General features: G+C 38.8%; 2 protein-coding genes across 5 annotated transcripts; one reads left to right on the top strand and one right to left on the bottom strand.

Moving 5' to 3' along the window:
- Nucleotides 1-21,448: 21,448 nt before the first annotated feature.
- Nucleotides 21,449-33,270, bottom strand: GDAP1 (ganglioside induced differentiation associated protein 1). Its single transcript, XM_054632271.2, has 6 exons — nucleotides 32,959-33,270; nucleotides 32,151-32,343; nucleotides 30,873-31,046; nucleotides 28,442-28,536; nucleotides 27,865-27,979; nucleotides 21,449-23,805 (listed from the first exon to the last, which is right to left on the bottom strand). The coding sequence occupies exons 1-6, from the start codon at nucleotides 33,007-33,009 to the stop codon at nucleotides 23,423-23,425; spliced, it is 1,011 nt and encodes a 336-aa protein (XP_054488246.1). The 5' UTR covers nucleotides 33,010-33,270; the 3' UTR covers nucleotides 21,449-23,422.
- Nucleotides 33,271-51,515: 18,245 nt separating this feature from the next.
- Nucleotides 51,516-134,049, top strand: JPH1 (junctophilin 1). 4 transcript variants are annotated; one of them, XM_054631321.2, is made up of 6 exons: nucleotides 51,516-52,103; nucleotides 58,401-59,157; nucleotides 106,313-106,431; nucleotides 123,249-123,910; nucleotides 131,415-131,510; nucleotides 133,354-134,049. In XM_054631321.2, the coding sequence occupies exons 1-5, from the start codon at nucleotides 51,725-51,727 to the stop codon at nucleotides 131,493-131,495; spliced, it is 1,998 nt and encodes a 665-aa protein (XP_054487296.1). In that variant the 5' UTR covers nucleotides 51,516-51,724; the 3' UTR covers nucleotides 131,496-131,510; nucleotides 133,354-134,049. The 4 variants fall into 4 exon arrangements, with proteins under 4 accessions (XP_054487296.1, XP_054487287.1, XP_054487271.1 ...); XM_054631312.2 differs by having other exon boundaries at nucleotides 132,065-134,049; XM_054631296.2 differs by having other exon boundaries at nucleotides 131,676-134,049.
- Nucleotides 134,050-144,179: the final 10,130 nt, after the last annotated feature.

The following is a 144,179-nucleotide window of genomic DNA, read 5'->3' as shown; positions in this document are numbered from 1 at the left end:
GGCAAAGAGAATTACCACAAGTAGTCTTGAAAACTTTTGGGTGAGATTGACATAGCTCACAGAAGGAACTACTTTACTCCAGGTTATTTCTGTCAGTGGTCAGTGCTACCCACTGCAATGTAAAGGCTCCTAAAAGGTATTCATGACATGGAACCTCCTTTAGAGAATTTTTTCCACAAGTTAACAATTGCTTCCCTACACCATGAGAATTTATAGCAGTTAGCCTATAGAGTTTTAGTTCAGCACTAAACATGGAAGCTGGCATTGGCAAATCCTGAGCTCTTTTCAGGTCTTTCATGTAAATACAATTTTATCAATAACATCAGGGGGGAGTGGAGAGAGGCATTTATCATTATTTTCAATTTTCAACCAATCATCTTTCAATTCTGTTAGACCATATTAGGGGAAAAGATCTTAACAAAAAGACTATAAAAGAAGAAACTCAACAGTTCACCATTCTGCTTTCTAATGGTTCCTCCCCGTAAATTTAACAGCTCCAAATTTACTCTTGCAGCCTTCAGAGACAAATATCTGAACAAGATTGTAATAATGCATGTCTCTCTTATTTTTGTCCAGGTTTTTAGACCCACCCTCAGAAAAGAAACTTCCCTTTCAAATTTCCTTCTGATCTTTTCACTATAAGTTTTGCCTGAGAAGTTCCTCTTCACCTAAGCTTCTGTGTAAAAGTTTGTTGCTCTGTAACAGCCATCCATTGGATAATGACACCCTCCCAGTTTCATGAATAACACTTTCTACCGAGCCCTCAGCACAAAACCAACACTCCACATTTAAAGTTTCCATTTGAAATCAAGTCTTTAAAATAAAAGGAGATTCACATTTAGACAGACCTCCAAGAAAAACAAGCAGTTTTCCCATTCTTATAATCTCTCCCAGGTGGTTTCACTCTTTTTCCTACTCTCTACCCCTTTACAGGCATACCACAACATTCTCCTACACTGCTTCATCTTATTTAGCATTCTCTGTAGGCAGTGCAGTGTGATCCTATCAGCCCTGCCTCCATCCAGGCCTCTCTGGAGATGACTGCTCCTCTACAGGGCTGTATAGGCATTCCTAACACAGTGAATTCATAATGTGATTTCCAACAGCCTCTTCCTCATGAAATCCACATTAAACTCATTAAAGCACTGATTTCCATAGACACTAGAATGCTAGCATAATAACAATAAATCTAATTTCTCTATTCTCAGATTGGCTATCTCAGAGCTTTGATTATGTTTGAAAGCATCACCTTGTTCCTTCAGACAAAATCAATGCTCAAAAAATAAGTTATCATCTGCATTTAATTTGGGGTCTTTTCCAAATGCCATTTTAAGGTTTCTACTCCCAAATGACTGCTGCTGCTACTGCATGCTATTTGAATATTACTAGTTCTTGCTTGCTATTACTAAGAATAAAAATTAAATAAAATTAAATATTTTTCATAACAAAAGTGTTCTCAGTAGTAAGACCCAGAATTTCATTACCTACAAAATGAAAAATAATAAAAATAAATATTTCAGGATGAGTTAGAACTTTGAAACAAGTTCTGATCAGTTGATTTCCCAGGCATACCTCAAAAATACAGCAATCAAGGAATAAAACACTCCAGGCAGTGCATACTGGTATGATTACTGCATGCCTCATGTGGTACTCTAAAACTTACAGTTTTGAACTTGAACCACCCAAGAAGAAGAATTACTCCATCAGCATTGCCTGGGAAGTCAGCATGCTGTTGGGGAGAAACTAAAACATACCTATTGTATGTATTCAGTTATAAGCAGCTTATGAAACATTACTTTGTTTTCTTTTTTTTTTTTTTTTTTTTGCAGACCTGTAATAAAACCATAAAACACACATTTTATGTGTGTAAAACTAGACATTGATTAGGGCACAGTGGTTTGAAATTACCTGTTTAAAGAAATAAAGAGCTAATCAGGAAGACACTAAATGTCCAGCATGGGACTCTAATGTGAGAGATCACTCTAATGTACTCCAACTGTGAGCTAATTGCAATCTCCAACAGAACAAGCCTGAGTTGGACTCGGTTCAGGAAAGGAGAGCTCTCTCTGGAGTGTACCTGAACTCCTGCTTAGTCTTGAGCAGAAAAACAGGTCTCCAATCTTTCCAAGAGTAAAATTTAAAGCTCTGTTACATGACAGGACTTCAAATGGCAACAAACATTTGTGTTTGTGGTACGAGGCCATACTTGCTTTCAGAGCCTTTACTCTCAGTGCTTTGACTTTTAGATTAGAGGAGAAAGGAATGCTGATAGGATAGAAAGAAGGAGAGTCACAACAAAGCTTAGAAAACCCCTGCTGACCTCCAGGATCATCTCCAGATTGCTCTGGGCGCTTCCAGCTGCTCTTGTCTGATCTTAGTTCCCAACAGCTGTAGGGAGTAGAACACAAGATACTTCATGTGCAAGTACAGGTGCAAATATGAAAGTAAAGAGTCTCTTGAGAAAATTGAGTAAAAGTCATCTGTCGCTCAGAGTCAAATAGTTCTTGAGAGCATTTGGTACAACTGCATTAAATCAGAAGTAGTGCAACAAATGCAACACCAAAAATACCAGGCACTTCTTATTCACCAGAACCTATCAATTTATTAAAATAATAGAAAAATGGCAATGGTCCCTGCAAATCTCTTTTCATAGTGGGTTGATAAAAGTTGAATAAAGACTTTGCTGAATTAAACTCAGCCATCAAGTGACAAAAGCTATGCTGGCCTGTCCAGGATTCTCAGCATTACTTGGTTTTCTATTCTCTTTGGCGCAAATTACAGTCTACTTCAATCTGCAATTATTTTCCACACGATGAACATCAAAAAAAAAAAAAACAAAGTGATATAAATCAATTCGATATTGGCATAAAAAGAAATCTTCAGCATCTTAATATTTATTAAATTTGCACTCTAAGCAGGAAATTGGAGTCATATGAAAAAGTAAGAGTCAGGGAAGCTAAGAACCTTGTTCAGCTTTCACATCCCCAGACAACTTGTTCCAATGTTTGACAACCATTTTGGTTAATAACTAATACCCTACCTAAACCTCCCCTGGCACAACTTTGCAGTATTTCTTCCCATCTTCTCACTTGTTACCTGGGATCCCCACCTGGCTACCACCTCCTGTCAGGCATTTGTAGAGAGTGAGGTCTCTCCTGAGCCTCCTTTTCTCCAGACTAAATAATCACAGCTCCCTCAACCGCCCCTTGTAAGACTTGTGCTCCAGACCTTCCACCAGTTCTGTTTCCCTTCTCTGGACATGCTCCAGCACCTCAAAGTCTTCTTTTTCTGTAGTGAGGAGCCCAGAACTGAACACAGTTCTTGAGGTGTGGCCTCACCAGTACTGAGCACAAGGAATGACCTTTGCCTGTTCCTACTGGCCATACCATTGCTGACACAGGCCAGGATACCATTGGCCTTCTTGGCCACCTGGGCACAGCTGGATCATGTTCAGCTGCTGTTGACCAGCACCCTCAGGTCCTTTTCCACTGGGCAGCTTTTCAGCCACTCTGTCCCCAGCCTGTAGCACTGCCTTGGCTTGTTGTGACCCAAGTGCAGGACACAGCACTTAACCTTGTTGAACGTCTTACAATTGGCCTTGGCCCATTGATCGGCCCATCTAGACCCTTCTGGTCCTCTAGCAGATCTCCACTCCCACCAAAATTTAAGTGGATACTAACTCCATTCACTACCACCCTCTGGACCCAGACATCCAACCAGTTTTTATCTAGCAAACTGCACCTTTTCAAGCAGCCATTTTCTCAAGGAGAATGCTCAGGACGATGATGTTTCCCTAAAGTCCAGGTGAACAACACCCACAGCCTTTCCTTCACTCGTCATAGAAGCAGATCAGTTTGGTCAGGTAGGACCTGACCTTCATAAACACAGACTGACTAGTGTCAGTCCCCTTGTCCTGTATGTGCCATGTGATGACACTCAAGACAATTTGCTCTGTTATCTTCCTTGGCATTAAGGTCAGACTGACAGTGCCCTGGATCTTCATTCTTGTAGATGAGCATTACATTTGCTTTCTGTCACCTGGGATCTCGCCAGTTAGCCAGCTCCGATGACAAATTATTGCCTTTTTTAAAATTTTACCTTAATAGAGGAATGTTAGACAAATCAATTTGCAGCAGACTGATTTGGAGGAAAGGATTAAAATTTTTCATCATTTTTAAACTTTTTTAAATACTGTCTAAGCAAGCCAAGACATGTCACAACAAAATAGCTAAATGTCAGATTTCAGGCTATTTGTATCTCACCTGTACCATGCTAACCTTGAACTACCTGCTCAGGACCACAGCCAAGGATGCAGGGATAAGGATTAAAGGATGCGTACAGGGCCAACAAAAAGATTTTTTATAGTTGTATTGTTCACAACGTTACAAGTGTGGGTCCTACCTAGGATTCTCATGCTTTCATGTAACTCTGGATAGAAAGAGAGGGGCATATTTGTATTTCCCTTCCTTCTTCATCAAATTAAAGATTCTAGCCTCTACAGCTCTGTGCAGCCACTTTTTTAATTTTACAGGCAATGAAACTCTGCATCATATTAATTATATCCATATTCATGCTTCCTTTGATCTTAGGATACAAAATTAGCAGGTATATCAAAGAATGGGCAACAACTTGAATTAACCAGCAGCATACAAAAGAATGAAATTCAAGGCTGTCTCAAATAAGCCAATTACTATAAATTATCACACAAGTTAACATTAGGTACAAATAAATAAGGAATCACATTCAACTGTCCACAGGCATGATCATCAGAAAATGGACAAGCCATGTTATGGCTCTTGTGAGTTATGGCTCTTATGAGTTCAAATGAATGTTGGTATGTGTCCTGTTAAACCATTTTCTTTGGTAGCATTCACATGCATGAACCACAAAAAGAGTGATGTAAGTGCAGTGATGGTACATCCAAATTGCATTTCCTCCTGGGAGACTTCAATCTGTTACTGATGATCTGTTGAGAAAATCTGCCATCGCCAGCATGGTAGTTTCATCAGAGGACAGGACACAAAGGGACATGCAGTTCTGCAGAACATTTCATTAAATGAGAAGAGAAAAACAGAAGTTTCAAGGTGTTCTGAAAAGGATAAATTAGTGGGAATTCTGATGCAAACACTGTGTGGATTGACAAATGCACTAGTCAAAAACGTCCTCAGCTCACCCCGATCATATTAGGTACTCTGGTTTCACAAGTAAGAAAGCCTGTTGGAGAAACAGCTGGACTGTTCTTACTCCATCTGACTCTCACTTTTTTTATCATAAGACTCCACCACCAGGTTCAGTTGCCACATTTCAGTGAAATAAAGTGCCTCAGATGAGCTGCCAGAACAGGCCAGGAGCAAATTTCAAACTCTATCTTGCAGCAGTTAATTGTGTTCACTGGAACATCTTGATTACAGAATCACAGAACATTCTGAGTTGGAAAGGACCCACAAAGACCATCTCCTAAATGAATGGCCCATACAGGAATCGAGCCCACAACCTTGGCACAATTAGCACCATGCTCTGACCAAATGAGCAGATCTTCATCACAGTTTGAGGGCATTTTTTAGCTTGCATTTACGATGGGCTGGGAACACTCCCCAAAATGGGTGCTGCCATTCAGCTGATGGGATATGCAAGCACTCTAACTTCATCCTGTTTGAGTCTTGGAAGCTCTAGGACACAACCATCACTTAGTTGAAAAAACCCCAGCAAATAGTGATTACTGAACTCAAAGGTTATAGGAAAAGAAGATTATAAATGGGAAGCAAAACCAGAGGAAATCTCAATATGTATGTGAAGCAAGAGTACAGCAGCATACCAAGGAGATTCCCACTTCCACATCTCAGATGAAGGATGCTGAACTAGTTGCAACATCAGCAAAATAGAGAATAGAAAGAAGAATACTTTTCTCAGGGGTAAAGTAAGCCTTCTGTGCAGTAGATATATATTTTAAATGAAACAAACAATGAGGCCTTAGACAGGATTATAGTGGCCTAGGTGTAAAAAAGGCTGAATTACACATTGGTCCTGCTATGGAGAGATTTTAGGAAACTGCAAACTCCAGCACACAATCCCTTAGTCAGTATGTATGTAGGTACAGACTGTAAACATGTCAACAATTAATTAAGAAATTGACTGAGAAAATCCCCCATCTGTTGTTTCTTTTTTCTTCACCTTTGTTTCCTTAGATGCTACAAGATTATAAAGTTGCAAGTCTTTTGCTGCAAGGAATTTAATCAAAATTCAAGTTTGAAATCATTTAGCTTCTCTATCATCATCTTGCAATTACTCTGTTTAATCCATACTATGTTAACTAACCACAGATGTTTCCCTTGGCTCATCAGTGATTCTATCTGAACTTATGTTCCTCTTCAGAGGAGCTGAACCCTTCCTGGAAAGCAGAGCACAATTTCCATTTATCATGTTTCTCTCCAAGAAAGTGTTGCTGTTGATAAGTATCAGAGAACTTGACTGTTCAAACACCACATGTTCCTGCACTTTGCTCTGAAATTATGTGTTTTTCTAAACCAAAGCTTGGTTTCATTGACGATAACTTCAATTCAAAAAGATGATCTAAACTGTCAAAGATTGCATGACAAAGATAAGTATTTTATAGCTTCTTGTGGCATCTTTCAGGATGGGATCTTAGACCTTAAACCATTTATGCTTACTTAAACTTTACCCTTCTATGAGGGAACAAACATCTTAAAGATGAATAAGTGAAGACAAAAAACATTTACTATCCATGAGATATGTGCAGCTTGAAAAGAAAGTCAGTGAGATTGTGACAATTTGAGGAAAAACATCTCTTTTAAATGTGTAAGCCTGACCTTGAAGCATTTAGCAAGACTATTTAATTCCTAACATATTTTATTTTAATCACACACTGGTTTCAACCCATAAATAGTCAACATCCAGCTTGAGAAAAGGATTTCTTAAAAAGTATTCTTAAAATAAATGCACCACTTGCAGTCTCACTTGTTTGCCTCAATCTTTGGTTAATCAGAGGAAGACAAAGGATTCTTCAGACTAAAAAAGAAAACATGGAAGAAAAAAAAGTTGAAGAATTTTTCACATGTCATGGCAGAAATAATTACTACAGCACTACAATTGTATTTTCTACACCAGAATACAATGGGAGATCATGTTGGCAATTTGTGATAGGGAATGCCTTCTTAAATTTCTACTTAAAATCCACATGTCATTCCATTCAGAATGGAAGAAAATGGGATAAAGGCAATACATGCTGACAAAACAAGGTCATGCCACACTAGTGTATTTTCCAAAGGAAGAAGGAAGTTGCACTTTATAAAAAAGCATATCTTGGCTTTTGTTAGTTATTTGTTAGTTATAATGTTAACATTCAGGCATGAAGAAATACAATACAGTGAAATTATTATAGGTTACATTAACTTGTTCAAGCTGTCATGGGAAAATAGAACATGTATGGGTTTGTTTGCAAGGACTTAAGGTATCACCCACAAAATAAAGAAGAAACCATTTCCTTATAAACAACATAGGAGCTGATTGCTTCAGCTGGCAGCTGCAGGTGGGATTAGAGAAAATTTAGTCTCAAACTAGTGTAAAGGAATGTCAGCTCTCTACTGAGAACAGAACTTGTAGCTACTGTCTGAAAACCTGATAAATCAGCCTGTTAAATGATTCTATAGTTTGCAAAGAGTTCTTAGAAAATCCTCTCTGGTGAAAGAGTAAGATGAGGTGATGCTTTGACACTAGATTAAAATAATGTGAGTGAATTCAACTGGCCATATAAATTCAGTTTTCCTAGTGAAAATCTGGGCTAACTTCACTGGGTTTTGGAAAGTCACACTCACATAACCAAAAGCTGCTGCTGCCTACCTATGACTTAGGAGGCATGTCATAAGGGGGAAAGCAATCCATTATTTTTATCTGTCACTGACATCATAAACCATAGGCTTCAACTCATAGCAGAGACTAGTTTAAAATTTCACTTTATTAGTAGAAACAAATAACAAATACTCTATTGCCAATATTAATGTGGACTTTTTTATCTACAAGTGATTATTTCACAATAGGGGTTCATTAAAAAACCCATTTTCAGTTTTGTCCAGTCCAAGTGCTTCTTAAAAGAAGGGTCCTCAAAGCTTCTGTCTATTCAGGGTCTCTCAAGGAGTATATCTTTATGTACCAGGTTTTTACTGCTCCTGAAAAAGGAATTTGCAGTTTTATGATTAGTAGCCCAACTTTCTATTCTTACATAATATATCAATTAAGGCACTTGATATAAAACTTGCAGCTATGTCTTTTGGCTGATTTCCTGCTTAGAGCCCAAAGGCCCTCAAAAGGAGAGACATACTTCTCTGAAGTAACTTCCAGTATTTGAAGTTGCTGTCAACACATGTTGAAGTTTTTTTCCACTGCTTTTTCCCTAACAAGTGTGCAGGGCCTTAAAGCCATCAAGTGGAAGACTCAAAACAAACAAAAATAGAGAGCTCATACACTAAATGTGTAAGTTACAAAACTGCTTAATGCAGGATAGTGACAGCCAGAAGTGTACATAGGGATAAAAAGACACTGACATGTACATGCACAAGAATTTCACAAGGGGTAGTAAACACACAGAAACCATTTCTGCCTCAGAAAATCCCTGTGCCACAAGCCATTGTCAGCTGGGACCTTTCTCAGAGCAATTTTCATTGCATCATTTCTCTAATCTTATCTTTTTTTCCTAGACATGTGCTTGAGATCATTGCTCAAGACAAGAGAGTGACCTAATACAGCCTCAGTTCTCTGATGTCCATTGGCTTTTCATATAAAAAGCATAAAATGGGATTTAAAACAACAAATACTAGAACAGATGCTTAAGTAATGGCCTGCTTCTCCTCTCTTCCCAAGACTTATCTGTTCTGTACATCAAGTGAGATACCTTCTAAGTCCAGACTCCTCAGTTTCTGGGCTTTCTTTCCTTGGAAGGAGTTAAGAGGGAGGTCAAGCCCTCTTCTCTCTTGGTTATATAACTGTCTTTAAATGTTTACCAAGATATGGCTTATCTCTGGCAGTTTTTTCTTCATTTGGTCTTCTTACAGCCCAGTGTTTAACTAAACAAAGAGCCCAACAGTCATCCCAACGGTCATGTCAATACAGTGTATTCATTAACTACTTTTGCAGCTCCTCATCCATCACTGTGGTTCCTAGAGCTTGACCTGGACATGGAAGTCATTGCTTTAAGGACAAGCATCTGTGTGGTTTCATGCTCATTCAACCGAGTGGGTTTGAAGTGATGATAAGCACAGCTGGGCTTATTTAAATGTGGAAGATTCTAATCTAAAACACACTTCAAATAAGCAGGTTCAGATCTTCATTTTTAAGAAGTGCAATTAACTACTGAAAATGGGCTAGCAAAGGAAGTAAGAGACTGTCTGTTTCCTGGGAACTTTATGGCTAGTTAGATGGGAATGGTTCAGTCAAACATTTGAGATACAAATGTTATTTGTATCACAGGAGGAAAGGGATGAAGGGGTAAGATGACTGATGGAATTATGCTTTACCACAGGGGACATTGAAATGATCCATTCTGGCCTAAATAAAATATTTTGATTTTAAAATCATGTTAGTATAATGTAACAACAATATGTGAGATTTCTAAGTGTATTTTTCTTGCACTGGGGAGTTGCATATGATGAAACAGAATGAAAAACTTTTTTTTTTTTTTTTTTCATTTTACTGTAAGTGGAAACAGCATTTGCACCTGCAACACTGCTCAATACTTGCTCTTTAAACTTTCACATGAGGCAGGAGATCATCCTTCCTCAGCTAAGGGAGTGCTCCAGTACAACCCAACTAGAACTAACTGCACTGGAGTGGCAGGAGCAGGGACACAGCTCCATATCCCAGTCACTGGTGTCTTCCAGGCACCCAAGACTGGACTGGACTGGGGAAGGGACAAGTCATGTGCCAATTAGCAGAAAAATTTGACGAGAAAGGGTTAGAAATCCACAGGGAGTAAAAAACTGAAAATGGCACCGTGTACATAATAAATAGAGCACAATGGAAATAGAGGCAAAAGTTGGGTTTTAATAGTAGGTGATGAGATTTATTTAGATGTCACTAAAATGAAATATGATTTTTTTCCTTTTGAGGAGAAGGATTATGTGTGTTTGTTCTACAAACCAAAAAGAAATCAAAATTTACACACTCATCAAAGCATAGTATCCAAAGGAATTCCAACCCAAAGACTATTTTCTTACTTTCTACTGTTAAATATATCGTATTTTTTCTAAAACTGTGAAAAAACAAATATTTCACATTTCCATAGTGGAAAATACTCAATGTGAATAGGTCCTTGAAGTGCAACCTAGTTCAATGGCAGATATTCCAAAACAGTCATATATTGAAAAATATATTTATACCTACTCTGTAATGAAGTACAGATAATAAATGTGCTTTACTTCTGTATTTTATTAAATCTTAAGTATTCATAGATGAAGCCATGCTGTGCAGATTTCTCATTACAAAAATACCTTTTAGGGAAAAGCATTTTTCCTGTGTACAGCCAAGAGGGAACGTCTTGGCACAGCAAAAGAACTGGAGAAGCATTAATTTTCTATTTGTCCATACACTTAACAGTGATAACTGTTTTCTGACAATGAGTTCCTTGCCAGACATGCCTCTTCTTGTGAGTCTGACCTGTGCTTTTTAACCCATTGCACTAAATTCAATCCAGAGCAAAGCTCACAGGCCTGAGCATTGACATGTTGGGCTTTGATTTACTTGCTCTGAGGGCAGAATTTCTGATCCATTGACCCAAACAATGCTCTCCACCGAAGTGAGAAACTCAGCCTGGTGCACTCTGGCCAGTTCCAGGTCAGCATGCATGACACCAGGGCAGTGGAGACTGGGACAAGGTGACTGACCCTCAGCTGGTGTGTCACTGCATCTGTTGTGCCACTGGCTGCAGGGATTCAGCACACAAGTCACAAGGCACCATGTCTGCAAGGCTGCAGAAAGAGAAAGCCCTGGCCAGAAACACATCTCCAGCCTTCTCCTGCAGAGCTCTGTTGTGCTGATGACGGTCACTCAGGAGTGTCCCTGCCCCAGCCTTGGTGGCCTGCTGCCACAGTTCCCTTAGGGGTGTCCATATCCTCCCCCACAGCAGCACTCCATTCTGATTCCAAAAGACACCTGCTGAGGGGCCCATGGGCTCCTCCAGCTGCCCTAAGTTGTGCCACACACCGGGGCGTTCATGCCAGCCCCAGAACCTTCTGTGGCTGGCACAGGGCAGTTCACAGCCCCCAGAGCCTCCTGCTGCCCACACCCTGCCAATCATGGCCAGCAAAGCATCTGTAAAATGGCCAAACTGAAGAGCAAAAGAAAAGTGACCCTTTCTTAAAGGTGGGATCAAGCAAAGGAGCGTGGTTGTGCTGTGATCACCCAGCTCAGGGACATGGATCTCCCATGGTCACCCAGCTCCTGCTGTATTTATGAAGGGACTCTCCTCAGCCTGTTCTTCAAGACTCCAGAGCAGTTCAGGCTTATTCAGTGGTCCCAGCTGATGCCCCATGGCCTCAGGAGGGATTACTGAGAAGAAGTATTAATGGGTTTTGATAATCTGGAAATTAATTACAAAGTAATATAATTTATTGCTAAACTAGGACTGAAACTATGTGGTCGTGGCTGGTATACAGTACTCCGAGGCTGCCAATGTCACTGACACATGATATCATCTTCTGGGCCAGAGGGAAGCTTTCAAAAGTAGACTCAGAAATTACAATTTTTATTTTAATAATTCATCACAGTTTTCTTCATGGTCAAGAATGCCTTGTGTGAATGATCACATTGTGGGGATAATTAGAACAATATGAAATAAATGGGATGAGTAAATGTGTTTTTCTAACAAAAATCAGAGTTGAACAAGGAATATTCTTTTTTGACTGGATTTCTACATACAGCAAGGGTGTTTATAGCAGTACAAATGGCTTGTGATTCAACCTTAATTTAAGTTTCTGGCTGGATCATACTCTGTATCAACAGGAATTATAGTTTTAATACCAGTCCTGTATTTAATTCCAAAACCGGTGGAGTTGTGTGTTTGTTTACATATTTTGATCCAAGATAAAATCTCAATGACAGTAAATAAACAGTGTCATGAAATCACTATTTATTTATCACTGCTAAGAGAATTCATTTGTGTTGAACTGTTTTTCTAAAAGGGTTTTTAAGGGTTTTGTGGGTTGGTTTTATTTTGTTTTCTGTTGGTTTCTTTTTTTTCTTTTACAAGTATTTTAACCTTATTACCATGTTACTGAAAATGCTGGCTTTGCAGTGAATACTGCTCTCACTTGTGTACTCCTGTGACTTTTAGTTAGTAAACACACTTTGAAAATAAGGGTTCCAAGTACTGGTATTTGCTTACAATCTCACCTTTGGAGAAAATATTTATTGGGGTAGGGCATCCTGTGGAAATTTTCTTTTCTCCTTCTGCAAAATATATAATTTTAATAGTTTTAGTCTACTATTTTGTTCTGCTATTTTTATAGGGCAATTATTGCATATAGATACATGATGGGAATATACACCAGGAAGAAGGAAAACTTGCTTAAACTGTAACAACATTAGTGATACCCAAGAACAACTGGGTAAGACTGTGCTATGAAATTTGGAAATAACCTTAGTTTCAAAATCTTAACCATCAGAAAACCAAGGTTATGCTTATTTTTGCAATAAATGATAGAGGGCAAAAAGACAAATTTAATTTAAGACACAAACTGGCAGAAAATTTTGACAACAGATGAGTTTTCTTGGAGGAGGAGGAGATGGTTTTACGGGATAAATGAAACAGGTTTCTTCCATGGTAGCAGTTTCCAAACTAACCTGTACAAAGAGCCAAGACTTTTCTGAGTATGAACTGGGAGGCCATGTTTTTAAGCCCTTATATCTTCAATCTCCACAACTGAGTATGGCCTTGAAATAGACTTTTACAAAGGCTTGTAAAAAGGAGGGCAGAAGACATAAGTTTCACAATGACACAAAGATGGGAATTTAAGGAGGCATAACTCAGTACTTTCATAGTCTATGCTTTCCCGAGATATGAAGGTAGGAAAAAGAGGAGTTCAACAGAGCTAAGAATGCCTTAAACAGCCTGTGCTAAGGATATAAACTATTGTATTGAGAAAGAAGAAAAAAATGCACCAAGATCACGCCAGGCAGATCAAAAGCTCTCTAGTGTCTTCAAAATGCAAGGAAGTATCCAAATAAGGCCAAACTGCCACCAGTATTAACTAATAGTGTAAGGATTTAGGCCCAATTCATGGAATAAAATATCTCTTGCTCTTGTTAGTTATGTCAAAGGTTATCAGAAGATAGTTTTAGTTGAAATTATGAAGCAGGGGCTATTCATTCATTTTGCTCGGTTCTGCTTTTTCTGTTAAAGGTTGCAAAGAGAAGTTTTTAAGGAGCCATACCTTCTATTCCTCTGCATACACCAAATCATTCAGACTCCAGAAATTAAAGGAAAAATAGTGTATCATATGTAAAAATTCTCTGTTTTAAACATGACCATTAAGGTTCATATTCTAACAGAGGGACTACCATTTGGAAAATCATCTAGTGTTTTCTTAAAGATACTTAGGCAAACAGTGTGGAGTCACTGACACTTGAGAAAATTATGCAAATGTCTTACCCAAACACTGTTGACCATAAGCCATGTATTTGTACTGAGCTCCTTTCAATGAAGCACAGTGACCACACTTCATCAGCAGAAATTCAAATGTAGTCAAGTAAACTCCCTAAACATTTGGCATGTACCTGAGCTAGAAAGGAAAATTCCACTAGTTGCACTCATCTGAAATTTAGCTGTCTCACAAGTTATACAAAGTAAAATAAATAGCACCTGTAGGAGCTTACTGACCTTTCCTCCAGCTTGAGGAAGGAGTCAATTTATGTTCCCAAACAGCTAACTATCTCTTCTGGTGCTTGGGGGTTTTTTAATCTATCCTATGTTCAATATTTCTTTGCAAGTGCAGAAGTGAAAATTTTTAAAGTACAAACTAGAGAAGTAAGCATTTGCACTGCTGTAGAGTCTTCCACCAGGTGATGATCTGGGACAATGGTAGAATGATTGAAATACTATTGCTAAGTATTTTAAAATACTTCCTAATCAGACCACTTAAATGAGTTGAGTAAGATCCACAGATAAAAAAAAAATTTACAATTGTTTCCCAGTGAATCACCTGGCAAACATTTAATATTAATATTTTCTGAATATGAGAGTCAAAAGATAAACGACAAAAAATGTTAGTGCAACTATAAAAGAAATAAAATTTTCCATAAATCTGTGTGAAGTGAAACATCTCCTTTTGGGTAAGGAGATCACCCATCTACCGATCCCTGCCTTACTGTGCTTTCTCAGATATGCCCATATAAGCTATTGGTTTAAGGAATTTTACATTTGTAAATAACCTGATTCTAAACCTTATCTGTCTACATGGACCACATTAGATATCATAATGTGGACATCAACTGTGGACCTGATTCAGATGTCCTAACTTCCCACAGTCTTACTGAGTCAGATGAGAGCTGTAAGTTCTCACAGGTTTTAAGACATAAACTCATTAATTCTAACAGGCAGTCTCAAACAGACCATTGTATTACAGATGAAGTATTCATGATACTAAATGTATCTCTGTCATTTAATGTCTGAAAAATTGCCATTTTCTTTTGTAGATTACCTCACAAAACTTGTAGTTATAAATATAAGTGGTGGAATTGGAGCCTACAGTGTTGAAATAAGTCAAAAAATATGCATATGTTTTCCTCATGGAAAGCTAGTCAGTACCAAAAGTATATGTTGCATCAATTATAGCTGATGCCGAGCAGCTATTATTACCAAAACCCTGCTTCAGAGCACATAAAGCTTGATAAATGCTTTGCTTTCTTGAGGTCAGCAAGCAAGTTGGCCATGAAGGCTAATGGCATCCTGGCCTGTATCAAAAATAGTGATGCCAGCAGGACCAGAGCAGTGATCATCCCTTTGTATTTGGAACTGGTGAGGCCACATCTTAAATATTGTGTAGAGTTTGGGGTCACTCACTACAAGAAAGGCATTGAGGTGCTGGAGCGTGTCCAGAGAAGGGCAATGAAGCTGGTGGAAGGTCTAGAGGACAAGTCTTACAAGGAGCAGCTGCAGTTGTTTAGCCTGGAGAAAAGGAGTCTCAGGGAGGACCTAAAACTACCTGAAAGGCAGTGCTAACAAAGCAAGGTGGGGGTCAGTCTCTTCTCCCAAGTAATAAGTGATAGGACAAGAGAAAATGGCCTCAAGTTGCACTAGGGGAGCTTCTTGGGCTATTGGGAAAAAGTTCTTCATTGAAGGAGTAGTCAAGAACTGGAGCAGACCGCCCAGGGAAGGGCTGAGTCACCATCCCTGGGAGTATTTAAATATGTATAGGTGTTAAACTCAGGGACATGGCCTGGTGGTGGACTTGGCAGTGCTGGTTTAACAGTTGGATTCGATGATCTTAAAGGACTTTTCCAACCTAAATGATTCTCTGATTTTAGGATGAAACTTTACACAAAGTGTCCACAGCCAGCAGGAGCCTGGGGAGCTGCAGGTTATACAGCAAACAGCCCAGATTAGAACCAGTCCTGTACAAACAAACATGAGATGAAGGACTGCAGTGTAGGAGAACAAAACTACTTTTGAGGCAAGGTCGTGTGGTGAGATTAATTATAATACATGAAAAAACATAAAATTTGGTAATACCTAATAAATTGTTAATGGAGGCAAACAGGGAAATTACTCCTATCTTGAATTAGTGTTTTCAGCTGTAACTGAAGTACAGAATCTCTAGTTAAACAGAATCATTATGGAATGAGTCAATGAACCATGTAATAATAATGCTTGTCTCCTCATATATTTCATCCCCAGCAGAGGTGAACTGTCATGCACAGAAAGCAAAGTCTCTACTCCTTCATCAACAGGCAACATCTTGTGATTGCATTTCCTTCTCAACACCAATGTACACATTGAAGTTTAGCACTTTATCATGCTTGGGCTTATTTTTTAATTAAAAGCCAAACTAACAAAACCAAATGAAGCATAAACCATAGGATATCAGTATATTTTAATATAATATCCCATTTATATTTCTATATAAAATTGTATTTATATATAGAAATATATATATAGATATCTTTATGTAATTGTATATCTATTCCCTCGTCTCACCAAGAGGTCCTTTCTGAGTCTCCATTACTACCTTCCCTGTCCCTTTTCTCTCCCATAAAATCATGGTGCTGAAGCAGGTTCAGTGTGAGGCATGAGGCTAAAGACCACAATTCAGAATTAATTCTTGATGAGATCAGAGTATGAATATGATTTTCTTCACAAATACATCTTCATTTTCCATACAAATTTAAGAAAAACTTTTCCCTGATTCCAGAACTCCCTGTGTAAGTTTTCTCCAATACATTACCCCTGGACTAACAACTGGTACAGTCATTGATAATGTGTCAACACCAAGGTACTCTCTCAATCCAATTCAGACAGAGATGCTAGGAACACATTTGACATCTATCTGCAACCAGCTTGAGGGACTTCTGACTTCAATCATAGCCACTTCTTGCATTGGGTTTGAAGCTTGGTTTGCTTCTCCTCCCACTTGTCACAGAGGGCTGTTGGATTGCAATGAGCCTCTTTCAGCTGCTGCTGGACTTCCACTTCTGTGGGCTGCTGTGGGTGTGGAACTGCAGCCTCAGCCAATGTAGCCAATGTTGCTGCTCTGCCAGCCACTTTGGGAGTATTTCCATCTCTTACTTTGTATGAAAAAGATACTGTTAATTTCTTATAACACACAAGAGGCAGAATTCTTATCCAATATGCTTTACCTAAGAAAATTAAATAAGCACAGTTGTTTTTTGTATATTATATATATATATATATATATATGTATGTATGCATAAAAGAGAAATATGTTATCTTTTTATTTGCTGGAGCTTCCTTGTATCACAGTTACAATTGGCAGTTAGCAACAGAAAAATTAAGTCAGCTATAGATTTTTGGTTCTCTTTCAAATCCAAAGAATAAAAAATTTATGATGCTGTTCTGGAATCAGTCCTAAACATACATTCTTGGACTTGTTTTAAAAGAATTCTTTATTCCAAAAATAACTCCATATTCCAAAAATTTTGACTCAGTATATACTGCCCATATTAAAAGCTTACACAGCTTTTAAAATATTAAGTTATGCATATTTCCTTTGTTTCAGAAAGATACCGTACAGCTTTCATTGTCTCTTAACAAATAGGTTGATTAAAACAAAACTTGTCAAGGCAAAGTTGTAAAAAGTGATTCATGGCATAATGACTTTAAAATCAAATTCAGATCCCATGTAAGTAGATGCACCACTACATTTTTCATAGCAATGACTCATTCCAGTTCTGAATTTGGCTCTCTGTTAGAAACTGAAATCTTGATACCTCCATTACTGCAACATCAGCCAATTTTGTTTCCTCTGTAAATTTTAGTAGATTCTGTGTTTTAGAGCTGTCTTTAATTCAGAACAATAGAAAGGTGCACAAATTCTTAAGGTGCAAAACTTGGATAAAGAGCATCTGGCACAGACTTCCTGTGAGATCTTTGTCTCTGGAAGTATTTCTGTTTGAAGACCTAAAAATTCAAACAATAGGTCTTTCTATTTTTACTGCCTCTGACTCTGGGATGCAATCCAGACCTCTAATTTGAATTTTTCTAGTTTGGTGTCTAGGCTTGTGTAAAGGTGTTTGAGGAGAGTTACATAGTTCAAAACATATGCTTTCACAGTACCTGTCTGAACAGTGATCCAACTTAAATATCTGTATCAGGAAGCTGGCTTCACTATGTATTCAACTGAGACAGATATTTCTTCTTCCTTTCATTGATTTCAGTTAAACAGTTGAAGTGAGTTACAACAGTATGTCCTCAGAAGCAGCAATCCAAAAGCCTCTCTCCACCTGCAGAAAAGCCACCCAGAGCTTAGATCACAAGTCACACTGATGGAACTTCTCTGGACAGTTTTTCCTTGGTTTCATTTAGGCTCCAGAGTCTGCAATTCCTTCCTTTCCCAAAACCTGTGTTATGTACCTAAAGACATCCTTTCCAAGACCTTTATATTTGCCAACTCCTTCTGGCTTTTAAACATAACTGGCAAAGGAAGCTGTGTGGCGGCCCTGCTCTCCATCAAGATGCTGAGTGACTGACAGTCTCAGCCTCCACATGTCCAAACTACCTTTTGTCAAAGGAATGGCCTCTGATTTCTGTAAATGCAGATGTGATTTGCACTGAGAAAGACAGACCCTGATTCTGCAACCTACTGCACAGGGCCTGTATCTATGAGAGAGGAATTTTTGTCTCTACCACCGTTTTACCTATTTCCAATACCAAGTGAGGGAGAAGGACTCCACTTTCTGTAAGGTGAATGCCTCAGCCAGCAGGTGACAGAAGCAGTGGTCCCCTCTCATCTGGTCTGGCCCTATGAATGCTCTGTTTTCTGCTGCTTACAGAAACACAGGCATCATCTGCTTAAACAAGTTAGGCAACCTTTCTGAAACAAGCCTTAAATAACCAATTTTCAGGATGGCAATTGTTTCTCAACAGCTAAAGCTTTCTATTCAGTCCAAATGCAGTAGCAGTCACATTCTGATCTGGATGATCAGCAAACATGAAGCAACAAATATGTTTGTGTATATTCTCAAGTCCCTACAGTCATGATATAACCAATGTTTTCAAATACCCTTATAATGCTATCAGAGTAAATAAGGAAAAGGGAACACATCTCCTCATGGCAGGGGAGTTGGAGCTAGATGCTCTTTAAAGTTCCTTGTGACCCAAAATTTTGTATGATTCTACAATTACATGACTTTTTCATAATTTTACCTTTATAAATGCAAACTTATTTTATAAAGGCAAGTAATACTGTAAAATACATACTTCTCAATTAGCCACTTTTAGCAAATGAAATATGAAAGGGATAAATAGGGATACTAGAGTGTATATGTATATACAATAATAATATATATTAGTATATATCAAGTAGATTCATACTGATTTATGTTATTTTGTGTTAGCTTACACAATACACTTCTATATAATTATTTATGAGTGTTTAAAACTGTAGTAAATACTAATGCTGATGTAAAACACAGAGTTAGAGTTAGACCTTCAGCTCTGCAAATTCCAACAGATTCTTCCCCCAACACTAAGCTTATCCACAGCCTAACTATTTTATGGTGCAACATTTTTAACTTCACATTAAATTAAGCACCATTATTGTAATTTAGAAAGGAAAACAGAAATAAAAAGGCTATTGAAGTATTGTATGAGTGAGTTAACAGTATTGTAAGAACTCTGGCTTCTGGAATTTCCTGAGTTTTGAGTGCCTGACTTTATGACTTGGTACTGCACCAAAACTAAAACCTTCTTTGTAAAGAAAAGAGGCAACAAAACCCAGCATATTTTCTTTGGGATTTTTCTACATGCTTTTGACTTCCTCAGTACATCTTATAAATTGCCTCAGCACAACCTTACACCTCTGTCTAACATTGGCTAAACAGAGAGATAAGAAGGAGGCCTCAGCAAACAATAATCTGTCATACACCATATTGCAGAGCACAGTGCTCTCCAGCTAGCTAGACCCACTGTTTTTCACCTACTTTCCATCTGCTGCTCTCTCTCATCCTCATGCATTAGGGCATGCCAGTCTGCTCTCTAAATCTTGCACCTTGCTCCTATAAAATTCAGACTTAAGTAAAAAAATGCCTTAAAAAATGTGACATGCAAAAGTGGATGTATGGCTTTGTGAATCTGGACAAGGAATTTATACTTACTGTACTTACCTTTGTATTCACTGTTGCCTCTTCTCTGTTTAGACATAAGCTTTCCACTGCAAGAGCTCTGTGCACACTTCTGATTAATGCTAGAGCATAAGGCCACTTCAAAGTTGGTGCACAGACTACAGTGTCATAATCTCCTGACATTCAAACCCTACCAGCTGTCTACTTATCCTAGCAGCTTCCCTGACTTTCAAGATACCGAGAGGCAATGCACACAAGCCTCACTTACTGATATTTATTCCTCTGCTTAACAAGGAAGGAGGCCCAATACAGACTCCTACAGTGCAAGAAAAAAAAGGGGGGGCCTTAGTTCATGGCCAGACTAATACACATTTAGTCTCACCAAGGACAATGTCAGTGTGAACAAAGCTTATGTGCTTGCCATGCACCTTACAGAAAGGAGTCCCAGCTGCTGCAGCTCAACAATGAATCAGGAACACTCCCAGAAGTCAGGTGGGGTTGGATTTTTGGATTTTTCTTTTAATGGATTAATAGAAAGTAAAAAACCTGCTTGCCCTCCTCATATTTTTACTTTTTTTTTTTTAACTTTATCAAATAGCTTCTGTTGGACCTCATAGATATATACAGCTCAGACAGACAACCAAAGAAAATATCATTGTTACTTACTGTTTCCATATATATCCAAATCAATCTTTAAACTGGTTTAAAAAGTGTTCAAGGGCTTCTCTCCTTGAATAGCATCAGAGTCCTTACAGCAATACTGTGTAATTCTCAAATGTGCTTTGTTTTATAGCCACAGAAGATATAAACCAGACTAGAATGTGGCCTTAGAATCGATGTTTGTTGTGTGGGTCCTACATAAAGATATGAAATATATCTGATGCATGATATGAGAGCAAATAGTAAATGAAAACTAGAAGATTGCTTCAGTACCCAATCAAAATAATATCCAGAGCTACCAGAAAGAAAAAAAGCTAGGTTGAAAAGAAATTTTGCAAGCACAAAAGCTATCTTGCACAAAGAGCCAAATGCAGCATGTGTGCTTCTAAATCTCATCCTATTTTCAGGAATTTAATCATGGATAAGCCTTTTGCTGCCACCTGTACAGAAATCAATGCACAGAGTACTTCAGGGCAGTGAAAATAAGTAGGATACCAAACAGTTGAACTCACAGACATGAATCAAACCAGAGATCCAAACTTTTCCGCAATAAAAGTTTCATCCATGCTCATTCTTGCAGATGCAAGTTTAATTGCTGTTTAGTAACATTCATTTTTAGGTGAAATATTATTTCAACTTTGGCCTCTCCTTTACCCAGTATAGAAACTACACAAGCATAAGTGGCAGGTGCTGGAGAACAAACCTGTGGTAGAACCACGCAGTTGTTTCCAGAGCTCTGGAGAGACTGCTAGTGCACTGAGGGTGCTCACAACCCTTTTATGCTGAGATCACAAACTTTTTCTCTGTGAAAAGTAGTTCTCCTGCCTCAGAGGCATGCCAGAGCAGAGTCCTGGAGGACCACTGACATCTGGTGGCCACTTCACTCTAAAGAAGACTAAGTCATATATATTTAATTCTACTGTGACTTGATCAAATTACATTTTACAGGTGGTCTGACAGAAATACATGCCAAGGAAGCATTAAGTTACTGGTCTTACTCTGTCTTTATTAACTTAGTGGAATTTGATAGCTACAAGTAAATGCAGATGAACTGCAATACACAAACAACAAACTCAGTTAAAGCTGCCAGTACATTAATAGTATTGTTGGATTAAACCCACTCTAGAGATAATAAATCTTTTCCAAATAGAGCACATTTAATTCAACAAGTTCTTGAGAACCACTGGATCATGAAATAGAATTATATAAAACTATCTTTTTTACAAATAAAAAAGGACATTGTCTCCTAGGTAAGATGTTTCTTATTACTGAAAAGGAGTAATGAGATTTAGGTCTACTTTTGCTAGACAACTAGCACAATATTAATTAATAAGCAGGAGTATCCAATAATTTTATCCATATTGATATGTGTTAGATGGTGATCCTGCCCAGACAGAAACTGCCTCAGTTCTCTCCAGCAAACTTGAAATGATCTTCTTGATACTTAAATGCAATTGTGCAGAGAGACCACACCCACCAGCACTGGACCTAAAATGCACTTAGGCCTGTTAGCACTGATTGTTGGTAGGCAAACACTTAAAGCTATGCTTTGTTTGTGGCATCTATGTACAACTTGTAAACAAAACTCGGAGGCTTTCAAACATTCATCAAGCATACAAAAGTTTTACGAAACTGCCATGAGAATTTTCAGCCCTTCCCAAATGCTTTTTTGATGCAAAATGATTCAAAGTCTACCTTCAGGTAAATGTACATTTCTTATTGAAATGGGAGCTCAGTTCAAAACTAATAAAACTCACAGCATCTATTGAGTAATAGGAAGTAATCAAATTGTTTTTCTACACCTTTCCTCCATGCTACAATAGGGCAGTTTTGCAAAAAATCAGCAGTACAAATTGTCTCAAAACTTTCTGTATTTTTCACTTACGATCAACATGACCCCATCCATAAGTAAACAGATTGCTAAATTACAGCTTTACCTTCAATCTAGGCTACCTAACCAGACTAATAAATAGTGAACTATTTTTAATTACTTATACAAAAAGGCATTGCTCTGCGTATGTTTTCTAGTTGGCTGTGGCACGTTGTGGGCAAGCATTTTATACAGACATGTGCAATTGCTAATCTGCCAAAAAGTGTGCAAAAAATAGCCAGTGCTCAGAGTGAAACACAGTACACAGGACACTCACATGGAGGCAACCGTATCAAGCCACCCCAAAGAAAGCAGCAAATGTGCACCAAGACAGTTTGATTTGATTATGCCAGAGTTTGAGGCTGAGCCCAAAAGGCTTTCAAAGGACAAGTGTCAGGTGTTTTTCTTCCATTTGTATTTCAGCAAAATTGTAGTATCTGTTGCCCAGTGATGCCTCTGGAGAATTTCTCTTGCATGGCACACAAACCACTGATGTTCTTACCTGCTTCAGGTCTTTTCCTGAACTGCTGCATGAACATACACTGACAAAAGTGGCTTTACAAGATTATTTTTAACACATTCCTAAAGGTCCAACTGCAAATTAGGAGACAATAATCAGTACAGAGAAACGTGGTCCTGTACACAACAGGCACAATGTTCCAATTAAATCTTACTCTGAGCATTTAAAGTAAGAGCTATTTTCAGTATTTAAACAATGCTGGTTTCTTCACAATAATGCATTTCATCTACAGTGAAAAGCTGTCACATTGCTGCATATCTATTAAATAACAGCATTTTAATTAGGTCAGCTACTGGGTAAAGGAGACAATAACCACTTTAACAAAGCACTGTCACAGTTATAGGCCCTTGGCTGAAAAGTACGTCTCTTCTTTCCTTTGTCATCCTCCCAACAAATATTTTTGAAACATATCTCAGCATTGCCAACCCAATTAAACAGCAGCAGGAGATGATTACTCTGTGGCAATGTTCTAATTCGCAGACATAATCGTTCTTCTACATTTATATTAATTGAAGATATTTTCCTGGGGGCAGAGATGCCCTCCACTCACCACCAGGGACAGAGAAAGTCTAAAAATAGTTTTGCCTGGTTCTAATCGATAGCACCATGTTGGCAAATCTCTTCCGAAGACAGAGGAAAGCAAGGTAACCCAGCCCTGCCAGCATGCTGACCAGCAGGGTGGAGCCAAGAACCCTGGGAGCCCTTTTCTTGGCCACACGGAATGCTGTTGGCAGGACAGCCGAGATTAATATATTGTTGACGTGTCCCAAAACTTTGTAAAATGCTTTTCTCTTCACGACACGCTCATAATAAGCTTCCAAGTTGGGCCGCTTTCCATTTCCCCAGTTTCTTCTTGCTAATCCCAGAAACTTCAGGCGATGTAATGTGACAGCAAGTGACACATCTGCCAGACTGAAGAAATCACCACAGAGCCAAGGCTGATTTCCATCTTCTAAGCAGAGATAAAACATAAAGCATTTAGGAACTAATGGAATATAAGCACATTTAGTTTAGTTGCTACTTCAAAGTATCATCTAATAAAGAGCAACAACACTTCAGCTAAAACATTACTTTAATCAATAAATATTTTACTAATTCCTGTCCACTCTTTGCACAATCTTGTAAAGTCTTAGGCTCAGCAGCCTGACCTACATTTGTTAAGGAAAAAAAAAAGATCCACATTCCAGGTTCATAAATTAAAACCCACAGTAAACACTTATTTTGCTCAACTAGATTTCTCAAATCTGGATTAAATTAAACAGGATTGGAAAGGAGGAAAGCAGTTTAGCTTTTACTGAAAAGCTACCACTTGTCTGAAGAATTTATCTTGCCTGTGTCACTCAGCTCAATGGCATTCACTCAAGAACTAACTCCAGCTAGCTTGTTGGAGGCTTTCAAGTCAAAAAGAAATGGATCAGATGACTGACTTGCACCAAACATATCAACTCACTGAGATGACAGAATCTGTCTACCTGTCCCTCTTTTGTGTCTCTTTGACCCCAAACCATGGGGGTTTTACACTGAGATGTTTGAGAAATGACTAATATTCACACTGCTCACCACTAGTCAGGAGCACAGATGGAGACCCCTGGTACCCTCTCCAGTCAAAGGAAAGAGGTGAATCTTCCTGGGATGGCTCAGAGCAGGCACTGCCAGGCAGCATCACACTTCACTGTCAGTGATCTGAACCACCACCACCTGAAAGGGCTGACAAGTACTGACTATACCAAGAGCTTTTGAAACCCAGGATATGAAACTTGATAGCCGGCACAGCTATCATAGCTGCCAGCAAAGTACTCTGCTCTAGCCTAGATCTCAAATAGAGAGGACTATGCTGTTCCCGTCTCATTTGTAGCTTTTGCAGTTCATCCCACACAGCAGGCATGGAAAAATGCTGGCACGAACACTCAGCAGCACCTCTCTGGAAACAGAGAAATTTTGCAATCTCCTTTCCAACACATTTTCCACTAGAGAAAAGCAACAGCTTGGCACAAAGTTGGTACCAGTCCATTTTGACTGGTTACACAGGTCTGGAAGAAAGGCCTCTGTAGAAAAGGAGTGTATCCTAGGTTGCTGAAAGAATACCTGGGAATTCATCCAGTGCATTAAATAAGATGATGGAAAAGACCAACAAATCTATCCTGCGTGAAAGAAAGATGCCTGCAGTGGCAGCAGTAGCAGTTGAGGGATTCAAGCAATTGCAAGAGAAGCAGGAACTCTGAGTTTTACTAGAACGTGGAGAAGTACAGATCACAAACCTCCAAAGTGGGACTACCTCAGACAAAATTCCAAGAGGCAATAGTCCCATGTTTCACAAAATCCAGCGATCCCAGAAGCTTTCATAAGCTCATCAATACTGCACCAGTTGACTCCTTGGAAAGGCTACTTAGCAGAGAAAGGAAAGGGCTTGCTGGAAATGGTGGCAGACATAGTTTGCTGAACAATATCCTTCCATCCTTTATGAGTTAAAATATTTTCTGTGACTCTTTCACTGTTGAGTCAGTAGAAAATTTAATCTGGATTTTCAACTGCTGGTTCAAACCTACAGTAGTCATAGTAATCAGTAGTTATTACAACAGCTATTTATAGAGCCAAATGCAAAAAGTTATTGATTTGAGCAGATGCAGTTGATATTGACTGATGCCTCATGCAGTTTCCAGTGAAGTCAGGGGAAGGACTCCTATTAGCACCACTAGGAGTTGAACCACACTGAGAAAAAGAAGAAGGCTAATCCCATTTAAACAGAATTTAGGATGCTGACATGGTTAAGTGCCTGTGGGTATAGATCAGGGGGAAGGTCAGCATTGCAGACGTCCTTGCAGGAGTGTGTTACAGACCTACTAGCCACCATGAAGAGGCAGATGATGCACTCTACAGGAGGCTGGCAGAAGTCTCTCAATTTCCAGCCCTTGTACTTGTGGGGGACTTCAGCCTGCCAGATGCCTGCTGAAAATACAACACAGTGGAGAGGGGGCAGTCTAGGTGATTCCTGGAGTGTGTGGAGGAAAACTTACTCTCAACTGCAGAAGAACTCATGGGCGATGTGGTGGTCAATGGCCATCTTGGGCACAGCAACCATGAAATTATGGAGTTTTCAGTTCTGGGTGAAGTAAGGAAAGGCACCAGCAGAACTGCCACCTTGGATCTCTGCCAGGCAGACTTTGGACTGCTTAGGAGTTTGGTTGACAGAGTTTCTTGGGAGTCAGTTCTGAAAGGCAAAGTAGTACAGGAAGGACAGGCAAGATTTAAGGAGGAATTCTTAACGGTACAGCAACAGAATGTCCTCATATGCTGTCAGGGACAAAGACCAGTCTGGATAAACAGGGAGCTTAGGCTGGAACTCAGGGTAAAAAGGACTGTGTCTCACCTGTGGAAGGAAGGGGATAACTACAAGGATGCCATGAGATTATGCAGGAGAAAATCAGAAAGCCAAACAAACTTAATTTGGCACTGCAGTTAAAGACAACAAAAACAGTTTCAGTAAATACACTGGCAGCAAAAGGAGGGCTAAGGATTCTCAACCCTTTGCTGGATGAAAGGGAAAACATAGTAGGGATAAGGAAAAGGCTGAAGTACTTAATGCCTTCTTTGCCACAGTCTTTAACATTAAAACCCATGGTCCTCAGGCTTTCCAGCTCCCAGAGCTGAAAGTTGTTGACTGGGACCTGAGTCAAGCACCCACAACACAGGAGAAAATGGTTAGCAACCTGTCATGTCATTTAGATTCAGAAGTCTATGGGTGAAGATGTAAGACAAGAGCTGCCAAAACCTTGCCAATTATTTCAATCATTTACCAGCAATTCTGGTTAACCACAGAAGTCTCTGTTGCCTGGAAATTAGCAAATGTCATACCCATCTACAAGAATGATCAAGACCCAGGAAGCTACAGACCTGTCATCCTGACCTTGGTACTGGGAAACATCATGGAGCAGATTGTCCTGAGTGTCACTACATGGCATGTTCAGGACAACCAGGGGAACAGGCCCAGCCAGCATGAGTTTACAAAGGCAGGTCTTGTTTGGCCAACCTGACCTCCTTCCATGACCAGTGACATGTTTACTGGATGAGAGAAAGGCTGAGCATATTATCTAAATAAAGATTTTGACCTGTCTCCCAGAGCGTTCTCCTGGGTAAACTGGCTTGAGTGGGTACAATCTTCATTGACTGAAAAACTGGCTGGATGTCCAGGCCCAGGGAGTGGTGGTAAATGGAGTGACATCCAGTTGGTGGCTGGTCACTGGTGGGGTTCCCCAGGGCTCTGTATTTGGGCCAGAACTTTCTAACAGAATGAGAGGAAATGGCCCTAAGTCGAGCCAGAAGAGGTTCTGATTAGATATTAGAAATGTTTTTCACTGAGAGTGGTCAGGCATTGGAATATGTTGCCCAGGGCAGCAGACAGCAGGATATGGTTAGGTGTGGTTATGATGGTGCTGGGTTGGCAGTCAGACTAGATCATCTTGAAAGTCTCTTGCAACATAGATGATTCTGTGATTGTGTGAATAATTTGACTTTCATTTGGGTGGAAGCAGGTAAACAGGACGGCTTTCCAAGAGGGTGAGAGAAGAGGGTTGCCCAATGATTAAAGCAATTATTCAGATTGCTTATTCTGCATATACCACAAATATCAGCAGAGTATCTGCACAAGATTATAATAAACCTGTGTTAGACATTAAGGTTGTGATCATTATAGTGAACTGAAGCCTACACCTATAACATCAACATTCTGTAGGTAATTTTTTTCTGATTTTGTTGATAAAAATACTAAAAAAATGTACAGCTAATTAAACTCATTTTCCTGAAAATGTGATCAAGCACTCTCATGAGACAGTGAGAACTCACTGACTGAAACAGAAAAGTAAGCTAGTATTTAAAACAGTATTGATCCCTTCTGTGATGTATAGATCAATACACACTAAAAATTAAAAATTGCTTTATAATGGTGCTGTCAACAAGTTTACTCGTATCCTCAAACAGAAATATTAACAGGATTTAGCAAAAAAAAATTCCTTACCTGGTGTTTCCTCATTTCGCCGCTGCAATTCAGTCTCAACCTGATCCAAAACTTTTTCCAGTTCATCCAGTATTTTCTTTAGGTATTTTATATTATCATGATCCAGCAGTTTAGACTAAATAAACATACAGGTTAGTGTTTAATCATTGTACAGAGTCTATACTTTTATCAGAGAAGCTTATATTTAGTATAATACACAGTGTTTGTTCATAAACTGTGATTATTTTCTCCACATAGTCAGATGGATACTACATGGATGCTGGTGACAATTCAGAAAACAGAAGAAAACTTTAGAGATACCAGATATTAGGGTTTGCCTACCCCTGCAGGGTGCTCAACAGCCCAACACCAGCACTGATGTGTACTTACCTTTGAAGTCAGTGGGACCAGTCCAGTACTTCAGCACACACTTGAAGTGTGTAGCTGATCTGAGGACAGACTGTTTCATGCCTTGAAGGGTTAAACCACTGCATGACATTACTGGTAATGACAAGTGAAACAAATGTTTATATTATGACCAAAAAATCTAACACTAACAAGCTCATAATAAAGGGGCCCATACAAAGGGGTTTCTTACCTTAAGGCGCTTCTGTTTTGCTATATAGGCATCTTGAAGGTCTGGATTTTCTTCTGCAAGTTTCTTCAATTCTGATTCTGTGTTACTTATTTGGCCTAATTTAAAAATATTTAAAAAAAAAAAAGAAAAAAAACCCACAAAGGCAGACAAAAAAAGGAATGACAAATATTAGATATCCAAACATACTCATAATTCAATCCACAGGAACTGATCGATAGCCTCTGTACAAATATCATACCAAGGAAATTGGAAGTGCTGCTTCAATACAGCAACTACACTAGGTTAGGATTTAAATACATCACGTTTTGGAAAACTTGAATGCTTTTTAAACTGACCCACCATACCTCCAGCTCATCAGTTGTGACAGAGCTGGTAGGCCCACACTGAGATTTCTTGTCACTGTAGGCCATAGGCATAATTTCACAGCAAAAGCCTAAATGCCACTGAATATGGAGCCAAGGTGTTTTCATTTAGCTAAAACCTGATGCCAGAGTCTGTGATCCTTTTGGAAATGTTCTTCAAGAACTGCATGCATGTCCTAGAAGAACATGATTTAAAGAAGGAATGATGTGAAAAATTTAAGTTAATTTTACTGATTTCTACTATGCGTGTATAGCCTTTTCCTTAAAATGGGGCTTTGCTTGAAAATGCCATACTCATAAACCAAAAATACCAAAAGACAGTGATTTATAAATCTTCTAAAAATAAGTATTTCTAATCACAAACCGAGAACAAAAGAATAATTATAGAGCATGAATCACCTCTCACTTGTACTTGATAATAAAGTTTAGTTACAATTATGTCTGATAAACTGATAAAAATTCTTTCTAGAGAATAACAAACTCACTTTTTTATATATTCATTTCAACATGACTGTGAAAGCCATCCTTCAATACAGTGTATGAAGAAATTGAACGATGTACTCATATAACTAAAATTTTACATATGCAATTAATTACTTACTTGGATTTGTTATGCATGAACATAATACACAACTGGCTCATGCCTTATTATATCTAGCAGTCTGAAAATAAAGGTGTTTCAAGCTGAAAATGAAACCATCTCCAACCAGGAGAAGTTTGAACATGCAAAGGAATTGTTAAGAAACATCCACAGGCTTTTCAAAAAAATGTTTCAAATCAAAAAATTAGGCTATGCTTTAAGCATGAAAAGATAAGAAAACATCCCAAGTTAGATAAGCAATAATGTTAGCTCTGCCAGTATGGACATGTGCAAACTGAGAACAATTTACATGAACTAGAAGCTTGAGCAGAAGAATACATACAGCAAGAAAAGCAGAGGACAATGTTGTAAAGTGAACTGTAATAAAAGCACTGATTATTACCATGTGAAAACAGAAAAACTACCCATAATGCCTATGAGTAAAGCACAATTGTTCAATAAACAGTTAGCATCCACATTTGGGAAAAAAAAAAAAAATTAAAAAAACCAAACCAGACAATGCACTGATTAAGAGAATAATTCATGTTCTTGGACAAGGGGAAGTGGCTTTAAACTGAAGGAAGTAGATTTAGATTAGATATGAAGGTGAAATTCTTTCCTGTGAGGGTGGTGAGGCACTGGAACAGATTGCCCAGAGAAACTGTGGACTCCCTATCCCTGGAAGTGTCCAAGGCCAAGCTGGATGGGGCTTGGAACAGGCTGATCTAGAGGAAGATGTTGAAACTGGGTGATCTTTAAGGTCCCTTCCAACCTAGGCCATTCTATGATTTCATGATCCTGTGATTCTATGTTACTTCAGGAACATCAACCATGCAACAATATGGAAAATGAACTGCCTGCCTTCACTTGTGACAACATAATAGTGTGTTAACAGAAATTTTAAGGAAGAGGATAAGACATTTTGTTGGAAATAGTATTTCACAAACTAACACAATATTACTATTTATGATATCATGGACTTACTAATAGTATAGATGTATTACATTTCAAAGACTCTGCAGTATTTGACTTTGTTCTATAGAGCATTTTAAAGCATCATACAAAAAAAAAAAGAATCAACACTATATAAACCACTGATGTTGACAAAAAAAAAATCAGAGATCTCAGAATGTAAGAGTAAACAGGGAATCATCATCCAGCCATGCTGTCAGGAATTGATACTTATCCTGGAACTACTTAGTCTTTTGTAATACATTGAAGGAAGCATAAAGGCATCAATTAAAAGGTAGCTGTGGTACAAAAAATTATCTCCACAAACACCTCAAAACCAACATTTCCTCTTTCCCATTTCCAAATCCCAACAGAATACACAATCAATAAAAAGTATATGCACAAATCGTCAAGGACTGCAACTAAAATTCATAAACTGTGCTCAGTATTTTGTATTTAAGGTGGACTTAAGAAAGAAGATGACTGTAATGCAGCAACCTACTAAATCAGAGACATTCAGAGCTACACCAGTACATACTACGGATTCTGCTGGTAGCATAGGCTGGAATCATGGAGTCCACTGTTAACTCGGGGTGCAGGATGCAGCCATGTGTGTAGGCATCCATAGGCAAGGAATCTAAAAGCTCCCTGTAGTGCTGCACCCTTGGATAATACATGCTCCCCTCTTCTGGCATTAATCTTGGTACTTCCTCTGCAAAACAAAGTTAAAAATAAAGTTAAGAAAAGACGAATCATCTAATTGACCAAAGTTCATTCAGTCATGACCAGCTGGGACAGGTGACACAGCCACAGGTAAGAAAGCTTCACTTGTTCCCCAGCATAACTCAATGGTGTGATTGCAGCACAGAGAAATGTATATCTGTAGCTCATTTTAAAATATTTTATAATTCCAATTATAAATGGATGCAAATGCAGCAACCCACACAAACATGTATTTAAGAGGCTTTCAAATCAGAAAACCACACTGAGCTCTGTTATGTACATCTAGGAATGCATGACCATGACATTCAACCCTATAATGCTCTCACAGCTGAGGACAGCTGAGATTCCAGGAAATTGTTACGGCTGAAATGTTACTGCTCCTGCAATGGTGTAAAAATTACAGCACAGGAATCCTGCACAAAGCGTGGCTGGAAGTATTCCTGCACATCAATGAGTTTTACCCTATCCTTGATCTACCTGGGCCCCAACTCCTTTTTTGACTAAAAGACAGCACAAATTACGTTCACTCAACATTGAAGTTTTCTTCATGCCTCAGAAATTGCAGTGCTAAATCCCTGAAATACAAAATGCTACCATCTTCACACCTATCAAAAAAACAGCTCTTCATTTCCTTCAAAAATTGAGACAGGTTTTTTTGTTAGAGTTTGGTTATTTGAGGTTTTTTTAACAGTACAGGCACAAAGAACTTCAAAACCCTGCATATTATCACTTCCGAAGCTTCTCTTCCTGCTCTTTTAGCTCTTAATTCCATTTTGTCACACCAGGGTCAGTGCAGCATGGTGCTGCTGCCATTTCTGGCCTCTCCATCCTTCCTGAAGGGCTAAGGAGGACAGTGGTAGGTTTTACTTATAAAGCTTCACTCATGAAGGTGCTGGAAAGCCTTCAGCTCATTTTAGAGGAACATGTTTTCAACCCAAACTGCTAGCTATTAAGAGAGCCTGTTTACTTGTGAGACTATAAACATATTCTGCCCTGAACGGAGAGTCTTGCAGTGACACAGAGCTGCCCCCAGCATTGCTGCAGCCTCCGGGGTGAGGGGAAGAACCACACACTGAAATGCCCGTGGGATTACCATCTACAAACGTCGCTTCAAGGTAATCAATAATCTGCGTTGCCTCACAAATGACGTTTTCCCCATGGATCAGGACGGGTACTTCTCCAGAGGAGCTCAAGCGCATGAACCACGGCTCGTTGTGCTCGCTCAGGGGCAGGTTCACATCGCGCTCTTCGCATTTCAGCGCCTTCTCGGCTATTGCCAGCCGCACCTGGAACGGCACCACCGGGGTCACCCGGGCAGCATCCCTGCCCGGGCACCATCCCTGCCCGGGCACCATCCCCGCCCGGCCAGCATCCCCGCCCGGCCGGCATCCCTGCCCGGGCACCATCCCCGCCCGGCCGGCATCCCCGCCCGGCCGGCATCCCTGCCCGGGCACCATCCCTGCCCGGGCACCATCCCCGTCCGGCCCGCATCCCTGCCCGGCCAGCATCCCCGCCCGGCCAGCATCCCCGCCCGGCCCGCATCCCCGCCCGGGCACCATCCCTGCCCGGGCACCATCCCCGCCCGGCCCGCATCCCCGCCCGGCCAGCATCCCCGCCCGGCCCACATCCCCGCCCGGCCAGCATCCCCGCCCGGCCCGCATCCCCGCCCGGGCACCATCCCTGCCCGGGCACCATCCCCGCCCGGCCGCTCTCCAGCCCCGCCTCGGCGCACCCACGGCCGCCCCCCTCCATCCTCCATCCTCCATCCATCTCTCCATCCCTCCATCCCCCATCCCTCCATCCTCCACCCCTCCCGCCCCGGGGCCACGGCGGGCGCGCAGGGGCTGTGGGCACGGCGGGCGGCGGCCACCCAGGGCCCTGCTCCCCCGCCCACCCCTCACCTTCTGCGAGGAGAAGGACTGCGTCCAGTGGTACAGCACCAGCGGCGCCATGCCCGGCTCGGCTCGGCTCGGCCCGGCTGGGCCCGGCTCGGCCCACGGCGCCAGGCGGGGCAGGAGGCAGCGCGGAGCGGCGGCCGTGCCCGCCCCACGCCGATCCGCTCTTGGAAATTACCCGAAGGGGATGCCCGGGGGATGCGGGGGACAGCCCTCACTGCTCGGAGGACAGCCCTTCCGAAGGGGAAACCGCCTGCAAAGCCGTCTGCAGCATCCCCTAAGGAAGCGCAGGAAGATGGATGCGCAAGTAGGGAAGGTCACATGGCAGGATTTAGCCTTTTATATTTATTTGGGTTTGGTTTGTTTTGTTTTTCTTTTGGTTTTGGTTTTTTTTTTTTTTTTTAAACCTGTGCTTCCAGTATGAATTTCAGCATTTCAACATCGGCAACACGCGCCTGAGGAAAAAAAAATTAAAAAAAAAAAAAATTACCGTAAATCATCCTGAATTAAACCCCGCGGGCAAAATGAGTCTATTGCAAAATGAGTCATAGCAAGAAGGAACAAAGCTTTTTAATAACTTCTTTTGCTTCCAGATGTGTTCTTTCAATCTAAAGAAAGTTTCTTAATTTTTTTTTTCCTAGACAAAATTAGAAAATCTAACCATTTTGTAGGATTTTTTTTATTTTCCCTGTGTGAAGCAAGGTCCTTTCTGAAAAGCATTTGATAACAAACAATGGCTTACATCATCAGGAAATGCTTCCTCTGTATCTTACACTGGAAATAGTTTAGAAATGCAATTACTGATAGTACCATAGACACTACCAGCAACAGCAGGCAGATTTTAGCAAAGTACAAAAGCACAGTGAGATCACAGAGTGCAGAGTATTGTTCTCTTCATTCTGACTGCTCAGTTCCCAGTAAAGGTGACTACTCCAGGTAAGCCTGATAACTCAGTCCCACGTGCCATTTCTATATAAGAGATGAACCTCATGATCAGTATCTTAGAGACCTGAAACTAGTATATTGAGAGCTGTAACCCAATAACAAGAACATCAAGGGAAATTTTTACTAATGTTAAGCAAGGGAATGGATTTAAGTCACTGAGACAAGGTATTGGACAAATCTTATAAATAAAAAGGAAAGAAACAAAAAGCCCTGTACTGATCATGAGAGTGGGCACAAGGGCAGGCCCACGCCTTCCTCAGAGACCACTCCCTACTCCCTGCTCACAAGCCAAAATAATCTCTTCAGAAGGTCATTCATGGTGAGAGGCTTCTCACAAATCCCAGCTGATAGCAATCTGTTACTGATGGTAAATCCCACATTTGGGGGAATTTAATTTAATTGTTATTCTTCAAAAAGTTAGAGAATGTGCTTAGAACTGACACCAAGACTGCAGTCGATGGCATTATGGCTGGATTAACTTCTCTTTAAGATGCATGTCTAAGGTAAGAGTGATGGAATATCCTCTCATGCACAAGGGCTTTAACCTGTGACTCACCAATACATGGAAATTCTCACAGATCCCTGCCTAGGCTGCTGTACAGCTGTTCCTCACTGCTAGATCTTACAGTAACTCGAGGGGAAGAACTGGGGAACTGTTTTTTTTTTAAATTTACATGAACTACGCTTTGCTTTTTTTTCCCCTTCATTTTGCCTTTAAATCAAAATGTCGTGTAGTCATTTTTTCAATTACCATATAGACCACTACCCTGCTTCTCTTAGTACACCTAATTAATTTCATATCACACATGGACTACTGTATTTGAGTTACATTGTGTTACCTGGTTTAAAGGTCTAGAAAGGCAAGGAAATGTATCTATCTTATAACACAATAAAGAAAGAAGGACTGAGCAGCTGCAATCATATACAGGTGATCCTTCTTCCTAACCTAGTCACTCATATTGCTATGATATACAGGAAGGATACTGACCAGCTGGAGCGGGTCCAGAGGGACAGATGATTAGGGGGATGGAGCACCTCTCCTATGAGGAAATGGTAGAAGGATTAGGATTGTTCTCCCTGGAACAAAGAAGGCTCACAGGTTGCCAAATTGTGGCCTTCAGCACCTGAAGGGAGCCTACAGAAAAGACTAAGAGGGACTTTTTACAAGAGCATGTAGTGACAGGACAAGGGGGAATGGCTTCAAACCGAAAAGAGCATAGGTTTAGGATGAGATTCTTTACTGTGAGGGTGGTGAGGCACTGGAACAGGTTACTCAGAGAAGCTGGGAACTCTCCATCCCAAGAAATGTTAAGGCCAGATTGGAAGTGGCTCTGAACAACCTGGTCTAGTGAAGGTGTCCCTGCCCACGGCAGAGGTGTTGGAAGTGGATGATCTTTAAGGTCCCTTCCACCCTACGCCATTCTATGATTCCCTGATAAATCCCACCCGATGTCCATGTTTATAGTCCCGGTTCCGCGGAAGGAGGGGGTGCCTGCGGCTGGGATCCCTCCAGCCCGACAGGGCTGTTCCCACGCCTGGCCACACGAGGCCTCCCTTTTCCAAAACACGGCGCATAGAACCTTCCTTCTTCCAGAGATGAAGAAAAAGGGACGAATGATTCCTTTCTCTTCAGAACCAGCACCTATCCATCCACCTATGTTTGCCCCTCCACCTTCTCATACCCACAGAAAAGCAAGCAAAAGGGCCAGATCATGAAAAAGCTCACCACAACCAGGAACACCTTGTTCCACAAGCATTATTTACTCAAGGCTTTACCCAACTGAAAGAAGAGTCTCCTTAAGGCATGTTTAATTTGTGCCATAAATACACTAGCAGCACAAATGCAAATCTGATTGGCATCTTGGCAGCTTGTGGCTTCAAGCAGACCCCTAGCTCTGTGTGATAAATAATTTTTCCTACCACACTGATGTTCTTGCCCTGTTTCTCTGCATGGCCTCTCTTGGGCCTTTTTTAGCATCCTATATATGTTTACAAAAATATATGTATATATGCATGCCCCTCTACAAGTTTTTTTAATGCGCATATTTTTACATCATGGAAATAAACTAACATTTACAGCTAATGCTAAAAATAAAGAGCATTTTGATAAACAGTTATATAAAATGGGTGAAAGATCTGGAAATCAGTATTCTGGTAATCAGTTTTCTTCTTTACTTCACCTTTCACTCCATGTTATTAACAGGAAACACATAGGTCATATGTGTCATTAAAGTAATATTTATGCAAGTTAAAAAACAACTTTTTTTTTTTCTTATCAGATCAATTCATTATGTATATTGAAACCCAAATGTATTAGACTACAGGAGGGGAAAAAATTCTTTTATTTTTCCTTTTCTATGCAGCCAGAGCCATTATAGCTGAAAATTAGCTGGATTCTGTTTATGAATCATTAGCAGATGCATTGGTTCTGTTCCAAGTGCAGAACCAGCCTAATTGACAGTGTTGCAGGAGTTAATACTCGTTGGGAAAGCAAGGGCAGGTTCTGTTCTGGATCTTCTGTCATCAGTGGTTATTGACTAAATTCCACTGGCAGATGCTGCTTTACTGGTGGTGATATGAGTCGAAACAACACAGCACTGAACTCAGGTACACAGCTGAGACTTAATACTGACACAAGAATGCACAAGAACTTTCTTTAACATGACTGAAAAAACAGATATGCAACTATTTAGAAAGAGTGAGAGCAGCATTATGTCTTGATAGTCACAGCTGAGACTATCTGTGCCCTAATTTAACTGTATATAAAACCATGGAGTGATGGCAATTGTAGATAGCTGATTCATGTTCTCAGGAAATATAATTTGTCAGTTACCATTTTACATCCAACAAAATCTACTTATAATAGAATTTATTTAGTCACTTTCAAAGTTACTTAACACATCATATTAGTTTTTTTTTAGAGATTTCACCACAAAATTCTGGCAAATTTTCCCTAAATATATAGTATTCCTGTTCCATGCAGGAGTTTCATATGTAAATGCTTCAGAAATACTGTTTAATAATTAATTTTTATATAACATTTTTAGAATTGTTATAGTAAGACTATTTCAAAAGAGTTATTAGTGATTTTGATGTAACAAATATATTAATTGTTCTAATGATATATAAATCTCAACAGTTTTGATTATTGCAATGAATTTTCCTGAAGTATTAGGCTTTTAATGCACACACAGAAAGAGATTTAATATATTTTCAGAAGGTGAAAAAAATGTAGATTCTTAGCCTTAAACCTTAAAATCTAGGTATTAACATTAAAGCTGTATTGAGTCTATCCCTTCTCAAGCTTTTATGTAAACAGCATCTTTACTATAAATTCTAACATATCAGCCAAATTCAAACAATTTAAAACTTTTTTTTATACTTGCCCATGTTTGTTGTCTCCATGCACATGTGTAATATGCTGGCTCACAAAATTGGATCATTATCAAGCTTTTAGGAACAATTCTGTGTCATCACTTCACATGTTTCTTCTTCCCTCACACTAATTTAGATGAGTAACCCGAAACAGTGAAAACCTTGTACTCCTGTGCATACCATTCAGGTGTTGATTTTTATTCTGGTTTTAATCTAACAGTGATGACATTTTGTTTGCACAGCACTGTCTGGCACAGTGGCTTTTGGCTGCCCATTAAAATTCACATATTACCAGAACACAATGAATATAAGAAATATTCCAGCTTCCAGCTATTATTGCCTGTGGCCAAACCCAGAGTGCACAACTTTGACCTTGTAAAATAGATTGGACAGATGCTGAAGCAAAGTCCACCTAAGTTAGAGAGGTGATTTGTACTTGCTTCAGTGGGTCCTGTACCAGCTCTTAGAACAGTTCAAATTCTATTACACTGTAAAATATAAATATCCAGTAACTGGATGATACCCAAAGACAGAAAACCTTAAGAAAATCTAAGGAGTTAAATACAATTTTGTACAATCATTCGAAGTCTTGTAGTATTTTCCATTTTTTGACTGGAAAACATTTTTTAAAATCTTTCCTGAAAAATTATAGAAATCAGATTCTTTCCATACCTTAAACAAACCCAAACTTTAATAATTTTCAAAAATTTCTAAAAAAACTTGTTAAACTTTCTATTGGAAATGTAAACGCTTTGATAAATTATTTAGTAAGTAAGTTTAAACATTTTTTCCAGCAAACTGCTCAGAAAAAATAGCTTTAGGATGCTTTAAAGCATAATCATGTACTTCCCCACCTTGTGATTGACAAGTAAAAAAATAGAGGCCACTAAGGAAGATCCATTTCTTTAAACAACATTAATCAGGGTGACAACATAGAAATATATCTCTTATTTAAATAAGGAAATTCTTGTTTCTTCAGCCTTAGTTCTTGCTATTTGCTCATTAAATTTGTGCAAGCTGGACTAAAACAGTAACACACAAAATACTTCAATTAGACTCCTTGAAATCTCACTTCATGTCAGACACCTGTGTTAGACAGAAGTAAAAAAAAAAAAACAAAAAGGTGTTTTGAAAAGCTCAGGTCATCATCTGTCCCAGAGCGCCCTGCACCAGCACAGCAGCAGGGATGGAGGCTGTTCTGTCCTGGGCCATCATGGGCTCCACAGCACCACAGGAAAATCATGGTCACAAGTGCTCATGCTGGGGTGGGAGCCATAAGTGTGTGTAGAATATTTTTTCTTAGTAAGACTTTTTTCCCCTCCATCTAAATCACATAATTTATGCATCACTATTGCATTGTGTTTTCAAATTATAGTACAGCAGAAACAACAAGGAAATTGTGGTCAATTATGATACATCAATTTACGGTACATTTACTGAATTTTGAAAACTAATTAATTCTTATATCTTGAAATAAAAGAACAGCAGACTATAAAACAGCTGAATAAATTCACTATCAAATAGCATGCAAACATAACATTCACCTAACTCCTCTCAATAAGCAAGACCCTCATTTGGGAAAGTAAAAATAGGACAAGATACAGTTTTGGGCAGCAATAGATCTGGGCACTGAATCACTGTCTATGTTCTTTTGGCACTGACTGAAACATGCTGGCATGATTTTTTCTCAACTGCATAACGTCACTCACAAATAGAGAACAAATACCAGAGCTACTGCTCTGAAAACACACTTCCCCTATCACATTTAAAAAAATCCCAAATAGATTTTCTTCAGAAAAACAGAGGTAGAATATTAGTGCCAGCTGAAGGCAGGAATATTTGCAATTTAGCATTTATTGAGTTATCTGGAGAGAGAGAAAAAAAAAAGCACTATACAGAGAGAGGGATGAATTTAAATCCCGTGTGTGTAACTGATACAAATGAAAGTATGAAGTTGTCGCTGTGCCCTGTGCGAGCTCAGGGGAGAAGTGAGGGCAGCAGGCGCTGGTATGTGTCTGAAATAACAAACCCTCTCCACTAACACCCCAGCTAATGCACCGGTGCGGGGGCAAAGCCAGAGGAGAGAAGCTGCAGAAGCTGAAACGAGCTTTTCAAATTTTACAGAGACGTGCAAACTGGTGGGGGGTGGAGGAAGACATGGAGTCTTGGCTTAATTCCTGTAGTGTCCTGTCAAGTGCATGGGGCAGAACACAAAGGCACAAGTTGACCTGTATGTTACAGTCCTCGGAGAAAAATACAAACATTATAAAAGCACAGCAGTTACATTAACTTGAGTCAATATGAACAGAGCTTTGGGACCAGGCGGTAAGGATATTCTTTTGGCCCAGCGGGATAATCTATCTTTTCAAGATGAAGAAATTGACAGGGTTTAATTCTTGGCCTTGAATAATGAAAATTTCGCCTCTAACATGTTAGATAGGCCACTGCCACAGACCTTCAGGGCTATCTAACTTCATTTCAATACACTGCACAAAGTGAGAAATAACTGAAACTGGAAAAAAAATTTTTAATCTCAGCTTCTCTCTGATTTCGCTTTACAAGATATTTTAATTCCAGGTTTGACATTGTGTGTGACCCAAGGCAGTTGACCAAAGAGCTATTTTTCAGTTCACCTTTCCTCCTCTACAAAAGCTTCATGCTTTAGCAGTTCTAAGTCACTGGAAACAAGCAAACACGAAATGGGAGTTTTAACAAGTACAGGGTTCATATCTTGGAACAGTGTTTTCATACTGTGATTAAATTTGTATTCCCCCTAAACTGCGTTTTGTTTGAACTCCATGCCTTGTGATCCCGTTTCCTCCCGTTTTCTTGATGTCAGCTACTTCAGTGCTGGCAGAAGATCCCTCTGAACTGCAGCTGCATTTGTAAATGTTTCATCAAAGGCCTGAAGGTCTGGTAAGCAGCAGAGCCGGTGGGTGCTACGAATGTGATCTGGGTCTATCTCGGGGAGGAACAGCATGACCGTATTTACTGCCGATGCTATTCTGGGGGCTGGATGACGTGCGTCTCCCCTCTGCCTGAGCAACACTTGCCCGTTCGTCTTTCAACACTCACTCCCAGCATGACAGGATGAAATAAAACAAAATTTACTGGTAGCGAGCGTACTTGCATATTGAAGACTTCCATTCTAACAACTTCATGCACACACATGTAGTCTTATTGAAATAATCATGTTAAAGATTTTGTACTCTAGGTAGATACAATTTTAGGTTCCATTTAAAAAAATAAAACCATAAGAAGATAAAGAAAAGTATTACCTCATAAAATAATTCAAATTATTATGGGGGCACAAGCTTATTTGCCCCCATAAATGAACTCCTAACTCAGGACCTGGCAACACAGTAGCTCCAGCTCTACACAACACTTCCAAATGTGGACAGCAGCTGTGTATCCCAAAAACTGTGAAAATAGGGGGGAAAATACTGTATTTGTTAAAACAATTGTGCAATTTTTTAAGCAATTGTGCACCTCTTCCAAAATCAGGCAAATAGTTTATAAACTGAAACTCACTCAATAGCCTGCAGAATGAGCCAGGCACTTCCAGTCATTGATTAAACCCGACCTATCTGTGCTAGACTTTGTAAGAGAAAGGAGGAAAAAATTTAAAAACCCAAACAAGTGAAACACACGACAAAATTTCTGATTAAAACAACATGCACATTTTTCACACTTTTAAAGGGTTATCATTTTGTCTATATTTTTTTAAATCTAGAAGCATGCCACTGACACCAAATGGCACAGAAAAGATCACATTTCCTTTTTTTTTTTTTTTTCTATTAAACCTATACAAATAATTTTCAGCAGTAGAACTGGAGAATCTCAAAGCTGCATGATGCCAGATTCATTCCCTTTCTGGTTACTGAAATTTAAGGTAAGAACATCCTGACATCATAAATTTTCAAAATTGGCTGAAATTTTTTAAATATTTCATTTGGCTCAATTTTGAAAATATGCAACGAGCTGGTAAAAATAAAATATGATTTAAAGTTTCGTTAGACAGAACCTGCAGTCTCAAACTTAGATAAAACCAAAACTATATCCCTTTACAAGTGAAGACAAAACTGCAACCCTCAGCTTCTAACTCTAGCATGTTGTATCACAGAAATAGTCCTCCAGCTCTATTAAATTTTTGTTTTCAGGGCAGAACTTCTTATAAGCAAAAACAGCAGATAGATAACTGTGGGTGAATTAACATAATTTTTGCAATATTATCACATGAAATAAGGGAATTTCAAAATCAATTTTTCTTCTCAAATCGGCTGAAAAAAAACTTTGTACCTAACATAAAAAAATACTTTGTACCTAACATAATGAAATACCATGCAGGTTAATGACAAATTTTTAAATTAACAACCTAAAACAGAAACTAAGGTGATCTCCACAATGGTGATTTTAGGCACACCTACAAGTGAACAATTTAGTGATGAATACATGCCCAACTAAACACAAATTATTATTCTGTAAGTCAATTACATTTATTATACATTCAGACATAAGAGAACATCATATAATTGTTTTTCAAATACATTGTGTTATTAGGAACACATACATTCCCTGATTAGAGCAGACACTGTCCGAGATATTTTTATATTCTGCAGAAATCTTAGACTAAATTCCACCATTACATACTTAATACAAAGTATAGGTGATTTACAAAAACTCAAATAATGGATAATTTTTCATAAAGGACCTTTTGTACAAGATCATAAGCTTCTACATAAAAAGGATTTTACTTACTATGACAACTGCAGTTTCTAAAGGATGATATTTTGATAAAAATCAAAGTACATACAAAAGTACATACAAAAAAATCTAAGCACATACAAAGATAAAAAATCTGGTTTAGACTCCATCTAGAGAAGAAAAGATTACCTTTGAACAAAACTTAAGGCTTAAAATCCTCCAAATCATACAGTTTGTTTTTAGGAAAAAAATACTGCAAACACTAATTTATCCAATGTCTATCTTGTACTTGCCAGAAACACTCAACACAGATATACATAACTTATTCACATGCAGAGCTGCAAACACAGAATCACGTGAATTCACCAAGAGCATAAAAACTGTTCTGCACCTGCACAACACAGAGACAGACATTCAAAATTCTGCATTGTTGGTTGTGTCTTCCAAAGTGCAGAATGTAATCTTTAAGTGAAATTTCAGTGGACAAATAGAAAACCATTTTACAGCAAGAAAGCCAGTTTTCAAGATGCAGATGGGGGCAATACTGTAATCCACACAGGGAAAGGGTTTCTTCATCATATAAAAACATCATGACATTATGTTATAAACAATGAAATGGCCAACAGAAGAGGAGCAAATGAAGAATAAATGAAATCTCATACCAGCTGGGAGGTTTAATTAATTGGTTAGGCTGATTATGATGCACTCACCCTTGCTATATTCTTTTATATAAACTTAAATATCAAAATACATTAAGGAATTTGACTTGAATGTTAGCTGTGGTGAGAAAAATTTTCTTCCCTGGGACAAATATTCCTGAAGAAGCAGAAGAAACTTATCAACAGGGTGCACTTCTCAACTCAGGCATAACAAGCATCTGTTTGTCTTTTACTGTTTTATCAAAAATCAGTTAGAGTAAGCCGCATTATCCTCACCAAAGTTTAAGCAGATTGAGGGAGTGGCTTTCTATTAATGGTCTTTGCAGCACAGCCTGCTTAGCCCTATGGTAATATCCTCTAAAGCTCAATTCCTCCATTGCAGACTTTGTTAATGGAAACAAATCTCAAAAGTGACTATACTGTGCCCAAAATATCCATATTACATTCAGTATCAAACAGCAAAACCCTCAGCTTTTGCACTTCTGGTAGCATTTGTCTTGTTTTCTCCATCTAAATTGAAAAAAAAAACAAACAAGATAAAAAACCCCAAAACCAAAACAACCACCAACAGACTCAAAACACTGTCATATTTAGAATGACAATGACAATGATTGTCAATTAATTTTGCGAATAGATTCACTCAGAAGAACCAATTATCTGAGGTATAAGAAGCACCAACACTAATTCATTGGTGAAATGCAACAGTTGTTTGTTCTGATCCAGTACAGCAAAACAGGAGTGTGACATCAGCCAGAACCTTCAAAAGGTCTTTTAAAATTAGAAATATCATATCTAATTGCTATTTTAACATTAATTTATCACCACTCAATTACAAAAAAAAATCAATTTTTATAAGAAAAACAACCAAAGAAATTCATAGGACATCCTGCGTTAAGACAAAATTAGGTATGAGTGCAGACAGACATACAGACTCATCCCTATGTCTGATAAAATCTGCCTGATAAAATCAAGGCAGATCATAAGGAACTGCAAGCTCCAGGGAGTAGCTGAAGAACTGTGGTCCCTATGGAAGCTGGGATGGGTGCCTTCTTTGAGGTGCACTGCCATTGCAAAGGTCTCCTTCACTGGAGTCACATGAGACAGAAACACTGCAGAGCTGTCTGTCTGGTGAAGGAATTCTCTTTACCAGAGCTCCCTGAAGGTCTGTAATCACTGGTGATGAAAATGCTAACTAATAAAGGAGGACTTTCAATTAATAAGCGGCCTAAAACATGGCAAAAAGCCTAGATTTCTGGGAAGATATAAGTGGTATATAACTCTCAATAAAGGTATTCAGAAAAATAGCACCATGGTGAGCAGGAAGGCCACTGAACTTTTTTTTCCTAAGGTATTAAACCAGCATGTATGAAAATTATTTAATTCACTAGCTAATTTGCATGAAAATTACCAGAGAAATTAAGATCTCAAAAGAATGTTATTCCTACAACTTAAAAATAGCAAAGCCACAAAGTACACATCCAGGCAGAAGAGAGACACTTTGCACATCACTAACAAATAAACATTAAACAACCCCAATTCCTACCTGATATGAGAGTTAATATGAATCCTCCAAACAATTAGAAAAGCCTCAATCAGGTTTTGGTCCTCCTCAGGCGCCTTGAAAATCTGTAGGACATGGCAATGCAGGACTCAAGAGCTTTGGGTGCTGCTGCTAAATCATCGCAGCACAGAAAAGGGTGAACATGGGGGACTTCAACAACCAAGGGACCTGTTGGGAAGGTCCTACAGGATCATTACAGTACAGAATCATAAAATGGCTTGGGTTGGAAGGGTCCTTAAAAGACCACCCAGTTGCAGCCTCCCTGCCATGGGGAGGGGCACCTTCCACTAGACCAGGTTGCTCAGAGCTACTTCCAACCTGGCCTTGAACATTTCTGAGGATGGGGAGTCCACAGCTCCTCTGGGCAACCTGTTCCAGTGCTTCACCAACCTCACAGTAAATAATTTCTTCCTATATCTAACTTAAACCTACTTTCTTTCAGTTTGAAGCCATTCCCCCTTGTCCTGTCAATACATACTCTTAGATAGTGTCCATGTTTCTTGTACCCTTCCTTCAGGTACTGGAAGGCCATTGTACACAGAAAAGTTTTGTTACTGAGCAGATGACTACATCAAATCTGGAATATCTTTTTTTTTTTAATCAACAGTGGGCAAACTGACTGGAAGTGCAAGACTGAGGGCAACTTGGGTGAAAGATTATGGGGGAAATGTTATTTGTAATTCCTAGAAAAAGAGAATGGAATTACAAATAAACAAGGTGAACAGCCAGCTTTCTGTATGCTTTCAATTGCATTAGGGCAATTGTTTGCATAGATGTTCTGCAAACAGAGCAAAGGATTCAGCTTTAAGAGCAAAATAAAAATAAATCTTTTTGCTGGATTATTTTTAAGCTGGATTGGTTTCCTGATCCAAATCACAGCTCACTGAAAAAACAGTTGTGCTGGCAGCACAGAGGGTTGGGGGCATGAGAATATCTCAAGCCAATGTCTGCCAAGACTGCCCTGTAAAAAAAACAAACTTAAGATTTGCTCTCTACTAGGCTTTATTTTATTATAAATTCCAAAGAGAGAAATCTGTAAATATAATGTGAATATAATGTGAAAATAGTGTGAAGGGCATAAACAGAAACTACCTCGATGAAAAGGGAAAATAAGATGAGTATCATAAGATAAACTTGACTAAATTGAGAGCTCTTCGAGGATCCCGAAACACTAGAAGGAAGTATACACGAGTAAAAAGTAGGTCAGATTGCTAAAGAATTAATTTTAGGGAAGAGTGCAAATATGTAGGGGCAAAATCAGAAAGGCCAAATCACAGAATGAGCCTTAGTTAGGAACAGAAAAGGAAACTGAGACAGCCCTAGAGGAGGAGGAGGACAGCGAAGGGAAGAGCTGTGCCACTGCTCAGTGGGGAGAAAAAGCTTTCAGCCACACCTGTGAGATAAAGCAAAGTGCTAAAAGCTTTTCTGTTTTAGCCTTCACTAAAAAAGATATTATGTATTTTGACTTCAGCAAAGCTGCTGCTGTTTGTTAAACATGATCTAAGTAAAGCTGTAAGAGACTACACATTGTTTATAGTTATTAAGTAATGGTTATTAATTATTAAGTCCCAAGCCTGAAGGATGTATGAAATGCTAAATTTGTACCAAATGCCTTAATATTCAATACCTTCATGAATAACTTTGATCTTGGAAAAATTCAGTTATTGCACATGCAAATGTGCAAACTGTTAAAAACCTGTGAGGAACTGCGATGTGGAATTAAAACTGAAAATTAACTTAGTTTAGGAATATAATTTCAAAGGGGAAAAAAAGAGTGTGCTGGTGAAAGCCTGCTAAGTGAAACTCAACTTCACTAACAGAAAGTGGGAAGCAACTAGTTAAGCAGTATTCCATGGGAAAGGATTAGGACAACAGCAAATCACGAACTGAAGATGCATTTTTACACATCATCTTGTTGTATGGAGGAGAACAGAACCACCATCCCTGATTCCTGGCACCAGTGTAAAAAGAATAATGTCTTTTGGGAGTCACACAGAATTATTCTATTTTAATATGACACAATATTAGCCAAATAGTGTGGTTTGTATTTGAAATCGGACTTCAGCAATGAATAACATAACATAATTAGATAAAGTCCAGACAACAGCAACTGTGACAATCATGAGGTCTACAAGAAAATAATGCATCACAGAGCCTCCTTAGGCTAAAGAAGAATACTCAAACAAGACTGGAAAAGCCATCTTCAGAACTGGGAATTTACTTCAAAGGAGAAATCCATAAACCTTTCTCATCCTCCTCAAGGAAGCTGCACAATTCCTATCACCATTTAGGAAAAATTTACTTGGGATAAATCTGATTTTCTAGATATCTTCCTATAATAATAACCTATATAATGTGAATGCTAATTTAGGGTAATCACTGATACAACTTTTCCTTATATCAAGTCTTATAAAATAAAACACTTTTGGAGTTGGTTTTTTTTTTCTTTATAAATGGATTGAGGTATAGTGATCCACTCATTTTTGTTCTGTAGATATATATATATATATAAAGACCCCAAACCAACCAACAACAGAACTCCAAATGTTGACAAGATCCAGGAACACTATATCATATTTTCCCACTATAATAAAATATTGTAATATCTTTATACTTAAAAAAAAATCAACACTTTGTACCTTATTTGCATAGGCAGTTCTGTTACTGTTAAAATCACTTCAGAAACAAAGGTGTTCAACATAAATGCTGCATTTCCTTAAAAAAATAAACTGCATTTTTATTTCAAAATAAAAAGCATCCAATTCAGATGCTTGGAACAATGCTGAAAATAGAAGTCTGGGTACAGAACATACTCATCCTGTTTTCAAGTTAGAAGAGGATCTGTATTTTTGCTTTTTATAAGCTTTATCAGCACTCTTGCAATGAAAATAATAACTGTATTCACTCAGTAAGCACAATATCTCTGGAATTAAATATACTGCCTTACTGGCTAGGTCCCAGCTTCAACTGAGAGGTAGAACTGACACTGATACACCTAGGAGAGCAGATTCATAACACAGCGTTGCTCAAATATTATAGCAGATTTTTTTAAAAAAATTCCTCTAGAATTACTGCTTCAGTATTTACACTAACTTACATGGATTTACAGTGTATAAGGAAAAAGTGTTATGTTCCTGTTCTAGAAGTCAGACAAAATTATTTTTGTTAAAGTTATACAGAACTATGTTTAAAAACTTTAACATAGACTCCAAACACAAAACTTGGAAAAAAATTGTGTCTGCTCCTACGGAGCCAGAAAAGACCTATTTGCCTTTGAAATTTCTAAACTGTGAGTTTTGTACTACCTTTACTTCTGTATTTCTGCCTCCCACACAGCAGTTATGTGTGTGAACTCCTCCAATACAACATGTGAAGCGTGGAGCTCATCAGTGAAACATCCAGCCTCCCTTCTGCAAAACACTTGAGAACAGACTTCAGAGCTTTGCTTTATTTGAGCACAGATATCTTGCAGATGTTTAATTTAAAGCTCATGTGTAGTCCCACTGAAGTAAATGGGATTACTAAAGTACTTAAAGTAATTCCCTGCTGAATTGGGCTTTTAAGAGTAAGAATAAATGTGCCTAATTTTTATTCATGCATCAGATATCTATAGACTAATAGTTTAAACTCAGCAGTTTTGTATCCAATTAGTATTAGATGTCTGGAGTTAGTGTGTCTTCACCTGCTGCACCTACCATCCCTACAGTGAGGACTTTTTTAAATATAACCCTGCAGCACAGTTTTTGCATACATACCATGTCATCAGGCACTCATGTTTTGCATACATATAATGTCATCAGACCTAGTGCTGTGACTTTTTGTAAATAATAAATTAACTGCACCTGGCCCTTGTATTTTTTGAGTGTTACATGCATGAAAGATTTCAGAAAAGAACTCCTGTAATGTAGATTAAAAACGAAGCGAAATTAATTCCATTTACTTTGGACAAAAGAGAAACTCATTCATACACCTCTAACTGCTTACTTCCTGCATCTATGGAGCTGTAGAATAATTTTAAATTTAATTCTGGGAAGAAGGAAAGGAAACAAAATCTGTGGATCCAAGGTATTTAACATATACATGCTAAAGGTTGAACATGAGCATTACTTAAACTGTGGCCAGAAGCAAATATGATGTGGCCTGAACTAAAGTTGAGGCTTGTCAATGCAAAATCTGCCAGCAAAAAAAGAAATCCCAACCAAAAAAAAAAAAAAATCTACAGCCTCATCAGCAATGAGACACCTGTGGCTTCTTACATCATCAGACCTGGCTAAGTGATGCTGGGAGTTCTCTGCAAAGCACTTCTATTCTCACATCTATAAAAATGTATCCCCTGCTGAAAGTATAAGAGAAGGCTGTCAGTGATGAATTCATCTTGTCATCAAGCATCAAGTTCATTTAAACTGATCACCTCATTCAAATAAGCACACCTGGAAATATCAACCACATGCAAAATTACCACTGATTTTAGCATCATTTGCAGGTCACTGAAAAAGGACCCACTGACACGCATGTGATAACAAAAGAAAAATAATATGATTCCTTCCTGAAATTTTCACTGTTCATCTCTGGCCCACTTGATCTTGTTGGTTCAGCTCATCTAGGTTTAAAACCTGGAAAATTTAAACCAAAGGGGTTAAACAAAGGCAGACACCTATTTAATTTTTGCAATGCTACAACATCTTCTACTGTACACATAAGAACTTAAGGCAGCCTCAATTAGTTATAGATTTGGGATACCCTAAGAGACAGAACATCAACAGCTTTAGGGATAAACAATTCATCACTAAGTAACAGCACAGTAACACATCAGGGGTGCAATTATCCAAGTCTTTACAACAGCAAATCCAGTTATTCACCAATACTGAGCCAAAAGTGATACCCAGCTTGGCAAAGGACTTGCACAACCATGATTATTGTCTAGGCCATTGGGCAAAGGGACACAGCTGGTCCTTCAAAGAGACAGCTCAGACCCACAGAGCAGCTGGGCAATAGCATCCCATTTCCTCACCAGACCCACCTCTTCCACTGCTGAGGTGCAGCAGCGTTGTCTGGATTTGCTAATACATTTTCACACCCCACCTCTGCTCCACTCTGTGCTGGCTGTGTTCCAGCTGCGCACAGGGCACAGAATTGCTGTCCAAGGCAATTCTGGCTTTACACCTCATTTATGCACACTGCACCCAGAAACACCATGCAAAGCAAGAGTAGCCCCATAACAAACATACCCAATGCTCAGCAGCTCCAGTTCAATCATGACAACTTCAAAAAAGTCTACTCATACAATAATATGCACTTATGAACAGGCACCATCAATGCCTAGAAAATTTTACACCAGTATCCTCTATCAGGCATGATGATCTCCAACAGGTGGTTCCCCAAACCATATAAAGAGTTTCACTCTTCCGTAATTCTGTTCAAACATTACAGGGCTTTATCTTCTGTCGGAAGAAAGGAAACAGGAAATAAATTAATAGAATGAAAATAGAAAACTCCTCAAAGCACATGTGTTGTCAGCACTACTGTTTCCATTTTTCTTGAGGAAGAAATCCAAGACATGTAGGGCATAAAACTCAGTAAGCTTAAGCAATACTCAAAGAATACTGAGCTGTATCTTCTTCAGAAATCCCACCCACTGCAACATTTTCAGACTTCCCCTCCATTCTCAATAACAGCTTTCCAAAAAGACCATGTTGCAGTGAAGGTCTGTCCTTAACTCCAGCACACTTCCTAGCCTTGTCCAATGATACGTGGAAGACTGCATGTCTGTGTTAGAGAAACATTTTTGTCTCATTTTCTACACTTCTGGGCTCAAAGGGGCATTGAAAACTTCTCCATCTTCTTGTGAAAAGGCACAAGTCTTTGACTGTGTCTTTTTCTCTTTGTATGTATGTGTCCAAATGTGTGCGCTGACTTCCACCTCCACATGTTCAAGCAGAACTAGAAATCCTCTTACAGCACAGAAAGAAGGCTTTGAAGCACACACTTCTTATTGTGACAGGAGACAGCAGTATCAGTTAGGGTGCCCAATCCTCCCCTAGAAAGAGCAGAAACACTTTGGCACTAAACTGTGCAAACGTGGCATAAAAATGTACACAGAAAACTGTGTAAAGCACAAAGTTTGAAAATTCATTCAGGTATGTTTAGTATGTGCAATACTTTATTTTCACTTAGGTTTAAGTCAAAACTCCTTATATTTCAGCTGAATTTTGTAGATTTCTGAAGCTTAACTGTTTCAATTTCTAAAGTCTTGAATTCAAATCTTCCACTTGCAATTATATTTCTGCTTTTATTCATCACTACTAACATAGCCATTGTTATTTCTCTGCTTTTCCAAATAAGCTGTGTCCAGATAGTACCATGACCCACGATTAACAAATATGATTCATGCTTCTAACAAAATCCCCATTGAAGAGGAACGTTTTCTTTCATATTTCAGTCCTGGTCTGTAACTGTGAAGGAACAAAAAGCTAGGACACCGTGACAGCAGCTCTCAATCCCTTCCCTGCTATTCTCTCTGCACTTTCTACGCTTATGTGTTTCTCCTGTCATTTGCCCTTACAATTTTTTATCTGATTATCAAATATCTGGCAAAGAAGTACTTGGCAGGATTTAGAGCTCTTCAGTCGCCTGATGACCGCGGAGCTGATGGCATAATGAGAGGCTCCTAATGAAGTTCCCAGCCGTGATGTCCCTGAAAAGCCTCGATACCACCCACGTTCATTTTGCCCCGTATTTCTCCACCCGTGGAACTTGGTGGTCTCCACAGACGATTTGGAAAAGGGACAAAACACAACTCAGTTGTGCTCTTCATGCACAATTTCGGCTTAAACGTCAAGCTCAGGGCAAGTAAGAGATAAAAAAGAAAAAACCAAAACCGAAACAAAGAATCACAAGTAGCACTCGGAAGCCCTCTGGTTTTGCCTACTTGTTGCAGGTGCTAGCAGGTGTAGCAGCAACCTGCCCGGGAGCCCGAGGGGCGGGCAGCGCCGAGGCGAGGCGGGGCACGGAGCCACCTCCGCCCCCCGGGCATCGCGGGGGCTCCGGCCCGGCCCGGCCTGCGCGCTCCCGGCTCGCCCCGCCCCGGGCCGCGCGCGCCCCCGACCAGCGGGGGGCAGCTTTTCCCGGGAGCAGAAGGCACACGGAGACCTCCCCGCGAGCGAGCAGAGCGGGCGAAGGCAGCTACTCCCGCGGGCGCGGCCCCAGCCCCAGCCCGCCCCAGGGGCGCGCACCTGCCCCGCGGCAGCGGCGCGGCCACACCGGGGGCGGGCCCGGGCGGGAGCGGAGGGGCGGGCGGGGAGGAGCGGGGGGCGGGCGCCGCTCGCCGCCGCGGGGCTGCGGCTGGGCTGGGCGCGGGTGGCCGGCCGGCGGAGCGCTCGCAGTCGCGGGGAACGCCGGGGCTGTCGGTCGGTCGGTCGGGCGGCGGGCGGGAAGGGAAGGCAAGGAACAGCAAGGCAGGCGAAGCAGGGAAGGGAGTGGAAGGCGGGCGGGAGGCGGCGGCGGCGCCGCGCTCGCCCCGCTGCCCTGGATGACGGGCGGCCGGTTCGACTTCGACGATGGCGGCACCTACTGCGGCGGCTGGGAGGACGGGAAAGCCCACGGGCACGGCATTTGCACCGGGCCCAAGGGGCAGGGCGAGTATGCCGGCTCCTGGTCCCACGGCTTCGAGGTGGCGGGCGGCTACACCTGGCCCAGCGGCAACACCTACCTGGGCTACTGGGCGCAGGGCAAGCGCCACGGGCTGGGCGTGGAGACGAAGGGCAGGTGGATGTACCGCGGCGAGTGGTCTCACGGTTTCAAGGGGCGCTACGGGGTGCGGCAGAGCCTCAGCACGCCGGCCCGCTACGAGGGCACCTGGAGCAACGGGCTGCAGGACGGATACGGCGTGGAGACCTACGGGGACGGAGGTGGGCGCCGGCGGGGGGCGCCCCGCGCGCGGCGGCGCCGGGGGGCGGGCGGGAATGGGGGTGGGGGGTGCGCGCCTGCGTGGGCGCGCCGCGGGAAGGGCCCCTCCTTCCAGCCCCGCGCTCTCACCGCCGCCCTCACACCGGGGGCGCTTCTCCTGCCCCTGCCCGCGGCCGTGCGCCTTTCCCGGCGCCCTTCGCTCGGCGTCCCCGAGGCTCCGCTGGCGGCCGGGGAGCGCCACAGGTGCCTGGCGGCCGCCCCGCCCCACTCAGTGAGGAGCCGCCTGGCCCAGGCTGCGCTCCGAGCGCGCTGAGCTGTCCGGGCTCAGCGCTTTCTCCCGGCCAGCTGGTAGAAATCCGCATTACGGCCGCCTGCAGACGGCTTTCCTTTCTCCCCGCCGAGGCGGCTCACGGGCTCCCTGCCCGAAGTGGCGATGGCCGGGTGGCCGCGCCCGGCTTGAGGAGCGAGCGAGGCGGGCGAGCCCCGGCAGGTTACCCCCTGAGCGCCGCGTTCGTGCGGGAACGGCAGGAACTTGTTCTAATAGAGCCCTTGTGCCCCGCTGATATGCGGGCTTTGTGCGCTCGATGCGCTCGGCTTGTAAACAGGAGGCTGGAGCTAATGGAGTGGGGACGCAGCTCGCGTAAAATCAATGAAACTTGGGTCCACCCTCGTATAATAACTCCCGTTTTTACAAAAATACGGGGTAGTTTCAAGCATCCTGCTCAAAGCAGGAGGTGTACCGTGCACTCACGCAGACCTGCCTCTCACACCCTTCCCCCGGCAAAGCCAATGTCCCGTGGCTGAGCCTCACCGCGGTGGGCGTGCGGAGCGGCCGCGGCGATCCGCCCTCCGCTGAAGTCGGGAGCGGTCAAGTCAGGGTTCAGCGAGGTTAACGAGGGCTGGAGCTCACTTACAGTTCTTGTACCTCTGTCACTTCATGCTCTGCACGATGAATAAGCCTGATAGTCTTTAATTCAGCCTTTGCTGGTGTAATGTCATTGGCTTCGCTGGAAGTGCCACCTGCAACTTCTGCAGAGTTGTTCTTCAGCTAGGAACAAGGGAGCGGGTTTGGTCTGTTCTAACAGGAGGAAAAACGGGTCTCAGTTTTAGGACTAGACAGTCGCTGGGATTTTTTGACAGAAATGCTGGTTGCTTCAGCGTTCAGAAACGTGTTCAGTTAGCAGGCAGGTAATAGAATTTACCAAAATCAGAGGTACTGTTCACGTGATGTGACTAAAGGACTAACCCATGTATCAGCTCTCAACTGATGCTTTTGCTGGTTTCTTCAAGGAATTTCGTCACATCATCTCTGGTCAAACTTTCAGGAGAATGGGTATTTTTGTATTGAGCAGAAAATTAGATATTTGCAGTTGGGCTCCTATTTTTTCTTCTCCAAAATAGAAAATGTAGCAAGTTGGTAAGATTCAGTTCCTTCAGACAAGGAAGTGTGCAGTGAGTTTTCTACCTTTCTGTCTCCTTGTTTAGAGATATTTGTAGCTGTCCAAAAATTGTTTCCTGGTGTGGAAATTTGTGATAATCAAAGACAGCTATGTTTTTGGATTAATAAAAACAACAAAAAAAAAAACCCACCAAAATCAAAGTATGGAAGAGATCAGAATTTCAATTTCTCTTTCATCGCACAATGCACTTTTCAATTTTTATTATATTTGTTTTGGCTAAATACAAGCAGTGGCTTTCCTTTTATTCCTCCCTTCCCTTTTGGAAAAGCAAATTGCCATTCCATTAAATCTTCTAGAAAATATTTTCTTAAAATAAAGTTGATTTTATCCTTTTTTCTTTAGGCTTCTTGCAGCTTTTTAAAGAAGTCTTAATATAGTATTGGTTATTGGAGATAAATTCTCTCAATATTTAGACTTGGAGCAACATATGAGGGATCCAGTTCACACTGTTAGCTGGAATCTGTTGTCATGACTCCAGTCTTTTGCATGTTGCAGCTCATACGAACAGAGGGTGTGAAGTCCCATTGATTTTAATGAAAGTACTCATGAATGAAGCAGAGCAGTACGTCATAGATGTTTGCAGATGTGCTTTTGTTTTCATGCTCTGGGAACAATAGATGTATTTGCACACCAGAACAACATCTGAAATGGGTTTATAAGGAAACCAGATTTACACATGTATCTTTAACATAATTTAAAACAGTTGCAGGAAAGCTCTCTCTTCATGAATACCAGTGTAGAGAAATTACTCATTAGACTATGCCAACTGCCAGTTTATTTTCAAACTCACTATAATGCGGATTTCTTTGCTGCTAGCTTTTTGTGTGTTTTGGTTTGGTTTGTTTTTGGTTTTTTTTTTTTTTTTTTTGTATATCCCCAGTACATTGCTTTAAAGTGGATTGGTGGTATTATGAGATGTCATTGAAGGAGGGAAAAGGAAAATGAGCATTGTCAGTGTTCCTCAGTTTTTGCACACAACACTTTTCATGACATGAGTAATACAGGTCCTGCTGTGTTTAGATGCTTAAAATTGTCACTCAGTCAAATCTCTGAGGAAAACACTGTGAATTATAAACCATGATGCTTCATTCATTGAATGTGATTACATTGGGCTTTCCAGTGGCCCATCTATCTGTCCCCTGCAGCAATCTGGATTTTTGTGCCTCCTTTAAACTCCCTAGGTTTTGTTAATCTGTGTGAAGATGCCAAACCTACCGGAGGAGTGACTGGCCTTATTTGAAACTTCAGTATGTCTAAATTGGTCATTAATGGTCATTCCAACAACAGGAAAAACCAATTGCATGTTGTCATTCCACAAAGGGAGATCAGGGGAAAAAGCACCCTGAAGCAAAGGTCACATATGCTCATTGATTTCTGAGAGGTCTTCTTTCTAGGTCTACACTTAGTTAACATTTGAGTGAGAAAAGCATGCAAAAATCTTAATATAACAACAAATTTTTTAAACCCCAGAATATCTGAGTAAAGGATAAGAGCAAGCAGAGTAGTTAAACTCCCAGGTTTTTTCACAGTGTAGTTTTAAATTTTAGCTGCAAGTGGGCAATGGCATTTACAGCTGTAAGATGCGCCAAGGGTGTTTTAGAAGGGATGGCACACTGTAACTAAGGAAACAGATTATGAAATTATATCTTAGAACAACTTGCCAACAAAAAGAAAAGGAAAAAAATACACTTTCTAATAGCTCCCAGGCTTAAAATATGAACACCTTTCCAAGAGAACCAATTAAACACCAGATGGATGGTCAGCAGTTGTGGCTAAATGTTTCTTCAGTTACAAAGGATAGCAAGCCCAGCTTTTGAAAAATTAGTGCTAAACAATGTTACTATTTTATGGTCAAATACAGTTTTAAATTATCTTGGTAATTGCAGTTTTAATAAAAATTTTAGTAATTGACTTTTAGAGGAACTGCTTTGAATAGTCAACTATGGTATAAGGTGAAACAGAATGTGGTGTGTTTGTTGATGTATCGTTCCTCTTTATCTAGAGAGATAGGTAAATACTGCATGTGTTTTCATCTTCATATATGGGAAAAGCTTTTTCATCATGTCTTATACATTGTTGTGTTTAGTTATATTGCAGTATTGACATGTCTTGCTTGTTTAAAGACTTCTAAGATTTAATGAATAAGGTGATGCAGTTCAAGTCTGATATAGTCAGTCAAATTACTGTACAAGGTTCCTGTATTTACATTCTGGACACTGCTCTCCATATTTCATTAAAATACTTTTCCTTTAAAATGTGAGTTGAAAAACCAAGGAAAATGATTTGGCTTTTTAGCATTAGTATCAGAAGCGTTTCCATTGAGACATCTGTAATAATAGAAATCATAAGAGTTACCTGCTACACTGCATAAAATTCAGCCTAAATATCTCATACTTTTTAAGGATGAAATGAGTATGAATCTTCCATTTTCTTTTTTACTATTTTCTCTTTAGAAGAAGCTGGCATTGATTTTATTTCCCCAGTAGAAAGGAAAATTGGACTGGTGGATAGCAGCACATTAATTGTTCGTGTTTTAATACCCTTAAGGGCAGCTGCAAACACTTCCCTTCCTTCTAGAGTAGTGAAAAATACAAGTCCTTAATTAAGTATTTTTGAGCTTTTCATTAAACACATGTTTATTAATTAAAATATTAGTAAGAAAAAGATGCTGACCTTTTATTCTTCTTTAAAATTCTGTACTGAAATAGTAGATTATGCTTGAAGTCTGATGTTGTAAGCAGCATGGAGAGCCATAATTATGAGATGCTACTCTAATGTAATATTGTGGTATAATCAAAATTAGACTTAGATTTATTATTTCAAAATTAAATTAACTAGTGCAGAACAATAAAGGGGTTATAATATGTAGCAATAAGTGTATGTAGCCAGATTCTTAGTTCCAGCACATCATTACAGATCCCAGAATAATTAGGGACAAAATGAACTAATTTGTGCTCATAAAATATTAATGTATTTCCAGGAATTTTCTGTTTAACAAAACAAAAATTAGATTGTGGCTGTATATTTGCAGTATTTACAGAACATGTCATACCAGTGCTTTGTGCTCATGTTTCTATTTGTTCTTCCCCATATGCTGAGTTTTTTAAAATAATCATGTTCCTAGATTCAGCACCCTTACAACCAGTGCAGTAGTAGGTATCCAGGATACAGAGAATGAGAAAGAAACTAAGAAAGTTATTTGTTTGTGTCAGCAGCCATCTGTTAAAAACCTTCCACTTGGTAGAATTTTCTACCAACACGAAATAGTTACGTTTTGGAACCTATCTAGTATTATATAATAGTGAAAAGAGACTTAGCAAATTTAATTGTGTGTTAAAACTGAAATACACATTAGCAGAAGAGGTAATGAGTAAGGCAGTACTTGATAAATGGTGGACACGTACACAACCAAACCAGTATGTGTATATGGTAGAGATTGAATCTCAAAGCAAATTAATCTTGGATCTGCATCTTTAACTGCAGGTACTGCATAAATATTTTCACAAAAATTTTATCAATCACTAAATTTGACATTTGATATTTAGTTCTCTGAATAGTTAATAGATGCTCCAATTGAAGTAGATCAAAATTTTAAAAAGTAATTAAAGATTACTTATTCTCTGAAAAAATATTCAAAGTAGCTTTAAAAAAAAAAAAAAAACAAAAAACCCAGCACTAGGTGGGTGAGCAACTTCGTTTTGAAGAGCTTAAAGTAGTTTAAAGGGAATTAGAGTAAAATTACATCACAAAATAAGTTATCTTCTACTTTCTAGTTACGGTATCCATGCAACCTTCCTTTGGAGCCTCTGGTAGAAATGGCCTTCAGAGAGCAGACACTGCAAAGTGTCAAAATGAAAATACCTTTCAAAAATACAAGAAGAAAATTTGCTGTAGTAATCTGATAAAGGTGGGGTTTGGCTCCAGTGCAACTTTGCATGGCCATCCATGACTTTTCATACCGTGTACCATCTTCCCTCCTTACATTGCTGTTTAAAACATTTTACAAGAGTAGTTATGATTAAATGTTTGCTAGAACATTGTGCAGTACTGTGTTACTGCCTTGCCCTTCTTATACACTGCAGAACAAAAGAAAGGCAAAAAAAAGGGCTAAAGAATTCATGCTTTTGATCCCTCTGTCAGAACATAAGGCAGAATGCGGTGCATATTTATGTGCTGGGGATACTAGAAAGTGTTGGTATGAAGAGTTCATAAAGAGAAAGGAGTCCTAAGGTTTTGCTCTTTCATTCAAATCCACACAAAAATTTTAAAATATTTAATTTTACAGTGGAGGTTTATGACAGTGGATCCAAAAGCCCATCTGCAGACCATCTGTCAAATAGCTCCTGACAAGGAGAGGTCTATAGTCACCTTAAACCCACGATGACAGAATGGTTACTTTTCCTACTTGCTCTTTCTGTGTGCAGCTGGGCACAAGAGCTGTAAGTGTCCGGCTCTCTCCCTTCTCAGCTGACTACATATAATGTGTCTCTGTTTCTGCTGGCCACCTTCCTATCAGTCCACCTTAAAAAAATGTTGAGGGAGTCCTGCTTTAGAAATTTCTCTCAATTTTTTCCCCTGAACAGATCCATTAAAAAAAATGCTTATGATTATAGTTACTGTGTCTTAGTTACCAAAATAAATCAGCTGTGAAAGTGAAGGATTTGCTTCAAAATAATTTACAAGAAAAACAAGTAACAAAAGTAGTTTATCTGTCTGTGTCGTGTGCATCTCTTCTTACCAAAATCAGAGCTTACAGTGTAGTGTTGCCTGTAGCATATTGGATGGAGTGGGCTAGGTCTTCTACAGCTTCCTAAATTTAACTTCTTATTACTTTAAAAGGTACCTACCAGGGGCAGTGGACAGGAGGGATGAGACATGGATACGGTGTACGTCAGAGTGTACCCTATGGCATGGCCACTGTGATCCGTTCACCTCTGCGCACATCTCTGGCGTCACTTCGAAGTGAGCAGAGCAATGGCACTGTTCTGCATGACGTCACTTCAGACAGTCCGGCTGGAACAAGAGGAGGATTTGTGCTCAATTTTCACAGTGATCCAGAAGCCATGGGCATTAAGAAAAAAGGAGGCTTATTCAGAAGAGGATCCCTTCTTGGTAGTATAAAACTTAGAAAATCGGAGTCTAGGTCATCGATATCTAGCAAACGGAGCTCTGTAAGGAGCGATGCTGCTATGAGCAGGATTAGTTCTAGTGATGCCAACTCTACTATTAGTTTTGGAGATGGTGACTGTGATTATAGCCCCCTGGAAGACCACGTTGATGCTACCACTACAGAAGCCTACATGGGTGAATGGAAGAACGACAAGCGCAGCGGTTTTGGTATCAGTGAGCGATCAAATGGTATGAAATATGAAGGAGAGTGGCTGAATAACAGGAGGCATGGATATGGATGTACCATGTTTCCAGATGGCACCAAAGAAGAGGGAAAGTACAAAAATAACATTTTGGTCCGTGGAATAAGAAAGCAACTTATACCAATACGAAACACAAAAACTAGAGAAAAGGTGGATAGAGCAATAGAGGGTGCACAGCGAGCAGCTGCCATGGCAAGAACCAAAGTGGAAATTGCAACCTCAAGGTAAGTTATCAAATGGAAGGTTGTAAACCTTTGTGGTAGTGAGCACTTGCTCACTTCTCAGTTTCATGTGTGTAGCTCTGTTGACTTTAGTGGCATTATGCATATGCAGCTTAGAGCTTCAACTGGTTTGAGTAAAGAGTTGGTGTTTGTTCCGTAATATACTGTAAAAGTAAATTTCCATTCTTGATATATTTCTGCTTTCTCTCAAGAGCTGCTGCATTATGCCTTTAAACCTGTTTGGAAAATAAAATTGGTGAGAAATGTAATGAATTATTTGGGGGAAATGAGGTAAACTTTAAATATTTTCCCATAACCATGCTCCAGTTATACTTACTGTATTGCCAGTTTTTTTGGTAGCATCTGAAACTGACTGAAGTTGCCCATTTGAGAATAGACATCTTAAGATGCATCTCTTTGTCTGAGAAACTCTTGGTAGGAACAGCCTAAGAATAATGGTCAAGGATGTTGTGCTTAGAGGCTGCTGATTTGGTTGCCAGGGCAGTATCTGCCAAAAGAGTTCTTCATGAGGACTCTTCCGTTTTGGAGCATGCTTCTCCTCAACTCATCTGATCATACAACCAGCACCTGAAATAGGGGTAGTCAGCTTCTCCCTGTGCCTCTGCCAAATCTTTGAGATGGGAGAAGTGTGTGGGTATTGGTAGTGGAGGAAAGTCATTTTCACTTTCAACTGCTAACCAACAACCAAGCAAAGTTTCTTGAAATGGAATTGTTACAAATTAAATCAGTGCAAACAATTTTAATTGGTTATATTGTTAAGTTTGAGAACTCTTTAAAAAGCTATTTCATTTTTATTGCCTTCCAGTAAGTTTCTGTGGCAGTTTCTCTATTGATGGCTTTAGTTTGTTTCCTCAGGCAGGCTTTTCTTGAAATATGCTTTGAATGAAAAAAAGAGTCCAGAATGTGCATGAAAGAAAATCTTCATGCTATTTTAGAAAGAGGATGTCACATTACTCTTTGAGCTGAACAACTGATTCCTAATTTAGTGTGGTCACTAGTGTGTCCCCAGTGACTACCCTTTTCCTGACAGTCATAAGGAGTACAGAAAATACAAAAAACTGCTTAAGTAGGAGAGCTTGAATATATAAAATGCTCATAGCAAGAAGCAGTTGAGACACTAAGATGAAGAATGTAGCATACCATTAAAGGATTTTTCTGATAACTGGTCATGTAAGTAACTAAAGGGTAGCATATATTTGGTTACTTCTATAAATATATGTAAGGCATTATATGACAGCATACTGTATTAGTAAGGCAGGTCAGTAATACCTAACTTTAAGAAAGTACTGGATCCCATTCATGTTCTATCAGTACATAATAAGCCCTAGTTTTTTAAAAAAATCTATGGAAAGGGGGAGTCACCCCTTTGAGTCTGTATAAGCTATTAAAAAGCTGTCATCTGAGACCATTACATTGCAAGACACAGTGAATGCACTTCCTCTTCAAGAAGTGTCTCTGAAGTGTTTTGTTTGCTTTTCCTTCCCTTTGATTTTTAGGTGGAGGACAGAGTTCAAATTGCTTCTTTTGGAACAATTCACCAAAACAATGTTGATTTCTTGAAAATATGTTTTTGAAAGTGCAGTAGACGTTGTAGTGCAGCTGTGACCAGGGGCAGTCTCTCCCTTTGGTTTCTGAGCTAAAAATCTCTCTGAAACACTCCCATGACTACCAGGATAGACAGCAAGATGGCAGATTCAGGTGTTCTCTCTTTTTAGTAGCCACTGCACCAACTGTACTGGCACTGATTCAAAGGCCAAGAGACCTGACACCAAGCTGGGCAACATCAGGCATGAAGATAATATTAACTTCACTTCTAAGGGCATGTTGGGCTCCCCTAGTAAGAATGGCAAGACCTTTCCTATCTTGCAAATTTCAGAGTTGTTTTGAGTATGTACCAGTATTTGAGCAAGGCCATGAACACTGGTGTACTAAAGAACAGTCTTTACCAAACTGTCTTTACCAAGTTTTTACCAAACTGATATATTAATAGTATAATAATTCTTTGGACCATAGCATTCTTGCAATGTCTTCCTAGATGAACATGAGGATGGTGGTCCTGTCTGTTTCCCGACAATTACTACTGCACAAAAAAGTCTAGTCTGCCTTCTGTAATTTCTCTAGTGTGTAATAAATACAAAGGTGGTTCTGCCCATATGGCATCACCTCACTGCACAGTGGCCTTCTGTGTTTCAGACTGGACAGATGTCAGCAGCACTGTGTGCTTGCTGTTGATTTCCATTCCATTAGTTGAAGAACTCTCTAGATACACCTTTTCTCACCCCCAAAACCATCAAACCAAAGTGCTAGAAATCCTTACTCTCATCCACATACCTTCCTTTTCAGTGCAGCTTGGAGTTGCTATTCTTCCTGCATACAGGAAGAATATTCCCAAAATGTTTGTTCAGCCAAATGGAAACAGAGCATACTCCTCTTCATAGCTCCCTGCTGGTCCTGACAGGCTTGGCTGGTAGTTTGACCTGTGACAGATGCCCACACAGTCTTCAACGAGACCAACCACTGTTTTGCTTTATATTCCCAATGTCTTTTTATGTCTGAAAGTCATCTCTAGTAATCTGTGTAATCTTCCTTTGTCTAAAGTGGCAGTTTTGTACACAAAGAAAAATATAAAAGTTGGGATAAGTAGTGCTTGTCTGAACCTGAATTTACATTGGCTCTCCTGACTTAGCCTTTGGGTTTTTGAGGTATTTGTACTGAGGTGTTTTGAAAATTACAACAGCATTTCTCAAAAGATAGCAAATTGCAACATTATGTGATGTATAAAAAGCTGCTGTATCAGGAAAACTATTACTAGCTTCTACTACACAGATGTGTATTCAAAACAGATTAGAAATTAGCAATGAATAAAAATTCTTTTAAAATTACAGTGCAACTTAATAGATTTGATTGTGTACTATTTTACCAGCTGTATTTAAGGAAAAAATGTTTTGGCATAAATATAAAAATCCCAGAATTTGAGAAACTTCAAAATTATGCTCATTACTTTCCCTTTTCAAAACTTCTAAGGTGACTTTTAAAAATATCATTATTATGGGGAGTATTAATTCAAATTCATCTTTAATGCATTGTGCTAAAAGCAGTCAGGTTTATATGCCTTATTTGAGGTCCTCCTGTCTAAGAGGAGAAGCTGCTTTCCAGAAATGTTTGATTCTTCTCTATACATGTGAAGTGCTTTTAATGCTGGAAGATGTATGTTTGGAAGAGCCTTTTGGATGATATTAAAAAGCCCCTATGTAGAAGAGTCAAGTGGAAACTCATTTTGAGGATATCATGTAATTCTCACTGTAGGGATTTTGAACTTCCTTTTCATCACTGTCATGTGTCTCATTCAAAGGAGATATCCCTCTGCAGTTTGATGTAAACTGGAATTACATTAGAGCACTTCTTTCCTAGTAAGAAAATTACTTAAGTTTTCATTATTCTGTATTATATTAACTTTGCCTTCATCAATACTTATGTACAATATAAAACTGTATGGTTTCTGGAATTCATTTTCAGAGTTTGAACATAAACTTACCTTATAGTACTCAGTGTCACTGGGTGTTTTTAAAATACAACAGTCCTCTAAGTAAATGTGAGGTAGTGGAAGCAGAAGGAATGATGTTTGTTTACTAACAACCCTTCATGTTCCATATTCTTTCAGAAAAGTCAATTTTCTGCATTCAGAATTGAGCATTCTGAGCCAGGCCTTTTTCTTTTTTTTTTTTTCTTTCAAATATTTTCTAGCTATTCTCCCCTTAAAAGATATTTTTCCCTAAGTGTCGACTCTCTGAGGAAGAACAAACTTTGCAAGGACACAGAGGGACATCATAAAAATATGGTAAGGGTAAGAAATATGAACCAGAAGATCGTATGAAGGAAAAGAGAGAAAGAATTCAAAAGAGAAAAATATTTCTTTGTTGATACTTTCCTTACATTTCATTGATCTTTGAGGTCATAAAACACTTTCAAGATTCAAGAATTAAAACTTCTTCTTTTTTCTCCTTTTCACAAGAGCGAAATACTTTTAATTAGTTTGAAGTTTTGAGTGAGTTTTAAGTGAAGTGCATGTATTGTCATAGCATGCCATGAGAACTTGTGTCCACCTTAAAAGCAATATTGTAATGGGCTCTCATTACAGGAGCACCTGAGATTTGGTGAAGCATAATGGTTCCTTTGTGTTAGGCACTGCACAAACAAATTGTGCTGTCTGGAGACCTTGCAGTCTGGGAAAATGGCAGTGCCCAACAGATGAAAAGAAGCTGGCAAAAGAGTGGGTCAGAGAACAAGATAACAGTAAAATCAATATCTTGCTACTAATAATATGCAGCAGTTCCTCCTTGTTAATTAGCTGTCTGTGCTCAGACAGCAGTGACTAGCAAGCCTCTAGTCACTCTAGTGCTCTTTTTAAGTGGAGCACTGAAGGGGGATTAACTGGCATCTTCTGCAGTGATTTCTTTTTCAGAGCAGCTTTTTTAGACAGCTCAATTTTATTTTTAACATGTTTGTGTCCAAGTCCACAGATGCTAGAGCTAAATTTCAGCTTTTATTTTTTTAATAGAAACTGCTGAAACTCTGCTTGTGATCCTGTCTCACAACCAGGCTGCTTTGTTCTGCATGGCTCCCAAGGAGTCTTTAGTTGTTAGAAGTGGATGCAGAAGGAAGGTGCAGGATCAACTTGGTAGTAGAGACCCAGAATAACTATTTTGTTTGGGAGTGAACCCAGCTTCACAACATGGACTTTGTTTGGGACCCTGCTATCCCTTGCTGTCATCGTGGCCTGGAGCCAGTAGTGACTTGTGTGATGTCCAGTGCTAGGATGAGTCAGAGAACTCCAGTTTACCCTGAGTCCTGGCCTGGTGCTGCCCCAGCCTGGGGGCAGCAGTTGCCTTCAAGTTGCTGGGCAGCACCTCTGGCTCAGCTGTCCACCCCAGAGCACCCATGTCCACAGTACAGCAGTTACTTAAGAACCCACTGCTTACATTTTTCATAACCTTGATTCAGAGCTTCACCATGCTGTGTTGCATGGCAGGGTCATATGGAGCATGTGGAAGTCTCAGGAAGCAGTACTAGGTGGTTTACTAGGCAGCTCCTTTGTTGTGTTCATTGCCTTGTGTGACCAGTGTGCTCAGCTTGACCTGAACAAACTGTGATTTCTAGGGAGAGCTGAAATGACACGCATGTGATAGTACAGTTTGTGTCCACACTAGAAGGCAGCTGCCCATCATTCCAAACAGCATTGAATTATTTGTGCCACACACAGCTTTCCATGAGGGATTTAGCTGACTCTACCACTCTCACTTTACTCAAGAAACTAAACTGGACACTTGCAAGCCTGGTGCCTCACACGCCTTGGAGATGCTTTACTTATTATAGCTGAAATATGAACATTGTGTTTAGGAATAGGATCCAGCAAATACCAAAGGTATTTATATAAGACTGCTTGCTTCAGTACAAAAAGCTGCCTGAGGTTCAAAATGAAATCACTTTGAATCATTTTGCTACATAGTTTGTTTGAAGATAACAAGTGAAATGCTGTGGTAAAACTTAAAATAGGTCTTGAACTACTATAGATAGTAATTTTAAAGTTAATTCTGCATTCTTTATAGAAAACCATATGTTCTTTGAATCCTGTGGGAGTTACACCACTAACTTCATTGGGGCACATATTCCCTCAGATTTCACAAACAACTCATTGGTAAAAGAATATAATCTTGGACTATTCCTCAGTTATTTGCTGGGGAATGAATAATACAGCTGTTTGAAATATACAAATCGTATAAACATCATTACACAGATTTTTTTTTTTTACTTTCTTAGTATTTAATGCACCAAGATTATGTGGCTGAAAATATGCGAAATTAGTCCTGTACCATATCTCAGCTTGAAATTTTAGAAGTATTTAGTATTTAATTTTATCTAGTATTTAGTTTTTTTTCACATACCTATATCCAAATATACCTACCTACAGCCATAAGCTTAATAGGGATTTAAGTTTTTTTAAAGCAGTTCTGGTGCATATCCAGTTTTACCTTGTGTTTGTATTAGACACAGAATTGTTACTTGAGAGTAGCTTTTCTAAATTGTTTAAAATCAGGAGATTGCTAGTGTAAGATTGGAAATATTCAGTGCTTTCAGAACATAAATGAAACAATGCTACACCACTGCTTTTAAAATAACCTTCTAAGAAAGCCTTTTCTGCTGTACAAACATTCTTGAAATATATTCTTTTTTCAGATGATATGGGGGTTTTTCCCCAATTTCCAGAACACTTAATTGAGAAGCAGAGATGATTATTGCAGTAGTAGCCCAGCAGATGTACGTGACAACATTAAGGCTTTTTTTTAATGGTACTGGGATAGACAAAGAGACTAGTATTTTTTTGTAGTCACAGAAGATGAGTTGTTAGGCAGAGTCTTCCCTTATTTTTTATATAGCATGTCAGTTTTGATCTGTATTACAACAATTGTTCAAAAGCTAAGCTGCAAATAGCATCTGTCTTTACTGACTTGTAGGAGAGTTTCTGTGATGGAAATAAATAAGAATTAAAGTAACAAAATAGAACATTCCCAGCTTATTTCTTCAAAGAGATAAGAAAACTTGCTATCATCTAACTGTAACATTGTCAAAGAGTATTCTGTAGAACAACTACAGCAGAAAAATACTCATTTAAACGATTAATTCATGCCCCCTACATTGGTCTAATTCTATATTTTCCTAATAACAATTGATTCATTTTCTCAAAACTGGTGTAGTTCAATGAGTGGTGCTGTTTGTTTGAATACTAATGGATCAGTGATACATATTATGACTTTTCTTCATGTTTCTGGTGATTAATAGATTTTTCTGCTTTATGTATGTAACAGATTTCAGTACGTGCTTCTGTACACTGACCTGCATTCTTTTGCTTATCTCACTATGATCATCTTCTTTCAGTACTCCTAAATTTGCGCTTTGTTTTTCAGCTTTGTTTGTTCTTCTGCAGTTTTTTGCTCTCATTGTCTGTGGAGGTGGAGGCAAAATGTCTTTGTGGCTAGGGTCCAGGAATAAATTTCTCCACTAAAGTTTGCCTCCCTCAAACCCATGTCAGCATTTAACATCTGAAACAACCTATTGATTACTCCTGTTGTCCTCTCAAGATTTACTATTCCCAGATCTGCTGAATAGCGGTAGCAGTCTCCCAAGAGCTCATTCCCAAGGTCACCTTAAAGCCACTCATAAATAAAGTTGGGGTTGTTCTGCTTCACACATCACTCTTACACTTAAATTGAACTTCATTCGCTGTTAAAAGCGATCAGTGAGTTTTGTGCAGCCCTTCGTTGCAGTTGTGCCTCAGACTTCTCTGATGCTGCCATTCACAAATTCAGTCACTTGGCTGTTCAAGCTTTTCCTTGGCATTTAAGAATGAGTTCTCAGCCCTGAGCCCTTATGGGTGTCCAGCACTAAACCACAGTTGGGAGAACCAGTCATTTAGTCTGTCCTAGTATGTTCTGTTTCTGAATTAATTTTTTGTTCACTTAAGCACTTCTTCTTTCTCTTGATTTTTTTCCAGACTTTTTGGTGAGAAATGCTATACTTTGGGTTTTACTACATTAAAAGTAAGGATTGATGAGAAGTGATGGTATTACTGTTTTGCATTTAAAAGTCAGAAATTTCCTTCTAGTATCTGACTAAAATGAAATCAGTTAAATGTAAATTTTCAGCTCTTTTGTTCTAGGAGGTTAAGAAGACAGGTATCTACATCTCTTTTCTCTTACCACACTGAATCAGGTGGGTAAGGCTTGTTTAGTTGCCTTATTGCTGTAATGCAGCACTTCCACTTCGTGTTTGCCTCAGGTGTTACTGGCATATATAAAAAGAGGCAGAGGTCATTTTGCTGCTGCCTTAGCTTTCCTTTCTGGCTTTGGGGTGAATAATTTCAAAGATATTTTTTCTCTGAATTTTTAGACTACTTCATAAATAAAGGTATTGGATCATGACACTCTTAGTTCTGCAGAAGAACTCAAAATCCAAATGTGGAAACAGGCAAGACCCAAAAGATTGTCACTGTTGAGGTGGCCTGTGGGCAGATATGAGCATGCTGGTTAAAAACTTGATTTCCAAAGGGAAAAGAAAGAAGACCAAGAAATCTGGATGACCACTAAACTAAAGTGACTTCCTAGGATCTGGCTGTGTGTGTGCGCACGCATGTGTGCGTGTGTTCTGCCCAAGTTCACTTTTCAAGCTCCTTCACTTGCAGGAATTTGTGATGTCAGTTGTATAAGCATCTTAGGAATATCCTAAAAACAAAGAATATAGTGCCAAGTGCTAAGATACAAAATGTATTTCAGGAAAAATAAGGGAATCATCCCTAAAGGTGCATAAAAGACGTGTAGATGTGGTACTTAGGGACTTGGTTTAGTGGTGGATTAACCTTTGGAGTTGATGATCTTTGGTTTTTCATGTTTTAAATGTTTCTAAATTTATTACCATTCACAACATCATTTTGTGCTTCAGAGAAGAGTTCAGTTTTGGAAATCACAGATTAGCAATAAAGGTTGGAATGGCATCACTTCCATAAAAATCAACAGAACAGCTAAGTTGGTGACTTACTGTGATATTCAGAAATGTTTGATTTCTGCAGATCTGTTGAAGTATTAGTGGTTTCTGGTGAAGAGGCTTTCTCTTTATTCCAGTGGTGACTAGATTCCTTGTGCAAAACTTAACTCATCTTGAGAGGTCTAATGTTGCCCAGCATTCACAATTTCTTAAAGGTGCAATGTACAGGTATAAATATTGCTTTATATTCTCAATGGATAATGAAATATGAGAAAGAAATCATAATGATATGTTCCAATCCCAAGCACTGTTGGATAGTATAGGCCATATCGGTGAAGAGTGCCATTTTATTTCCTAATTCAGAGTTTATAACTGTTCCAGAAATTTATTTTAAGACAGAAATGGGACAGATAAAAATTAGTGTATATTTTGTATTCTTAAAATTTAGACCACCTGCAAGAGATGTAGTTATAGTATTTGCTCATAATTGAGCATTATACAACCACTTGTTACCAGGAAAAGTCACTAAACATTTTCACCTCAATGTCTTTGACTGTGACATGCACAAATATGATGCATTTCTGATGAAAAAATTGTTGATGGAGCTCTGAGGGTGAACCTTTTTTAGCAGAAGGATTAAAGTACATAGCATTTAGCTTTTAGCTTTGCTGGGTTGATGAACAATAAATGCAGAGATCAATTAGTCAAAATTGTAGTTCTGAATAAATTTACCAAGGAGTTTGGGCTAAATCTTATTTGATGTTTTCTTCAAATTTTAGTTGATCAGGGTATGCTTTGAATGGCTTTTAACAGTTCACTTGTTAGTTCCATCTTTGTAATGTAACAGATACTTGATTTGAATTCACTTGCTCCTTACACATGTGGTTAGATCATTATGATAGTGATCATGAAGTCTGTGTGGCAGTTAAGTTGTGAGTTACCTGCTTGAGAGGTGACGTGCTGCATAACATGAGGAACTTTGGCTGCAGACTTCCATGGTGAGTGAGCAATGTGAAGGAGCTGGTGTCTCTTTCAGGAAGGTCTGCATACAGTACAGATAGACCATCAGAGGTCTCACACACTTGTCTGCACACCTAGATTTCTCCTGTTCCTAACAAGGATGAAGCCAGACTGGAATTCTTTCAGTATAGAATACTATTACATTTTGGACATTAAAAGTCCTCAGAAATGTTGAATTGTGCCCTGGTATTTGAGTAGGGGTTGCACAAGACTTGGGTCTGTGAAATGCATGAGCTCATTTCCTCTTAACGAAAGTTCTCTCATTTATTTGCTATTTCACAACATATTTAATCAGCTCTTTGTAACAATGAAGGCATTTTTGGTTGATGGTTCAAAGAACACACTGACTGGGTCTTCATAGGTCAGTCTGAAAAAACTCAGCTTAAACTATCTTCAGAAGCCCTGCCTGCTTGTTCAAGGTCCCTGAAAATTTAAGAACACTGTTCTTCTTTTAGTGTATCTAATGTGATACTTAAAAAGATACTTTTTTTGAAAAATATGACTAATTTCCCTGGAATTTGCTGGTACATGAAAATGTAGTTTTGGGCAGATGTATAACCTAGCTCTGCTTAATCCATTCAAGAAAATAGTTCTGGTTTTGCAGAAGAAATTCACTTTGAAGAATTAGGGTGACAGTTTCCTCTTGGATTTTCTGCTTTTATATGCTCACTGTTAAACTTAAAACCATTTCCTATCTCTCTGACTGTGACCGTGTTCACAGGGGTTCTTGGATGCGGAAAGAGATGAGAATGTTGACTCCATGTTCAGAAGGCTTGATTTATTATTTTATTATATATATATATATATATATATATATATATTACATTATAACTTTACTAAAAAGAAATAGGAAAGGAAAAGGTTTCCTCAGAAGGTAGCTAGCTAAGAATAGAAAACAAAGAACGATAACAAAGGCAGCTCTCTCGGACTCTGTCCGAGATAGCTCGGTCTTTGATTAGCCATTAATTATAAACATTTAAGATGAGCTAATCACAGGTAGACCTGTTGCATTCCACAGCAGCAGATAACCATTGTTTACATTCTGTCTCTGAGGCCTCTTAGCTTCTCAGAAGGAAAAATCCCAAATAAAAGATTTTTAGTGAAAAGATGTCTGCGACATCTGACTCTTAAACCATTTATTGTCTTTTCATTAGTGAAACTAATTCACACCTTTGCATCTTTTTCTCTGTTCTTTGACACTGAGTTGTCTCATTTTGCAAGTAACAGTTTCAAGGGAGGCAGAAATTGAGCCTGCTGAGGTGCAAGTCCGCTGAGGAAACATTTTGTGCACAACTTCAACACGTCCATCTCTTAATAAATGAAACTTTAAAGTAGATTGGGACCTTTTAACATTAAGTCTGCTGTAGTTTGTTACACTAAGGAGTGGTTTAACATCTTTTTTCAAGAATATTTGCTGTTTATAAAAATACTTTTGTTGTCCTTTGGTTGTCCTATTCCCATATTTTCAGATTAAATATGCTTTGTTTCTCTCAAGATTAATATGAAATAGAATGTAAGGGGAAATGTTTTCTTTTCTGTTGTTTTTGAAAAAATTCTCTTCTAGAAAAGATAGAAGTTTCTTCAGGTTTCCCAGACAGCATAAACTATGTACCACCCAGAAATTGTCTACACTCTTAATTTTCTATTTGTTTGATTCTCTTGAGGTGTCACCAGCTGGTTTTCCATTATAAGATTCCTATTTGAAGTGTTTCTGTGAAAGTTTTCATTCTTTGTTTTGGTTTTCTCTTTAATTACTTATGTGTAAGTGTCACCTATTCCCAATCCTTCCTTAGGAATGGATGCTGTTAAAAATAATTTGAGATAATTTTTTATTTTCTAGAAGATGCAAATTACTCGTCAATATCCTCCTGTTTTGACCCTGTTATTGCTATCAGTGTAATGCATTTTCTTCTCTTGGAAAGAAATGCATTAGATGGATTAGCAAAGCACTAAAAATATCTTTGCTTAACCACCAAATTATATAACCATCCGATTTCTGTTGTCTGCTGGTCTCACGCTGTGGTACAGTTTAGAAATCTACATTTTACAATCTACATCAAGTGAAAAAAGTTTTTGATTAACATCAGATCTTCTTTCAGAGTATCAAATATCTCTTTTTTTAATACATCATTCTTTATTCAAAAAGTAGGGTTTACTGAAAGCTTTTGATAACTCTACTCACTCAAAATTTGACAATGATGCTACTTTTACACCATATATTTCTTCTATTTTTTGATCACTCTAGGGTGGTATGTCTGATATTTGCTTTGGGTCTGTTGCTTGTTTTGGCAGAGGGGTATTTTTAAATGAATAGTTATTTAGATCAGATGCCCTGCTTAGGGCCATGGTACTCTGAAATAGGATGAATAGCTTTTCTAGAAAGTTCTTTATGTATGCGAGAGAAGATTTGATCACCATGACCTGGTTTAAAACTAAATGTCACCTTTTTCTGCACTTGCTGTATCATGTATAATAAAGGGTTTTCCAAAGCTAATCTATCTCAGAGACCCCTGTAAGGAGAGAACAAGACTGAAATTATTAATCTTCCCTTACATGAATTAAATGTTTGTAATATTTCCAGTATTTTTTTCTAAATTTACTGTGAAGATCTAAAGTGATTTATCTTTTAGTTTGCTATCGCAGTATTTGACTGTACAAGTAGGACTATGCTGTACAAGTAAGTCGATGCTGTAACTCAGTTTGCAGCAGTGAGTGAAGAAAAAAGAGGCTCAATTTAAACCTGTAGATAAATAACTGAAATGCTCATCATAAATGTTTGTGATGAGATTACTTTGTTTGATGGCAGTATTTTATTTCTCTGTGTCCAGAAGATCATGTTGTATTGCAGTGGAGCTGTTGCCTGTGGTCAGGTTCCCTGCAAAAGGGCTGAAAGTGTTTCTTCCTTGTGAATGTGACAAGACAAGTCCCCTTGTATCCTAAGGTCAACCAAGTGTCACCTTAGTCTGCAGTTACATCCTTTCCTGCTGTTTGTTTTTCTATTGTGTAACTTTATTGAAAAGAAAAAAACTTGAATGCATGAAAAAAGGAAATGATGCCATCAGAGCAATCACTTTACATCTAAGGGAAAAGACTCCACGTATAATCAGCTGGCTAAAGGGCATGAGAACATCCTGAAAGGTAATTGGGCACCTCTTTTTGAAGTACTCTGATGTATCCCATTAGCTTGTTCAGTGTTGCTCAGAAACAGTTTCTATAGACAGAGGCACATTACAGTGCCTTTGTTCAGGGCCAAAAGCTGCAGTGTACAGCATCATCTTAAAGCTGGTGCTGTTCATGTGTTGCTTCTGGAAGGGTACCTACACAATGGGTTCAGACTTCTCATGACCTGGTTTTTTGTGTTCTCACCCATGATGTTCTTTACAACTGAGTGGGAGAAATGTATGGCTTTTTCAGGTCCTTCTCTGAATGACTTCATACCTGCAGTAATTTTTCTTGTAGAGTATGAATAGAGATCTGAAGATGGTACCAGTTGTTTCTGATGGCACAACTTAATACTGCACTTTAATATATTTTTACTCCATTCAGGCTGGAATATTTGTCTCCACATGTTCCATCTCATCTTTTAAGTTGCATAGACTCTAGGGCCTTTTTATCATCTATGTTTTAAATCACTGAAATGGTGGAACTTAGTCTACTTGTGATCATGCAATTATTAGGAAAATGTATTCACTAATAATAAGAGGAGCAGTGAAAAGATGAATTCCTGTAGAGGTTCTTTGGAATGCTGTTGTTCTTTTTCACTTCAATAATACTGTCTTTATAAGCATTCTGCTGGTAAGAATAAACATGTTTGTTCGGGATTTTTTTCTCCCACTTTTACCCATGACTTACCAGGAAAGAAATTACAGATTTCTAGTATTCAAGTGTGTAGTTTCTTCTCAAAAAGAAGTAATTGGCCATGGCCCATGGATGTTGTGATGTATGCAGTTGCTTCTAGCCACTAGAGAGAATAGTTTGGAGGCATCGTTTTGGTCTCTTCTGTCATTCTGCTACTAAAATATAGCTTAATATTTATGCCAAAAAATAGGCACAGATTTTATAACAAAAGCCCACAAACATAGATAAAAGCATTATGTTGAATATAGTGAATAAAGCAGGAACTTAAAGAGTGAGCATATTACAGTGGAAGCCTTACATTCTTCAGCAGCAAGAACAAGGAAAGATTGGCATTATTCAGATTATGATATTTCAGAGTGAAAGCAGGAGGGTTTTAGCAGGGGGGATCCTTGCATACATAGGAGTGTATTCATAACATTAATATGAGAAAATAATTTTCTTATTAAATTTATTTGAAGTAGACAACCAGAAGGACAATAATATTGTGGGATTTTAATAGGAAAATAGGCAAATGCTTTCATAATATAACTAGAAATAGCCTACCCTTCCATGACCCTGAAGGATACTTTAAAGTGTGCTTTATTAATCCCAGAGGGCAGTTATGAAATAAAGTTTTAGTGAGACTATAGTAGTAATGTAAGGTGTTTGGTTTTTATTGCACCTGTCACTCTGAAGGAATGAGGTGACATTTCAGGCTCTGATCAGCAACCCCTCATAGCTGTTACTTGGCAAATTCTGAAATGAAGAGAAGCTGTAAAGGAGCACGTGGCTTGCTGCTCAGTAGATAAAGGGAGAAAATTGGTCAAGACTTGAAAACATTCACCTTACTACTAAAATAATTGCTGTGGTGTTACTTTCTTTAGGAGCAGAGAAAACATCCCTTTCTAATCAAAGAGCAGACAAATGGCTTGTCGTCCATTTGCTTTGGACTTTACTTACTCCTGTTGCTTTGGAGGATAAAAGTGTGAGCTGATCATAGCTTTTAATTTATCCTTTACTTAGGCTGCTGGTGAAATACAAAATGTTGACCATGCTGACATCAACAGCAGAGCTCCCACTGGTTCCAGTGATAGCAGGGTATCACTGATGGAACGATGCTCTTTGTGAGCTGCATGTTTTGTGGGAGTCACACACAGTTACAAGGCCAAAGTCAAGATACTGGAAGTTCCCAGATGGATCAGGAAGGAATAATCAAATACAGAGACAGTTCAGTTACCACTGAAGGAAACTTCTAGATTCTCAGTATGCTGTCCACTTCTCCTAATTTCCAGAAAAACTAAAATTCAATTCTTTTATGAATTCCAGAGGAACTAATGGTACCTTCTGAGATTTAGTCTTTACCCTTTGCAAATAATGAAGCTTCTGTAATGAATCCATATGTCACATATATTCTGTCTGCTGTTACTCATGCTGAATGCTGTTCTGCATACTGTCCTCAAAACCTGAGATTTTAATATGGTACAGCTCAATGTGAATAGGGGTCTTTCTAGAATTTATTCTAGAAAGACATGTCAGCTCACTTGCTGAGGAAATCCATATTTCTGGAAATCAGGTGAAGGTTTGCTCTGAAAAGTAACTGGTTTGTGCTTAATTGCTCTACTAGTGAATCTGATTTCTGCATTTACATACATGTAAGAAATACTGCTAACAGATTACATGGTTTGCAGTAGCTGATTATAGAGGTTACTGCTTCTTTATTCTTTTTGTAGTATAGCTTCTTCTGTGTTGGAAATATCCTCAGTGTACTAGCTAACCAGGTAAAGGCATTTCTTATGTGAGTGAGTTTTAATCCTGATTTGTTTTCCTCAGCTTTACTTGCTCAGCCCCTATTCTGGAAGGTCATCTAGGCAGTCAGTGGTGCCAAACTTCCCTGGCTAGATGCATGTGTCATTTACCTCGTGGCAGGGAGAGAGCTAGGTGGGTTATTGCATGTGCAATGCATTAGAGGCTTCCAAGGAGAAGAGGGTGTTGAAGCCATTCAGACAGCTGGCTCCTGGCTGTGCTTTTCCCCAAAGGATCTTTAGAAGCGGGTGTGGAATGTGCTGTGAAATTCTGGTAGAGTCAGCCAGACAGCCCTGTGGTAGAGGCAGCAGCTCTGGGAAGGATAATGATCAGGAGTGGGCTGCTGTTACTTCCAGAATAATTGAGTTGGTGATCCACCTGTGCTGCTCCTCCCCGGGTATTTGTCCTATCAAAAGCCAGCCCTGGGTGTGGTGAATTGTCCTAGTGAGGTGCACGTGCTCTCAGGCCACAGGCAGGGCATTCATCCAATGGATCTGAACAACAGAACTTGGTTATGTGGGTTTGCTTTCCAAGCATGACATAAACTTTAGTGTGACCTTTCAGCAAGAGTTAGTTACAGTGGGGTGCCATGTTAGAAATACCTGACCTGGGAGCAACTGCTCCTTTTGGTTTGTATGAAGGAGAGCCAGAGGGATGTGGTGAGTGTATAAGCACAGGTTTTTGTTGTATGTCAAGCTTGTGCACCAGCTCTCTGTGCAGACCAAGAAAAGTGCAGCCTAGTGCAGATGATCTGCTCTAAAGATGAAATCTGATGAAGACTAGTGTTCATCTGCAGCATTGAAAGCCATATTGCCTTCTCTAAAGAAAAGCAGGATATTAACTGAGTGTTATAGCTAACATAATTAATGGCACTATACAATGCAGAGTGAGTTTTAATAGAATATATTGAGATTGTTCTAAAGGAATATATGTGACATTGAATGGGCCTCCTGTATTCAAGAGCTGACCTTTTGGCAGTAGCAGTGAGATTATATACAGCAGAATCTTGTTAATTCACACTAATGACTTAAAAGACCTATCACAGATTACTTGATTTTACAACTTAGCAAGTAAGTGAAACATGATGACAAAACTTCAGGGATGCACACTTTAGCAGTATGTGCTCTGCTAATTTACCTCTACAGTAGCAGTTATGTTGTAAATATATTTGTAATAGATGAGTTAATGGACAGTACTGCTATTAATTAGAGCAGTGATGATTTCCTGAAATGACACTGTAGTACAGTAGCCTATTATTAAATTGTTTCAGTGAAACAGGACTAATCTACTAGTTCTGCAAGTGTGAGGCCACTGAAATGGTTCTGAAAGTAACAGATGTTGGCTTTTAATATTAATAAAAATGTTTTCTCCTCATATGTGTCATGTCATTTAGTATAAAAGTAACTAAAGTTACTTGGGAAAAGAGTTATCCTATCACAGTAATAGTATACAGGTATATATGTAAATAAAAAGTTCATAATTTTTTTTTATTTTCAGGTTGAATTACTTCTAGAGCCCTAAGCCTATTTTAGCCTATGCTCATTCTTAAAATAGTAATTCCCAAATGATGGGCTCATGAAACATCACATATGTTCCAGTAAATTTCTTAGTCTTCAAAATACAGAGTAAATGTCTCCATTATGAGAAAGTCTGCAATTTTTTCTGGCCATTCTATTTCAGTCTACATCGTGTTCCCCATTAAGTATGACAAAGAATGCAGTTTTGTTACTGACAGTGTATTCTGAAATGAGAAAATAAAACTTTTTCAGTTGGCTGTAGAAAAGGACACAAAGCCATTTAATATTTGTTATGCTCTGAGTGAATGAAGGAGCTGAAGTCTGTATTGGAATCATCATATGCACTTGTTACTGTGCATTGGTGTGTCAGCAGAGAAGTCTGACTAAATAAGGCAATGCATGAGTAGAGCTTATCAGCGTTTGACAGGAATACAGTCCACTAACAGCTGATACAGTAGCCCATCTTTTCTGTGCTATCATCGTCTCTCTACATGGCACACAGATGTACATTTATCATCTGCTTGGCTGCTGATAGTGCTCAAAACAGCCCTCCACCTTTTCTTTTTAGTTAGTGTATGCTCAAAGTAATACAAGTGAGCTGAAACCCTTAGAAAGCCAATTTTTTTTTTTTATTTATATAAAAACATATGTGAAGTTGTCAGCTTTCAAACTTTAGAGAAGTACACTGTGCCTTCTGCTTCTTCTCCCACCAGGTAGTGTAGAGTATTGTGAATATTGTTTGATAATATAAATAAAAACTTCAGGAAACTTCATGCATTTTTGTGCCCCTATGGTACTACTGTGCACTAAGCAATGCTTGTATAAATTATCCATAACTTCATGAAAGCAAGTCCTGACTGATGGTGCCTTCTTCACTCAGAGGGTCTGGTACTGCTCAAATGAGTGTCTAAGCTCCCAGGTCTTTTTGGGAATAGTATTGCACCTTGAATGTTCGTAGGTGCTTTTAAAAAACATCCAGAGTAACCCTTAACACTGTTTCAGTATCATTTTTTCTATTATGCTGAGCTTGGTTGTCAGACTTTGTCCCTGTGTCGTGCAAGAGTTTGGCATCTGACAATTTTATCCATAAAATTACTAGGCCCATAAATGCATTTTAAGATTTGTTAGCACCTTGCCTGCTACAGAGTGTCCCAAAACAATCAAACTGGTGACCTGCAAATGTGCTTTGATACTGGGTGGGGGTGTAAATGTTTTTGCCTGTGTGGCCTTTTTCTAAGGGATTTCTGAAAAATATCAGACATTAATATCTTATTCTGTACTATAAAGACAGGTCAGTGATTTGAGAATTCCTCCTTTTCTTGCAAATTCAAGTAATTAAACTGCAAGGCCAAGGCTGTTGAATTTCTGCCAAAAGTTTCTGTTAAAAAGGTGATCAATACTTGTTTTATCAAGCATGAATTGAAGACAATAGTGAAAAACCCTCTTCATTTCTCTATGGTACACTTTTTTGTTCTCCTACTGACTGTCTTCTCAAGTCAAGCAAAAAGGGAGAAGGGGAGGGATGGATGGATGGATGGATGGATGGATGGACTGTCATCTTTATTTGTGTCACTGATTTGAGTCTTTTCTCATTAATCCCTTTACACCTGCCTATCAAAGGTGTGCCCAAATTGCTTTTTGCACATTCAGGTAAAAGTAGTCTTGATAAATTAGTTACTCTGATGTTACTGTAAATGGGAAACAGGATTTATAAACTTCTGCTTATAAAATCAGATCCAGTGAACTTCTACCTTTTTACCATATATTTGTATGTACTCTCTGCCACCCAGTACTCTACTTTGGTGGCTCAATATCTTGCTTATTTGTTCTTCCATATTCCTCCATTACTGTTTTCCTGTTTTGAGAGCAGCATCATCAGTATTCACCCTCCCCCCCTTGTCCTCCTCTGTACAGGAAGCTTGCTGAGGAATGGAGAGTGCTTGGCACAACCTTGAGAGCATTCTGAAGGTTCCAGGTTTGTTTTGTGGGAACTTCACGTTCTGTTTAAGTGTTTGACATACTGTATGCAAGAGAAAGACTAAAATTCCCATAACAGTTTAGGAAAGAGTTTTCTGGTAACAGTCCTGGGAAAGCATAACAGATAAATCTGAAAAGAAAGACAGTGAGGCTTTTTGTTCTGATGTGTTCTTCCTGCTGTCTCTTCCCTAAGCTTGGAATGAAGAATCAGGTTTCTTTCCTTCAGGATTTACTTTCCAGTCAGAACAAAGAAGGGACTTGCAATTCTGCCATGTGGAGAATGCTTACCTCTTGTACTTTCTAGTAGGATATGTGCTTGAAGTACTAGTTTCTTGCACACCACTTAGTGTCACAGAAATACAATGTGCCATTTCCTAATCAGGAACTTGTAAATCCTATTGGCCCAGCAAGCACTCTTCCAAAGTTGGTTGTTTGCAAAATGTCTTTTCTTCTTGCCCAATGTGATGTTTTAGAAACCCAAACCCTGCAATTTTAGCTGACATCCATCTTCTTCAGTTCAGTAAGCTGGCTTAAATGCCCTAATGTGAGTTCACACATCAGTAGCGTTGCTGTATGCAATATGTGTAACAGAGATGTCCTTCTGTGCTCTGAGTCCATCTCTGATAATGGTCCTGGGAGAATAAGCAGTTCACTGGGATGTTTGCCAGTAGAGCACGTTGGGAGGGTTCACAGGAGATGCACAGTGTAATGGACTGTTTGCCATGTGTGTAACAGCTCCCCTCCAAAATAAGAGACTTCTGCAGTGCAAGTAAGGACACTTTCAGGCTGCCTTTTTGGCACTTTCCTGCTGTGCCCAAAATACTCCATTAGTTTTCTGGAGTGTGTCTATCATACACCTGTGTGATCTGTATGGAAAGAAATATGATGTGTCCAGAGAAATAGAGAAGCTGTATAGCCCTGATTTTAAGTGCTGTGACAAGCATAATAAAGCTTATATTGCATATTATGCAGACAAGCATAATAAAGCTATTAAAATGTTGTAGTCATTCAGGGCTACTTTATTTTGAGGAATTTTATTAATTACTTTCGTCTTTTTAATTTTAGAAAATGCATTTTGAAAATACTTTAATTGTTGTAGTCATACTAATTGTGCAGACTTACAATTTCATGTTTTCTGGTTCTTTTAACATACTTACTCTTTATAAATATTTTATTATGTTTTCCTAGCACACAAATTTAATGAAGCATGGATCAGTTAAAAAAAACTTGAAGCAGTCCAGAGCTCTACAAAACAGGCCTCGTAGCACCTGAATATACTTCTATATCACAGCAAGTGTTTGGCAAGCTGTACTACTATATTGTGTATTATTAATTTACATATCATGGAAACTAAATGTTGATAAATAATGAACTTGAACTTCTAGGGAATAACTCATTCAATAGCAGTCTTCTAAACTGCTAAATGAGGCAACATGATCAGCCTTTGTAGAAGTTTAGTTAATGTCTACACTGGTTAAGAAATGCATCAGCTTGGGCCATGGGCTCATTACAAATTTTTAGCCAGTGTGTGTCAACTTCCAGTGTGTTTCATGGTAGGTGTGTTTGGCATACATCAAAAACTCATAGAGCTTTAAATTTAGTGTATTTTAGACATGTATTCTCTCTAGTTTTATGCTGAACAGTAACTCAAAAAACAAGTGCCTCTGAGAAGGGAGTTTAGTTATCAGAGATGGTCAACCAGACCTCACTCACACTATTGTATTTTCTTTGTAATAATTACTTCAGGTTTAAACAAATATTTACACTAAAAAGCCAAATGCATGTATTGGAAAATATCCATGAATTATTTAATCTTTAAAAAAAAAATCAACTTTCAGGACTTCTGCTGGGAAGTTTAGAATTTGAAACTTAGCGGCAGAGAAGGATGGCCATAAAATTACAGTTTTTAACTGTGGAAAGACATTTTTATATTGAGATGAAACACTTAACTTTGCTATGATGAGACTATATTTTCGACATCTTATTAAAGTTTATTCTGTACTTTTATATGGTTACTGTATAACTATGTAACTTCCAGTAAGCTGTAAATTTCAGCTTTTCTTGGTAGATTCTAACTTTATTGTTCATTAACTATGATTTAGCTTTTGGATCACATTATATGTTAACGAAGTGAAGTCCCACATGTGTAATAGATAATCCATTCAGAATTTCCTTCATTACATTGCAGTGTTTACTGCTCATCCTGCAACTCCAGAAGCAGAGTCTATGATACACAGATGTGACTTCATCTTCTTCAAATGAGCATTTTGAAGGCTTTCATTCTGAAATTTATTTTAAAAAATTGATTTATACTTTTGAAACATTAGTTCACATTCCTTTATAGTTTTGGTTAGAACAAATAAATAAGTTTTATGGGAAATAAATCTCTTTCAATAAATTTTACCAGCTGATCATGGACAATATTGGAATCATAGGATGGTTTGGGTTGGAATGGACCTTAATGATCATGTAGTTCCAACCCACCTGCCATGGACAGGGAGATCGTCCACTAGACCAGGTTGCTCAGAGCTCCCTTCATCCTGGCCTTGAACACTTTGAGGGACAGGACATCCACAGACCTTCCCTGTTCCACTGCTTCACCATCCTCTGAGTAGAGAATTTCTTCCTGGTAGTTAATCTAAATCTGATCTCTTTCAGTTTAAAACCATTCCCCCTTATCCTATCACTCTCTGCCAGTATACAAAGTCCCTCTTCCTCCTTTTTATAAGCCTCCTTAAAGGTACTAGGAGGCCACAATGGGGTTTCCACAAAACCTTCTCTTTTCCAGGTTGAAGAGCCACAGCTCTCTCAGCCTGTCTTTGTAGGAAAGGTGCTCCAGCCCTCTGCTGGTTTTTGTGATCCATTATTGTCTCTAATGAAACTTCTAAGCTTTTGATGGATGCAGTTTTCAGGTTGTAAGTTCAAACTCTGGCTTGTGGCACCAAAGGATTTCTCCTAGGTGACCAAGTGCTACTTTGTCTAACTAGACCCAGGACCTGACATTTCCTGCTGCATGTATTGAAAGCTATAGTAAAGGAGAGGGACAAGTCCTGAGTGTATAGTCTGTGTAATAAAGAGGCTGAGATCTGTTTTCTGTATGTAAATGTGTACTTTTCTGAATGTGAAATTGCTCCAAATCTGTGGTGACTTGTTATTATTTTCTCCTACAAACTGCCATAATTTGAAATATTTTGTCTGTTTCTGCTCAAGCTGAAATTAGCATAAGAAATCTCATTGTTTTTGTGATAAAAATATCAAACGTCTGTAATTATTTGTCTTCCTTGGTACAGTTGATACTGAGGGGTGAACATTCCAGTATTTTCTGTAAGGATTTTAAAGGGAAATCATTAAGAAACTTGAGTAGTTCTTTGAAATGTATGTGGGAGAGGTAATCTCTGTGAAGAACCTATTCCTCCTAAGAGAAAGAGAGCAGTCTTCTCCTTCGCTATGAAAAGTATGTGAGGTTTGTAAGGGTTGTCTGTAATGTGCTAATATGAAGAGGTACTTTTTCTCTCCTATGCTCAAGTTACAGTATGCTAAGCAAATATTTATTAACAGACCTTTAGGAGGCTGTGCAATGTCAGCAACTGCACTCGACACATCCTGGGTAACTAGGAAGCTCAGTTGCTTCCTGCCTCTCTCACAAATACCACCGTAGTTGCCTCATTGTATCCCAACACCATACATTAGCTCTTTGCTACACTCCCAGCAAATAAACTGTACTTATAGATACTGATATTCATAATCTGCCCCTTATTGCTAATTCTCTCCCTGTATCTCTGGGAATTTTTTTAGCACTTTAACAACCACGGCACCATCTCGTAGCTAGGCTTCACAGAAGCACAGAACACCCTGGGTTGGAAGGGACCAGAAAGATCGAGTCCAACTCCTGGCCCTGCACAGGACAGCCACAAGAGCAAGAGTTCTGACCACATTGCCCAAACACTTCTTGAACTCTTGTTGAGCTCAGTGTTTGACTGCTTCCCTGGGGAGCCTGCTCCAGTGCCCAGCCTTTTCCTAACATCCACCATAAACCTCCCCTTACACAACTCCAGGCCATTCCCTTAGGTCCTGTCACTGGTCACCACAGGGAAGATCAGTGTCTGTCCCTCCTCTTCCCCTCACAAGGAAGCTGTAGACTGCAGTGAGGTCTCCCCTCAGTCTCCTCTTTGCCAGGCTGAACAGACCTAGGGACTTGTGGCTGAGTTACTTGCTGCTGGGTTTTGGCTAATCGTGTAACAAATTACTGTGGGGGTTTTTTGCTTCTCTGCCCTGGTATTTCACACAAATGCAGCATTTTATTTATAATTATTTATTTACCATGGTTTAATCCAGTGTTTTATCTATAATATAGTGTGTTTGAGAATGATCTTTCCTTTATGAAGCCTTACTGCCTTACCTGTCTGTTGTGGTCCCTTTCAGTCTTGGTGTGTGGTGGCTTGCTATTTTACATGCTGTCTCAGTTGTTGAGGTTTTAAATAAGCAGGGTAACTGAAGAGATGCTTGCTTGTGTTTTCCTGGAATTTTTAATTTTCAGGGATTCATTGCATTGTCATTCTATGTTTCTGTCACTATTTCTGTTGGCTTATTTGTAGACCCTGGTAAGATGGGTACAGCAATGTGCACCTGTTCCTCTAAATCTTTCTCCTCTTTTGCATCTTGTCCTTTCTTGAAAATGCAGGGTGAGAAGGGGTGAAGGAAAGAAGATCTGCCGAAGGAATTTCTCTTTCAGTGTTGTATTTCACTTTTAAGTTTTTACCTTTGTCGCTGTAAGATCATGTGCCGAAGTCTTGGCGATGCAAAAGCCAGAAGTTGTTAAGAATATACTTGAGAGTGGGGGTGACCATTCAGCCTGTCTGCAGCTGCCTCCTCAGTGTCCTTGAACAACAGGGCTTAGGAGTAGGCTGAAGGGATTGTCTTGCCAATAGCAGCCCTCCCCTGGCTCCCAAGGGTTCTCAGACACAGCTGGGAGTGGGTAGGGATTTACTGGGTGGAAATAATGCGGATGGGAAACATCAGACTGGATGAAATACACATTCTGCAGTGACAGTCTCTGTCTGTCTAGCAGTGTAGTGGAGTGAGGAGCCACTACTGCCAGGTGCCTTGGTGACATGGTCCCTGCCCTGCCACGGCGGGGCATTTAGACGCCATGGCAGACGCAGTTACTTAGCAGCAATAGGAGAGCAGGGAAAGCATTTTTCTCTGCTTTTCCATCCCTGATTTCCTGAGTATCAAGTGGTGGGCAGCAGGTTGTTGCCAAGCAGGAAGGAGCTTGCATCTGCACACACAGAGGAGGCCCTGCTGTGTCCTTAGGCCAAGTGCCATGCCATGCCTCAACTGTGCCTGTGCTGATCTGCCCAAAACCAGGAATGGGCTTCAGGCATAAGTAATGTGGTGTGTTTATTCTGGAAGATCTCAGCTATTATGCTGCAGCCATATCTATATCTATGGTTCAGGATATTTGAGTGCTGTGGCAGATAATGACTTATTTGCATGCGGTTTTTGTGTGACAGCGTGAGCACTGTTGATCCCTTTTCCCTGGGGCTGCTTTTATGCAGCCCTGCTACTGACACTCATGAGTGCTTTATGTTGGCTCTTTTATGTAGTGTTTTTTGTAGTGTTTTCTTCAGCTTTTGGAAGTGATTAAACCCTTTGTACATTAATATCTCCTTTATGTTTCTGACATAGTACTGCTAGCTAGCTGCCTTTTTTTTTTCTGCTTTCTCTTAAGGCACTTTGATCATCAGGACAAGTCTGGCACCTCCTTCTTGTAGGGAGAGTGCTTTAAGAAGTCCTTTATCATTTTTGCTGTTCTTGGCTGCATCATTCCTGACTCTTCTGAGCTGTCTTCAGAGTAATTAACCAACTCTGCACAGATTTGCATTCTCCTGTAACTGAATTTAGACTTTTACATCCTGTGTGTTGTAGGTAAAATTTAAAAACTTGTTTTTCCACTTTTGGATCATTTTTAGGTAAAGCTTTTTCTGTCAAAAGCTTTACTGTTCTGCACACACCCTCTGGTATGTAGGTAGTACAGATTTAAACTGGAAGCAGGCACCCACAATTCATGTTTCGCACTTCCTGAGTTGGTGTCCTAATTATCAGCAGAGACACAAAGGATGTGCGGGACTGCAAACTCTGCCTTTGGCAGTGTTTTCTGAATACTGACCATAAGCCACTCCTCTGTATTTAAATGCATGAATTTAGAGCTTAAATTCTTGAAAATTGTTATGGCCTGAAACTCATTATCACAGAGCTGCAGAAGTACAGATGAGAGGATGTATTTTGAAGATGTCTCTAAGAATTTCCTTTAGGCAAGTTGAATTTTCCTAGTGTTTCAAGTGCTGCCCAGTACCTAATCTGTACATCAGATTCTCCTCCATTCATTGTGAGAGTATGTAAGTGTTATTTCTAAGTATTGGAATTTTTACTCCTCGTATCTAAACACAGCAGTGTTGAGCTTCATAATGCTTTGCTTCTGATCCTGTGCAGTGTAAAATGAGAGCAGTTTTAATATCCCTTTTACCATGGCACTTTGAGAATAAAGTGTGCATGCTGCAGAGATGGGGTATAAGGAGGAAGTAAAATAATGGGTGGGGGAATGAACTTTGTGCCTGCCTCAAAAGCTGAGTACCCAACACAGCTCATGAAGACTCCAGTGTCATTCAGTTTGTCTTCAATGGCTGCTGAACAATTCATTGCTCACTGAATGAATGAGCAAGGAAAAACAGTTTTCATCTTAATATATCTGAACAGTGTGGACAATATTGAAGATGACTGAGGTAAACTTCAAGGTGAGGCAAGTTACAGGTGTTGAGGGGTTCTTGTGTGCATGGAGAGGACTGGTGGAGCAGACACAGGAAGAACAGTTAAAGTGTATTTCATTTATATACATTCTTTCTATATCATATGACAAATAAAGAAGGGTAGGAAAGCACATTTAAATCATATTTTTTAAATTATCCGGAGCAGTAATAGATAATGTTATATATACATATGCAGTCTGTATTTCTTCTAACAAAAAGATTTATTTTAAAATAAGTTGATAATATAATTCAGGTTTTCTTGTAATATGTGAACATTGCTAAAATCAAGCAATTTATATTTTTGATTTGTTACTTCACTGGAATGTTTTATTCCTCATTGAGACAAGCTTTTCCATGACAGCTTATGTTACTAAGGAGAATTTTTAATTAAAACCATCATTATATTTTTTCTGGTACTGATTTTCTTGTCTTTGCCAATAGGACTGACATATGATCCTGAATATAATGCTGTAGTACTATATAATACAATTTTCACTTTATTTTTTACTGAAAGAACAGAATAAGTCACTGAACTTGAGAATTTTGAACCAATCCTGTTTACATGTGCAAGTAGGAAGGAATGATGCACCCTTCCCCCTTCATTGTTAAGTGGTAAATTGTTGCTATGGTGATCATTCTTTCCATCTCATCAGCTATAACCTGGTTTTCCACATCAACTGAATAGCTTCAAGCAATGCATGATCTTTATTTTTTTATATATATCAGTTAATATTGTTTTGCTACATAGTTGTTGTCATGGGACTTAATGTCAGCAAGATGCAGTGAATGTAAGCAAGATAGTTCTAATTTTGTTGTGCATAAATCTGTGTACTCATTAAAAGAATCTTCATGTAGCTGCCAAGAACTTTTAAGCAGATTTATGAAAGGAAGCTTATTTTTGGTGTGTACAGCTGATTATTTTCCTTTCATTATTTCAGAGTCTATAGGCTTCTGTAGTAAATATGTGGAAAATCTGGTAAATCTCTGTATAATGTCTCAGTTAAGCAATATGTTGTTTGTTACCTAAGGTGATGGAAACAGGATAGTTGTAGTTTTAGTAAAATTTCACATAGCAGTTTTGTTTTCTTTCAGTGAGAATTGGTACATATGGGTTAAGTGCAGAGAGATGCCTGCATTGTAGTGAGAGTAAGCCAGGTTATCTGTTGCAGAGTCACCAGAGGTAAAAATGGATTAATATGGTCTGTATGGGGTCTTATGCATATACACAGCAGATTTGTGTCAAGAGAAAGGGCAGAATGAGCATGTGGCCCATCACAATATTGCCTTGAAGCCAGATGTGCCTTCCCTTATCACCAGCACCATGTTTTTCAGGAAATGGGCAAGCTTTATGTTATGGCAAGCTTTGGAGCCATAAGTAGGACACTGGTGTATAGAATGATAAACATGGATCTTAGAATAACTTCTGTGAACTTAAGTTAATGCTTTTAAAAGACTGTTTGTCTAAACTTACTTAGGTATTGTTCATTACACTCAGTCTTCCCTTTTCTTTTAAGATGTCAAGCTCTTAAAAATATAACCATATTGTGTCCTGCATTGCTGGACAGCATATGAACAACTCTTGTGTTTCTGATTTTACTCATGTTCTAGATTTTGGTGGAATTTTTTTGGTTTTAGGGGGTTTTTTTTGATGCAGACTTTTTCCTCAACTTCTCATCTGCATCGCTTGTGCCTGTTTTAAATTGTGTGTCAATAAAGCAGCAAGATCATATCTTCTCTCAAATGAAATTTTACATTTATTACTGGGTTTAAGGTCCACAAGAGGCCCTGAACAACAGAGAAGTATTTGAGTATGTAATATCCTGTAAAATTACTCTTAATTATCTTATATGAAAATGCAAGTAGAATCTTGGTTTCTGTCCTAGTGATCTTTTTGGCTTTCTATAGGAAAGAGTGTTTTTCATGTCTCAAAATACTGTGCTGCCATAGGCAAATTTCTATGAGATGTTCCTGACCTAAATTTGCAGTAAGGGATGTTTTGCTAAAGAATGTCAAAGATCATCTTTCAGTAGATCAGCCTCTTAAAGGATATGGTGAGAGTTATAGTATAAACATAAATGCTCTACCTATGGAGGCAAACTAGGAACTGGATTGATATTCCAAGTAAGCAGGGTATCTGTGCCCACTCTAAGTCTAGAGGACAGTGTCTTGAATTACTGAATTGCTTAGATCTTTTGGAGGTATTTACTGCATGACTCCTAAAGTATTAATCCTTTGGCCAAAACACTGTTCACTAAGTAGCCTGAGAGAAAGTGTGCCATGGAAGGGGGGAATGCCATATTTCCTTCCAGCTGCAGAGGATGAGAAGTTACTGAGAAAGTATATTGTACAGTTGCCTGAGCCAAAACAGCCATTACAGGCTTCTTGCAGTTACTGTTTTGCTTTGCCTGATTTTATTAAGTAGTGTCATATTTTAGTTTGTGAATCTGCTCACCTTCGTTTCATGAGCTACCTCATTCCCTCACCAGTATAATAATAGTGCAAGCTGAGCACTTGTAAAAGAATATACCCTGTGAGGTACAAAGTCCTTTCACATATTTCACAATCACACAGATAGACCAGAGAAAGGCTTTGTCGTCATGTACCCATCCTTTTTTTTTTTTTTTTTTTTTTTGTTGACAGAGAGATGCAAACAAACCAGCATTTGGAGCAAAAACTGGGGAAAGAGATGCAGCTGCTTCATGTTGTGTTGTTGCATTTTCTGGGGTAGTGTTTCCTACAAAGCCAGAAATAATTCTTCTCCGAACAGGAGCTGAATGACCCAAGACTCAGTAGCCCCCAAAGCCAAAAAAATAGCTGAGTGTTCTTTATACCAAGCCCTTTTATTTGCTTTAGCTTCTCACTTCCTTATTTCTTTCTTGAAGCCTGTGGTTTCAAGTATGTTTTAGCCTGCAGTACCCAGAACCAGTACCGGGAATCAGCAGCAAACATGAGACACAGGCTGATCCGAGTTCAGGAATGGCTGGCTGAGACTGGGGGAAGAAAAGATGGTTCCTTTCAGCTGTGCTTTTCCTTAGATTTAAGCATACATGGAACTATAGCCTTGTTTTACCTCATTTTTTTTTTCCTACACAGTCCCTTAAAGGGATCTAGTGTTTTCCTTTGTTGTATGAGTGTAATCTGGAATTTGATGACCTGGAAAAAATGTATTCAGGCAAAATGCCAGCCAGAGAAGAGAATCCTCTGAACAGTAGGACTGTGCACATGGGACCTAGTATTTCTTTCTATATTATTTCCCTTTAAAGCAATAGCAGGGAGTGTTTTAATGCTTCAGTTGCTATTGTTTCTAAAACCATGTACATGTTTTTATAGGATTAGTTCACTAAAACACAAATATCATTTAAGATCAAAACAAATTCATATTTGCCACATCAAAGGCCATAAGATAACCGAACCTCATTCCTCTCAAATTTTGAAAGTGAGCACAGGTTGCCCTCTTTATTCTTGGTCAATTCTGTTTGTTTTCTGTAGGCAATATGCTCTTTATTTTGCCATTCATTAATTCAAATTCAAATTCTCATGGATATAGTGGTAAATAGACTTTGGGGCTATGATATGTAAAGATTATTTCTAACTTATTTCTTGGCGGCATTGAAATAGATTAGAAAATACAGCTACAATAGTAAACAAGTTCCATAGATTAATTTATTATCCATATCATTATATATCATCCATGTTAATTTAATGTCTGTGCAGAAAAATTAAAAATTTTTTAAATTACTAATTTGATCATTTTAAGGATAAATGTGCTCACAAGGAAATTGTTCTTTCATTGCCACCCATGTAAGTAAAGATAGAGAAGCTGTTGGTGCTTGGCAGTCTGTTTCTGTAGGTTGAAATGTATAGCTTCAAACAGCTTAAGCTAGAAATTTTGGTGTTTAAAAAAAAATTCAACACAAAAACCACCACCACCACCTAAAAAATCCCCAAACATACACAAAAACCTCTTTCCCTCTGGACCCTTGTCAATAATTGAATTTTTTCCTTTACCCTGAGTGTCATGTATGCAGTGTTCTGTTTGAGTGGATGTAGCACAACTCCAGAATTCAGAGACTGTTCTTAATACTTTTCTTGCCTCCATAATTCACAAGGATAAGAACAAAAATGGCCCATATCTAAGGTCATATGGGCACTAAGGAATTTTCTAAGGTCTATCAGTTTTTTTAGATTTATTGGTAAAATTAATCAAAAGGCTACAGTTTTCTGATTTGTACTTTTTATTTGCTTCATATTCACCTAGTTTCTCTCTCAGATACTTTCATTTCTGCTGTTTGTCCCCATGTATAGCAGTTAGCTGCTTTCACAGTTTAATTGTTGCTAAGCATGTTTTGTTTCCTTACTAACCTGTTTGTCTTCTTGCCTTTTAGCATTTCTGATCTCTGACACAAGCCTGACACTGTTAAGAGGCAAATAGCATTGTTCAGGGAACTTGCTTAAACAACATATGCTTTGTTCCTTTTAAGCACTCTGAAAAAACATCGTCTGAAGGATAACAGAGAGAAAAATTGTCAGATCTTTCCTAAATATTTTTATCTGAAATGAGTGGTACTGCTTCTGTGTTCCACAGCCTTTCATCACAGAAAATTACAAGAGAGAAACATTATTTTTTCCATACAAAAAACATTATAATAAGGGAAAGAAAAAAGTGTCTTATTAAAAAAAAAGAAATGTGATTTGGAGTCAGTAAATCAGCAGACAACACCAATGCAGAGATTGTTTTCCTTACTAAATTATTTTTTAGCTGTGTAAAATTTCCTATATATAAAATACTCTGGAATAACTATGTATAGTTCATTCATGCACTTTCAGAATAACAGTGCCTTTTCCTAGTGTGTTTTGAAAATGCTTGATGCAGAGAAGGCAGTTGGCTTCATGATTTGCTCAAACTAATTGTTACGTTTTACAATGAAAACAAACCTTATTCTGAAATAATTTTCAGGTGTAGGAAAGAAGACCACTCAAGGGAGTAGAAGGGTAGCATTAGTACTGATTATTAGGCATTATGCCATATTAATTGATCCAAATGACATACTTTTTTTACTTCAGTTTAGTTCAAGGACAGGTGGATACCAAATATCTCTTTAAAAAAATTAAAAAGTAAGGGTATTTAAGTTTCTGGATTCCAAAGTTTGCTTTTTCAAAGTTTCTAAAGCTTGTGTTAGATGTAATTCATACTCTTTAATTCAGATATACTGTAGGAGGAAAAGTAATTAGCTGGAGGTGGACTCTTCTTTGCTTAATTATCCCATCTCCAACAGGGCTAAATTCAGCTCTGACATACTCTGGCAAAAATCTCATTCACACAGTAGAAATACTGCAGTACATCCTGCTCCAGTCTCACCAGATGGCACTTCTTCTTCAGGTGTGTGTCACTGTAGGCACATACACACCTCAGCCAGGTCAGACAGTGGGAGCTGTCAGTTGGCTTTGAATAGCTGCTGATTTTCTGAACCTACATCCATCTTAGCCCTGTTGTAGTTCCATGCAGAATAGCTAAGTACAAGATGTGTAAAGCTTCCAAGTAGAGGGATAGCATAGAAGGGGCCTTATTTCCCTCTCACTGTGAGAAAATGTGATGGATATTGAAAATGCTTGTTATCAACCCAAAGGTTCCCAAAACCTTCCAGAACATACAGAATCATGACTCTGCCCTGATCTATTATTCCCTGATTCAAATGCCCCCAGTTAGATAATCATAAACTTTAAATTTAGTCTGCCTTTCAATTTACATACACTTCCTGCACAATAAAAGGTCAACAGTTCTTCTGCTAGGGAAACTGCATGTTCAGATGTTCTGTATGTCTGCCCTTATCTGCTGTAATTCACAGAATGTGAGGTTGATGGCTGAAACTGTCTTCTGCAGCAGCTCATGGCCTCATCAAACCCTAAGCAAGCTCCAGCATTTCGATTGCAAGCAATTACTGTCCATTAAGTACACCACTGAGAGGACTAATACCCAACTGCCAGAGCAAAATGTCACAGAATAATAAAGAGTTAGCAACCTACTGATGCCCTTACACCCTGCTGAGGTACAAAAATTTCAGGATGACAGTACCACTGATGCTTCCAGCACGGACATCAGTAGCCATAGTTACTGCAGCATGGGTAACTCATCATTGATCCCAGTTACAGGAGACAGATCCACTTAATCTGGTCCATCACTGAATTGGAGACAGCAGCTAGCCCAAATAAAAATTGTAGTACCAAGTGCACTTTATATATATACAAGAGGTTTGGTTCTCTGGGCTTTGCCCTCCCCACTGAACAGGAACTCTTCCCCTGTGCTGAGTTTTCTACCCAACCCCAGCTTATTTGGCACCTTGTAAGAGTGTCTTGTGAGTGTTTCTCAGGATTGATTGAAAGTGGGCAATTTAGCTGTCAACTGCTGTTTCACTTTTTCCACTGTCTTTTAAGAATTGGTCTGCACCAATGAGAGACAACTGTCTTACCCTGTCATCCTCTGAGGGCTTTACCATTGAGGAATGTGTGTGTAGAAGAATTGGGTCTCGTGACACATCGTTAATGAGGGTGGAGATTCAGAAGACTGAGGCATACATGGACAGTTAGCATCAGGGAAGTCATTTAAACTTCTTATTCATGCAGGGTTATCTCCATACTAATGGGTGACTGCTAGATTCAGTGAAAACAGTGTAGTAGGCATGAGCCAAAGAGATGAAATTTGTAGAGCAAGGCAATAAAAAAGAGCTTGAATATTTTAGAGTGACTCCAGTTGAGCCTCCTAAGTGGTGTTAAAGGCATTCTGACAAGCAGAGGCCTCTAAGAACAAGGACCCCAAATAACTTGACCTTTCTGTGTGGAAACTGTACTTCAGCTTTGCTACAGCTCTTTGGCTGACTGCTTAGTCTTGCAGGCAAGAAATCACCATTTCATGTAGGGTGGGAAGACACCTTGTTCACATGGCAGAAGAGAGCTCAGTTTTGGTAAAACAGCAGGTCCAGCATTAGCCAAGTACCTTTGCAGGAAGACATGGACACATTGGATATCCTGACCATTTTTCATAAAACTGTGTAGCTTCAGGTGCTCAGGAGGAAGTGAGACCTTTTTAGAGCGTGGAGATTTGGTACTGTGGACTCACTGAAAGAACTGGGATCTCTCACCCTGGGCAGTGGAGGAGCAACACACATTCCCTAAGCTGGACTGTATAGTTAGCAAAACAATTGTCCCAGCATTGCAAACATTATTACAAATGTTTCTGTGCTGCTGCTGTGGGAGTCAGCTTTCCATGTTCTTTGGCTCTATTCTTGTTTCTGGGGTAACCTGATAGATTGAACAAAAAATCATGTGACTCTTTAACCAACACTAGAAAATACAGGCTCTCAGACCCCATCTTGCCCTGTTCCCTCAAGACTAATTGTTAGGATCTCATATGGCTGGGTCTTTAAATGCCATTTTTCCTGACTAATCCATTCAGTTTCAATTTTCTGTGCTAAAACCAGTTTTCTTTTCCTACTCCAAAGACTTCTTTTTTCTCTGTGAAGTCTTTCTCAAACAAAATTGACCCTTTTGTTTCACATAAGATCTCTAGATGAGGGTCCTGCTTTCTTGGCACTGGAATCTGTCTTTTCTCAAGGTAGATAAGAAAGATAATTTCTTTCCTCTCCAAAAAAAAATCCAAAGTTCTCCCTATGCGGTCTCACTTGTAGGCTGGTAATGCCTAATTTTATCATACCATGTTGAAAGTGTAAGATTAATGCTTTTTTTCTGGCATTTTTACAGAGGTAGTGCAGGATATATCTGAAATTATCAATAAAGGATGCTGCATCTAGATCTTTCCCATGATGCTCAAACTCTCGATAAGACCTGTAATGTGTTTCAAATAAGAAACTCACTTCTGGTTTTGCCCAGTCAGCCAGGTGATAAGAGAGAAATACAGTGCAGTGATACATGATACAGTGTAACCTGTATGTTTTCTGTCCAGATATTACAGAGTTGAACAGCACTGCCATTTGAATTGTTATTCAAATCTTTTAAAAGTGAATAAAAGATACTGTTTTTCTCTGCAGTGAGGGCTTTCCTAACAAACTTAGAGAAAGGTTGAGTTTCTGCACGTATAAACTCTGATCAAAGTACATGAAGATCCTATGCCTAAGAAGTCCTAAAAGCTTTCTTTGTATGTCTGCCCATTCTGTGGAAAGCCAGGCTTGATTGTCAGGTAGAAATCTAGCTCCCATACTGACCCTTTAAAGAGAGGCCATTTTTATCATATTTTCTCAGTATTTGAATACTGAAACTAGGGTGCTGCTAGTAGAAATGTCTATCATTAAAGAAAAAGTAGTTTGCAAGATTTTGTAGCTGCATACTTGCATAAGAGGTAGAAAAAGAAACTGCCAAAAGCAAATTTTTGCCTCTGCTGAAGGATCTCTTCATAACTGCTGGCAAACTAACCCATTGCAGTAGTTCAGCAAGTGTTCTAAGCACTGGAGTTTGTAGCTAAAGTTTGGTTCATTTCAGGAGGACTTCCACTGCACATCTATCTCACAGAGAGTGAAAATGTTATTTATTTACTTATTTAACAAGATTGCAGAGTAAGTCTCTCCTTGTTAAAAAATGGTTTCACCTTTCCAATGAGAGAATTATATTCCATGTGCATCCACTTGCTGCTGGAGCATGCTCGTGCCAGAGCAGCAAGACTGCTACGTGGAACACACCCTCACATTTTGTTCAATAGTGTCAGCTAAGCATAACATGAGGTCACATTCCATGTTCAGTAGACATGCACTGCATCAGTAGATCTAGCTGGAATTCTGCAATTGTTGAGGGAGAAATTTTTATTACTGTTATTATTTTGCTAATTACATAAAATTAGTTAATCTCTGATATACCTTCCACTGATCATACTGAATTATCAAATTCTCCAAGAAAGCATGTGTTCATTTTCCCTGCCCTTCCAGTGGCTCTTAAAGTATGTCCTCCATTCCTCCTTTAAGCCCCCAGCAATGCAGGCTTCAGCAGAAGATCTGAGGCATGACTGAAGCCTTCCCAGTTGATGACCTTTATATTTCCCCCTGGGATTCATAAAACAAGATATATATTCAGGTGAAGGTGGATCAGTACAGGCTCTAGGAAGGACCATCTTGGTGTACGACCTGACAAAATAAGTTGTTGTTTTGGTGATTTAACCCAGGGACAACAAAGGTCCAGGAAAATCTTAAAGCAGATTTCCAGTACCCAGAAGGGGCCTACAGGAAAGGTGGGGAGGAACATTTTACCAGTGAGTGTAGTGATAAGACAGAGGGTTTCAAATAGAAGGTTTATGTAGGGTAGGTTTGGGGTAGATTCAGATTATGTATTTAAAAGAAATTCTTGACTGTGAGGGTGGTCAGATGATGGAACAGGTGGCTCAGAGAAGTTATGGATGCCCCATCCCTGGAAGTGTCCAAGGTGAGGCTGGATGGGGCTTTGAGGAGCCTGGTCTGGTGGAAGGTGACCCTGGCCATGGCAGGGGGTTGAAGCTGGTTGATTTTTAAGGTCTCTTCCAACCCAAACCACTCTATGATTCTGTGATCCTAGGATAATTCATCCAGCCCACAGGGTTATTCCAGGACACTGCTTTCCTAGGATTTATCAGCCCTTTCCCTGCCAAGATACATGCCCTTGACATGGTGAGGCTCCTTTAATGTCCTCAAGAAAAGTAGCAGGTGCAAATATTTTCCTGTCACTCCCTGGTGTTCAGACCCTTGCAGTTACCACTGGCTGTCAGCAGCATGAATTGCTGTAGTAGCAGCACTTACTGCTGTACTGTTATTTATTGAAGACACAACAAGTGCAGGACTTAGATGGGTGTGTATTTAGCCATGGGCAGAACTTTTGGGAAACACTGCCATGTGTGTACAGCACCACTATTCAGTGCAGATAGAGCAGGTCTGGTGCTTTTGGCAAGCCTTGGTGGCCCTGCTGTGCAAAAGGGAGCAACATGTGGCCCTTCTCTGATGCTCTTAAAAGCTCAAATACCTGCAGTTTAGAAAGGTGGCTTTACTAAGAGACTTGTGTTTGAGGCTCAGGAATTGCTTGCCAATCCTGATCTCAAGATTGGGCCTCAGTAGGAACAGCTTTTTGGTGGGACAGGGAGCACATGGTATTGCCTGATAGAAGATTCTTGTCTTACTGAAGCTGCTCCAGTGTCACAGTTGTGTCAGTGAAACCCATCAATCTTTAGATAGTCTTGGAAAGTCTGATAAGTCTGTGTTTGTGTGAAGAGAGGTCAAAGAGATATTAGGACTGATTATTTTGGGATTTGCTTTCTTTTTCATGGCATGCAGTAGTGTTTACACTAAAATTCTGCTATTAGTGACTCAGAGAAGTAAGAGCTTGCTTTTCAGAGGAGGCTGGAATAAAATGTCAGGGCTCCAGACAAGGCCTGTGGTAAGAAGGAAAAGAAAAAAAAAAAAGGAGCAAAGGAGCAAATAGACCATGACCAGCTCTGTTCAGAGGGTCTAAAACAGTAGACTTTCATAAGTCTGCAGTAAGTTGTTGCTCTCATGAATGGTTACTGCTAAATATGTAATACAACAACAAATCCTCAACTTTACTGTGTAGATCTGCATGACTTCAGCTGAACAAAGAAGTCAAGGACTGCTCTAAGCAGGAACAAATAAGCTGCTGTGAACTCTCAGCAGTCTCTGGATGCCACAAAAGCCTTCTGGACCTGTAGGCAAGATCATCAGCCCTATGTGAACCAGAACAGAGCAACATTCCTGGGTTTTTAATTTTTCTGGTAGCTGATAGGACATGCATGGTGGCTGTTTATTCAAAGCTATATTGGCAGCATTATGGATAACTACAGAGTGTAAACATATGCATAGATGTTTGTTGGAGGGGGATATGTATATGAGAGAAGATTATTTTAAAGCTGTTAACTGCATTTGTCATAAACTCAGGTTTTGCATTTCCTTCATGCTGGAGATAGCAAAACCTGTGAAATAGCTGTCAGCTGCCCTGTGTCTGAAATGATCTGGTGTTATTTTCAATCTGCAGCGCTCTTGAGTTAAGAGGAATTGCATGTTTACTGATGGAAGGATCATCAAAGGCTTTCCTCTGCTTGTTTAACCTGTTTGGTTTCTTGATGTTTAATATATAATGTGAACAGCCTGATTCATATCTGTTAGCCTGGAGAAAAGGCAAATTACTTACAACCATCCCTACACTTGAGTACTTGTCTTTCATGGAGAGCTTAGGCCCTTTTTAATTAAGCTGCTCAATTGTAATATATGTGTGCTTTCTGTTATTCACATATTCCTGTGAATTTTGTTACAGTTATCTTTAAATAACTGAAAAAGGAAGAACTTATTCCAGAGTGGTTTGCTAGACATTTTTCTATCAATGCTTTTCTTCTGGACATCTGGCACCTAATCAGGGAACAGAAACGAACCATGCGAAGAAAGATAAGCCCAATTTAGTTTTGGCTCTTAGATTGCTAAGGACACAAGAAAGTAAATTTAAACACAGTTAATGCCTTTAAAAGGCTGAGAGTTTTACACTAGATTTTAATGCCCAAAGATTTTTAAAAGCTGTTAAAAAAAAAAAAAAACTGTAACATTGCCACAGATTATTTGAATTCATGGCAATATGTTTGTCATTTAATAGTTTCATTACACCACTTTTTTTTTTTTTAGTTACAAGTGCATAAATGCCACTGTTATATCTCATAAAAATTTATTTTGTTCATAACTATGTTCTAGGCAGTATTTTCGTTTTGTATTATTTTCTAGACAATTTTGCGCAATGCACGAAGCTCTTCTATGTTTTTTCTGTGGTCAGTCTATCCTTTCTGTTCTCATTTGTTATGAAGATTTTAATTTCATAATATTGCTTTATTTTGAGAAAATGTAAGCAAATGTGTGTGCTGAAGCTTTTGTAAGGGAGAAAACCAAATAAGCACTAAGACACTAAGCATGTACTAAAATTGCAATATAATAAGTACAGACTGCCAAAGTCACTTAGAAGAAGCATGAAGCATGCTCCTAGAAGTACTCATGATTGGGGAGTTTATTGTGCACTTCTTGAAGCCAGTAAACCCCACAGAATTTTGACTAATTTTTCACATTTTCCCTCTCATTTCTGGGAATGTAGTTTTCATGCAACAAGTGTGTTGCAAGTTACATATTTTTTAATTTTCAGAGAGATCAGATGTTGGTCTGTTGGTCTTATATTACACATGCTACTCTCCAAAAGCTTTGGTATTCTTTGCTAAAATATCTCTAACACTGTGGACTTATTTTTCCTTGAAATTTAAAAAAAATGTAAAAAAAAGAACGCATCAACTCTGTATAAGGGAGAGATTAAAGAATACAGACATTGTAATGGATGACATCTGACATAGTTTTTCTAAGTTTACTGATTAATAGAGCTTCCAAAGGTTTTCTAATGAGAACTATTCTAACAAAAAAAATGTCTAAATAATGATATTTGATATCATATTTTCTGATTTTTTTAAAGTAATTTATAGTGGTAACAATCAGTAGAACACTGAAAAACCATAATGTTTTGAAAGGAAAAAAACAGTCAGTTTGTATACAAAAGAAAATCCCAATCTCCTCTTGCAAGCTTTTCTTATTTTTGATCTAGTTGTATCCTTGGACCAATGTTACTGCTTTCTTATACTTTAGAGTGTAGAACAGCTTCCAGGTATTGGTACTGATGATAGCAGTCATCATACTTAACATTTTATTTTATTTGTCCCAGATGGAGAACAGTTAAAAAAAAAAAATCAATCTATGGTGGGGGGAAGTGCAATGCACTAAACATACCTTAAAAATTATCTAAGCAAGTGATCACAGTGGTCCATGCATTCCTATTTCCTTGAGTAGAATTGCCTTTACTGTGCAGAATCATTATTACATTAACTTCTTCTTTTCATGAAGCTTGTATGCTGTGATGAAGGGAGGAGAAACATATTTATCTCCTTTTTGTTTTTCTTCACTTAACCATGTCATCAGGAGCAGCTGAAGCTCAAGTGGTTATCTTTTTTCATGCTTCCAGTTAGATTCAGAAACTCTCTTCAGCCAAACAATATAATTTGCTTTAGTGATTGGAAACAGCAAATTGTGTGCAGCTATTCCCTTATCCCTTTCAAAAAATAGTCCCTTCCTGTCTGCAGGAATTAATATTAGGGGGTCAGGGAACTGGAAGAAAATACTGCTCACTAAGGAGGCTTGGTAGTAAAATAGAATAATAATACAGTCTGTCCTATAAAGTAAGATAGAGAAATACACATCAAGATCTATGTGACAAAAAAAAAAAAATACTGTCAATGACTCACCATTGGCAAAAATGGGGGAAAACCCCCAATGAGCATAGTACACAAAAGTGTATTTTGTCCAAAGTGTAAATTTTCCCACAGGAAGACTTGCATTCTGCTTGAAGGAATGGTGCTGATCTTGATGAAATTGAGGACTGTGCCATCTGTAATATATAGTGAGGTGGGTGTCAGTCTTTTCTCACAGGTAACAAGCAGTAAGACAAGAGGAAACAACCTCAGGCTATGACAGGGAGGTGTAGATTAGATACTAGGAAGAATTCTTTCACCTAAAGGTTGCCAACCATTGGAAGAGGCTGCTCAGGGATGTGGCTGAGTCACATCCCTGGTGGTATTTAAAAGACTTCTGGATGTGGGGCACTCAGAGATGTGGTTTAGTAGCAAATTTGGAAGTCCTTGGTTAATGGTTGGAGTTGATGGTCTTAAATGTGTTTTCCAGCCTAAATGATTCTATGATTTCTGTGCCAGTGCTATGGTCAGGTAAATCAATATGAAAGCAAAACTCATTCATTCAAACTACTGACAGAGTAATTTAAGTACCATCACATGAAGAGCCATCTCCTTTTTACAGCAGCAGAGTATCTGGTGTGCATATAAATAATGCTAGGCTAGTGGGACACCTGAAGTTAAAGAGAGTGCCACGTAAAGCAGCCTCTCTAGTGATGCTAACAGCAATTCAAAACAACTTTGTAAATTCAGACATCTGCATGTGAGTCTTTTTCCAAACATGTGACCAAGAGTGAGGGCCTGAAAGACAGACTAGGAAGATTGAACTAATTTATGTCAATTGTTGAAAGTGGATTTTCAGAAATACATTCTTTTGAGGCTGCTGTCCTTCATTCACCTAAAAAATCTTTCTGAACCACTGTTTATATGTGACTAGTATTACAGAAGTGAGTACCTTGAGTTGCTGAGCTGTTCTGGGTTTATTGATATGGACCCTAAAGGTCTGAAGGAGAATACAAATATGTTCTAAATATTGGCATAAGAAGGCAGCTGATTCCTCAGCAAGCACATAGATTGATGTTTGCCATATTTATAGGCACAGCAGGGCACGTGTAAATATGCCTACAAACATGCTGACCACTGCAGGAGTCTGACATTTGTACAGTTCAGAGGTCCAAACTGAAAAAGTTTCTTACTTTAATGGAGTAAGATGGGTGTCTCCAAGGAGCTGATTAGAACCCTTATGTCAGCTGTGTGAAATACCTAATGTAAACAGTCCCCAAATCAACTAATCTCACTTCCTGTAAACAAAAATCTGTGTAATTCTTTTCTCAGAAAATGGATTAAAGAGCACTTTTATTACAGTGCCTAATATCATTGCAAAGGCTTGGAAATATCCATCGTTTTCTCTCTAAAATACACCCAAAAGATTTCAAGGTTGACTGCCAAATTCAGCTTCTAACCATGGGAGCAGTTATGTCTTTATCTGAAGCACTTTCCTTCCCCATTATGTCTTCCCCTTATTCCACTGTCAGATACCTGGCTGTACACCTTGCTAAGTGGCTTCTCAGTGGTTTTTTTTTTCAATGATGAGTAGATAGGAGGATCAAGAAGTATAAGTCAAAAAGCTTGTCTTTTTAGATCCACAGTTATTATGTGGTCCTGACATTACTTTTTCCTTCTTGGGATGTGGATGAGCTGGGCATTGTTCCCTTAGTGGTTTTATGGGTGCTGGATTATGCAGTACAGCAAAAACAAATTCCTTGATTTATACTCGATTTTTGTCTCTAAATGTATCAAGTGTACATTAACACTTCCTTTTGCAGCAGTGTGGGACCAGCCAGCAGGGTGTCATCTGCTTTTGTGCTGCTTTCCATGACCTTCTCCAATACTGGCTAGATTTTTGTTTCCCAGTGGTTTGTTTTGGTACACTTAAACACAGTGAGGTTTGGAGCTGCTATGATTGAACTTCATGTTGCAGTAAACTGTAGATTACAGTAACTTTAGGTTACAGTAAATTGTCTTGAGGGTTTTTCAGAAGTCAGAAGTTGTGTAACTTGCCAGCTCTACCACAACATGTTTTAGCTTGTATTGAAACATTCTAAAAGTGAAATATTAAATAATTCTGGAACAAGAAACTAACTCCTAAGGTAAAAAGCACGTTTTCTTTGATGTTTTCTGCATTAAGCTTTGAAATGTGTCACAGTTAGCTTTTAATCTATTCTGATGTACTTCACTAATTGCATGTAATCTATGCCATTGTTTGAATACATTGCCATAGGGTAGAAAATCAGAAAACTTAAAAAAAATTAGTCCAAGTATGTTAAATCAAGGCAAACAAGATAAGGTATAGGACCCATAATATTTACATGTATATGAAGTGTTTGGCAAAACACTTTGTTGAAGTATGATGTCTGGCACAATACACTGTTAGCCTATAAATCTCTGTGGACATAGACCAAATTTATTTATGCTGTTATTTATGCCTAAAACTGACATCTAGTTTACCAGTCATTAGCCCCAGGTTATGTTTTCAAGTACTGAGAACAAGTCGGCTGCTTGCCAAGTGTAAGGAATTTCCTCAGTTCTTCAGGCATTACTAACTAAAGGTTAGTATTTTTGAAGTTCCTCTGAGTAAGGACTGAAAAATAGAGAAATTTATTTAGGCTGGGAAGGAGGAGTTTTAAGCAGCAAAATCCATTAGGTAAGGTGATACAGATTGATGTACCAGCAGTGTTTGCATAATAGACCTGCTCATGATTTACTACATCAGACTTCATTGGTAGTACCAAGCTAGTCCAGTTAGTGACTGAATTCACTTCATAAAGAAGCAGTGGCTGGTTGAGATTAAAAATCAGTAAAGCTCAAAGGAGATTGATAAAGTAAAGTTTGCTGAGGGCATATATCTCATTTTGTAAATTCAATCTGGAGTTTAGGATTGCTTTAAATTACTTACTGACGTGAAGCTCTTGTATTGCATTATCTATTAGTCAGTCTTTTTCCTCTTTCAGTTTCTCCCAGACACCCCCATTTCTTGCTGGTATTCAGCAAGTGACCTACCCTCACTTCTAAGCTATCACAGCAATGAGTTGCTGAGCGTTATGAAGCCAGGAGCTCTTAGGTAGCTCTACACAGTCATGCAAGTATGTATTTTTAATTCTGCCATAGCAGAATATTGGTTTTCACCCAGTATTATCACTGAAAGAAGCTAAGAATGACTACAGCACTTGATAAATGCCAGTCTCTCACTTGCAATGTTAAAAAATGCATAGATGTTCTATTTATATTAAGCCTTCATTCCTGATATATAATATGAGGAGAATATAGAAATAAAATGGGGGCAAGGAAAAAATTCATCTAGCAAAGAACTTCCCTCGAAGTCTTTCTCTCCGGTTCATTTTACCTGGAAATGCTATAGATCTCTGTACCAATTTTACCAACACTTGATTTTGCAGATTGTAAAGTTTTTCTCTGACAGATAGAAACAAATGTGAAGATGTTAGAAAGTTTTATACTTGGGAAAAAGCCCCAAGAAAATACTCTCTGTTTCCTAGAACAATCACTGCATTTTAGAATTTAGGAAGGTAGGATTCTTTTTAGAGAATTCCAGGTTCAAGAAGGATGGTAATTGGCAACATTACATACACAATATATAATGTTACACAGATAAACCTGATACCTGTCATTAATAAAAAATATCTCTTGAGAACTTCATGTAGGTTTGGCCATTACTGATATTTTTATTCTTACAATACAGAAATCTGTTAATTTAACATTGTAAATATTATTAGTTTAGGATAATGTGATAGGAGCATAATTGTGTGTCATATACTTGGCAAATGGAAAGCAGAATTATTTTTACAATTTTAGGAAAGAGAAAGCAAGCTCCTGGAAAGCTTTATGCTGGATTCACTGTGTTTAATAAAATCTGAAGAAAGAAACAAAGTAAACATATGCTGCTTACATTTTTAGTTGACTCTGAATGAGGCAGCGTTACAAGTGCGTTGAAGGATACCATGGAAATACAAAATAATCTGGAGGGTAATGGACAGTTCTAAATGGGTTTTAAATTTAGATAAACATTACATAATGCATTCCAGGCACATGGCATTATATATAAGCATTGTTGCTGCAGAAGGGGAGATAATGTTTAAGCTCTTCAAACCTCAGCACTCCTCCTTCAAGTTATTTTTCATACATGAATAGATAGAAATCTGACCATAGTATTGCTTGTAAGAAGCCTCTGGCTCTGTGTTTATAATTTTTGAGTGTAGTTAATATGATGTGTTCCTGTTTACCTACCCAGTGAAACACAGAAAAGAAAGACATCCGTGGTGATACCAGTTGTCCCACAGTCTAGAAAAACTTAGGCTGCTCTAAAAATCAGACCCTGGTATGCAGTGTCTCAGGTTTTCAGCCAGGCATTGGTCCCTGAGCCCTCACTCACTGATCACAGAGACTGGTGCTATCTGTGTCTGGTACCTACCAGGTGTCAGATATATTGGTATCTACCAGGTATCTACAGGGACTCCACGTGATGCCATGTGGTACCAGGACTCCCCATGAGCTATAGCTACAAATTCCTTTTTAATGTAAGTACAGTTTAATTCCTGCTACAGATACAACTTAATTTGAAGCCCCTGTCTCTGTTAAATTTACCATCTCTGTGCATTCATTAGTGAGGTGTTAGATTGTCCCTCTAAATATTAATTGATTTTGGCAAATACTTTATTTTTGTATTCATTTGAAAGCTTTCAAGCATGTGTTTGTCACATCATGTTGAATATTAATGATATTCCTGATACTTTCCAGGAGAAATGCACATATAACCACACAGTAATTAGAAAGTTACTAGTATGTATTAGGTAGTACAGTTGCTGAGAAATAATTTTTTACAAAGAGCCACCTATTCACTTTATATAAAAAATCCTTAAAGGTCCTTTGCTCTGAATTAGAATGCAGCATTGCAAAGCAGGTTACTTATCTTTCTGTACTATTTTGCAGTCTGTGGATTGCTGCCTTCTTTCGTGCATAATTTCTATTTTGCTGCTGAAACATGAGCTCAATCCTTCTTGGAAAAAAACCTACCGCAGTCTTTTTCTTGGCTGGGGATAGGAAAGGAGACCTTTTTTTTTTTTTGAGTTTTGCTTTCAAGAGTTCTCATAAAGATCTCTTGTCATAGCAAAGGACATAGAGTTCCCTGGAGGAAAAAACCAGCTCTCAAGTAGGTAGTGGTCCTTCAGTTGTGGGTCATTTTGACGTGATATATCATAGACTTAAATTTCTATGAATAATTGCTGAGAGCAAACAAAACTTGTTTACCCCCAAAATGAAAGGTAAAGAAACTTTTCCAAAACTGTAGGAAGCATAAATGGAGCAAATGGATTCTATTTCTGCTTGGATAGTTCTTCTTTACAAACATTGTCATTCAAAACTAAAATATTTCTCCATAGTTTCTGATAATACTAGTCTGATAGTGTGCAGGTCAGTTCAAGGCAGAATAAAACAAGTACAGACAAAATGTAATATCAAGCAGCAATAATTGTAAGCAAGTCATCTGGAAAACATACAGGCAGATCAAATGTGGAGGTCAGAATAAAAAAAAAACCAGGGAAATAAATAGCAACAGAACAATTATTTGAGTCTGACACTTAGAATTAAGCATGCAAGAAGTTAAATTTTATCTAAGTATGCAGTTGCAAATGGAGATGATAAAACACATTGCTGAAGTTAGCCAGAGAAGCAGCCAAATGCCAAGGTGATAAATAGCAAACAATTGCACGGAGCGAAGAGCCTGCATTTGGGGCAGGGCACGGAGCTCCTCTTCTGTGCAGGAGGATCAGCTCTGCCACTTTCCTGTTTCTTGTCACTTTTGTCACCACTCATGAGCGGTGAGGAGGCTGTCAGGAAGGTGTCTCAGCACAGCCATGTGCACACTCTTCAGTCTGGAGCATAAACATGTTCTTGTGCCTTGCCCTGCGGTGCTGGCCTCAGCACTGAGCTCTGCTCTCGTGTGTCACTGCTGGGACATGCCTTGGCAGTGCTCACTCCTGTTCTGCTCTGCTGGAGCTCCTCACTGGGAGTACAAAAGGGGCAGAATAGCAGGAAGTGTGAGTTGAAAAAAGAGGTGTGAGATAAGGCAGCCAAGGAAAGCTGTGCTCATTTACCTTCTGTTCCTTTGGCTTCCTCCTGTTGTGACCTGCTCTGCCCAGCCTCATGTGACAAAGTTACACTGGCTTCTTACTCATGTCACCACTTAATTCCTTAACTAATTGATACTGTACTTTTCATCAGAATGTCTGTTTTGCTTCCTGTATATAACAATATAGAAAATTCATATCAATAAATAAATAAATGTATTATCCTGGCAGTATGTTTTACTGGTGCTGGTTGATTGGTATATTAGCTTTTAAATGTCTGTCTTAGCAGTAGCAATAGTATTAGACTATTTTTATATGGGAGTCGTCTGGTTGTTCTTTCATCACAAAAAGATGACCAGTGTCTAGTTTATCTATGAGCAGACTACATTATTGTCTCACAAAACAATGTCCCAGTGCTAGGACTGCTTCATTAGGTTTATGCTACATAGACATAATTATGCAGGAGCTAAGAATAGCTCATCTAATTGAAAATAATGATTCTAGAGAAAGAACGGGTTTGATTACTGTTACTAAGCAGGCACATACCATGCACCCATTCATGAACTGCACAGAACACATATTGGATTATACAGTGTATTTGTTTTTATTAACAGTTTCTTTCCCCCATCCTGAGTACAGAGCAAAGGTGTTACAATTCATTTGCTCATTATCTTTTTTCTCACAGACCTAGGGGGATCTTCAAGAAGGTAGCATAAGATAATATTTATCCAGTAAATTATGACAAGCTAAGCTTTGAAAGAACATCCAACATTTATCCCCACACACATTTTAGGGAGGATGTAACTTAAATAAATCTTCTCCAGGCACCACAGATGAAACTGTCTATGTGGTTTTTTTTATGTCTGTGTTTGTACTAGTACCCTATGGGATTAAACATCCTTTTAGAAATGCAAAGTCTGCCGTACTGTTAATCTCTCAATGCTCATTCTGGTTAATGCTAACGTTTAATTCTTCTTTTATCTAAAACACAGAGAACCCTTCATTATGTCTTGAAAATAAAACTGAATTTTTACAGTGAAGTTGTTAGAAATTTTCATTTATTTAATTACTACTCATTGCTATTACCAGGCACATGGGATAAAATTTGATGCTGTTGTCCTGTTAACTAAGTCTTTTCTTACTTCTGTGTCAGTTTTCTATTAGAATGTTATGAGAAGAGTGATGAGATCACGAAATTTAATGGTTTTGGTTTAAAAATGTTATTAATATCTTTAGAGCCTCAAAATATTCTGCTGGTTTGCCATGTTTATCTTCCCCTCTATTCTAACCAGCCATTTCATAGCTCTAGGCTATGTGCTAATGCTGTAGAGGCACAGAGAGAGATCACTACCATCAGGAATTTTTAAACAGATGACTGTTTGGAAAATGAAGTGGAGAGGGAAGATGGGACATGCAATGATGTAAACCTGCAGTAACACAACTATCAGTTTGCAGTCTGGAACCAGAGGCCTTTGCAGAAGCTGTTCTTGGAGGTTTTTGAGAAATAGCAAAAAGAAAAAAGAGGAAGCAGAGTGCAGATTACTTTACCAAAGTATTCCATACTGTTGTCTTGACTTCAGAAAAGTTGCCTTTTCAGACTGTTTTTGGATTTGAAATTCAGAGAGTTACAAGAATTTAGGACAGTTAAGTTCCCATTTCTACAAAAGCCTATTGAAATGTTAAACACATTTTCCAGGCTATTCCTTACCAACATGATTGTGGAAAACATTTCCTATTTTTTGGGCTAATATACTTGAATATTGCCCTTCAGAAATTTCCACATGGCACCCAGCACTGACCCAGCATTAACTTTGAAATGTGGTAAAGGTGGTAACATTCCTCAGTTCCTTTGAGCACCATGTGTCCTGAACTCCCAGAACCCTGTTTAGGAGTCAGTCCGGTGGCCAGTCTGACCTTCTGTGCACTTCTGTACACATTCTGGTAACATGTAAATAAACCCTAATCCTGTGTTTCTGTCAGATACTATTCTTTCCCTCTCTTTAGGAATTTTAATTACAAGCTTGGGCTGTAAATTGTGTTCCTGCAAATAAATATGATCCAAGGATGAATAGGACTGAAAAGCTGAGAGGAATCAAGTGATTTGATCCTGAAATACTTCCCTGATTTGCAGTTCCTCACAACAATTTGTCTAAGAGTGCCCTGTACAGGATAGTGTATGATAGCTGGGGTTCTTTGCTCTCACATGCTTGATGCACCTGCTGCAAGATCCTCTGCATATAAACTCTTTTCTGCTTTGTACAGAACCGCACACGCAAGAGCTAAAGCTGATGCTGCGGATCAGGCTGCTCAGGCTGCTCGCCAGGAATGTGATATTGCAAGAGCAGTTGCCAGAGAACTTTCACCAAATTTCTACCAACCAGGTAATTGTAGATTGGGGTTTTATGGGGCTATTTGTTTTATAGCAGTGAAGACATTCTGTGTTAACTTCAAGTGTTGATTCCATCTTGAATGTTGTCTTTTATACAGAAGTAAGTCATGTGTATGTCATGGAGTGCACATTGTTCAAGGAGATTTTGTTCTCTGTTTTTAATAATTTGGTGACTATTTCTTTGTATGAAAACAGTTGAGTGTTGAAAAGTCAGTGTCAAGCATATAACTTTGCCTCAGATTAATAGTTTATTCAGGACAGTATCAAAGACTTAAGCAATGATAAATCAACAGAAATTTGGATTCATTCTATAATGTGTTTATTAGTGGGAAGATCTATAGGTTTTTTACTGTCCAGTAGAATTCCTGACAGTCTTGGTTAGTGAAGGTCTAAATTTTGGAGAATATTTTACCATTAAAGATACATAACCTGCAAGTGAAGCTTCCTCTGTTATGCCTGGGGTGCTCTGTAGAACATTAGTTCTATATTCACAGTGGCATAGAATTAGTTCTGTCCCACCTACATCAGCATTGCAGCCCGTTTTCATCTGTCATGGGCTTTGGAAAGTTGCTGCAGGAAGAAGCAAACTTGGTTTTGCATTGTTTTTCTGTTGTCTTTCCATGAGGTTCATATTTCTGTGTACTGCTCTTTAGTTTAAAATTGGATAGATGAAATGGAACTCCATTTGCCAGTTTAATGTCTTTTCATGTGTGCCCTTTCTTTCACCTGTCAAATTGAGTTGAGTCATATCTTGTTATTACTTCTCAAGGATCTGCCTGTACTCGCATGCTAATAGAGATTATAGCTCTGAGATTCATTTTCACTTACTGTCATTTTCTGCTCATCCTTGTTTCAGACACAAACTTACTTAAATGCACCCATATATAGTGAATGCAGGCTATAATGACCCAAAAAAGCAAAGAACAGCATTCTGCAACATTTTCTAATAACACACCTATTTACTTCAATTTTTAGTTCAAGTGGTCACTTGTTACTAAATCCTTACTGTCAGTTACCTTAGAGAATACTTGATTTCTTCTTTATTCCAAAGTATTTAGTTGTAGAGAGAGAATGTGTTTTGGGGTTGGGTGCATTGAGGACCTCTTTTTGTATTAATTTAGTGCCTAAGTCAAGGATTATTCACCTGATTGGAATTTTCATTCCCTTTACCAGTCTTGCAGACTTTCTTTGTACACATCCTGATATAAATTCATCTTTTCTGAACATGGCAGTCTAGAACTGTTGGCAAAACTCAACAGAACTATTTCCAGTAGTAAGAATTTACTAGCTTTAAAACAGTATAAATATGTACTTTTCACTGTTGAGAATGACCTCAGTACTACCTCTCCTGTGCATTTATATTATTGGCCCATATTTACTGCTATCATAGTCAAGTCTTTTTCATTATTTCATTATTTCATTATTTCATTCTCCACCAGCTGAAGAAATCCCAGTTTACAGCAGCAGACCATCTTGCCATTCATAAGTTAAGAAGTTATAAGTAGCCACACAAATAATTGAAGCATTTGGAAAGAAACTACTAAAAAGCTGCCAAACCCTTCAAATAAAGCAATTACTAGAGTACTTGAGTGAAAATGCCAACATCTGACAGTGTGAAATTTGACACTAAGAAATCAACCAGATCAAGGTGTCTTTTTACTCCCTGCCACAGGAATTGAAGTATCATTGCTGACAGATCAGCTGAGATATGGGAGAGAAGGTGTGGGATCTTATTTTCCTCTCATTTGAAACTTTTATTCTATTTACAAAAGAGGAGAGTTTGTATCTCTTCCTCAAGTGAAGCTGGATATGTGTGCAATGACACAGCCAAGCATTTCTCAAAGTTTACTTACTCTGTTCTCTGTGTGGAAATATCTCTTGGTTAGCTAGCTCCTAGCAAAAGATAAATATGTTTTCTGGACTCCAAATTTTGAATTCCCTAATTGTTCCCAAGATAGTTAAATACAGCATATTTCTATACATTTGAAAAAAAAAATCTCCTCCCATTATGCAAACAACTTTTAAATACCAAGGTGTTAACTAAATCTCAGTTATCCCAAATAAACTCCTGCAGGTTCACAAATCATTGTGATGATTTCAAGTACTGCCATGCCTGAGATGTTTTCCAGGCTCCGTGTATGTGTACCTTTCTCAGATGCACTTTTTCTGTGTGGTACCAGTTAACCCACTCACTTGTACACATACTTGTTTGTTTAAGCATTTCCCAAGAGTCATACCAAGAGTAACTGGACAGTGTTACTGTTAGCTTTTGTCATTTATGGTAATAAAATAGATAACTATTTCCAAGTATTTACAGTTACTCACACAAACAGAAGTAAATATCTGCTTTTCAAATAGCATTTTTTCATGTATTTGAATGAAAAGAAGGTAACTGTTATTGCTTCCTAATAGCAACTTCTTGGTTTTCTTTTGTTGCTTGAGCTTTTTATTTTTACAGTATCTGTAAGTGCTGCTAAAAGGTCGATACCTTTTAGCAAGTGTAGTAAGTGTTCTCTCTCATTCTCTGAAACTATAGTTAAGTGAACCTTTCCATTGTACCAAATAGTCTTGAAAATAGATTATGATGAGAAAGTGTAATTTTTCTCTTCTTTCTTTAACTGTTTAGTAGGGTAGGTAAGCATGCTATCAGCAGTAAATATATGTAGCATATCAACAAGCCTCTTGAAACAGAGACAAAAAGAAGTGAAATACAAATACCTCTCTCTAAATAACAGAAGCATTCTTTTCTGTCTTAATGAGTGATCTCTTAATTACTTGTAGCCTAAAACCATTTCAATATTTGAAAACCTTTTCATAAAGCTCTTAAATTTCAGGTTCTTAAAAAGCAACTTTCTGGGGCATATAGCCTAATATTACGCATAGATTATAATTACAGTGAATATTCATTATTCATTGTACCATGGCAGTTCATACTTCCCAAATCCTTTCTCTCATATTTCACCTTTATGTTCATTAAGGCATTCATCAGAAGCTGCCAAGAGGCTCTACCTTTGTAGTGTAGTTTAAAAGGAGACTCAGAGGAGAACAAAGCAGTAGGAAGTAAAGTAGCATCCAGCAGGTAAGAATAATAATGAGGTGCCATAGAAATCTTGAGATTCAGCTCTCCCAGTGATTGATTGCCTTAGTATTTGCATATAAGGAAAGCCAAGTATGATTGAAAAGGCCAGAGCCATAGTGTAAGGACTCACAAGGTCGCAGAGAGCTGTTTTCCCTGAGTTTGTTCATGCTGTTCTCAGGCAAGACCCTGCTTCTACTTTTGCTGTAGCAGATATTTGGCTAGTCATTAATAATTAGGAGGATGTGTGTCTTTGCAGAGCCCTACACACAAGGCTCTACATTTTGTAGATTTAACAAATGTTGTACTCTTTTTAGAGACCGTACTTTTCTGGCCTTTTTATCAAGAAATAAATTCTGAGAAATCCCAGCTCGGACCTGTTTATTTTCTCCAGGCATCACTAAACTTGTGGATGTGTCAAAAGAGAGCACACCAGGACAGGAAACAAATGAAACCTGAGTCATAGCCTCATTCAGGGGAGTCATCCAGGGACAGTTTGAGATTTGTCTTCACTTAGAGAAAAAATAAGTGCTTTTTTGTGTCTCTTGTAGAACTTAGAGAAGAACAAATGACTGATGGGAATACTGTATCAAAGGTGTAACAGAAAAGAAAGGTTTTTGATACTCAGTGAAAAGGGGGGGTATTGTTCTAGTCTTGCAAAAGGTTAGTGGATGCTTTGACTGACACATTCATTCTAAATTCTCAGACTGTCTTTAGGATGTGGTCTTGTAAACACGCTATCAGGAGGTAAACTGAAGTATGGACTTGCACAGATTAGACAGCTAAGCCATAATTTTCTGTGTGCATATATATCCTGCAGCAAATGGATACTGCTCTTTCATTCAGTTTGAATGAATAACATTTGATTAAATGAAAGAAGGGTACAACTACTTTGCTGCAGGGTAAGAGCAGTCTGGGCACTTTACCACAGAGCAGTTAAGGTCTGGAAATTCAGATCTGAATTGTTTTCTGGCAGATTATTTGTCAGGCCAGCCAGCTGCCAGATGAACATACATGGGTCACCAAAACAATTCATTCAGCCTTTGACCTCCTAAACAAGGCATGAGAGAAATCAAGGAGCAGTTTATAAATTAAAGCTGTCCAAGTTTAGAGATGGACAGAATTTCTTTAGGGGAAATATATGAGCAAAGACTTCTAATGATAAGAGTAAGAATTTGGCAAGGTTTACTAGTATATTTTACTATAAGATTTGGCTACTGTTAAAGCTTCAATATTAACATGCTGAACATTACTAGTTTCAGAAATAAGCATTTTAAGTTTATTACAGGGCAATTTGTAATGGCCACTAATGCCTTAAAGAGGAACCATGGTTTACATTCTCTTTTGACCGGTGGTAGATATCTGTAGCTTAAGGAAAAAAACATCCTTCCCATCTTCCTCTTTTCTGCCATCACCACCTCCTCGAGTTCTCAAAATGCAAACTCCATATGGACAGGAAAGAGAGATTTCTGGCTGATGCTAATTAACTGGAATGTCCTGGCTAAATGCATGTGTGCCAGACCAGATAGTTTTATTTCAAAAGCCAATTACAATGAGCATTTTGCCTGATTAAAGTTACCAGCCATTCCATCAGTTTGTGCCTTAAAGCATACGGAAGCTCTTTCATTATTCTTAGTCATACAAGAGCCTGTTCATTTTCTGAATTTATTCTACATATGATTTCATCATCCTCACAGATCTGTTACTGGGTTTCTTGCTGTGCCATTTTTTCTCTGCAATTTATTGCTTCTATCCTCTTTCTACAGAACTCTGGAGAAGGCAGAGCCTGTAGATGTATCCTAATGCACTTCAGTTGTACCCAGAAATCAAAGAAAGAAGGTGCATTGAAAGAAAAAGTGCCAATTTCAAGCTTTATTCTTGTTCTCCCCTTTCTTTTTATAAGTCATGTCATACCAGTCTTCACAGCATGACTTCCAGATTTATCACCTGTCTCAGCAAGTCCTGGGTACAGATGCCCCCACCCTTCCTTCCACATTTTTCCTCTTGCCCAGGGTGAGGGCCATCCAGCTTGCTGGGAGTCTGTCCTGTTGCACTGCCTGACACACCTGCTGGCTCAACCCACTCCTCAGTGTTCCTGCAATGCATCTGGGACAGGAGAGCCTGCTTGGGAGAAGGCAAAGCAAAGAGAGTTTGCAGAGGCATAGCCTTAATTATTCAGGAGGCTTTCTCAGTCTCTCCAAGATACTTTTGAGTCACATAATCAAATTATTTGCTGAGGAAAAAATATGCCTTATTAGTTTTGAGCAAATAAACTTTTAAAACTAATAACAGAGAACCAGTTTCCTGTAGAAAGATAAAGCTGTCACAATCACTATAATTTTCACAGACTTGCATAAGTAGTGAGCTAGTTAATTTGCATCCAGATGAAATTCATGGTAGCTTAGTAAAGGCTGCAGGATCTGACTATGAAACTAGTTGAAGCCTGCACTAACTTCAGTGCTGTGTTGCTATCTCAAAATAACTTTTCATATTCTAGCCTGGGTGTACATATCTAATCTGGCACTATGGGAGTGTTAGTTACAGGTGTAGTCTGAGAGAAAGAAGTGAGTGCTCCCTTTCTCCTGTTAAAAATTGTTCATTTGCTCTGAAAAAGAACCATTCCTTCCAGGACACTGTTGGCCTGCTCCAGTGAATTTCTATATTGGTCTGTCATGGTGTCCAGCCAAGGACAAGATGAAGTAGGGTCTATCACATGGGAGTATTATCACAGTGTCAAAATTTCCATTATAAATCCTATTTATAACCGTGTCATAAATATTTGTTCCATGTTGAAATTCAGCTAACAAAGAACTGAGAACTTTACTTACAGTGCTAATTTTCAGTCGAGTATGGTGATCTATTTTGAAAGGATTTTATTATACTAGTGGAGATTTAAATTATGTTTAAAAGGTTAGGTTTCTCCTGTTACACTTTTAACATGTGATGTTGGCCATTAGAGAAAAATAATCTTTGCAACTGCATTCTGTGTTTGTCAAGGCCACAGAAATAGATGGGTAATGTAGATGCCCTTTTATTCCAAGAAAGTGTGCAAAATTTAAGACTTACTTAAAATTAGAGAGAATCTAGGGAGATGCCCAAAAAATATTACAGACCTGAATAATGTAGAATAATGTTCAGTGTGATTCATCAGAATCTCAACGTGGTAGACCATGTTGAGAATTTGGAGGAGATGAAGATTTCTGCCTATTAGTTCAGTAATAGTGATTCATTCAGATTATTGTCTGAGCAGGAGTAAAACCTGGAACTGAAACACAGCCAGCATGGAATTGGTATTTTTTGTATGGTGAAATTAAACAGGATGAAAATTGTAAAAGAAAGGCAGAGAGTCCAAGAACAGAATAATTGGAGGTTATTTTCCTTGAAAGTATGGTTTAAAAATGGAAGAAATATATGAATGAATTAAAAGGATAAATCACAGATGTTAACAGGTGAGACTTGTTCCAGAAGAGGAGAATGGTTGCCTGTGTCAAAGGAGGGTAATAGTGTAGTGCTGATACTGAAATGTGGCTAAGAAAATCACAGAGGTTCCTCGAAAAGTATCAGATGAAGAGCAGAAAGTATTTTGCCAGGGGCAGTTGCCAAACTGAAGAGTATGGGATAGATTTGGAGGAGAGGAGCAGGAAATGGATATTGCAAACTTAGACTTTAGAAACGAAAACTTAAAGCACTAATGGGAAGGGGAAGAAATGACACTGTGTGAGGTCAGAATGGTAAGTGGCATGGTAAGTGGGGTTTCTCTTAAAATACAAAAGAATAAGAACATATTGGAAAGAAGCCAGATTTGGATGAAAGACTAAGCAACTCATATACCCTAGTTTTAGCAGAATTAAATTGATTGTTGTGTTTCTCCAGTTCTGTCATTTGCAGTGCAGCAGTCACTCCAGGCTCTTAGACTTTGCAATTAATTTCAATGCTAGATACAAGAAATTAATTTTGCTGGAAGTGTGGTACAGCTTAATGAGTACTGGTTTTGAAAAATACGGGATTAACCCTCAACCCTCCAAGAAAATTCATAAAGCCATATATTTCAAAAGCAGTAAATTTCAAATCTCTTTATTTTACTCCTGTTCATAATTTCCAGTATATTTTCTAGAAATACAAGGTGATAAAGGAGACTTCTAAAAAAATTAAGTCTGACATCATATCATATAATCGTTAATCCCTTAGAATTATCTGGAGTTTTAATTTTAGGTAGTAATGCATCTCTAGATCTGTAGAATCAGTGGAGTCTGAAGCTGTCTAGTTTTTCCATGTTATTTCACCTATCTGTATCTATGCCTGTATATTCAAAATTAATGTTGGTTGGTTGTTTGCTGGCACACATGTATTTACTGTCTTTCCGGTTTTGAGCCTTTTTGGAAGATATTCCAGAGGCATAAGAAATGTTGACATCTACAACCCAAGCCCTGAGTGCATATCCGAGGCTCTGCTTTTTTCTGTAGTGGAAGAACAGAAGAGTGTTCTCAGAAAAACAGGCACTGTCTCTTTATGAAATAAGGATTTTAAAAGAGGTAAAGATTAGAAGGGCTTTGGCAAAAAATTCACTTGTTTATTGAATTTACTGAAAAACAGTTCTTAAGACAGGCTGACAGACTTGGCCAAAGGTCAGTTGCCAAAGTCCCATGGAGCAGGATGATAGCCATGCACTTGAAATGTGATAAGAGAAGTAGCTAATACCCTTCCAGGCTGTATATACAGAAGCACGTCATGGAGAATGGTCCCTTCTCTGCATGATCCCAGTGACAGACACAGAGTCTCAAATACTGTGTAGAACTTTGGGGATCATCATGTCAGAAAGATCTGGACATGCTGGGAGAAATGTAAAGAAGTGTGAATTCTAGTGAGTAAAGACAGTTATTATGCCACATTAACAGTCTCACTCTATATTTAAAATTCATCTTCCAGAGAAGATGCACTTGCAATGAGAATAGGATTACAGCCTTTCACTTCTGCCCATCCTTTAAGAGCTTAAAAAAATCCTATTTTTGCAGTTAACAGCTGCCCCAGTGCAGTTCAGATGAAGTAAAGTAGTCTCTAGGTTTTCTGTGGAAAAGCTAAAATTTTACCTTCTGAGTTATCGCCTGTTAAACAGCCTGCAGGCTTAGAAGCATTCAAGTAGATTATAGTGCATGTGTTATTTGGCTGGGATCATTCACATTAAATACAATGTCTACATATTATCTACCCTGGAAAAATGAAGCCTGTCCTAGATACAGGAGTCATATGCATCACAATGTAATCTTGACAGATATTTTTTGAAGTTCTGTCAGTATTCATCAACAGAAAGGCAGGGTAAGTAAAGCAAGCCATAATTAAGATTGCTGGTCACGGGCAGTTTCTGTGTCCATAAGCTGATGTGCCAGTGAGGTGTTAGAGATACTTGTGCAGCACTCATAGTGCCCTCTACCAGGTAAGATAAATTTGTTGCATTTTTCAGATGGTATTGAATCCAGAAGTATAAAGGCTTACAGACTGCTATGCAGATACAGTTAGGAAATGTTGCCCTGTTTTGGAAATACCACAGCTACTTCAGTCACCTGTTAAAGCAGTTACAGGAATGGAGCAGAGATTGGGTACATAAGAATAAGTTAATAGTTCTTGGTGCTGACGCCAGGCAGTTTTTGAAATTCATTAGTGTGTATGTGTCTGCACTTTAATGATGCATTTATAAACCATTAGAGGAAGAAAATCTTTTTTTTAGGGATTCTTTTATCTTTAATGATTCTTTAGTTATTGGATAATACAAAAGTGCAAACTACAAAAACACTGTTTAGGTTCTGTATGCAGGTGTGTTAATGGTAGGGTAACTCAAATTAATTTCAGATTGGAGGAACTGACATGGAGAGAAGAGGCAGTCTGGTTTTTGTACCCATAGGAATTGCATTAATATTTGTTTCATCATCCTACTGCTAGACTCACAAGTTTGGGATGTTACCTATGATGTGAATTGTTTGGCTGAAGTCCATTTCCTTTTCTGTTGCCATTGCTGTTGCTGGCAGCTCAAGTGTGCTTGAGTAGACGTTGTGATACTTTCCAAAAGCATTGTGAGATAACATGGTGTCATATGCTTTTCAACAAATACCTGTGCAAAATGCAGAGACACTGGCAGTAAAGTAGTCAGGTCACACCAAGAACTGTATTGTGCTGTGTAAATAGCACAGCAGAGTAAACACAGAGGCATAAAAACTTGGGTTTGGCCAAAGTCTGTGTGTGTGTGTGTGTGTGTGTGTCTCTGTACGTGGGGCTAGTAAATAAGTAACTCAAGGCTTTTGATCTCTGTCTGGTCCATGTCAGGAAGCATTTGGTGGGGGTTTTGAGAAGGCTGTGTCATTTTCATTGATGTCACAGTCAGGAAAATAAAGCATTGGCAGATATTTAAAATATGGTAGATACATATTCTAGCAAAACTATGCAGAAGTTGTTCGGGATACTGCACAAAACTGTTCCCTGAGCAGGTATAAAGTAGCAACCTTGATGTGCAAGAATTTTGTGGTTTGGGTTCTTCTGAACAAGATACTTATAAGCAGTTTCTACCAGCGAATACTTTCTGTAGGTCCTTATCTTTACTTAGCAAGAAGGAAAGTTTGCATTTCCATTTGCTTTGAAGCCTGCTTGTATTCAGTGATGCTACCTTTTAAAGTTAGTCCTAGGTGGACTAGGACTCCTTGGGAAGATATTCTGACTTTTGCATTGCTGGATGATGATGTGGCTTTGTCAGGTTGTGGCAATAGTAACATACCACCTTATATTCTATTTCTTTGTCATATGTTTCAGTCATGTTGGTAGTTCATGGTTTCAAAGACAGCAGGCTGCCAGATCAAATCAGAACAGTTCCATAAACTAAGCACATGTAGGCATCAATCTCCATGATGCTCATGGATTTAGTGAGTAGCTGTTGGCACCTGCTAGCTGCAGTCTTGCCTCTAGTCCAGCATGACAAGGAAGACCACCAGGAATACTGCTTAAGGAAGCAGCAATGCTAGCAACAGAATGAGAAGCCCTGAAAGTGTAAGCTGGAGAAAACTTTGGCAAAGGGAAGGTATCTTCAAAGAGGGAGGAGTAGGAAATGCGGATTTGCAATTAAGAGTGAATTAAGATATATCCTAAATAATAAACATTATGTTTTGAAGTGATTTTTGGATTGTGAAAAAAAATGGACTCCTCTCCCTCTTGTTTGCATGGTAGTAGTCTGCTTTCCTAGGCCACCATGATACTTCCATGCTGGTATATTAAGTCCAGGGAGGAAAAAAAAAAAAAAGAATTTTAAGGCAGCCAAATGGAGTTTTAAAATTGATTCAGGAAAGATTTTTTATTTGTCCTTAGCTAGGGAAGCTGCTTAATAGCATTTAAAATGCTGGTCATACCTCACCAAAATGCAGTTGCCATCAGAGGCTAAAAGTTAAATCAGCCATCCAGAGTTTGGTTTCTTCTGCATTTCACAAGACAGTGTCAACAATCCCTTCCATTCCAATTTTTTTTTTCTCTTTTGTGACATGCTTTATTTTTAAGCCTTAGCTAATGTGGTTTTTTATTCTCTAAAGCATTCTCAAGTACAGTTAAAGAAAAGCATTATTCCAGGTGGCATATCCAACTTCAGATGCAGCTGAAACAGGGCAGCCAGGCCTGCCTATGTGTTTTTGAATTAAGGAATTCTTAAAAAACTTATCCATGCATCACTAGGAGTAAGACCATTCTTATGTTGCTGCACATTGACCCAACCATGGTGGAGCTGCACTATTCCATGCCCTACTGCTGGATGACTGCATCCATCAGAAGGGTACTGCACACACCTGGAGTGAGAACCTCTTAAAATACCATTAGGAAGACTTTCTCTACGAGGAGGGTGGTCAAACACTGGAACAGGCTTTTCTAGAGAGGTGATTGATGCCTCAGGATTGTCAGTGTTCTCGAGGTATTTGGACAATGCCCTTAGTAACAGGCTCTAACTTTTGCTCAGCTCTGAATTAGTCAGTAACTTGGACAAGATGATTGTTTTAAGTCCCTTTCGACTGAAATGTCCCGTTCTATTCTACTCATACCTAAGTCAAGCAGAACTGTTCTCTCAGAGCCCTCTTGCTCTTTAAGCACCTTGCCTTAAATCCTTTCATTTCTCTGGCAATAATTTTTAATTTCCAGACCTATTCAGTCCCAGTTCAGTCTATCAAACATTAATAAAACCTAACCATATCTCTGCTGCAGTGAGTTCATCAACACATTTTGCACATGGCATTGCCCAGCCCTCCATTCAGTTGGGCTGAATTCAAGCCAGCAGCCTAGCACTTAACAGGGTTTTTTTTGTTCCCTGTTACCAGTATAGCCACCAGAAAATTAAGAACAAAACAGAGGAAGTACTAATGATATTAATTATAGTTCTTCTCCCTCCTTTCATATCTCCCCAATGAAGAAATAATAATAAACCCTATATTTCTAAAATTTACTGAATATAGTTATTTGCACTTCCATAATGACTCACTGAATAATTTATTTTAAGAGATTGATAATTGATTATTTATATTTCTTCACCTACATTTACCATCCTGAGGAATTCTTTTATACCGGATGTCCTATCCTTAGAAAGCCTAACATAAGGAAGAAAGGTCCTATATTAATTGATCCTCTGATTGATCACTTGGCTTTTCACAGTTTTATTAAGTTCATCAGAACAGCAAAGCAATCTTACTGTGAGAGCATACGTATTGTTGCTGACAGTGGCATATTAGAAAACCATCAAAAACATCAGAAGATAAACCAAATTGTTTTCACTGGCTTATTTCATGAACAGTATCTATCAACCTGCAGTGCCAACACTAAAGTATACACTTTCTTTTTTTAGTACAGTTCCTTTAAATACAAAAGTCTTAAGCTTTTGCTTCAACCATCTCATGCTCTGGATTTGTATTAGGGTATAATCTGCAGTAAGAAACTTATTTGTCATTTATTATTTCCTTCTCTCTTTGAATGTTGATTTGGTAGATCAGCTCTCAGCTTTTTCAGCAAGAAGACATTTGTGGTAGGCAACAAACTTATGGCCAAAGTGCTGGGTGGAGTTTTCTTTACTCAGGAGACTTACACTCCATTCCTAGTTTTGACAAAGGCTTTCTCAGCACCTTTAAGTTTGTCAAAGATTTAGAAAAGCTTTAAGCATATTGGCACTTTATTCACAGCTGAGCACTAAATTCAGAAAGGTTATTCAGATGAAACATGTGCTTTGGGTCATTATTTCCTGTTGGGTTAGCTTCCCCTTCACTAAAATGGGCTATTGGTATAAGCTTTAGTTTTGTACTTCTAGACTGTGAACTTTTCAGATCAGGAATTCTCTCCTTTTTTTGTACAAGTGTTGAGTAGTTCAGTAAAAAGAGGCCTCTAATCTTGGAAGGTTTGCATATAGACTGCAGTGTTCTGGTTGAGCAAGTAACTTGGTGTCACCATTACCCCACAGACAGTTGTTAAACATTACAGTGAAAATGGAGCATCCTTCCACTAACAGTTCATACATGTGAACAAAATTAGGAGGTGAGCTATGTGCTTCACATTTGGAATTTATCTGTAAGCACAACGTGAATTTTCTCATAATGATGAAATTATAGTATTGTTTCTTATTTGGATTACTCTTTATAGCCCTATTTGTTAACTCTCTATGTGGCACTAAAGATAGGTTACATCACATAACATGTACCAGAAATAAGCATATGTTTATCTAATAAGTACTTCCAACATACCTTGAAATTGAATCACATCACTCAGCATCAATAGTACTTTAAATATTATATTCTTAAAAGATTATGTTCCGGAGCCTGCATTAGTGGCATTACAGTCTTCTTTTGCTTTCAGTCGATAAAAAAAAATTGCAATATGAAATGCTTATTTTTCCTGAATTGGTAAGAATGGTAAGATATTTAAAAAATCACTGATTCAATTTCATGTATGCCTTTTCCCTCACTATCCTAGATGTGTTCTACCATCCCTCTCAAGCTTTGGATTTCATTCTGATCTGATGAGGCACAAGGTCTCTTCTCAGCCTTCTTGGGAAGCAGTGGCTGCATTTACAGTGTCCTGCAAGATGACATTTTCAGATGCTCCTTGAGCCACAATCCTGCCACGGCCCTATGCTGCCAATACGTGTGCCTCACTAGGCCATGGGGGAAAAGCATGTGGCTGTCACCTCCTTAAAAATGCTGTGGCAGAACCAGGGCATCCTTCTCTTCTCATTTACAGGGCTGGCCATGCTGTCACATCACTTACTGGAGTCCTTCCAGGAGGAAGGACATATTACATAAGAAATTCACAAGAAATCCTAGATTTAGAGCAACCATGAGTGCATCTTCAACCAAAGCAAAGCTTCCCTCACCCCACAGCCATCACTGAAATGCTGTTCAAGCTGACCATCAGGCTGTGTGAGATTCTGTGCACACATCCACACAGTCCTTTGGCTTTCAGAGGCTATTCTCCCCAAATACTGGCTAACTCACACTTCAGTGGTGCCATCCAGTTGCTGGCATCACAACAGGTGTGTGAGCCAAAACCACCCTGTGGCTCACCTTGACTGAGTAAAGGAGCATCAGTTTTGATCCGATAGTAGCACAGCCAGCATGTCACCATGAGAAAACACACAAGTTCATCTTACCTTGGTTAGATATGTAGATATGTTAGAATGTAGAACCTTGGTTCTACATTCCAGACCAGGTTCTCCTTAGGCATTCAGATGTATCATATCTAGATCTACTGCTTGCTTGAACTGCAGACTGAAGAACCAGAGTGCCGTGTTTATTTCCTGGTCAGATAATGCCACTTTACCCTCAGATTCTATTCTCTTCCTCATTAAGATCACCCAGCTAAAAAATGTTACCCGAAAGGATGTAAGTGACTCTTGGCCCTTGGTTCTTTAAACTTGTGCTGTAGATTGCTCTTATAATGAAGGACTCCCTTACCGATGTCTGTAGAGTCATGTCTTTAACAAGGGGGACAAGTTAAATCCTGGCAGCTCTTAGTTCTTGGAAGGAGTGGGAGCTGAGTTCTTGCTGCTTGGAGTCAGTGGTTGGGACAGGTGCACAATCCAATTGTATTGGATACAGTGAACAGATGTTTAAAAAGGATTTGGACAATCTCCAAAAGGAACTTCAGCAAAGGGCCAAGAATTTCAGTGTTGGAAAGACTTGCCTGACAAGACTGGAGGCAAGGGATGTATCTCTAATATCCATATGTGATGTTCTAGGGGTGGGAGGGAGGGCTGCTGTGCTGTGTTAAGGCAATGGCTGAACGTCTGGTCAGACACCCTCAGATGTTACCTGGATGCAGCATTCTCTGGTGGAGCTCAGTGTCACATAGCATCAAATATTTCCAAATACCCAGTGAAAGTGTGGCATTGTTAGCCTGTTGAAACTTAACTTCTTTGGGAAGCTCCAGATTATATTTTTGTTTTGCTTTTAAGTTTTTTACTCTTCACTCCACCGGTCTCTTGGTGAGACATGGGCAGCTGAGACCATGGGTTCCCTTCTGTTTTCAAAAATTCCAGTAGCTTGGAAGTCTCTTGATGAGAGGGATTTTCTCTGGCCAACTTTGGGAGGCTTTTAGTTGGTTGCAGGAAGGGGTGGAGAGGAATGACATTTCTGAAGTAATTTCTGATGTCATTTTCTGATGTTTTCCTTATGAAAGTGTCTTCAGTTTGTGAAGTGCTGTCAGATATTAGTAAAAGTCAAATCTTTACATAAATGAGGCAGTGCAGAGCTGTCACAGTATGTGAATTTTCAGAATTTAGGCAGCATTGTAGGACTTAAGAGATAGTGTTCCAATTAGATGCTTTAGCCACAGCAGTCATAAAGAGCAAGCTAATGTGAATATGGGTCTGTCCATAATGAATAATCATTGCAATTTGACAGCTCTGTGGCTTGGGCTTAAAGATTAGTCAGAGCTCTTTTAGGTATCCTTTTCTCTTTACACCCCTAATTATATCCAATGTGAAAAGATATGAAAAATAAAGTTTATGCATGTTAAACCCCTCAGCATTACCTTATGTATCTCAGCAAAGATGGAAGGAAATCCCTGACACGATGGAGAATTTTTTGAATGGCGATCATACCTGTAACTTTATATATGGAAACTCTTAATTTGTGTTGTGCTGGCTTTCCCTTTTACCAGGAAGATTATAAAAAGCTGTGAATCAAGCCTCTAGTTCTCTCCCTCTGTGCAGGCTTAACTCCTCAAAACTTCCTCCTCAAATGTCATTTGAGAACAAATCCTGGCTTGTCTGTGTCTAGCCTTCTTTCTTAACATCTCCCTGTTTCCACCCCTGGTTTTCAGATATGGCAAAAATGTTTCCTGCTCAAAAGACCTTGCATGCCGAGTAATTCTTCTTCTCAGCAATGCTTACTTACCAGATGACTCAGTAACTTCCAAAAGCTTCATGCTGCTCTTCCTTCCTCTCATCTTCGCACTGCGTAGATATGCATATGCTTCTGGCATCTGTAAAAACACTCTATCTGCCTAGCACAGTTAGAGCCTCCTCTAAACTCAAAAGCAGAAAAAAGTGTGCAGACATTCTTCTCTGGGCACAGAATTTCTCTATGACTTAAAGCACAGATAAGGTTCACTTAGAGAAGGGTAAAGAAATCAAAGGAAAGTTGTGGTGCTAGCAAAGACAGAAGTGAAGAAACAAGTTGCAATGCATTTTTCAGAAGTCATTGTTGAAAATGCAGGAAGATTGTCAGCAGTTCTTCGATCACAGAGCTCCCCAACTTCTGACTTTTTAGGGAAACTGATCCTGAAATCTGAGATGTGACCTCTAGGATGTAAAGCAGAAAATATTGCCTACAGTGCATACAGATTTACCCCAATTTTGTTTCTTCAGCAGTGTTTGCTGAGGTCTTACTATTAAACAATTAAATCTGAGAACCAAAACTTGGAGCAGAGCATGTCAGCCAGTTTCTGTTTATGTTAACAGCTGTACAGACATGTACTTTGATGAGTCCTAGTAGTGAACTTGCATGGGGGTGTTTAGCTAGAATTTGGGGAGAGGATGTTCTTCACACTTGCTGTTCTGTGAGTATTTTCCTGGTGAATGTAAAAGAATTTGTATTCCTGCCTTCTAAGCAGGAACTGTATTAGTGACTAGAGTGGTTAACCTGGGTCTTCATGTGGGAGTGATTGGTTCTGGAAGACAAAGCCAGCATTGAGAGTTTAAGGCACTTACATGTGTATGTAAGACAAGCTGACATTCACCCAAAGGGGGAAAAAAGTGATTGAAGCTCTTTTTCCTGTAGCTTATAAGAGCAGAAGAGACATTTCATTCTCATGGTTAACTGTCTACATATCAAACAGGTACTCTGATCATGAGAAGTTAAATCAGTGAGGGTAATTAAGCAAAACATACCTCAAAACTTGCCTCTCAGAAAAGGAATGGTAGGTGATGTAAGGTTAGACAATCTTCAGTCACTCAGACTTCACTCAGGAGCAGTTTACATACCGTGGCCCTTTGAAAAGCTGAAGATGTAGAATGACTGAGCCAAGTTAGTAAGTAGTTCCAACAATTACCAAAAAACTACAGTAATTCCTGTGCCTGAGCAATTTGGAGTAAATCACTGTGGGTGTCAATGAACTGTTGGTAACATATACCCCTGCCTGCATTTTAGCAAGGCAGTACAGTCTGACATCCCAGTGCAATAGTTTAACTATGAACTTTGTTCTGATCTTAGTATTTCTGTTACACTATTTTTCAGGCCCTGATTATATCAAACAAAAATTTCAAGAAGGAATGGATGCAAAAGAAAAATCTGAAGAAAAAGGTCAGGAAAAACCACCCTCCCCAAAAGAGTCACCTCACTTTTATCGAAAAGGTACTACACCCCCTCGAACCCCAGAAGCAAGCCCAAGAAATAGTCCTCCTCTCTCTTCTGATACTTCTCCTTCAAAACAACTGAAAAGGCAAAGCTCCACTTCTGGAGCAAGACTCAGTCAAGAAAAAAAGCTTTTAGCAACTGAGAATATAACACCCACAACTAACAAGCCTTTATATTCAAAAGCACCAGTGAAGGAGGAAGCAGCTGGGAAACACCAGCCAAAGTTCTCAGCCCAGCACAATGCCAGCAGCACAGAGAATGGGGAGCTGCATGGTCACTACCATGGCTATTATGTAAAAACAAATCCAACAGCGCTTCCACAGGAGCTCAGGGAAGAAGATGAATATGCCAACCCTTCACCATCAACACTTGCACGGATACCACCCTCTCAGAAGCCAAGTCCTGCTAGATCTGGGGGTAAGCCAGATGCCAAAGAAAACAAGCCTGACATAAAAATTAAGAAACCAGAATTTGCTGCACCAAAGAACCCAGCTAATAATGAGTCCCATTCAGCAATGGAGAAAGAAGTAGGAAACAGCTCGGTAAGTACTACAAGAAACATTTTCACTTTCACTGCCATTGTGCCTCCAAGTAATCTAAGTAAGTGCTGCAATCTAAGTAAGCTTTGCAATCTAAGTAAGCACTGTCAAATCTTCAGCTGGATACAGTCTGCTAGCTAACACACGCTTCACCTGGAGTGAGGAAGAAATATTCCAGTCTGGAATGAGCAAAGGAGTTCTTAAAATACCCTTTCAGATCAGTGTGACTCTTAATTTCATTATTATTTAAAAATAATAAAATTATCAATAGCTATGCAGAACAGGAGCGATGACTAATAGCATTTCTATTTCATGTTAGAAGAAAAAGCCAGGTATGAAATTCAGAATCTCTGATGATGTTTCCGTGATTTTTGGGCTAAGAGAAACTCAGGAAAGCATTAGTTTTGCATACTAAAGTTAGCCTTTAGTGAATGAAGAGTTCTAGGTAAAAGTCATAATGTTTCTCTTTTACAAGCATTGTTTCTTTGAGTCATTTTTGGTGGTACTCTACAGAACAAACAGTGTGTCATTATTGATGGGATAAACAGAATGACCCATTTAAAGAGATCCAGATTGCCTAGTCCAATTGCATGCAAAACACTTGAATAATTGACATCAGACTTCATTAATAATAAATCTAGATAATAAAGAGGAAGAGTAATTTCCCATCAACATGAATTGGAAGTGATCTTGTCAAACAAGTTTGGCATCTTCAGGTGTGGCAGAAGAATCATCATCTCAATCAAGAAGGTCACTTGATTTGCTTTTACATGGTCATGTATTCTGACAAGGAAAACAGAGTAATGCAAAGGCTAAATGTCACATTAAAAGAATTTTTTTAAACTGGCTGATGGTTCTCAAAAAGTAATTAGAAAACCATCAGTTATTTGATATTGTTCTGATGAGGTCATTCTTACATTAATTCTGTTACTCTGATCACATTCTTGTAAATGACATACAAAAGGGCATGAGAGTATTGTCCATGAAGTTTATAGAAGACACAGAGACCAGGAGAGTGGTCTATAATGAAGGCGAATACAAGCTCATACAAATCAACTGCTGAGAAGGCTGAAAGTATAATTATCCATGGCAGCACAGCAAAATATAATGTTGTATATGAAAGACAATTTCTAGAGCCTGGCACTGTCGGATCAGAACTGAAAAAGGTTGGTGGATCAGGAGCAAGAGAGGCAACTGAACATGAGCTCCCAGTCTGCTGTTGTTGTACAGAGATGCTAATATAATCCTTAGATTTATCAACAGAAAAGATTAAGCAAGAGTACATGGGAGTCTGTTCTATCTGCTTTTGGCACAGGTGCAACCACTTCTGGGATAAAATAGTGTCTGTAAATCAGGGATTTAAAATCAAAAAAAAACCTTGAGGGGAAGTCACACAAAGAGCTGCAAGAATGATTAAAACATATCTTACAACGAAAAATTCAAGGCACAAAAACCCCTGATGTACTAAATCTGTAAGTGTGTTTTATAAAACAGTTTCCCAGGCTAACAAGCAAATGTGTCAGAAGATCCAACAGCTAAAGATTCAGATAAAAGTCTTGTTTTAAGTTGATTTTAAGGATCTTGATTAAATGTGCCATCAGTTTTCAGATGCCAGGGTTTTGGAGCCATCACTGTGTAGTTTGATAATGAACATTTTGCCAAGATGATATTCTCTAGTTCTGCTTGAAGCTTTTATTCTGTTTTGTGCGGATCAAAGTAAATGTTCACAGAGGTTTTGTAATCTGCAAATCTGTATTACAGCTGATATCAAGCCCTTTAACCTTTCAAATCTCACAGATATTACTCCTATGTAGGGTAACACAAAGCTGACAGGCTTGTAAATGTTGAGTGAGCATCTACAATTTTTAAGCTGAATTGGAATTGTTTTTTAGCTCTGGTGAAAATAAGTCACTAGAAATAGTCCTTATTTTTCCTTCATTCCAAATAATATTTTGTAGCTGAGGGTGGCTTCATCTTAACAAGTAAGCTATCTGAACAGCAGTTTATTTACCTTCTAGAATAATCGGGATAAGGACCATGAACCTACAGCCTGTTATCACAAAAGGTGTAAAAATGATGAGATATTGTGCATTAGCTACTGTTTGTTCACTGATACTGCAGTTGTATCTGTGAGCTCCACTCTAGGTCACTCTACTTCATTTATAGCATCCTAACTGCATTATTCTCATTGCCAGCATTCCAGTATGGAAGGAAGGTAGATTTTAGGAATTCATTTTTACTGTAACAGTATCTTAAGATGTATGTAGATGTATGTGGGTGTTTTTCAAAGATTCTAGTCTTCTATATGTGTTTGTAAATTTGCCCTTATAGACTAAATTTCCTACATGCTTATTTCTTCAAAATGCTGAGAGTAAAAATGATAAATTGATTTAAGCAAAAAAGAGTGGCCTACTGGCCTAGCAGTCTGAGGGAGAAACAGTACAAAATGACTGTCAGCTTTGCTAGAGACTTCTAATTTTCAGCATCACCTTTCAGCTTCAGAAAAGCAGTAGCCTGTTCTGCAGTGCTCCTGGACTGAGCTCAACAGTGTGTTGGAATTAAGCAGTGAATAAGTTAAGAGAGCACAGTTACTGAGGAGAAGCCAGATTCATGGAATCATAGAATAGTTTGGGTTGGAAGGAACCTTGAAAGATCATCTAGCTTCACAACTCTTCTGCCATGGGCAGGGACACATTCTACTAGACCAGGTTGTTCAGAACCCCATTCAGCCTGGTCTTGAACATTTTCAGGGATGAGGCATCCACAGCTCCTCTGGGCAACCTGTGCCAGTGCTTCACCACCATCACAGTAAAGAATTTCTTCATAATATTTAATCTAAACTTAATCTTTTCTAGTTTAAATCCCTTTTCCCTCTTCCTAATTAATGTACTTCTCCTTATCCCAGATGTTTCTGAATGTTGAGAGACTTCAGAATTCTAGAGTTGCATTGGGGAATTATTTTATTTCAGTAAGAAACTGCAATTGCTTTTTAGTCATTCTGACACATGATTTTGTTATGCTTTGAAAGTAAGTCTGCCTTAGATCCTCCATAAAAGTTCTAAAATGTATTTGTTAAGGAATATAAAGAGAGAAGAACTCTCACTCTTATGAAAAGAGAATGATAAAACATGGTTTTGGAATGCAAAAAAATGAATCTATTAACATTTACCGAGCACTTTTGTTAGATTATCTGAAAGTGCTGTATAAAATTGTGCTGTGCTTTTTCCAGGTTTCCAATGATAATGCATTAAGAGCACAGATACAGAAGGGAAGATTTTCAATTCTTCCTTCTCTGTGTCTAAATCAAAGCCATTTCTCATACCTGAATGAAACATCAGCTTTCATTTGGATTAAGAACTTTAAACGACTTTATTTGCAGCAAAGCTTGTAGCAGCTTGTTTTAGTTTTCAAATTCATGTTTCATATTTTTTGTGAATGTTACATCCTCAAGAATGCCTTTGAGTATCATCTGTGCAATAAGTTAGTTATAGGAACAGTCTTGATTCTCTAGATATCCCCATTCCTGGCATTATACTTTAAAAATATCAGCACATACTTCTCATGCCACACATTTAAGTGTGATTCTCTGTTTACTTATTCCCTGATATTCAAAAATCAAAGTTTGAAATTATTCCGGAACTCATAAGAGTCACAGTTTTATCGAGGTGAAATCCTGCATAAAGCACTATGACAAAGTCACCTGTCATTTCTGAGAGATAAATCATCCCTCTTTCACTGAGAATGAGGCTCCTTTACATTACCTTAAATTTAGCACAGTGTGAAGTGTTCACAGAGACCCTTGACCACAAACCAGTACTGTTATTTCTGACTGCTCATTAGCAGCTTCTAGCCCCAGTTTCAGCTTATACACTGTTGTCCCACTTTGAATATGAGCTGATTGGAGATTCTCTTGGATTTAAGTGAAAAATAGGATTGAATTTCACAAAACACTATTGTAGCGTACATTCATGAATACACGTTTTGTCTTGTCTGATATGTGTCCATGTGCTGCCATAGGACAAGTAACAAGCCTGGGCTCAAGTGTTTTACTAAACTGTAATTTTTTCTTTTCATTTGGCAGGTAGCAAAGATTTTCAAACACGCAGTGTTTAGCCTGGTTTTTACCTGAATGTTACCCAGTGATTCTACTCCCATCTTTTTGTTCGATTCTCATCTTTTCGTTCACCTAATATCCATTTAGTAAGGGCTGAAAATACCATGATGTTTGAAAAATAGATCAGTATTTGCCTGATCCTAAAAAAAAACCTCTGAGCAAGAACTTTAGGCTAAATTTAATGAACATTCCTAATGCATTGGAATTATTAGCCTAGTCTTTTATTTCCTGGAACTGCATTTTAGGAAAATAACTTTTTTTCTTCCCCAGATGAAAACTAATCATATGGTTGTATTTTGAACGAGATAAATGTCTAACTTACAAGAAGCTGAAAGGGTAAATTCAAGCAGGACTGAAGGTTTTCTACTACAGCTTCTTTAGTGCACCTGTTCTAGTCACTCTAGGACTCTAGGACTGTTCAAACTAATTTTGGCTTTTGCTATTTTTAGCCCTTGTGGGACACTAAAGTCTTACTTGTAGTATTTGTCTTAAAGCATTAAATGCTTATTTCAAAGGTGTCTCCAAAACAGGTGGTAGTTCATTGCATAATAACTGTGTGCTTCATAAATGTTGTTTGATCATGTTTTAGTGTATCAGGAAATCCTGCTTTTGGCTGAAAGGTATAGTTATCAGAAGGTGAAACCTAATGCACATAGCAGGTCAAAGAATATGAGCTTTACTTCTTTGTATAAAGAGATAATCTTTATAATATTTCATTATCATAAAGGGATAACATATTTTTCTATGATCTTCATGTGAACTCAACAGCCCAGTTCTTAAGCTGTCACTTGCTTCTGTTTTGTAGATGATTCTTGATTCAGAGCATAGCCCCTGAGGTTTTTAGCCTAATTTTTCTAATTTTATTGTGGTGAGATTGTTACACCTAACCTAGCTGACAGATGCATCAAAAGAGAAGTCACTTTCCCCTCCAACAAGCTTAATTACCTGAGACTGTGCACTAATGATACTGAGCTGCCATTAGAGCTGCAGTGCCAATTTGGCAATCAGCAAAAATCTGTCTTGCACCTACCAGGATTCTGTTCCATGATGTATTTCAGGTAATTAACAAGTGCTTGGCTCCTCTGAAGACACCATAGGTTCCAATTTTTTTTTTCAGTTGCAATAAATCAATATGATTTTCATAGATGTTATTTTCAAATATGCAAAGTACTAGATGGCCAAAACCTGAAAAATTTTAATGGTACTGGCAATGATCTTCACAGTTCCTTGTATTCCTGGAGCAGTATAACTGTAAAATCTTTAGGTGGGATTCCAGCCTATAAAGGAACCATTGACCTGATTTGAATCACATGGTCAATCCCTATTAGAATCATAGGATTATGGAACCATAGAGTGTTTGGCTTGGAAGGGACATGTAAAGACTGTCTGGTTCCAACCCCTGTGCCATGGGCAGGGACACCTTCCACTAGACCAGGTTGCTCAAAACCCCATCCAGCCCTTCCAGTCATGGGGCAACCACAGCTTCTCTGGGCAACCTGTTCCAGTGCTAACACCAGAAAGAAAGATGTTGAACTGACATCTTAGTGGAAATGAATAGTGTAATGAAATCACACTTCTGTAGAGAGCAAGGCTGCTCACAGTGCTGTGGTAACCATATCTGGAGCTGTGCTTTATTTTATGGCTGTTCTCTGCCCCCGAGTGTCTCGTATGCTTTGGCACATGGTGAGTCACTTCCACTAAGGAGGAAGGAACATGGTTCCACTTCTGTTCTGTGACCTGATGGTTGAAACACACCCCTTGTAAGTGGGAGCTTGTTATTCAAAATCACTTGGACTAAGGTGTCATTAAACCTGGTCTTCAATTTCCTAGTGAATATTTTAAACATTCTGCCATTAAGCAAAATGTGGGTGCTACTGCCAATCCCATTACCCCTATGGCATAATTTAATTGGCATTCTGATAATCTCAGTCACTGAACTTGAACATGTGCTTCTCAGCATGTGAACAGACACCTCTGAGTTGGTGCAAAGGGAACTTGATGGCTGTTATGGATAGAGATGCTGATGAGGTTTAGGCTCACCAGAGATTTAAGCAGTACCTGACGTAACGTGTTTTGTGACTTACTCAACATCTGGCCTGCCATCTAAACCACTGTGTAAAGCTGTGTTCTGACTAAAGGTGTTCAATGAGACTGTTTCAGGAGACCATGTGATAGAATAATGACACAAGTACTATTCCATAGCTTCCCACTTACACTGTTGCAGCAAATTACTAATAGTAAGTTCTTACACCTTAGCATTCCAGAAATTACATAGTTGATGTTAGCATTATGTAGTCATGAAGCATAATGAACTTCTCCAAGGCATGCCTCATGTGGAAAGTGAAAACACTGTATCATTTCTCATTCAATATATACCTTCTTCTGCAAGCCAGTGATTCTTGTGTAGCTCACAAGACAGTTTTCTGCACAGATTTTCTAATGGGCTTCATGATTTGTGATTTAGGAAAGTATTGCCTAAATGAAAAGTTTCTGCTTACAGTGCAACTGTAAAATAAAAAGAGTATTAAAATCTTTGTAAAATCATGTTTTAGTAAATATGGTATGTTAAGGGCAAATATGTTAAGGGCAGAAGACAATTGAAAAGTTCTCATATTTTCAAGTTGATCATTAGAAAGCATCCATTTAAAAAATAAAAAATATTCAAAATTGCTAAAAATAATTAAAAACCATTCTCTGGCTTCACAGAAATACTAAAATGGTGTAATGATTTAAACTTTCTAGCTAATTTTAGCTCTAGCTAGGAATGGAAGAAGTTTTTTGACTCTTCAGTTCTTCAGTGCATAAGTCTTTAAGATAAGTGTCTAAGTGAATCAATACAAGTTTCATTTTGCAGCTGCAAAATGCATTTTAATCTGTAATGGAAACAGGTTTGTGAGTGCAATGGTAAGTAAATTTTCTTTTCTATTTGGGTTATCAAAGAAGTGTATTCTTTCTCTAAAGCATCTTTGTTATATCTGTTTTGAAATGGGTTGGAACTGAAAAAGGAACCCTCTGTAAGGATGAAAAGCAGCACTCTGGCTTTCCTAAAGTAGTTCACATTCTTTGTTTTGCTTTATTTTAAGCTGACCCTTTTTTTTGTGTTGATGGATTTGTTTCCATTTGTCGATGCAGTTGTATTTGTCGGGTGGCCTAATCTCGGTGTGATTAGGAACAGAGAAGTAATGTACTCTCACCTGTATTTATCCAGCTCATTTTTACACAGGTGATATTTATCTTACCTGAATATCAAGGGTGGTGGCTGTGTTTCAGCAGCAGGGTCTGTTTCTTTCAGACCGAGATCAAAACCTATAGAAATTGTGAAGTCGGGTCTTGTTCATTGCTGTGCCTATGTGGGAGGTTGCATTAATTCTAATATCTTTATTTTATTTTCAGGGCCCTAACTCAGTCATGATCGCCCTGGTAATGCTGTTGAATATTGGTTTAGCCATTCTTTTTGTCCATTTTCTAACTTGATTGGAATTAGGAAAGGTAAGAAAGGTCTCACTTTCATATTAAATCACCGTATCCACCCCACCTTAAAAAATAAAGATTTAATTTCTTCACATACTTTTAACGTTCCCCACTTTAATTTTAGCTATGCCTGAATGTGATTCAACATAGTTATTTAATATTGTAACTGTTTTGACCCTTCAGTGAAGTCATGACAACTAGTGGTGTTAGCCCACAGTTCTCTGCAGTTGTGTCATCAGCCTTTTAAATGGCACCTGTCATACTCAGACACAGGGAAGGAGGCTTGGAATTAGGATGGGACGCAAGAGAGATGAAACTTGGAAAATTCAGCCAGGGGCCCAGATCAGTTTCTCTGCTGGTGGCTCGTGGCTTTGGGGTCCTCTGAAAGCTGAAGCAAGCAGCCATGTTGGAAAACAAACAAAATAATCTGCTGAAGCAGCCCCGCCAGTGAAGCGCGTTGGCTTGTCCATCTGTTCCAGCAGAGTGTGACTAAAGTGGAAATGTACGGAGCTGCACTTTTTGTTGATGGAAGTTAACAGCTGCCTTACTATTTTACCGTCTGATGTTTTTAGTGGGGAGATGGGAAAACGACTGCCAGAGGAATGTGGTCAGAGGATTCTGTTGCTGTGGAAGTGATTCCAGCGTTCACTCCTATCTCATTAGAAGAAATAGTTAGCAACATCAGTCACCAGTCTTATTCCATTACCTGCTGCTTTTAACATCTCCTGCAGTGTTCTGGGAGATCGAATTTCATTTGCCTGTGCATGATTCTGTTCATTTGTTGTTTATGAAATTTGATGTATAGCCATAAGTAGTGTTTAGTCCAACCCGGAGAAAGCTACCAGCAGCCGAAGCCGAAAATCAAATATATTTTCATAGTCCAGGGATAAAATTCTTAAATTCATTCTCTTAAACCTGAAGAGTCATTTTGCATGAAGGTTCAGTAAATAATACACCGTTACTGCAAAACTTAAAGATACTGCTATCTTCCTTAAAATGCTCAAATACTTATGCAAATACCAAGCAAATTTTTTCATAATAAAAAAAAAAAGAAAATCTTACATTGGTAGAAGTACATTCTAAACAGGGTATAGAATATCAAAATAACCCAAAAAAGGTGAGATTTAGGGTTTGCATGTTGACTTTTTCTTTCTTTTTTTCTTAATTTTGGTGCTGTGGTAATTGGTGATTTAAATTATTATGTTGCAACACTGAGGTATTTTGACAGCAGTTAAAATAAAGTCTTGTCTGGGTGCACATTAATGCCAATGACAGCTAATGCTCATAATAAATAATAACTTTAAAAGTGCTAGATTTGTGTTGAATACATTCAGGTAGAGCATTTAAAAATGTTAAGTGATTGTTTATCGATTTGATGCCTTCAGTGTCTTTAAAGTCCACTTATAATTTTACCTCAGCATTAAAAAAGCCTCAAAATTTTTCATTTGGAAAGTTTGTCTTAAGTAGTTTCATAGCCCTTTGTTCAAACGAGGTGATCACGTTTCTTTTTATGTGCCATTATACTGTAATTATTGTACCCTATCTTAATGAAATGCATGCTTATTTATTGAAGATATGTGGTGTGATCATTTGGCAAGCAAACATTTTAATTTAAAGCTGCAAAAAGCAAAGGGCTTGTATTACAGTTTATTTTATCTCTATTAGAGAATCTTTCATACAGTATAGTTTTTGAACCTGTTTGTAAACTTTCTAAGTTTTTGCATGGTTTAATGGGCAACATTCTTACAAAATACATTAGCTATTTTTTGATGCAGCCTAGTAAAGTACCGTAGGTATGGACTGAATGTTGTGCAGCGAAGCAGCTCCGAGCAGGGCAGTAACACCGTGGTGTTTTTTACAGAAGTATGTTGAGAATCCTGTGTTTTGGCCAGTGTGGATAAAGAAGAAAGCAGAAAGAGAGCAAATGAAAATAAAACTTGTATATTTATTTTTAAATAAAATAAAACAGCAAAGTTTAAATTGTGTTTTAAATTTAGGAAAATAATTTTTAAATAAGAACAAAATTTTAAAAGTTACTGTGTAAGCGTTGAATTAATGGATGAAATGTTCCATCCCACTGTTAAATCACCCCCTGTCTCCTTACGTGGAGAGGTAATTTTGTAACTGACATATTTAATTCCTATTAAATGTTTATTTAAAATACTTTATGCTCTGGAAATAATGGGTAACAAAGCTTATGAAAAATGTTTATAAATTTAAGTAAGCATGTTAGTACCATTTATAAATATGTATGATTTATAAGCTTTTTTAAAACAAAGCTCAAACAAATTGTTGGTATTTTTCTAAAATGTGCACAGTTGTATTTTACATGAGAGGCTATTTATAATTGGTTGTTATACTGTACACTACATTTTGGACAGCACAATGAAGCCTGCCAATGTACTTAAAAATGTCATTTTGTCTATTTAACGTTTCTTGCTGTCAAAGAATGAACTCTTTATCTATGAGTTTCTCTATTTATAATTCTTGACCCAAAATGTACAATGTACAGTTTTCACAACTGTATTTGCTCTAATAAAAATAAGTTGGTTATTAATAGAGTTTCAGACTACTTTTTCCTGTTTATGAATTACTTTGTTCACTCTTTGGAAGCAATTTTTTCTAACTAATCAAATAAACAGGAGTGAAGCAGGAAAATGGGTGAAATTCTAGTCCCTTTGATATAATTGTGAGTTACTGTTTTCAACAAAAGTGATTCTGGGAAACAATTAAAAATAAATTAAAACTAAAGAAGTCAAGCTTCCCTTTGTGTCTTCTTTTATCTTCCAATATAGGATTTTGTGTCTTTATAAGTGTAGTATCTTAAATACCCTCCCACTATAAGATGGTTTGATTAATTTTGTTTTAATTTGTGAGTAACAGGTCCATTAACAGCTGCTCTTGTAGGGGAATTAATTTTTTTGGGCCTCACTACTCCTCAGGATCTTCACAGATTCAAAATTAACATGAAGTTCGTGAGCCAATATTTACACAAAGAAAATGTCCTTTGCCCTTTGTCTTAAAACCACAATATTTGCTGAACTACTCAATCAGCTGCAAATTTTATTTTCCATGATTCCAGTTCATACTAGTAGCCAACTGTGCTGAAATCCTAAGGTTTAGTTGAAGAGGAGAGCAATTTTTATTTGTAGTTCCTATTTAATGGAAATATATTTTTAGGAAGTCATCATTACTCGTCTTGTTCTTTAAAGTAATTCTACAAACATGAAGCTTACCTTTAAGAATTTTTATTTTCTGCAGAATACCTGCTCCCTAAAGAAAATCTTTGGCTCTTTAAGGAGAGAAAAATGCATTCTCAAGAAAAATGAACAGAAATAACTTTAATACCAGAAAATTTTCAAGTCAGCTTCAGTGAGATGATTCTTCTCTCACATTTGTGATCCACAGTGTATATGTTCAGAAATGACAGTAAAGTGCCCATGAAATAATGTTTCTTAAGGTGTATGAACATGATAATATACTCAGACATATAAAAATCTGAACAGCAACAAGCAAAAGATGTGCACAGAAATAGAAGAAGAAAACTCTCATAATTTTCAAGTCATTTCCCATCTGAGATGTTTTTACCAGTGGTTTATGTTACAAATGCTGTTACGTGGTCACACGTCTGCTGTGCCTAAAGAAAGCAAACCCATGGACACACAGTACAACTTAATGCTTCAACATTTGCTCCAGCATGAAAAATTTCACCCCACTTCCCCCACCCCACCCCACTGAGAAAAGCAAGGAAAGCTTTTCTCAGGCAAAGTAGTTTCTCCTGGCACAGTTGTGTGTTTGCCCACAGGTGCCAGTAAGCAGTGAGCTCTGTCACCCTCAAATCTGAGATCTGGCTTCTTGGACAGCTCCATTTATCCAGTTAAACCATATGTAATGTACAGTGCACACAGACAGCAAGTGAGCAAGGGTGAGGTGCCAGTGGCTGAAGAAAAAAAGAGAATCTTTTGTCCTAGCTTTTAAGAACTTTCTTTACTTAGTGTGTATATATATGTATTAGTAGTATATATGTATGTGTATATATATATATGTAATATATATATATACATACATATGTATACATATATATATATGTAATAGTTTGCCTTTCCATCAGAAAAGCAAGAAGGAACACGAAGAGTTCCAGAGGAATTGCAGGCATTTGCTTTCCAAAAGGAGGGGTTAATTTTGAAAGTAAAAATTTTGAGACATGGCTACAACTTGCCTTTCAGCTACAGATGGATGTTTAAATACCATAAATATACAGCCTGGTACTGACTTTAAAAGAAGCAAACACCTCTTTATGAGAGTTAAATTAAAAACCTTGAAATATTTATCTACATAACTTTTAATGATGTTCTGTGATTACATATTTATTAAATTCTCTGTTAAGATACACAAAATGAAAAGATTCTGATAATAACATAGATGCAAGGATAAAAGCCTGGAGAATTCAGCACATGCTGAGCCTCACTAACAGGCTTAGTTGTTATTCATAAAACATGGTTGTGAATTGTATCTGAATGGTTTTACTCATAGCTCATTTGAACTGTTTAGTCAGGGGAGACGGTTCTACAGGCCATTCTCCTATGGAAATGTAATTCAGTAAACAAAGCAAATTAAGAGAAGGGAGATTAAATAAGCATTTCAAATTAAGTAGTCTTCTCATTCTCTCATTTAATATTCACAGAAACAGCCAAAAATAGAAATTATGTTAAGTCTGAGCAAGAAGCTGTGTAAGCCAGTGTGCTATAGCTGAGCCATCTACAGTATCCATCTCTGGTTCTTTTCCTACTCCACATAGAAACTGCAAAGTAAGAAACATTACACCTCCCACCATTGTAGGAGGTAAATACAGTTGCCATACTCAACATTTTTAAGAAAAACAGTCTATAATGTCTGTGGCTATAAACTAGAAGGAATAAAGCCACTTCCTCTATCTGAACAGTTTATGTTATGACCGTGACTGTAACAGCAGAACAAATTCCTCACCCCCCTAAAACCAATAGCAAAAATAAAGCTAGTAGCAGAATTTGATAACAGTCTCTCATGCTTCTTCCTTTTATTTGCTACGAAGAGGGAATGGGGGGAGAACAGGGGACAGACAGCTTTTTTTAACCCGATAATCTGAAATTCATCATGCCAGTATGTGCTTGCTTCACTAATGCTTTTCACAATCAGTTGGGACTGGTTATCTAGGAGGTTTTAGGTACAAACTGACAGTATATTGAATGTCATTTCTTCAAGAGGGTTTTGAGTTTCTCTCAGTCATGAAAAAAAGAACATGATTTCCCTTACCACCAGCAAAAATGGGTTTGGTGGTACTTTCACTGTGCCATCACTGTTTTTCTAATTATCTTCTGTCCTTCACTGCCCACCCACCTCCCAGTTCTGACAAATTCAACTTAATCAGTTTTGCCCTGCATGTGGACATTGCCCCAAGACTTCAGCTGCTCACTCCAGAAATTTGTGTTTTCTGTGGGCCACTTGTTCAGTGTTTTTAGCTCTCTGTGGCTGTGCAGCCCATCTCTCCTGCAGTTTGCCCCACAGCAAACTGCACGTGTCATATCACAGTTTCCATTGGGTCCATTCTCTGCATACTGTCAAGGCTGTTTTATGCAACCATTATAATTTCAAATCTACTCTCATTGTCTCCAGTGTCAGGACAGTGATTTAAATACAGTGTGTGGGAACTGAAAAGAAAAATACTGAAAGTGATGTCATACACAGAGATTTCTGGTGGCTCTTTGGAATTCGTAGAAACCAGGGTAATGCTGACATTTTTAGGAAAAAAATCTGGTATCAGCTGGGTTAGGAACTCCTCTACAAATTCCCGCAGTAAGATTGGGGAAAAGATTGACCATGCAGCTGAAGCTGATTCTCAAATCAAAAGAGCAAGGAGTCTGAGGGTTGTAATTTCCTGGGATGGTGCAGTAGGATGATTTCTGGACCTGATATAGATATATGTGGATTTTTGGACAGAATAAAATACATCCTGTGTTGGAAATCTGGGGTTGCTCTCCTGCTTGAGCTCACATCTGTCTTCTTCCATGTCTTACTCTGATTAATCAAGCAGCTCTGCAGAAGTTGGGTCACGTATATTTAGACAAGGACTGGATTTTGCGTTCATAAGTGCCTTCAATACTAATTAAGTAAAGAGCAATAAATGATAGATGAATCATAGGCTTTAAGCCATGAGCTTTGAGCTCTGCATTTTTTAATGTTGATTTCTCCAAACTGGAAGAAAATACAGAATACAGTCAAAGAATAGAATTTCAGGTGTTGTCTTTCACAATAAAAGTGATCCACAACAGTACCTGAATTCCTTTGAGATAATACATTAATTTGAGAAAGAAATGTGTCTTTCTCAACTTTACTGCACAGTCTGGTTCACTGTATAGCAGCTTGACAGAGACACTGTATTAGACCACTAAACACCGATACTGACCAGAAGTTTTGAGAATGGCTGCCTATATTTGATGCCTTAAGTTCTAATTATCATATTTCTCAGATTCTATGTTGCCTAGGTGTGTAGCTCTGAGCTTCATATTGTCAGTAAGCTCTCTTCACAAGGTGATTAGACAAAACAGTCCTTTTCCAGCTTGAGACCAAGGACAACCCTTCTGAGCTTCAGGTACAAAAGTATAAACAACGAAGAACTGAGGGGAGCAAACAAGAAGGATGGGGCTTCATAACCTAAAGCTATAACTGGACAATTAAATCCAATATGGACCAGAACATACAAAATTGTGAGACCTTTAGACCAGTTGTCCATTTTGTGACCATTTTGGGTCCACCTTGGATGTAACCCTGGCTGGACTCTTGTGCTGCCCAAGGTGTATCCATTGAGGCCTTCTAATAAATACCTACTTTATTCTCTTAGCTCTGTGTAGCCTCTGTTCCAGGTCACCCTCTCAAGGCATCATATTTATGTTTCTTCATTGACACCTGATTATCTAAATTTAAACTTTTCCCAACTTCTGAACTAACTTCATGGTTAGTATTCAGACATTTTGGGAAGACAGAAAAGGGGAAGTCAGATATTACACTGAAAGCTGCAGTCTATGAAAATGTTAAATCTGGCCTACAAAATGTGCCAAAAGTTGAAAGCATTTAGATCTGGGGTTTGAGTCAGTCATTGGAGCTACAGGCTCTGATTTTGGGATTTCAGTCAGAATCCAAATCTGGATCTGATTCCTAAGGAATAGAAGTGAAATACTTGAACCAGGAGTGCTGTTAAGGAAGGGGCTGGAGAGAGAGGGAGTTACTTAAAAACAGGCTGCTCTAACTCTGGGTTAATTAAACCATTACATTCTGTACTTTTGGAACAGTGTCATTAACTTTATTTAACATAGCAATTTTACTATATTCAGGACATGTTCCACAGAATACCTCAGAAAGCATCATCATTCAAGGTAATGGCTCTTAATTACTTACCCAGTTTTAGCTGCAGAGTACTTTTATCATGTAATACCACCAAGTCTTCAGAAATACCGTAAACTGCCTTCCATTTAGTCACGACAGCTCAGTTCTAGATTTTGTTGAGGCCACTGACAAGAAAGTCGCTGAAGGATGGGATCGGCTACCATGGAAACTGTGAAGACAGAAGAGCACCAGCAGCATTTCACAGGGGCTAAGACTAAAAAAGACATTCTGCAAAGAGAAGGTAATTGAAAGACATTTACATCACAGCGGATGGCTTCCGTGCATTCCTGCCATTCCAAGACAACACATTCCTGGCATAGGCTGCAACAAGCCTCCACATGCACCAATGATATACGGCAGAACAGGCATTGTTAGAAAGATTGGAAATTAATCTTTAGGGACAAGGAGGTACAGACATGTTGAAATCTAAAGCAGAAGAAAAGAGGAAAGCATGGGGGAAAGGAAGAAAGGGGAAAGGAGAAGCTATGAGGAACCTGTATTTGCTGAAAGGAAGGGGAAGAGATTGTTTATAGGGAAAAAATACTAAGGAAATGGAAAATACTGGACCATGGCATTTGTTAGATGGGAATATGAATGGGATAGAAGACTGAGAAGTCACCATAGTCACCATCCTCAGCACTCAAACAGCTGCTCTAGAAAGCTGCTTGCCAAGCCCACAGGGATTAAGAAAAAAATGGATGGACTTAAATTGCATAAAAGTTGTCATCCAAGTTAAAGAAAAATTCCCTAATTATAAGAATAATATCTTTGAATTAGATTACCACAGGAATGAGAATATTTATTTAAAAAATGTTCACTCTGAGCAAGATTACAGATTGAAAGACTGCTGAATGTTCGTTAATGGCCTATTTTCTGTGATTCTATGATAATTATTATGGAATGTGAAGATTAGAGAGAGGTGTGGTGGGAAGGAACTGGGGAACAAGAAAATGAGTTCTTTACTTACAGAAGAAACTTAAATGAGAGTGTACTGCAGGAATAAAGTAGGAGGATGTTTGGACAAGGCAGATGGGAGGAACAAGAAAACGTGAGTGATGGAGAGTGAAGAAGAGTGTTGGGTTTGCCAAAAGGCACGCGAGAGCAAAGGGAATAAATGGGCAAAGCCCACAAATGCAGGGTTGCAATGCAGGAAGGAATACAGGTGGGAAGTGAGCTGGGAAGCCTTAGGCAGTCCTGCAAGAACTGCACACTGAAGCACAGCAAAAACAGCTTGGGAGACAAAGACATAAAGCAACAGCAAGGAAGCATCAGGTGTTCAGCCACACCACAGGTGTCCATCTTCATCGTTTTCTCAGCTGAAGATGCTCAGTGGACTTTTGATACAATTTTTAAATTGTGGGAGTAATTGAAGTTATCAGGAAGCCTCCTTTTAATAATTAAATGTTCAGGGAAACATCTGTGTCCAAAATCTGCAGAAAACAACAGCTTGCTGTTACAGCAGGCTGGCTTGAGTTCTACTGAAAAGAGTTGGTTATGCAGACATGGTAGCAGTGCATTTTATTACCTCCTTGTGTAAAATTTCTCCAAGAAGAGTACTTTATACAATGGGAGTTTCCTGCTCTTCATAAAGATGTGATAAAGCAAACAAACAAAAAATTTAACCACTGCATAATCATTCTAGCTATTTGAAAGGAACCTTAATGCAAATATCCAGGTTTATGTCTCTGAACATCTCAGACTTCAGTGATCTCAGACTACAGAAATGTTGTTGGTATTTACAGTGATTCGCTGCTGTACCAAATGTTGCATATGCTCCATAGACTGTGGTGTTGTGAGTCACACAAATTACGTAACATTTGGAAATACATTCAGTCATCTGCTTGCTACAGAAATATTGCTAACAGATTCTTCACTCTCTTTTATCTCTACAGTCTTTATCACCCTTGTTAAATGTTATTTTCATGCAACTTCCTCAAGGGGAGATGACTCAGTGAGAGAGTAAACTATAATGCTCCATTGACACCAGTGGCCATATGTGCTGGTAATCAGGTGCTGCCATCCCCTCCTCCCTGACACAGCTAGCACTTGCATTGGGGTTTAATTGTATCCAGAGTGCTGTTCCTTACTACATGGTAGTGCAAATGTCACCAGCAACAGGGTGAGAACATAACTAGTGAAAGGCACAATCAGTAATGCAGCCCTCCTTCTAAAGAAATAGCAGTTCTCTGAAGCATCAGCATTGCCTCCTGACCACACACCTCTTGGCCTTTCTCCTGCCTGACCATGCTGAGAGGAAAGATGGGCCTTTCCCTAAAGGTGAACAAATGTAGGGTCAAGGAGAACGTTTAGCCACAGACCCCTTCTAGTAAACCAGACTTCACTCAATCACCTCTGATTACCTGAGTGCTAATTAGCCATGTCCTCAAAAGGCTTTGTGGGCACCTGCACACCTTTGAGGATTTAGGGCTTCATCCAAATCCCACCTCCTTCATGGAAGGTGGGGTTGGATGGCAGGGCATTGGAGTTTGTTGGGGTTTTTGCGTACATGCTCAGGCATGCACTTGTTGTTGTCTGGTGTCCATCCTTCTCAGGCAACAAGAAACAGCAGATCTGCTGTTTTCTGTCAGTAATTGGTCATTTCTCCCCATCAAGCAGCCTGAAGGCAGCAGAGACATTTCAGAGGCTCAGCATAGACACGTGAACTTCATCCTTTACCCTCGAGACTAAACACTTCTGTAGTCCATTGCTGCCAGACAGGTAAAAACACAGGATGCATAGAGCATATAGACAGCTGTAAAGTTTACCATTAATGCTTCTGGCCACTTGTACAAACATCTTTTTAAATTATTTTAAGCATCGGGGCAGGTTTTTTGGTTGCATAAATTGCAGGTCTTCAGTGATTGGCATAAAAAATGTCAATCACAGGTTTTGGCTGCCAGAAATAGGGACTGCTAAATGTTCAGATAGGTGAGATGTCATCTTGTGAAGAAAAAAAAGCAGAAAGAAAAATATTTTCAATTCACCTCATGACTAGTAGCTAATTGGCTGACATTTCAAAACCCTGTGTTCACACATCTCACATTCTTCACACTAAATGAGAGAGACTGAAAACACTGAAGAAAATGTATTTTCAGGCAGAGGAAGCATCACTTGAATTTATTTTGGATGGAAATGAAAAGTGCTTTTTGGTCATATTTATGAGTCCAAGAACCTCAAAGCCCATTTTGTACAGCAGAATTATGTACACAGGGGCCGAGGCTGCATTTCAAGGCCAGCCAGACGGGCTGCACACAAACACCCTACTGAGGACACCCTCTGTGTGGGCACAAGGCTTCTTTCAGTTCACTCACTGGACAGCATTCCAGCTGCCAGCCAGCTGTAGGTGCAAGCTTTAGGGCAGAGGACTGGCGATGTGACCCACAGCTGGGAAGGTGGAGCACCCTGGGCTGGGGCAGGGGCCTCCTGACGCCTCCACTGGCCCCAGCAGCCCTGGGTCTGGAGCACTGCCTGTGTCCTGGAGAGGGCAGTGCTGAATGATGGTGCCGACAGGAGACCTGCACAGACCTTGCCTGGCTCCTACAGCCCCCAGAGCTCGGTGCTTGCAGCACCGTGCCATTCATTAATGGTTTGAATGTCACAGCCAGAACCAGTTGTTGCATCTAGGCACCTACAGGGTATTTTCAGTATTCCAGAAATGCCTCTGTCAAAGCCCTTTTGAACTACTGTGAAAAGACTGGTGGCCGAGTAAAATAAATTGGAAAGAGAGCATAAAAAGTTGCCACTTGGAAGACAAAAACAGAAACAAGAGGCGCTTCCGTCCTTACAGTTCGTGCACGTGATGCAGGAATAAGGCTGGCAGCCAAAACTGCCTCATTGTGCCTATCAAGTGTCCCTGTGTTGGGAGGGAATGTCCTGAGGAGCTGGCTGGCCACTGACATTTGGAAAATGAATGAATTGTGCTTGCCAGGTGCTTGAGAACAACATTTGGCATGAAATAGCTGGCATGACATGAGTTTGCAGGCAGTGTTTTATTTCCTATTCTTCTAGACCTCCCCATTTGTATCAAGAGACTAAACAGGAACCCATTTCAGAGGGCATCAAAGATTCCAAGGGGATGGTTACTGATATATTTGCAATATATCAATTTTATTAAGGTATTTAACTAGAGTAGGATTACATTTGGGATAATATCCCAAACAATAACAGCAGTGGAGACCTGAAATGGATCTGGAATGCCTGCTGTGGAGACACTAGGAAAAGTCAAGGTAAGAAAATGTGAAAATAACTCTGTTATTTCCAGGAATTATGGAAAAGGTGAACAAATTTTGCAGATCTGATCTACCACTGTTGTTTATAGACCTGCTTTAACTAGGAACAGGGTGAGCCCTGCTCTCTGCCACCCTTACTTTCTCTCTTTTGTGTTTTGTTGCTTGTTTTTTTTTTTTAAATGCCACTCCAACTAACTTTAATACTTTGTATAGCAGAGGTAATCAAAGTCAAGCAAAGATCAGACTCCAGAATAACCTTTGAATCCTTAGTGTTCAGTGTCTTACAGAAGACACTTTGTTCCTGGAAGCCACAAGTGCTGCTCATGGCACATTTACAGTAGACAGACCATTTTAACCTACCTTTCTTGCATTACTCAAGTCACATAAGGTAGAAAGTTAATATATTAATTCAGTGGTAATGGTGATTAATCTGTGTCTTTTATAAACTGTAGGAAATTCAATGGCAATTAACAAAGTTGCTGTATAGCTGGAGAGGAGCTCTTTTAAGCTGATTTGCTTTCTTACAAGCAAAATTACTTGAAGGAATCTTGACTGGCAACTTTAGATGAATGATGCAGGTAGAAAAGCCAGGCCAGAAACATGAGCTACCTATTTCCTCCCAACATGCTAATGTCTGCCTGTCCCAAATGAGTTTTTCCATATTCTTCAGAGATTCATACAATTTGGCCCTTTGGTCTTCAAAATAAAGGGGAATCAGCAATCCAAATTGTAGCATTTTATGAATGAATATGTAAGAGTTTACACTGATTTTCCTTTTTAATGCTGAGAAGCAAATTTCAGTCAGGACATGGGTACAAAATGTGCTGCACTGTCACAGCTCCAGAGGCAGCAGAAGGGCTCCATAGTGAACATTCACACCATTCAGCCCAGGAGACTTCAAAGGTCTGAATTGTCATCCTGCTTTCAAATCAGTGTTTTAAAGTTTACTAATGGTAGTCTTAACCTTAGCTTTTCCTTCTTCTCCCTGTGGCTCACCAGTAAATCTCTGATATTTGCTAAAATGTCTGTTTACTGTTTG

This window comes from Agelaius phoeniceus, chromosome 1 (assembly GCF_051311805.1).
Source record: "Agelaius phoeniceus isolate bAgePho1 chromosome 1, bAgePho1.hap1, whole genome shotgun sequence".
NCBI lineage: Eukaryota > Metazoa > Chordata > Aves > Passeriformes > Icteridae > Agelaius > Agelaius phoeniceus.
This window is presented reverse-complemented; position numbering and strand designations above follow the sequence as displayed.

Bases quoted from the DNA above. Each gene is read 5' to 3' on its own strand.
- GDAP1 (XM_054632271.2), bottom strand. From the start codon at position 33,009: ATGGCGCCGCTGGTGCTGTACCACTGGACGCAGTCCTTCTCCTCGCAG. The intron at 32,344-32,958 runs GTGAGGGGTGGG...GTGCCGTTCCAG, and splicing joins AGTCCTTCTCCTCGCAGAAG to GTGCGGCTGGCAATAGCCGA. The intron at 31,047-32,150 runs GTAATCCCACGG...TTTGTTTTGCAG, and splicing joins TGAAGCGACGTTTGTAGATG to AGGAAGTACCAAGATTAATG.
- JPH1 (XM_054631321.2), top strand. From the start codon at position 51,725: ATGACGGGCGGCCGGTTCGACTTCGACGATGGCGGCACCTACTGCGGC. The intron at 59,158-106,312 runs GTAAGTTATCAA...TGCTTTGTACAG, and splicing joins GTGGAAATTGCAACCTCAAG to AACCGCACACGCAAGAGCTA. The intron at 123,911-131,414 runs GTAAGTACTACA...TTTTATTTTCAG, and splicing joins AAGAAGTAGGAAACAGCTCG to GGCCCTAACTCAGTCATGAT.